The 121,896-nt window shown below is 41.3% G+C and overlaps 4 protein-coding genes across 7 annotated transcripts; 2 read left to right on the forward strand and 2 right to left on the reverse strand.

Moving 5' to 3' along the window:
• Positions 1 to 8,201: 8,201 nt before the first annotated feature.
• LOC115576084 (transcription factor jun-D-like) lies at positions 8,202 to 9,589 on the reverse strand. Its single transcript, XM_030408588.1, has 3 exons — positions 9,437 to 9,589; positions 8,609 to 8,731; positions 8,202 to 8,485 (listed from the first exon to the last, which is right to left on the reverse strand). The coding sequence occupies exons 1-3, from the start codon at positions 9,564 to 9,566 to the stop codon at positions 8,202 to 8,204; spliced, it is 537 nt and encodes a 178-aa protein (XP_030264448.1). The 5' UTR covers positions 9,567 to 9,589.
• Positions 9,590 to 37,435: 27,846 nt separating this feature from the next.
• LOC115575127 (synaptic vesicular amine transporter-like) lies at positions 37,436 to 47,203 on the forward strand. Its single transcript, XM_030406992.1, has 8 exons — positions 37,436 to 37,439; positions 41,035 to 41,136; positions 42,838 to 43,159; positions 43,256 to 43,314; positions 43,766 to 43,849; positions 43,992 to 44,084; positions 46,944 to 47,033; positions 47,136 to 47,203. The coding sequence occupies exons 1-8, from the start codon at positions 37,436 to 37,438 to the stop codon at positions 47,201 to 47,203; spliced, it is 822 nt and encodes a 273-aa protein (XP_030262852.1).
• Positions 47,204 to 55,917: 8,714 nt separating this feature from the next.
• tanc2a (tetratricopeptide repeat, ankyrin repeat and coiled-coil containing 2a) lies at positions 55,918 to 106,240 on the forward strand. Of its 4 annotated transcripts, XM_030407707.1 has the most exons (29): positions 55,918 to 56,268; positions 70,826 to 70,951; positions 71,081 to 71,188; positions 81,138 to 81,271; positions 83,661 to 83,829; positions 83,914 to 84,234; positions 86,615 to 86,740; positions 86,832 to 87,098; positions 90,304 to 90,443; positions 91,234 to 91,465; positions 91,555 to 91,727; positions 92,231 to 92,311; positions 92,406 to 92,606; positions 93,142 to 93,276; positions 93,582 to 93,778; positions 93,874 to 93,982; positions 95,071 to 95,193; positions 95,274 to 95,411; positions 95,525 to 95,623; positions 95,888 to 96,079; positions 96,211 to 96,304; positions 96,742 to 96,875; positions 96,999 to 97,122; positions 98,666 to 98,841; positions 99,123 to 99,255; positions 99,868 to 99,959; positions 100,127 to 100,261; positions 100,500 to 100,600; positions 101,219 to 106,240. In XM_030407707.1, exons 2-29 carry the CDS (start codon positions 70,894 to 70,896, stop codon positions 103,104 to 103,106), a joined length of 5,880 nt encoding a protein of 1,959 aa, XP_030263567.1. In that variant the 5' UTR covers positions 55,918 to 56,268; positions 70,826 to 70,893; the 3' UTR covers positions 103,107 to 106,240. The 4 variants fall into 4 exon arrangements, with proteins under 4 accessions (XP_030263567.1, XP_030263569.1, XP_030263568.1 ...); XM_030407708.1 differs by lacking the exon at positions 55,918 to 56,268 and having other exon boundaries at positions 70,845 to 70,951; positions 71,085 to 71,188; XM_030407709.1 differs by lacking the exons at positions 70,826 to 70,951; positions 71,081 to 71,188.
• A 1,896-nt stretch (positions 106,241 to 108,136) lies between these two features.
• On the reverse strand, positions 108,137 to 121,437 carry cyb561 (cytochrome b561). The gene is given in 7 exon segments (XM_030408837.1): positions 108,137 to 111,183; positions 112,580 to 112,737; positions 112,865 to 112,968; positions 113,144 to 113,242; positions 119,737 to 119,827; positions 119,829 to 119,945; positions 121,128 to 121,437. Coding segments are annotated over 6 exon segments (759 nt in total). The 5' UTR covers positions 119,943 to 119,945; positions 121,128 to 121,437; the 3' UTR covers positions 108,137 to 110,990.
• Between the last annotated feature and the right edge of the window lie 459 nt (positions 121,438 to 121,896).

The raw sequence follows: 121,896 nt of genomic DNA on the forward strand, positions 1-121,896 counted from the left end.
GACCTCCTGCTTCCTCCTTTCCTCCCTCATCACTGCCTCCTGGTGCCACCTCTCCTGCCTCTCACACAGCTCTCTGTGCCTCCTCTCTTCTTTCTCCTCCCTCTCAGCTGCCTGCCTGGCCTGCTCTGCCTCTCTCCTCTCCTCTCTCTCCCTCTCCTCATCCTGCATTCTTCTCCACTCCAGTTCATCCTGACCCCTCAGCTCCTGAAGCATCTCGACAACGTCCACCCGCCGCCTTTTTGGGGTGGACGCTGTGGAGGTTCTGGTGACTGTGGGCGTCAGACTGCCCTCAGCAGTCTCCTCAGCTGCCTCAACCTGAGCCGGTGTAGTCACAGAGGGGGATGTCAACACCACCGCGCCCTGGGCACACGTGGCAATGAGGACAGGTGGCGTCACAGACGGCCTGTCCCCAATTGCCTCGTGCATTAGTTCAAACCACTTCCAGGACGCGGCAGTGGTCTCACCCCCCTCTGTGCTTACCCCAGTCGGTGGGTTCTTAAGATCCTATGTAGTAGGAAGAACAACAACAAAACACACAAGTTTATTATTTAAAGTTTATTAATACTTTTCTATTTTTCAGTTCAACTGCTACATAGAAGTAACTGCTCAGAGAATCTATAAAGCTGACAAGGACGTAAGGCATGATGTGAGCACAGACAAAACTAACCAACCTTGTATTTTTGCTTTAGGTTCTCCCATTTTTTTTTTAGGAACGCACTTGACACTCTCCCCACCAGTCCTCTCTCCTCAAGAAACACTCTGGTTAACGTGTAGGGGCACATAAACGTATATATTATACATATAAGTTGTCTAACACATCGGTCTACAGATTGAGCAGACAACAAGCGATTTAGCAGCAACATTTGATATGTTTATTGTTTTACTATCAATGGCTATAAATAAACGCCGTACGTGTGCACTTACTTGTATCCAGCCGCGTTCGTGGCTCTGCCTCCACTAAACACCTTCGTGTTAGCCACACGCCACCGCACAAAACGGGCCGTGTCCTCATCAGTCCCTAACCCCGAAAAACAAGATGCCAATAAGAATAGACTATGGTTTGTGACCTAAGGAACCCCAAACTTAGGTTTCACGTTTCCATACCGCAGGGTAGCTAGTGCTGACGTGTGATCACAAAAAAGACATCTGGCGCGGTGGCACGTCTTCAAGACTACTAACGTTACTACTCCGGTGCAAAGATAAGATAAATACCCAGGCAAATACTATTTTGTTCGCTGTATATCGAGTTAGCTGCTAACTCAGCTTGTGCCATTAGCCATAGCTGCTAATGGCTAACAAGCTGCAGTATGCTAAACCGGACGATAACAACAACTGTAACCACAAGCGAAGTGTTAATACAGTTAAAAGAACTATTGTAGAGGCGATTGATTGCAAAATGTAAATATGAACAACAACTTACATTTGTAAGGTTCGGGAGCTGCAGGCGCCGTCATCGTCCCAGTAACGTTAGCCATTTTAAAAAAAAGTTTTCAGAGCTGAGCCTCTTTGCCTGGCTCCACCTCTTCCTCTACGTAGACAAAATGGCGGCCGTTGAGTGCGTAAAGTGTACATCGTTGCACACTCAATGATTTTGCCGTTATGAGTACAACATCCGGGTCCTTTAAGTACACTTCTTTTCGCCGCGATCCATATCGGAAAACCCTACGTACTCAAACTAAGTATAGTAAGTACGGAAAGTATGGATATTGGAACACAGCACATGACACTGCCATGCATACTCATTAGTTAACTTTACAGATATTTACAGCATGTGGTCACAAAACTAATTTAACATTTAGAAATAACATTACTTGAGATATTGCCGATCAAGTGTACTTATCTTTTATACTTTTATACTATCAAATGTTATTTCATATAACTGTAAATTAATAAAAACTCATAGTACAATAAACAAAGGTTTATTGGGGAAAGTCAGATATTCAACAGTGTGGGTAGGTAATGACAATACCTTGACAGGAGAAGTTGTGAATTATATTATGTAATATATATCTATTATAACTACAAAGAAAAATAAGTGTGGTAAATACAGGGGAAACTGTCACTACAACATGTCATGTCATTGAATCCTCCACCTCTTTGAATCCTATGTAACTTCAAGTTATTGAGGGGTATCTCCGGTGAATGGCACCGACCACACATGATGGCAGGGGTCTTCTGTTACCTTGTCCCAACTGTTCTCCCCTCAGGGCCCACTCCAGCACTACGCGGTATGACACCAATCTGTACTGACTGAGAAAAACAACACTTGAATGAATCAACTAACAAATAACAAAACCATCATGAGAGTATTGTCCAGTGATACATAATTTGTTTATACAATACAATCGTTATATAATACTGTTTGTGATATGCATCAAGACAAATTACTTACTCCACGGACAACTGCCCATTTGCTCCGGCCGGCCTGGGTCGTTTCTTCCAGTTGATTTTTGGTAGATGGAAAAATGTTTCAACCACTGCAGGATTGGACAAGGCAGCGAAATCCTCCATGGTTGTGACACATGTTGTGCTTGCGCTATCTTCACCACCAGAGGCAGATAGGTCAAGCCTTTCCAATGATGGTAGCACGAGATGCCAATCACAACAGCACAGACACTCGATTTCTGTAGGCATAGGTTTGCATGCCTCACAACTACACCACCAGTTCATGCCGGCTCTGAGTCTCTCCTCAGCTCCTGGCTGTTCAGCAGCCTCAGCCTCTCTTCTCGCTCTCTCTTCTTCCAAAACCTGCAGCTCTTCTTCTGTGTGTTCTGGCTCAAATAAATACGGGTGTGGGTCTTGGTTGGTTAAAAAGTCGTCAGCATGGGGTGCCGTTTAGCTCAGTTGGTAGAGCGCGCGCGTCCCATGTGCCGAGGCTCTGCAGCGGACCTGGGGTCGACTCCCGACCCGGGTCCCTTTGCTGCGTGTGTCACTCCCCCTCTCTCTCACCCTGTTTCCTGTCATATCTTCAGCTGCACTATCAATAAAGCCATAAAAGGCCAAAAAAATACTTTAAAAAAAAAGTCGTCCTCATTGTCCATCACAAAGTCTGCTATGATCACACTTCGCTTCTTCACAAGTTTTGTTGGCGGAAGTATCTGCAGTAAACGTGCGCTTTTGAAATCACTCCGCAGAGCAGCCGTGTCTGGAGTGTAAAGTCTGACTTTACCTCTAAACCAACTCCGTCTCGTAACGTTCCGTTATTATCTCATAGCCTGGTGAATGTGCAGGTCACAACTTGTCCACCACAGCGTTTTGGAGTTTTTTTGGTTGTGTATTTGCTGAGTTTGATGAGGGAAACCAAGAAATTCCATTAGCCTCCGTAGCGTAGCTGCGACACTCGGTACTCAGCTCCGCTGTTCTAAAAGCAGCTTGGACCGACAATTAAAGGTAACAAACCTACTGCTATGACTAGAGGGATCATGGCAATGGGCCAATTTTCAAAAATTTTGAACTATTCTTCAAAAACCAATTCTACGCGGTGTGCCATACAGTGGACTCCTAGAATGTAGGACTTCTCCCCACGAAGCCGACTGACCACACCTGTTTTGGATCCTGTCATTACTGCAGCTCCATCTGTTGCACAAGCAACTAGTTTCTTCTTCCATTCATCCTCACTGCCACTGACTGCAGACATCATGGAGCATATTGCGTCTGTTACATGTTCAGCATCTGCCTTTTGTAGAGCCTGGATCCCCACAAACTGCACCTTGACTTTTCCTGCTCTGTTCGATCTAACATAGAGTAACTCCTCTTCTATTACACTGCTGTCTGTGGATCCATCAGCCATTCCCAGCAAACATTTTCTCGACCTGCGTTTAGATGAAGACGTCCAATCGACGTCGCGTAACGTTGTGACTTTAATTCGACTGTTTTTCGACATGATAACATTAGGGGGAATACGATCTCAAAGAATACACATTTAACTGAAAAAACACTGTCAAGAATTATTTCCTCTACCTACTGCTGTGTCGAGATGAAGATATCCAGTGATGTCGCGACGTTTATTTCACGTCTGATTAACATCGGGCAGGCAGGCTGATTTGACGTCTATCTGAGGGGCAGAAATGACCAACATCATTTCCACAGCATATGAAAAACCGCCCCTGTTAGACGGCATCAATTATTTTGTTGCAAAGTTGTTTAGACGACATATCAACGCACACGAATGTTAAAGACTATTTGAAATGATGGAAATATGTTTGTGAATTAAAGAAAACATTGTAGTATCATGTATATTGGCAATGTGGGCTGAAATGTTTGTGATTCTAGCATCCATCTAGGAACTATTTTTCCTCGCGTAGTTAGCGCACTTAGCGGTTTCCGACGCACGCGCAAGTAGGAGAACTTGGTAGTGGCAGTTGACGAGGAGGAGAGACTCAGACCGACATGTGTGAAAGGTGAGTTACGAAAAGTACTCTAATTTAAAATGAAACTGTAAGACATTATACGTTTATCAATTAAGTTTATCAATTAAACGTTTGATTTTGTTGCTGGATCGTGTATTGTTACAGATAGCCGTTTTTTTGCTTTTATGCGTAACCGAGCGGCGGCTAGCAGCCGAAATGGCTGCCGTGTGAAACAGCCGTGTGTCCAGAAGCCTTTTCCTGTGTATTGTGCAGTGACCTTTTTGAATATATGTTGTACCCGGTCTCCTTTTTAGTATTTCAGGCTTTGAGAGCGACACGGATGATAGCTTCGAGCTAAATGGACTAGCCGAGAGTTGGCTCACAGGCTACGTGAGGTGAGGACAAACAATGTCCGACTAGGCCCCGTACCGTTTTCAATCCCTTAACATTAACCCTCTAAAACGTGTTTTACAAAACATTAAATTACTTCTGAACCGTTTACGGTAGGTATAGGGTCTGTGTAATCATGTAACTTGTACAGGAACAGACGCCAAACTGAGCCTAGCATCGAGCAGTGCAGCTCTATCACACAGCCACCTGTCAGATTGACAGAGAAGTACGTGTCCACCCAGAAATAACACCTTTTAAGGCTCCAAGTGTGGGAATATTCTTACTCCAACTAATTAAATATATCAAAATGTAAAGAAAAAGTCCTATAGTGTCTCAAAACATCATATTCATTTAGTGTCTCAAAATGACTGGATCTTCATGGACTAAAGACTGTAGAACGGTCATACTTTGTGCCATCTTCTTCAAATTTTGGAGGGGGGGGGGGGGGGGGCTTGAATGAATATGAATATATGAATACAGCCTCAGAGCCATCTGCCCCTGTTTTATGCTGTTCTGATGATGCTTGGACAGAGGAGCTAATGCATAACAGCAGCGACGGTGAGGAATATCTTCAAATTCATTCCATTAGAGTAAATGTATTACGAAACTGTGGCACATGTTTGAAATGAAATGGAATTGTCCTTTAAAAAAAAAACTCTGTGCTATTGTGCTCCCTATGTGAACAGCCAGGCACCTGCGCGAAAGATGTACACTAGTATTGTCTCAGGTAAAGCATTTGTGTTCTGTCAATGCAGATAACCTTGTTGTCGGTGACAAAAACCTCAGGGATGGCACTACAAAGTGCATGAACAGGTATGTCTCTGCTGGTTTAGCACTGCATCAGTCACAGGCATCAGGAACTTCTGGCAGGTGTAAAACATTACCACAGAGCACGCATAGCCCTACCCACTGAAGACAAATATAATTCCAGGTCAAATGACCAAGCCCTGCGAAAACCCAAAGACTTTACACCCAAAACAGCACCACCATCAGGATTAGCTATCACACACACGGAACAAAAGTGGAACAAAAACACATTTTAATGTAAAAGTTATAGTACACAACTTCCTATATTACTGATCCAATGATGTAAAGGACAAACTCTTGGTGCTGTTTTTATTTCGTTATATGTACAAAATGCTAACAGGAATTTTGTCTTAAGGGGCGTTCAGACCAAATGCGATAGACGCGAATACAATCGCTTCAGACGCTTCATTTGCGCCGCGCCAGACGCTTCATTCGCGCCGCGTGATCATTTTGGACTATTCGCTTCATTCGCGTCATTCGCGCCATTGCGTCATTCGCGCTTGCCCGCTCATTTTTGAACCGGTCTTTCTCAACCCGCTGTCTTTTCACGTCTATCATGGCTGATATCACCACCGTTGCTGCACTGTACTTGCTGTACAAGTCCCAGAAACGCCGGAAAACCTCCTGCCGTCGTGTCTGGGTTCACGAAGTCCTCCAGAGACGCACGGAGCTGGGGGAATTTCACTGTCTCCTCCAGGAGCTCCGTCTGGATGACGACCGGTTCCAGCGGTACCTCAGGCTGACCGGAGCCCAGTTTGAGGACCTGTTAGCTCGGGTCGGTGCCAGGATCTCCCGCCTGGACACCAACTACAGGCGCTCCATCTCAGCCGCGGAGCGCCTGTCCATCTGTCTGAGGTGAGTAATTCGTACTAATTACAGTAGACTACTGCAAAATGAACATGTAAAAATATTATAGGCTACATTATATAAAGTATGCTACTAATTTTACCCACTGTACAGGAGCCTACGTGGTGTTATAATGCATATCAACCTATAAACCTGCATAAGCAAACCTTTTTTACGTTCTCTTCCTTTTTCAGTCAAATACAGTATTTATTAACTCTTTATTTGTTTATGTTATCAGTTTTCCTTATTAAAATTTGAAAATGGTTCTTATTTCAGAATGAGATTACGCAGATATCTTTTACATATGGATATACATTATACATAATATACATACTTTTTTCTTAATATCAAAGCTTGCAGTTTCCAATAAATGAATAATAAAGTGTAAATGTTAAATCTTTGGAGAATTTTTAAGTGATATCCATGGGCTGTTTTTAAGGTTTTCAAGAAAATTAAAGCCTGACCCATTATCTATTCTATGTTGCAGGTTCCTGGCCACAGGAGACTCCTACAGGAGCATTGCCAACAGTTTCCGTGTGGGAATTTCAATGGTTTCTGGCATTGTTCCTGCCGTGGTCAGTGCCATCTGGGACTGCCTGGTCGAAGACTTCATGGCTGTGCCCACCACAGAAACCTGGAGGTCGATTGCAGAGCAGTTTGAAGAGAGGTGGAACTTTCCTCTCTGCTGTGGAGCTCTGGATGGCAAGCATGTGGTGTTGAAGGCCCCTCCCAACTCTGGATCCCAGTTTTTTAATTACAAGGGGACATTCTCGATTGTCCTCTTGGCCGTGGTCGATGCCAATTACCGGTTCAGGGTGATTGATGTCGGGGGCTTCGGGAGAACCAGTGACGGAGGTATCCTGGCTAACTCTGCCTTTGGCCGGGCACTACGTGCTGGAACCGTCCACTTGCCAGCGGACCAGCCTCTACCAGCCGCAGAACACAGAGGACCCCAGCCTCATTGTTTTGTGGCTGATGAAGCGTTCCCACTCCTGAGGAACCTCATGAGGCCATTCCCTGGGCGCATCCTCCCCAGAGACAAGAGGATCTTCAATTACCGTCTGTCCCGGGCCCGGTTGGTGGTGGAGAATGCCTTCGGCATCCTGGCGGCTCAGTGGAGGATGTACCACCGTGTCCTCGACGTCCAGCCGGAAGTGGCAGAGAAGTGCGTGAAGGCGACTTGTGTTCTTCACAACTTCCTGCGCATGACAGCCCAGACACCGGGAGCTGGAGGAAGCATCACAGGGAGTGAGGTGGAGCCACTGCCAGGTCTGGGAAGAGTTGGGGCGAACAACTCGGCGAGAGAGGCCATCAGGGTTCGGGAGACCTTCTCAGCCTTCTTCTCCACGGAGGGAGTGGTCCCGTGGCAGCATAATGTTTAGTGCGCAAGCACCCCAAAAACGGCTCTTTTAAGAGCCATCCAAATAAGAGTATTGAGCAATAATCCTGCACTATAACTACCACAATTCATGTCTACCAGTCACTGTGCATGTAACATCAATTCATACAATACTGACCCCCTCTGATATTACACCATTACACTTTTTCTATATTTTAATTATCATTTTGAAACTGGCCAGTCTACAATCTCATTGTACTTGAAAGAAGGTGTGAAAGAATGACATAAGAAATAGTAGTCATTAAGAAATATATACAAAATATTTTTAATTTGAAAACAAAATATTTACAAAGATTAAATTCAATAAAAAAATAAAAAGTGATTAATAGACATACAACAGAACAACTATAACAAAACATTTACAAAAATTTATCAGCTTGGCTTGTTCCCAGCACAGGCTGCCACCCCAGCTACTCCAATAGGTCCAAATTTAGAGAAACAAAAGAGTTCTCATAGATCAATTTATGTATTTGGAATTTTACAAATTCCTTTTGCTGGGGTGGCAGCCTGTGGAGGGAAGGAGCCAGGCTGGATAAAAATCTCTCCTCCTCTATCCACGCAGGTGGAGGTGGTGGAGGTGGCAGGGGGGCAGGTGGCCTCTGGAGGCTCTGTATGAGGAGGTCCTCTATCATTTCCTCCCTCCTTCCAGCCTCATCACTGCCCCTCCCTCGCTTTCTCTTCCCTGTCTGTGCACCTGTATGAAATCAAAAGCACACATTCTGTTGATAACATAGTCTGTAAACATTCATTTTCAATTTAGACTGAAGCCCTACAAATAAACACAATAATCACAATCCCGCTTCTGTAAAGTACATACCACTGGTCGAAGCAGCAGCAGCAGGACCGGCAGCAGGACCGGCAGCAGGACCGGCAGCAGCAGCAGCAGGACCGGCAGCAGGACCAGCAGCAGGGGCAGCAGGAGCTGTGACCTCAGATTGCTCTATAGAGAAATTATTATTATTATTATATGATCCAAACTTTTTCTACAATAGGGGAACACATCATTTGAGATTTAATGGAAACAAATGTGAGAGAAACAATACACATATAAACTGCTCTTTCGCCAACTGAATTTGAAAGTGTTTTTACATGTACTTTACTATGTGTATGTCTTCACTTAACCAACCATCACAAACTAATGGTCCTGCTGACGGCCCTGCCTCTCCTGACCACAGTTCTGACGGTCCTGCTGCTGCCTCATCTCCCAAACTCTCTTCATATGAGGTCTCTGCGGTCCAGTCTTCCTCGACCCCCTGACCCATGTTGCCACTGGTTTCCCTGGGCGTGGGGGAAGGGGTCGAGGAAAGACAGGACCGCAGAGAACCGCCACTTTTTGAATGAACCCCCCGCTGACCCGCTCTTTCTCTCTCCTTCTGTTTTTCTTTTGAGGTAGGTGTCCCTCAGCCCCTTCCACCTCTTACGACACACCTCAACTGCAAACACACACGTACACACACAAAGACATTCACATTGCATAAATTAGCTTCTTACCAAATAAAATACTACAATAAACATTCACACAAACTGGAAGTGGTATCCTGCAAAGGGGGATAATGCTATACAAGTGCTAACTGATGCTAATATTTCATAGAGAAACACGGTCAGTAACGTAATAAAACAAGCCACAGATAGCTTCAAAACTTACCGGAGAGTCCCACCTCCTCGGCGACTTTCACCCACGCCTCCTCTTTTTTGTACCTATTGCGGTAAAACACCGCAGTGGTGTCATACAGCACCGGGTGCCCACAGACAGCTATGATTAGCTTCTCCTCCATTGTTGCTCTGAGTGACCGTAAACAACCGTACGAGGGAAGTGACGTCGTCGGCTTGAACTCGTCGCTGATTGGATGTCGCGGCGCGATGCCGCCGAAAAGTTGAATATTTTCAACTTTATTCGCGCCGCTTCAGACGCGCCGCTTCAGACGCTTCATTCGCGCCGCGCCAGACGCGCCGCCGTCGCCTGATTCGCGTCTCATCGCGCCATTTACATTGATTTTCAATGTAGAGTTGCCGCTCCATTCGCGTCTATCGCGTTTAGTCTGAACGCCCTTTTACAGGTTCATGACGAATGGAGTCATGGCAAAGTACAACATGTACGGAGGGGGACAACGTGAAAAACTGCCCTTTGAGGCTACAAAGTTGTGTCATGTGATAAGGTGTACAAAACTAAGATTGATAACTGAAATTACTGAATGGGCTTCATTTGCATGTGGCTATCCTGGGCTCAGCTGGGCTAAGAGAAGTGGTTCTTTCATTACTCTTTCAACTCCCAAAACAAAGTGTTCCTGCCATCTATAAAGTGCATTTAACATCTGAGTAGGCGCTCTGTAAAAATATTTTATTTTTCTTATGCCCTCTCTCCAGCTGCTGTTAAGAGATGGAATGTGAAGGCCACAGACGCAGAAACTGAAACCATCATCCAGACCCACTTGAAGCATGCCCCATCAAGGAGCGGGGGCAAGGAGCAGACCCCCACTTGACTCTTAACTAAATAAAACATTTGTTACATTAAACATGTTCATTTTTTATTTAAGTATTCAATATATAGATAACTCAATACAAGATTAGTCCATGTACTACTTGTATTTTACAGTATGGGTGAACATCACTCGGGTATTTTTAACTTTATCACAGGTGAGTTTATTTACTATCAAAGTTTCAACCAGGTTCACCATTCCCGTGTTATTTAAGTTGGCAAAAGTGAAATTTGCTGGTGTTGTCTATTGGCTTTTTTGACCTCGATGCAGTTTGAGGAGCATTGAAAATTGCACATGGATACAGCACAAGAGCTGTGCTCGTCATAGAATTTATGGATGTGGTAATGCCAGTTATGTAGGCACAAGGTGAAACACTCATTTTAGGTAAACATCTTTTTAAATGCAATACAGTACATGTGTATTTTGACAAAGGTTGAAATGTCGTCTATTCAACTATGAAACAACGTAAAATTATGCCGTCTATTAGCCGTCGAAATGACGTCGATCATGAGAACGATGTCAGAAAAACTTTCATTCTCATCACCTCTAGTAGACGTCGAATCAACCTGCTTGATCGACTTCAATTAGACGTGAAATAGACGTCACGTAGAGACGTTGAAAAGTTGTCTATACGACGTAATAATGACATAGATTGAAGTAACCTGCTCTGTGAGCCGTCGATATGTCGTCTAAATGATGTAAAATGATGCCATCTATTACGCGTCGAAATGACGACGTCAGAAAAACTTTCATTTCAGCACCTCTGGTAGACGTAGAATCAACCTGCCTGCCCGACGTTGATTAGACGTCAAATAGACGTTGAAATGTTTGCTGGGTTATGGAGATAAACTTGAAGGCAGGTATCTCCTCTTCCACCTTCTTCCTTTCAACTTCTGCTATGGAGTGCATGAAGACTGGGGCGTGGTTTGCATTTCTGTCTTCCCTACAGCTAACCCTTTCTGTTCATCCACCCTAAAAATACGAATGACAAGTTAGCTTGATCACACACACGTACCACTAATACACTATACCGTATGTACACACACACACACACACAAACGGGCTGTGAAGTTGTAACAATAACAGAACAGAGCAGCCATTGCACTGCGTCACTGTGATGTACTTTAGTTATCTACTAACGTTAAAGCAGGTTGGTACTTACTCGCACATCCACACGTAGTCAGAGAAGGGTCTCATCTTCTTTCCGATTGCGTGGACGTTCCGAAACAGGAGCTTCATCCTCTCCAACTGCGCTGTTTTCATTGACGTCAGTGCCTTGACCACAGCTGTCAGCTCTGGGGGAGCCGTCTTCCCCACTTTACAGTTGATCGTGTGCAAGTGTTTTTTTGAGGACTCGTGGTCCTTAATTGCCTCTAACTTTAAGTTTTTTGTCCCGATTACAAATGGGTTTGATTTCGCTTTCTCCGAGCCATACATACGGCAGTCCTGACAGTACATTTCTTCTGTTGTGACGTCGTAAACCAGCCAGTCGCGAACCTTGCCTTCCCGCTTCCTTCCCACTTCGTATTAAAACGTCTTTTTTTTTTTATGCCGCCACATTTTGGTTTTGAAATCCAAGAAAATGGCGCGGGGGCTTAACAACACACAACAACACACATAGGCTACCTGATTGGTCAAGTGTTGTGTTGTCTTACTGGCTACCCGCCACTGTGGCAGGTAGATTGACAGTTTCACCCGACAATCTCAAAAGTTACCCGCATTTGGCGTGTGGGCGGGTGCCAATTTCATGCCCTGGCTGGCACAGCCGCCTCTTACTCTGTGAGTGGCCAACAAAACCCCCATTAATTCTCATGGTTAGTCATTGTTTATATCCGGATGAAAAATGTAGTCAGCCATACTAACAAACAATTATGTCATCTTGTTTGTTTTCAGAACGCAAAGGCAAAACTCGAAGGCCATGGACCAAAGCAGAGGAAAATGCTGTGCTGAGACATTTCAAGTCGCACATAATTAAAGGCCATTTGGCATCAAAAAAGGAGTGTGATGTTTGCAAACAATGTGAAGATCTGGCAGGGGGTCAGCCAATGTAAACCAGCCTCTGGCTTCAATTGGGTGCAATAATGTTTTTTGTTTTATGTGTTAAATGTTGCACATTGTCCCGCTGAAATAAATGAATTGAAATTGAAATCTCTCAATTGTGATAGTTAATGTTCTTAAGAATATTTACATCAATATGTAATACTACACAAAAACCTGACCACAGACCCTGTGATCGGTATTGGTTATCGGCCCAAAAAACCTTAATAGGAGAACCTCTACCGTCTACCATATTTTTATGGGTGAGTAAGGCTCCAACACTAACAACTGCTGCATTTGCACTCCATTTTTTGTGTTGTCTTTTTAGAATATATCTATGGTGTCATACAACAGCTTGTGTTTGTCAAGTTTCTTTCCCTTCCTCAACATGCCAAACTTGAAAGGCCTAGAAAACAGATGACGCGCAGACAACTCAGTTCTTTTTCCTTTTCTTTTCTGAATTTATTTTGTTAATTCAGGAGGTTCAGTTTCAGGTTGAAAACCTTAACAAATCATAAAGGGAAAATACAATTACTGCGTTATCAGCTTCCATAAATGATAAGAAACAATAATAAACAATCCATTCAAGAAGCACATTTACTATTACTTTATGTGCTGTTAGAGATTTTAATCATGCAGCTCCATATGTCAGTGGAGAGAGTAGACAGGAGTCCAGGATGTCTTGCGTTGAAAAGGTTTATTTACTTGATCAAGGAGAAGTGAATGAATGATCAGTACACGTTGTGTTCTGATGCTCCTTTCAATTCTGAAGTGTCTGTCCTCTGGGGAAACCACACAGATAATGCCATAGGTCCAACATATCTACAATATACAGAATTTAGTCTACTGGTCTATAGACAAAACATTGCTTGGATGCCACTCAGGACCTTTGTCCTCCATCCAAGATAATATCAAACCTCTGACTCCAGTTACCTTTACCCCGTTTAGGTAAAACAGTCAAACACATATCTGACCTTGGCTGCTATAGCAATGCTATCAGAATACCTCCTGTTTTCCCCAAAAGGAGCAGACACACTGCTTACCACTATCTCAAGGGGACACAGTGTCTAAACCCAAGGTTTGGTGTGGCCTTGCCATGACTGTAAAGCCTAGTTTGACCTAGTGCATATTAATGATGGAAAATTCCTAACACTTGCTGCTTGAAGTACACAAAAGATCAAACAATAGATTCGCATCTAACGCCGCAATTCTCTCTCATAATCTTGAAATGAGTAAACAAAAAATCCAAACAATCAGCGCATGATGAACTGCACACATAGCGACAGCATCTCTGTGGTTTCTCCTCACGTTGCAGAAGTAATGGTTGTCATTCATTCATTAATTTGTGATCAGATTATTAATCTAACTCGGATTCATTTGTATATTCTCTTAACCTGAAGAGTAAGTTTTTTAGGTGATACTAAAAACTTACAGTTTTGAATGTAATCTTTGTACTGACTCTGACTCTCTGCACACTCTCAAAATTCAGGGATCCTGATGGTTCCAAGGGTTATGAAGAAGTCATCTGGCTGCAGGGCTTTTTCCTATTGGGCTCCCTTCCTCTGGAATAACCTCCCAGCGGATCAGACATTGTGGCACTATTGATGCCTTCAAATCTGAACTCAAAACTCACTTCTTTGGCTTAGCCTTTACACAGTCCTGATTTTAATTGCTAGCTTCTTCAGTGGGTTGGTCTCAGTCTCATTTAGTTACCTATCGTATTAGAATTCACATTGTCCTGCTGACAAGAAACAATCTGTTTATTCTGATTAACATTACATTTCTAACCCTTTTTTTTGTTTTCTGTTCCCACAAGCTGCCAACTGTGCCACTCTCTACACTCTGTATAGCTTCCTCCTTCCTTTCATTCAGGCTCCCTCCTGATGACCACAGCCCCCTGGGACCATGTATCTCTCCTAGCTCCTGCTGCTTCGAAATACTTAAGGATCTGGATCGTCACACCCTGGGCTCTCCTATTTCACGATCTCCTTATATCTATATTTCAACATGCAGCTCAGCTCAGCCCGGAGCTGGGATTTGAACCAGCGACCTTCCGATCACTAGCCAACCTGCTCTCCCCGCTGAGCTACAGCATGAACACCAAGGAGGGAGGATGGGGGGAAACAAAAAACGAGCTTTATTTAATAAAACTGAATACAAAGAACAGCAGAACCAGAAAACCAAGGACTCACCTGGACATAATCACAGTGGCAACTAAAGGCTAAAGCAAAGTACAAAAAAAAAGCAAAGTACAAATCAGATAAAACCAGAAACCAAAATAAGAAACATACCGCACGGGAGACAGAGGAAACACTGGGGAAGCAACGTTACAAAATGAATATAAACGGGAAACCACACAAACAGACAGTGTAGCATTAGCGGAGTAAAATTACCTTATTCCGTACTGTGCCATCCTCCAACGAATTGTTCTCTCGCTCACTCCGAACACCTGTGCTATTTCCTCAGCAGTGTGCCCCCAGAGTAGGTGTGCTTCGATTAAAGTGGGGGGTATATTGTATGACGGACGTCCAAGGGTCCCTTCTTCTGTCTCTGACAGGATGTAAAGTTGGTGTGCGACTTCTTCAAGACCGTCTTACACTGCTGGCTCAATATCCACATCCATATCGGCGGTGCGCTGAGCCAAGTCATCCATCAATCTATCCAGACGAAGCTGAACATAGTCGTTGGTTGTTGCTTGGTTCGCAATCGCTCGTACAAAAAATGCCATCACTAAACCAGAGATACACAAACAACAATGTCAACAACTGCAGCTAACAGTTAGCTAAGCGGGCGGGCTGGTAGCTAACAACATTCCTGAACACGAATCAGCGCCACTAGTAAGGCAGAAGTAACAGACCCAAATCAAGCTGAAACGAGTATCCGGTACGGATAAAGCACTTTTGCCAAGTACGAGTATTATACGAGTAATACGAGTCACTAGCTGTGCTCAGATTGAATGAAAATCCTCATTGGGTAGCTGACTGTGTCTGTAGGTTAGTAGTCACAGCACCCCTCCCTTACACACATACAGATGTGTTTCTGTGTCCCGCTCTGCTCACTCACACACAGAACAGCTGTCTGTCTCTCCCTCAGTCATTCAGGTTTGCGGTCTTTTCCGTTAACGTTTAGGGTTTATTCAGCTTCAGGTTTGTTTTTACTTCGGTTTGTACTCACTTATTAACCAGTAGAGTTCTGATAAACGTGGGTTCGTTCAGATGTGGTGCTTGGTAGAATGTGACCCGCGTTGCGTCTCTGCCTGTCGGAGATTTTTTTTCTTTTTTTTTTTTTAACCGTCAGCTGGCTCTCTCTCTCTCTCTCTCTCTCTCTCTCTGCCGGTTGTCAGAGTTTTTTGTTTTTTTTAAACTGTCAGCTGGCTCTAACCAGTTTTTTTGACGTCTCGCACTGAGCGTCTGACACTTTCTTGCTGTATTTCATAAAAAAATAAAGGTAGTAGTGGTATAAATAATATTACAAACTAAGTTACACTCACACACACACACACACACACACACACACTTGGTGTGGAAATAAAAAAAATAAAAAAGAACCAAAAAATAAATAAATAAATCACACTGATCATAATAAAAAAAATTAAAAGTAAAAAAAATAAAGTTATGTTGAGTATGAAAACTCTTGTTCATTACATTTTACTTCATAATTGCAACCGCATGTGTTGTATTCATTGTTGCAAAACTTGTTCTGTAAATAGTTTGTTTACTATCGTGATCAAAACCATTGCTCTGAAGCTCAATGCTGATGCTGTCCTGTAAATAGTTTTCTAATCAGCAATAAATATAACAATTTCTGATCAACCCTTATCAATTGAATGCTTAAAATAACAAACCGGTTGAAGCCACGCCCATTTAAAGACATCCCGACCCACGTCCGGGTGAGGTCCCGCCCACTCTGAGTACAGATACAGATAATTCATATGGTTAACAGATACAGATACAGATAATGCTGTACTCGATCATCCCTAGTAGAAATAAATAAATGTAGGTGAACAGAAATAAATGTAAAGCATTTCTTTATTTCTTTTATTTATACTTTTATTCATTTATGCATTTATTTATGCATTTATTTATTTATTTATTCATTCATTCATTCATTTATGCATTTATTTATTTATTTTATGTCAGGTTTAGTTCTCCATAGGGAAGAAGCTGGTGAACACTGAGGTAGACAAACCAAGATGCACACAAGCTAATACGCTAACAAAAGCTAATACAGAGAGGCACGGGAATGGAACGTAACAGAATGAAACAACACGGAGAAAACACGTAAGTATAGCACGACGGAACATAACAAAACAAACTGACAAAGACAAGAGGGAGGACAAAGACTATATACAGAAACACTGATGACAGAACAAGGAACAGGCGGAGTGAAGAGGGACACAAAACAGGTGAGCAAACAAACGGAAAACTACTGGAGAGAGGAAACGAAAAGCTAGACAAGACACAAGAGGGCAACATTTTCAAAATAAAACAGGAAACTGGAGAACATGAACTGGGATCATAACAGTTTTGCAAACACAGCAACATCTACTTGCACATACCAATTTCTTGCCTCACATAGCTTTTCACAAGCCTCTTCAAGTTCTGCTGCAGTCTTAAGTGGCCTAGTGAGCTCTTAAATTTTAGGGTCATTGGACTTTGTATATTTTGTTAAAATGAACTTAATGGTACAGAGAGAATATTCAATCTTTTCCAGGTGAGCAGGAATCATCTAAAATATAAGAATACACGATTCAGTCATAACAAGTCATCCTTTTTATAGTTGTCATCCTTTATAGTTTAGGCTGAATGGCGGTACACGATATACATCTTTATTATGGATTATAAAGTAGCTACCTTCAATGCCTCATGTGCACTGTTACGGCCAATTTCCACTGGATAAGTGTCCACTGCGTTCCGTCTCCGCCACACCAGCAGAGCAGATACGTTTCACTTTAGTCTATGTGTTAATCTCCACCAGGTCTGGTGCACTGCGTATCTGTTTCAGCTCCGGCAGTCCGGAGCCCTCCGGAGCAGATATGCAGGACTTATATTTCTGGCGAATGCCGGAGAACGGCGCAGCAATTCAGCCGAATTTAGTCCTGAGCAGACAGTAAGTCAAGCATGGAAACAACAACATAACATCCTGTTACTTTTCAAAATGAAACACTCCGTGTTGACACCAGCACACAAATCTTAAAAAAGAGACAAACACAAGCTCTTTTGCTAATCCTTCGGTCGGGAAAACTTCCTGGTGTTGTTTTTATAACACAGACCTATTACTTGCGGATGCGAGTGATCATGTGATTATCTCGGGAATTCCTCGGCCTTGCGATGCCAGCTGTCTACCGTACTGCACCGTGGCGGACTCAAAACGCACCCGGTGGGGACTGGCAGACGGCAGAGCAAAACCATATCGGAGCCGTAACGCAGCGGACATGTATCCTGTGGAAATTCAGGGTTAAACACATTCAACCACAGTGCTGCCCCTTTCACATGGAAGCAACAAACCAACAGCGTACCCATCACTTGACTTTACCAGTTTGACTGTGACCAACTGTGGTCAAATTTGCTAGATATTTTGTGGATAGAATGATGCGTAAAAATATTTTTCCTGCATTGAACTTCTGCCTTCTTGCCTGCCTTCCTGTTTTTCTCCAGAGGGGAGCCGACCTGTTGTAGCAGCCTCAGAGCCGCGCCACAAACCCTAACCTGCTGCAGCAGTCCCAGGGCCATGCCGCTGAGGCTGCATTCAAATTCTGTGTGTGTGACATATTCGGAACTCCGCTGATCAGTTTACTGAAAGGCGAAGCTGCTATGTTGTTACGAAAGTGAGACTAAACGATCCACAGTAGCTCTGTAGTATTTATCCAAGCTGAATAACATGGCCTGCTACTGACCCGTTCTTCTCCGCAAATGATCCCTGGTCATGCCTCTGCCACAGTAGGTTGAACATACCAGTCCTACAGTAATCACCAGCACCCATGGATGTGTTTTAAAGTGGTGCACAAAGCCAAACTGAGTGAATACACACAACCACATTACGTGACACTACGTAAGCTTCTGTGATTGGCCACCGGATCGTGAAGTCGGTTAAAAAAACGGAGTTTGGCCTGTCTGTACCACCGAGATTCTATCAGATACATGTCCGCTGCATATCAACTCCATCCCAGCGCCAGCAGTCCGGAGCCCTCCGAAACAGATACACAGGACTTCAATTTATGGCAGATGCTGGAGAGTGATGCAGCAATTCAGCATGCCCCGAAACAACCATATAACATTCAGTTACTTTTCAAAATAAAACACTCCATGTTGACGCCAGCACAAAAATCTCAAAACAGAGACACACACAAGCTCTTCTACTAATCCTTCGGTCGGGAAGACTTTGTGTTGCTGTTTTTATAACATACCCATAACTGCAGTGGCGAGTGATTATGTGATTATTGCGGGGAACTCCTTGGTCTCGTGACACCAGTTGTCCAGCAGCACTGCGCTGTGGTGGACTCAAACACAACCGGTGGGGGTTGGCGGACAACAGAGAAAAACCGGATAGGAGCCGTAACACAGCAGACACATATCTGGAGTAATCTCGGGGTAAACCTAACCTGCTGCAGCAGCCTCAGAGTCATGCCACTGCAGCACATTTATATATCAGTTAAGGATGGGCATCGATACCTGGGTATATTTTCGATCCAGATGGATATAGTTTAGGGCTGTAACGGCAAACGTATCAAAACCGAAATTGCCACACTCAGATCCACGAACCTGTCTCACGGGCAAAATCACGACACAACTTCCAGTCCAGATCCAGCCCTATGAGCTATAAGTAGCCCCTTTCACACAGCAACGTGCATTGCATCGCCAATCCTCCGCCATTAGTCATTGACATAGAGCGAAGCACCGCTGGAGTAAAGACTAACTGTTTGGTCATTCACACAGAAAGCCGGCGCTGCGGCTCCTAAAGACACGTGACGGTACACATCATGATGATGTGTGTGTGTTTCCCCGGTGTCCCCTTGTCAATCTAAACACGCGGATAAGTTATAATCATATGGATGCTGTTTTAATGTGTCGTGATTGAGATCCTGTCCCACCAAACATCCTGGAAAGTTACGAAGTTACATTTGTCGCTCTAAATTACATAATTACATAATCACCATCAGTAAACAGGACCTGTCTGACTCTGTCACTTTTGAGGACAGAAGCTGTTTTCCGGGGGAAAGTTAACTGAAGTCTCGGTCAGGAGGGCTGGCCATCGCAGTGATTTTTTTTCATCATAAACACTACGTGAATTAAAGTTTTTTGCCAGTGACAGATGCAGTTTTTCAGGCAGAAATGGGACGAGGAGTCGGTAGGACGGGCGGGAGGAGGAACAGGAGGACAGACGCTTCTCAACATACAGCTGCAGCATTTTTTTCCTCGTTGCCAAAGACCGTTACAGTTACTACGTTACCTTTGTTTGCTTCTGTAACGTTGCTCTTTATTTAGTTGAGTGAGGGACCTGTGCAGTTAACAGACCATCCAATAGACACGCCCTCCATACGCGCAGCCGGCTCATCCATACACACTGGTTTAGTTTGCCAATACTGTGCCTCTGATACTATCAGCCGAGTATCATATACAAAAGTTATTGAAATGTTACAAAACTAAAATAAAATTTAAAAAATGTTTTAAATTGGGGTTTGTATTGAATCAGGAGTTTGGTGTATATAGTTAAAAGACCACAATGTTATGTGTTGAACTGGAAACGTACTTGGGCTGTATATGGCTGAAAATAACCCCATTGATGGGGTCACAGAAATTGAAAAACTTCAATGCAGTTCACTGAAAGAGCTTGTACAGTTTCACCGGAGATGCTTTCAAGCACAGACAGTCATTGTCCTCAGCTATCATTTTCAATTTTGTAATTCAAGTTTTTATTGTTTTTGTCTTTGGTGTATGACAGTACAACAATACACTTTATGAGACAACCTTGTTACTTCCGTAGGACTAGTGTCTGCCAGACATACTATTTAAGCCACTGGACCAGTTCTAGGTTCTGATAGAGTCGGGTGACAGGTTGAAATTAGACCAGGTTCTTTAACACTAGGACGGCCAAGACGTTTTCAAATTTATATGTGAAAAAACTTTTTTGAATGAAAAAATGCAATACTGCCGTTACCTGACTTTAACTAAAAATGTCTGAATTTTAATTTAGAACAGTTTTTATATAAATTACAGAAAAGACAGAAAATATATGTTTTACCTATTTCGGCCATAAGCGGTCATATTGACCACACATCATTTCGCAGGGTTTTATTGTTTCATCTTTCATTGCCTCTCTTGTCTCTACCTTTGTTAGCCGTCTCCAGCTGCACTTCTTTGCGAATTTACTTGTAAGTTAATTATTATATAGTTGTATTATATAGCCTGGTTGGCACCATGGGCAAACAAGAACGGGAGTTCCCTTCCGTGAAACAGCAAGCGGAGCTGTTCAACACGGAGGGGCTGACATGACGTGACTCTGACTGTGTACCAGGGAAAGCCGAGGAAGAATGTCTGCCACCTGAGCACCGTGCACCGTGCATACAGGTGTGGGCACCTTTAGTGGGTCGAAGGCAATATACTTGATATACTATAACAACACCAAGTATGGCGTCGATGTCCTGGACCAGATGGCGAGGACGTACTCTGTCAAAGGCGGTACGCGAAGATGGCTAGTGGTGGTCTTCTATAACATCCTCGACCTGGCTGGGATCAATGCCCGCATCTGATTCAAGGAGTGCCCCAGCAGCAGGAGAGCCCAGAGGAAAGTCCTGCAGCAACTGGAGGAGCAGAGGGCAGAATACATGGAGGGGAAAGGGGCCGCGGCAGGTGGCACAAGGTCGGCAGAAGCAGAAGCAACCAGCAGCAGCAGCAGACACACGGACACTCTTATTCTGATTCTTGAGGGTTCCGCATGTTTAGCAGGGTCCTATTGAAACATTCAACGTGGTTTTCTCTTGGGTCATAAGGAGTGGTCCTTATTTTCCGAGTGCCATAAGTTCACACAACTCTTTGATGGTGCGAGACTCAAAGTCGGGACCTTGATCACTATGAAGCCTCTCAGGGATGCCATAATGGAAGAGAAAAGGGTCCCATAAGAATTTGGTACGGTTTGAGCTCTCTGGTTCTCGGTCGGTGTGGCCACTGCATATTTTGTAAAGTGATCTGTAATGACCAGAATGTCTTTAGTTTTATGAAAGTCTGGTTCTACTGTGTGGATTTCCATACATACAAGCTCAATTGGTCTTGTAGCTGTGATGTTAACAAGTGGCAGGGGTGTTGCTAGGAGTGCAAAAGATCCAGGGTTTTAGCCCACCGGATAGTGTTTTTTTAACAGGGGTTCGGGGATTTCACGAGTTTACCCCATGGTTCATAGTGGTAGTCGGTTATGCTCTTCCGGTTGAACTGATGAACTTTGTGTTTGCGCTAGCAGCTAGCGTAGCTGTCATGTTTGCTCTAAAAACAGGCTTTTAACACAAAGAAAGCGACAAAATGAACAAAAATTGGAGGTGGATACACAGTACGGTCCTGTGCCCCTTGTACAAATGGTTATTCAATTTGAGACATGTATTGATTATTAGACTACCTACATCCATGATGACATTCTGTCTCAGACAACGTAGCATACCCTTTTTACAATGACAGTATACAATTTTATATGTAAGATAACATAACAACAGATTTGCAATTTCAGATATAATATTCAACTTGCTCATAGGCTACTAATCAATGCAACAGTAACAAATGTAAAAACAATAATGAACAAATACGAGGCAAAATAACATAATGTAAATATTAATACTGTAGCCAAATAGCTAACATTAATGCTAATCAGCCCATATGCTTCGAGCTGGAAAAAACAATGTGTAAAACAGGAAATACCTGCAATTATAGTTAAACTTACGAGGTCTATCTTCAACGTCTTGGTTAATGTTAAAGGGATAGTTCGGGTTTTTTGAAGCGGGGTCAAATAAAGTACATATCTATAGTCGATCTGTTTCCTACCGTAATCACAGGTCAGCGCAGCCTCAGTTTGGAGAAGTAGAGAGCCGCTCCAGCCCAGACACTCAGCTTTGTACTGCAGTTAACGGGGTTTTTCAATTAACCACCTAAAACAAGGCTCACCTTAGGGAAAATTCACACCACTTTACATTGCCGCCAGACCGGCCTTTCTTTTGGCACTACATTTTCTCAACCGTAGAACCTCCGTATTCCTACGCGTTAGCGCAACTGTGCAACAGGTGATCTGCGAGCGGTGAAATACAGTGCGAGGCCCAGTTGCTGGACGAGAGGTTTACTTTCGATAAAAACTAAACTTAACTCTCCGTATCCCTACGCATTAGCGCAACTGCGTAGCGATACGGAGGTTCTACGGTTGAAAAAATGTAGTGCCAAAAGAAAGGCCGGTCTTACAGCGATGTTAAGCGGTGTGAATTTTCTCTATACAACGTACACTTGAACTGATATAGATTTTTACGGTGAGCCTTGTTTTAGGTGGTTAAATTTCGCTTTGCATCTGGACTCCGTTCACTGCAGTTCAAAGCTGAGCGTCTGGGCTGGAGTGGCTCTCTAGTCCTCCAAACTGAGGCTGCGCTGATCGGTGATTACGGTAGGGAACAGACTGACTATAGATATGTACTTTATATGACCCCACTTCAAAAAACCCGAACTATCCCTTTAATGCTGCTGCTGGAAGTAGCCGTCTGAGTCACAGTCGAACGGGCTGGCTTTCGCCTCTTCTTTGGAGGAGGTTGGTCGTAGACCAGACAGAGCTCCGGATCAGGGTGCCGTTCCGTGGGCTTTTTATTGACAAAGTGGAAGGAGCAAACATGCACTCTCTTTGGGGGATATTTTAGTTTATTTTAGAGCTACACACTGCACAGGTTTGGTACATCTACACAAAAAATTGATGGGAGATTTGGGAATCCTATGTCAGACAGTGCAGGCCAGTACAGTTCTGCTGGTCTAGTAATCCCCAAAAAGAAAGAACAGGCACCATAGGATTGTTTAGGCATTTATTGAAAATTTGGACAGACTTCAACCTAGAGGGCCTGAGAGATAACACAGCCCTCCCCTCAGTGCTAGAACTAGTCCTAAACAATGTGTTATTGTTATGTCTTACTATGTTTGTTTCTAGTTGGAACCAATGGATTGTTAAAAAGAACAAGCTAATGGAGCGTAAGGAAATGTTAACTGAATGAATCTTCGTCATTGACGACTACCGGCTGCTTACACTATTAACAAAAATAACACTGTGTGTGTGTGTGAGATTAGAAAGGGGAGAATCCCATTTTAGAGTGGCATTGTATTACTCAATAACAAAAAAGTGTTATGTGTTTACAAATCACTTAGTGTTACATCTTGAACTATACACAAGAATTATACTCTATGTGTGTGTTTTAGAGAGGGGCATTGTATATACTAGTGGACAGAGGAGTGGGAGAGGACCACTATCTTACCCAAAAGCCTTTTCAAGACAAAGAGTAGGTACACCGTGGACATTTTTGATCATTTTGAGAGTAGACCCACTTGTTAATCATTTGCAGACTTTTTATGACTGCAGGGAAATTGTTCACCGCCAGGTGGACGATATTTGCAATAGTTCACTCACACAAGCTCTCCAGCGTGTCAAAGGAACTGCTTGCCTCAGGAATGGCCTTGCAGGTATAGTAGAGCACTAAGTTGAGCTCATGTGCATAGCAGTGCACGTAGATGGCCTCTGGGTGTATCTCCTGAAAACGAGCTTGCACGCCTCAAACTGACCCGCTCATAACTGCGGCACCATCATATGACTGGGCCACAACTTTAAGATCAGCAATGCCGTGTGACTGAAGGTCCTGCTCCAGGGAATTTTTGATGGCTTCAGCATCAAATCAGTTCAGTCTGCTCAAACAAAGGAATTGTTCCATTATTTGATCCTAACACACATAATGGACACATACTGCAAGCTGCTCACTGTTCCCATCCTTTGCCTCATCATCCATGACCAAGAACATCTTTGATTCCCTCACCTCATCCATTGTCTTGGCTGTGATCTGAGCTGAGGAATGTAGAATGAATTCATTTTGCGAGGATGGAGAAAGGTATGTGGCATTGGTAGGTGCTTTGTCCTGCTGTAGGAAGGGATCAAATTTGGACAAGAGCTTTATGCACTCAAGAAAGTTCCCTTGGTTGGAGCTGTCTTCACCCTCACTGTGGCCTCTGGAGGCAATTCCCTGCTTGGCCAAAAAGGTGATGACCGAAACAATGCGGTGGAGATACTTCCTTCCTTCACTGATCTGCGCAGCTGCATAAGTGGCCCATGCTGTTAGTCCTCCAGTGTAACTTTTTGCTGCAAAATATGACAGAAGACATGATTTGACGTCTGCACGTGTCAACACACCCTCATGAGTTGACGACATAACGAGCTTATAAAAAAATATTACCAAAAGTATTAATCGGTCGAAGTTATTGTTATCTGTTAACAGTTATACAGTTAATCATGTGCATCCCTAGCAGAGAAAAATCATGGATGGGAAAAATTGAGCCACTTCCGTGTTTGTTGGTTTGTTTACAACACAGGCGGAAGTACAACTTCTTCTGAAGTTGTTTTAGAGAAATTAGACAGCTCTGGCATGTCAAAATGCTGTAATTCTGAATAAAGCTTTGTGCATGTATACGCACATCATGATCGGATTATTTGATTTTGGGCCCATGTAAACAGTGGATTCAGATTTATACTTCTCTGCCATTGCAGTATCCATCTATTCCAGAAAAAACCCTGCTTAGGCTCCATTTAAATATTAAAAATAGGAATACTTACAATTGATTATAATGTCTTTCAGTCGCGCATTTTCATTTTTCAGACACTGAACTTAATTTCTCAACTCCTGCATATTTCTTTGCATCTGGTCCACTTTCCTTTTCTCCCACATCTGTTCGTCCAGGTGTTTTCTAACTTCAGTAGCTCTCTACAAGAAAGAAAGAGAGAGGGAGAGAGAGTGAAGAACAACAGCTAATTGTTATATAACTTATTTTGTAAATGATTGATTCTGATTGGCTGGGAGGTCTCGAGAGGTGTAAGAAGATGGTGGCAAGAAGGAAGTTGAATAAACAGAGTTACTGCCCTCGTCTTCATCTCAGGCAGAAATCCCTCCACTTGGGCATATGTAACCGGTTGCCTGGCCTCTTGGTAATTATTCCTTACTTTAAACATGAAACTTCCTCATCTTGTATTTACTGTAATGTATATATATATATAATACACCACACACTGGATGCCGTCAGTTAGGCTACCTTTTTCTTAGAGGGTGGTGCTCTGTCCTCTTCATCCCCAATACACTCCTCCTCTTCGCTGGACTGCTGGGAGGCAGAGAGGAAGAGAGAGAGTATGAGAGAGAGAGGACAAAGTTGCCTACTGTGCTAATTTCTCACCTTATAACAGCTACTTGATTAGACTTAGACTTCTCTTTATTGATCCTTTTGGGATGACTCCTGCAAGTAAAATTGGATTTCCAGCAGCTTACAATAGAAAAAGAGGTATAAAGCTAAATATAGAAAGTAAACAATAAACAGTAAACAATAAACTCTTAGATATATATATATATATATATATATATATATATATATATATAAAGTAGAGATAAGAGTAAGATAAAATACAATTCACAGAAAATAAAATCAAATAAGATAAATGTAAAGAACTGTATAGAGGATGAATATAGATAAATAAAGATAAATATATAGGACTGTATATGGCATTGTATTTTTATACAGTGGATAAATGACATTAGCAGAAATTAGCAGCTAAATTAAATACAATTATTGCACTTAAGTGGTGGATCAAGTTACTGCACAGTTATGTGTGAGTAGATTATTAATTGCACAGTGCCACCACTCCTTTCCTTCCATCCTCTTTACCCTATTTCCTATAGTTCCTCCTCCCCCTGAGTGAGGAGTTGTAGAGTATGATGGCATGAGGGTCAAAGGAGTTCTTGAGTCTGTTGGTCCTACACTTGGGAAGGAGCAGCCTTCCACTGAACAGGCTCCTCTGGTTGCTGATGACGGTGTGCAGGGGCTTGCTGGCATTGTCAGTAATGTCCAGCAGTTTGTACCTGGTTCTTTGAGGGTCTGTCGTGACCCTCCTCCTCCTCCTAACAATTGTTGTATTTGGAAGCCCCTCCTTTTTTAATATCAACCTTGAAAGAGAGAGAGCAAGACTTTGACTTTTAACCCAACTTTTATTAACTACAGTGTTGGGGCTCGTTACTCAAAAAAGTAATTTATTACACATTACACATTACTATCAAAAATAGTAATGCCTTACATACATTACATGATTACTCCCTGAAGAAAGTAATAAGTTACATTACTAGTTACATTACTAGTAACATTACTCGTTACATTCTTTCTACTTTATAAAATTGCCTGAGATGCATAAGATGGAAGGAGAGCATACAAAGAAGGAGTGTTCTTTAGGCTCTTTATTACCATTAAGCCAACAGGCCATTTCTTATACAACCAACAATCAGATGATTTCACTGTGTCCAATGTTGTTCCTTAGCAACAAACTTTGTGTGTGAGTGCTGTCTCTGTAGGTGCTTCATTAAGTTTGAGGTAGTGTTAGCAGCGGTGGAGAGAAGTTTCCAACACGGACAAAGTGTGCACCTTACAGTCAAGTTATTGTCCTTACGTTCAACAAATTCAAAGTAATGTTTGTATCTCCAACCGTCAAAAGTGGCTCTACGCAGCGGTGGGACTTCAGGCAAGTCGCATGCAGCAGCATGTTCTGCTCGGGTTGTTGACGCTGCCATTGTTATCCCATCTCCCCTTGCGGGTGGCAGCTAACCAATCGGTGATGGTGAAAGATGCCTTGTGCCAAACCCACTGTGTGTGATATGTGCGACTATGCTGTTAAAATTGATTAACCTAGCAATGTTACGTAAGCAACGAGCTTGGCGAACTGTAATGTGATTACTACATTCAGAACAGTAATGCCTTACATTACTCGTCACTGAAAAAATTAATGTGATTACAGTAACATGTTATTTTGTAACGCGTTACACCCAACACTGATTAACTACACCTCCTTATTGCACATACTTCCTGTCAACAACGCACATTAACTCATCATAAATAACACAATTACTTTACAAACCTACACACAGACGCACCAACATATGCCTACAAGTTAAGAACCAAAAAAAGAGAGGGAGTAGAGAGAGTGTGTGAGAGAGGAAGAGAGAGAGGGAGAATTTTAAAAGTATATTTAAGCTATTGTATAAGAACACCAACAACTGGTGCAGTCAGTTACCTTTTTCTTTGAAGCTTTCTCAGTCTGCCCCTGCTCACTGTAGCTACTCTGAGTTTGGAATGTGAGGACGTTTTGTTTCAAGTGTGTTCTCGGCCATCTCCATCATGTATAGCTTCATTTGGAGAGTCTTTTGAAATTCTGGTGCAACTTCTTGCCCTGGTTGGCTCTTTGTGTAAATGATCTCATCTATTGCATAGGCTTCTTTGGCATGTACTTCAGAAACTTGCACCTCCCCCTGAATGACACAAGCTGCTCATCCACAGTAGCCCTTTTTAGATAGAAATGGCGGCACATTTGCTCCAAGGTAAGGACAGCAATGTGCCGGCCTGTCTTTCTAAAACAGAGGCGTAATATTCCTCCTTTTCCAAAAGCCGCCTCTGAAGTAGGCGTAAACATGCGTAAACGTGAAGCTCGAAGTTGGGCTGTGAACAGAGACAACACATTTGTCTTCAAAATAAGAGCTAACACAACCAAACAGCTACAGAGACCGAGGAGATGCTAGCATCTCCTGGATCTCAGCGGCTGTCCAGTTGCTCATCTTAATGTCCGCGGATTAAATGATGGACTGACTGCTGTGATCAGCTGTTTCTTGGTTTTAAAACTCTCCGGCTGTGGGTCGCACAACAGCGCAGGTCATCGACACCTCCGCCCACCTCAAGCAGAGCCCGGCTCATTGCCGCCTCATTTTTAGATAGCAGGCGAGACGGAAATAAGTGTACCCTCCGAGGCGGAAATTCGGCGGACAAAAACAGACTCCCAATTTGCTGGCCTCTGGCTAAAACCGCAGACCAAGCCGCCAAAAGGACTGGCAAATTGACGGCTTGGTGCCCTGTCTAAAAACGGCTAGTGACACAATCACTTGGGATGAATCGCTGTCTGCAGTTGACCAAGAACAGGTCCCATATGTAGCGGAAACCTGCCAAATAGTCTGTTTCCAGGCAGACAGGTCTAGTCCTCTTGTCATCTAAGCACAAGATACGGCAAATATCCTTAAATCTTCCAACAGCCATAGTGGCCCTGACTCATTCTGTTGGTAATTTGTACATCTCTTTCTTCCTCAGAGGACTCACAGGACAAATCTTCTGTTTCTGATTGGCTATCACCTCCTGGACAATAGTCTGGGTCCTCATCATCTGATATCTCAGATTTTGAGTCCTACTCTGTAATTGGCCCTCCATCGTCCAGCATCTGTAGGACCATTTCCCTGGTGTATTTAGCTGCCATGACACCTTGGATGAATTAACATAAAATTGAATGGTGTGAATGACAAGCAAACTTATCAATCAATATGTAGCGATATAAATAAATGCAAACACACGCAAGTATGTGCACACACACAAGCTTTGGGTAGTAATACAAAAACTAAATTAAAAAAAATAAAAAATTCAAAGGTAAATTTAAAATTTCAATGCCATTATATCAAAAACATGTTTTTGAGGAATACCTGGAACATGAAATGAAAAAACAAAGGGACACATTTTCATTACGAAGATATTGCAAGAAAAAAATGTCACCTTGTAATTTTTGACCCACTTATGCATCTTAGGGTTAAGTTTGTGCTTGCGACGCAGAGTCTTCATGCTTCACTACATGCTTGACGTCGACTTTCTGCATTTCTAAAAGATAGATATCCATAAAGTTCAGAGGGGATTGCGTCTTTTTTGGGGGGGTTGTTGAGAGGGTGCTGGATGAGGACCAGGGATGTGAACATGTTGTGGCGAAAAGGGCAATGGGCTGAGGGCTCACCTGTGCTGCTGTATCAAGGATGTGATCTTGATCTTCAACCAAGTTTGTTTCTGCACCTTCCTCTTGGTTTCCTGAATTTTCATGGTCAACTGTTTGACTGATGCGAGTCTTTGCTACAGTTTTTTGCTATGACCTTTAAATCTGTCAGATATGTCTGTGTAGCTGATTGGCTGACTGAAGGTGTGTAAACACTTGCTAAGGACTCGATATGGTAAGTAACATTTGTCTGTGCCTTGCTAATGAGCTTATATGGCAATAAAGTTGAAAGTGACTGTAAAGCTTTACCAAATGTGTACTCTACGATACATTGTGTAGCATGTAAGAAAAATAATGCTTGGGCACACGCTTTGAAGGTTTACGCTTAAGGCCTTGACAGAATTGACAATTGACATCTAATTGGTCTCCTGTCTTGTGGATATGTAAACTCTTATATCACCAATTCAATACAGATAACAGAACAATAACAAATCAATTAGTCAGTGTGTGTGCATGTGTGTGTGTGTGTGTGTGTGTGTGTGCGTGCGTGCAAGCATGGGATGCATACATGACAACCAGTATACAGAAAACACTGTATACACATGTGAGAACAAAATTGCTTGGGCACATTCACAAGGTGTGATAAAAACTGAAGACAGTGAACACAACAATAACAAATCAATTAGATTGTGTGTGTGTGGATGTGTGTGAGTGTGCGCATTCCCGTGTGAAGAGTCCAGTGCATGGTCATGAGAGGGAGCAGCTGACAGCACTGCGAGGGTTAGACATACCGCTCACAATGTTGTCAACTGCACACCCTGTTTCTTTTAGAAAGCTCAGGACAGTGGCATAACGCCATGGCGAGAGGATTTAAAATGTGTACACAAAATGCAATAGTGTTTATGTGTATATGTTTTTGTGTGTGATAACAAGGGGCACCTGACAGCACTGCGAGGTGTCATCACAGTGGTGTCAGGTGCACCTCGTTGCCCTGAACACAAGGTCCCTCCCTCAGCTGGGCCTCATACCCCTTGACGGTAAAAATCAAATTTCAAGTGCTCCCTTGTCTGAAATGAAAGTGTACGGAAGTCCTATAGAACGCTTTTTAAAAAAAAGACTATCACTGTCCTCCTCTGGAGGCGGAGGAGGGGGCAGAAAAGGGACAGGGGGTGGCGGTGGCCTTTTGCTTACTGCTTCTAAGGCTAGGAGCATTCCTCAAACTCCCCATTCCCGGTCGACCTCCTTCTCTTACTGCGTGACTGCTCTGCACTGTTCTTTTCTTCTGCTGATGTCGAGGCTGGAGGCTGATCATCCAGCTGTTGCTGTTCTGAGCCCTCATCTTGGTTGACTGAACTGTCCTGATCATCATCATCGTCCTCCTCCTCACTCTCAGAATCCTCCCCCTACATGTTTCTGGAGGTGGAGCGGTCCTCCAAGAAGGGATTTAGAAAGCTCATGACAGAGGTGTAACGACATGGCTTCACCCTGCTTGCAGCTGTACCACTCTTTCTCCTCTCTTTCTCCTTCTTCCTGTCTTTCCTCAACTGTCTTTCAAGGATATTTCCATTTTTTCTTGCATTAGCTATCTATTGAATAGACAACACACAACAAACAAAAATGGAATGTGAATATCAATACATGAAATTGCAGGTTGCACATGGTATATTATTTTCTGAAACCAGAGAGATCAAATGGTAGACCTACTACAATTTCATTATAATTGTTAAGTTTCAAGCAGTCGCAACACATTAAATATTATACTGTACATTACAGTATGCATGCCATACACCAGGACAGATAAACGAAACTGGAGGCAACTTTTATGGCAACTTTTATGGCGGGCAAAGCTGTAAGCTAGGCACCGTAAACCTGCCATTTGGCACAATTAATCCAAAATAACGGAACTGTAACGAATAGCAAACTATATTTTAATCTCATCAGTCATCCTGCATTCACATTAAGCAAGGACTGATAGCATGCTAGCATGCTACATTGCAACGCTCTTATGCAATAATTTCTCTCCTTTCTTACAAACATATTACACAATTAAAAGCTCACCACGCAAACCAACAACTAGAGCGATTTTCTTCCACGCATCAGCCTTCTTTAATTGATCCATATGGGAACAGGGTCAAATCATAGAGGACTGGGTGTTCTGCTACGGCAGCAATCAACATTTCCAGCGCCATCTCGGAACGAATGTTTGGTAGGAACCAAGATTACGCAGGTTGTTCTCTGGGACTGAGCTAATTACATATAGGGTTAGGGTTTTTTCCTCCTAATCCGCCTATTCCACCCGCCTCTGCCTTTTCCACTTTTCCCTCCTTCTCCGCCTGGCTCCCAATAGAAAGTGAATTACTTCCGGGATCATTTTCCTCTTTTATACGCCTTTGGTCTGAATGCATAGTAAGTCAATAAGAGGGAATATAGCTAGGCACGCGGGGTTATTACCTACAAGTCTTCAACAGATCGCACATAAGATTAACAACATAAGCCTTTGAAGTTTCCCATTCCATTGTTCTTGTAGCTGTACTACCAGCAATAATTTCAAAGAAATTTTTAAGATCCTCCTCCAACAATTAATTAAAATTCTTGTATCTTAGTATTGATGTGTTCATTCTCCATCTACCTTTTTTTCTGTATCGCATTTTGCCACAGTCAGCCATTATGGGGTTCAGACACTGACAAACCAGCCCTTAACAGCTGGAGAGGTCTTCTGAGCCTCTGAGAGCAGCGCTCATAATTTCTAAATGACAAGAGAATACCTGGGGTGCCACTGGCACCACTGCTGTGAATTCACAACACTGATCAGTGCGTTAGTTGCATGTAAATTGTATGTTAAATACTTAAAAGACAATATGGCCACATTGGTGCTCAGGTGTGCTGACTATACAGCAGTTACAGATAGGGTGTCTCTATAAGAGACTACGAAAAAGAGTAGCTTCTCTCTATTGGAACAATGCCTGCTAGACTTAGCACTGGCTCAATCCATCTGCAGCTGCTGTGGTGTTTGTCCCTGTTCACCCGTAGCACGGGAGCAGTTGTTAGTCCTGCGAGCTCGTGTGCCTCCCCAGACCCCGCTGACAGGGCGAAACGCCTCCATACCCCTGCAACATTAAGTTAGCTCTGCAAGCCACTGTTTGATGTTTACTTGGGGCCAGAGCCTCCGACATAGAAGCTTATCTTAGAGTACTGACATCACCCAGGGAGAAACAGAAGCAGACTTGATGCAGACTGAATTATGGACACTTAATGACATCTATAGATATAGACTTTATAAATTGTATTAATACTTAAAGTCTCTAAGTAAATTCTAACAGAGAATCCCAGCCATCAAATATTTGTCCAATGAGTGACAGTGTTCAGATAGCTGGTAGTCTCATTGGCAAACAATTCCCATGTTTGCGCATGAGACAGGTGTCAGGTCATGGCTTATAATTCAGTTGACATAGTTAAACAATGCAAACAGGACCTTTGTCCTGTATCCTAACTGCATGAAAAGTACAATTTGTTGTTAAGTGCTTGGGCCATATTCATAAAGCATCCTAGAATTAGCAGTTGCTCCTAGTAATGAAATGCTGAGTAACTTATTAGAATTATGACTACTGAGATAGATGTGTGCTAGAAGTTGAGCAGAGTCGGTCTGCCAACGTATAACTTGTTATCAATATTTGTTTAACACTTCAAGTTACAAATGTAATGTGTCATTTAGCTTGTGTACTCAACTGTGTTTTGAGCCCCAAATTGTGACAGAAAGAATCCAAGCCAGTGGATTGAGTGTCTTCACTTGGTTGACCGCCATTTGAAACAATATCACCCTCCAAACTTTATAGGACACATCAAATGGCAGCAAAAACAAACTCTTGCTTAGACTGATGAATATAGATATACAGGAGACCAAACACATTTTTCAGTTACTCAATGAACAAATTGCTGAAGTTGAAGTGCCACTGAAGATAATGAAGTGGACACTGATAAGAAGATCACAGGACTGCTTAAAACAGTATAGGTCCTGGAAAATAAGGTTGACCATGTTGAAAAGAAACTCTGCTGATCTTCAGTGTTTTGGAGGGTGCGGTACAGAACATTTCTGAGTGACAGTTCCTTCCTTTCTAACCTATATTTAATCAGTGCAGGTAAGTGTTTAGATAGATGGAGAACGTTATAAATCCCTTACAATATTAAAAGATACAATAACATACTGTTTACAATAACATGCTTAGGTAGCTTTAAAATCAAAATGCTGAGGTAGAAGAGAAAAAATAAGAGGAACTTAAGGTACGCGAGGATAAGGGCAGTATTAGCAGTAATAATAATTTAAAGCACATTATATGTGCGTTACGGAGTGTGTATTATAAAGTCTGGTGGCACCACGAAGGAACAATCTCCTGTGCCATTCCTTTAGGCAGTGGGGTTAAATGAGTCTGTAGCTAAAGCTCTCTAGCAAGCTAATTATGCTAAATCAGTTGTCCCTGCCCCTCCTACCAAACTCAAAAAAAAGATTCATCAACAGCCCTGACTCCCCATACCCCTGCCCAACCCCACCGAACCGTCTCAAGAAGTTTAACAACATTGTGTTGAGTGACATGTCAGCATCATTGCGGAGGGCCTGTGGGAATTAATCTCTTCTTTGCTCAAAAAAAATTGAGCAAAAAGTTTAAAAAAAGAATAGTGTCATGGTTCGGTGTGTTTTGGTTGTTATTGTCATGGTTCAGTGTCTTGTTTTGTCTTATGTTTTGATTTCCATGCCCTCTTGTGTCCTTTCAGTGTCTCCCGTGTTCCCTCGGTTTTCCCCCTGTTGCAGGTTTGTCTCCCTCTGTCTGCCAGTGTTATTTTCCTCTGTGCTTCCTCCTCGTTATCTCACCTGTCCTCTTCCCTCAACTCTCTCTTCACCTGCTCCTCATCCCCTCATCAGTCTGTTCTGGGTCCAAAAATACAGCACCAGACAGCACAAAGCCATGCTCTCACTGTGCCACAGATCGTCTGTGTTACATTGAGATTTTTTGCAAGTGGGAGCTTCCTTTATTCCGTTGGGGATGCAGAGAACCTCAATAAAGGAACCATTTGCCGCACAATAAGGCATGTTTGTCTGGCGCTGAAGTCATTCATCAGCATATTCATCACCTTCTCTGGCCACAGAAGACCCCTTACATCAAGGGGGAGTTTTACAAGATAGCAGGTAACCTCAATTTCATCGTGCAACCATTAGTTTATAATTTCATCAGTCACAGTTGGATACTCACTATTTTTTGTTACAGCTTTCCCGAACATCATTGGTGCAGTGGATTGCACACACATCAGGATCAAACGCCCCTCAGAAGAACATGAGGGAGATTACATTAACAGGAAATCCTTCCACAGCATCAATGTTCAGGTAAGAGGGATGTGTGGTTACTATGACCTACATGAATAAATTCTGTGCATTAAATAACCTTTATAGGTTACAACTTCACATTTCAGATGATCTGTGATGCCGACTGCCTTGTCAACAATTTAGAGGCAAAGTGTCCTGGCTCAGTGCATGACTCCAGAGTCTTTCGGGCTAGTCCAATTTATGAGAGACTTTCACAAGGTAAGCCAAACCTTTTATTTGTACTGTAAGCACCTTGGACATCATGAGTGTTTAACTCTGCTGTGTAGTTTTCTAAATGATATCTTGCATTATCAGGCAAATTCTCTGGTGTGCTGCTGGGAGACAAAGGCTATGCCTGCGAGTCATTCCTCTCGACTCCCCTTGCGGACCCCCAAACCCCACCACAGCAGGCCTACAACCATCCACACAGCAAGACAAGGGCTCAAATCGAGATGACCTTTGGCCTTCTGAAATCTCGGTTTCAGTGCCTGCACCACCTGAGGGTTTCCCCGGACAAGGCCTGTAATGTCATTGCTGCATGCACAGTACTGTATAACATTGAAGGCCTAAGAAGAGGGAGAGGAGAGCCCCCCCGGCAGTCCTCATTTGTCTTGGTTGCTTGGATCCTGGACTAGAGAGAGCAAAAGCAACAAAGATTAAAACACTTTATTGCAGTTATGGTTACTGTGTGCACTGAAATACTCACTTCTCTTCCTAGTTTCTGGATTTTCAGGTCCAGTTTCCTCAGTGTCCAGGGTTTAATCGCAAGATCCAGCTCCATTTCTTGGAGCTTTCTCTTCTTGAGTTTGTTTTTAACATCTGCCAGCTCTATCTGTCTCTCCAGGTGCTTTGTGTATAGTCTTCTGACAGTTTGTGAAGTCTGTAAAAGAAATGTCAATTAGCACAGCAGGATTTGTGCATAATGTAGATTTACTTAAGCCAATACTCACAAGGTTACCAGGCTGCTTAGGAGACTGTGCAGCATGTGGGTCCTGTTACACATATTTTCTGTTAGCACCACATCACTGACTTAATATCCAGTCCCTTTGCAGAAGTGCATTCTGCAGCTGCAGATGTGCCTTCCCCCTGCCATATACATACATGTATTGAGAGAACTTGAATTAAGATTTCACAGGACATACCAAGCCTGTGATTTCAATACAGTGTACTAACCAGATCATCTTCTGGTGGCTCCAAAAGTGTAAGGGTTTTTCCAGACACTGCAAGGAAATCCAAAGTCAGACAGTATAATATAGTTATTTGATTGTGTTCCATGTGCAGTAGTACTGCAATATGTACCTTGTATGAAGTGGACAGTTTCTGTGGCTGGGACAGAGTCTGTTACTGTCCCTCCCTGGATCCCCTCCATCACTGGCCTCCCTTTATTTAAATGGAGTGCCAGCTCCTCCGCTGGGGTCATATCCTGGCTTGGTGGGCCGCCCCCTGTGCCACTTCTATAGGCTTTTTTTTAATATATATATACTGCTACAATCATACAGACATTCAACATGTTTGCAGACACCTAATCTATTCACCTCATTTGTTCACTGTTATCTACTTTAAAGTCACTTACCAGCCTGCAAAATGTTCTTGTATTTAATTTGAACTTGCTGCCAGGTCCTTTTATGGCCAGACAAGTTTGTTCTTTATGAAGGAGAGAAAGATAAAATAGATAAAAACGTAACATGAGAAAAATGGATTAAATGACACACATTGTGGATAATTGTTTGCACTTACTCATACTCTACATTTCCTGAGTAACATGCACCTCTACTTGCCACATTTATAGCAAAGTGTACAACAGTTGATAAGTGGACTTGAAAAGTAACTCCTTTAGTCCTTTAATCGTGGCCTAATTATGACAGTTCCAGTGAAGCACTGTTTATTAAATGTACAGTTGTGGACTCCTTGCGTATTAAGCCGGTCTGCTATTGTCTGCCAGGCTTTCTCTCTTTCTTTAATTATGGCATTGGTATTTCCTTTTTTTCCTTATATCTTTCACCTCCTCATAGAACTCCATCAGGAGCTGTTGTTCAGCAGCCGCGAAATATGAAGCGCATGTACTTATCCCAACTATCTACACCTGGCTTGACATAGCCATGCCTTTTCATCCTGGCTGGGCAAACGTGTATCCAATAAGCCTCTTAAAGAGCCTCTAGCTGAAACTATACAAGCAAGTGACCATTCAAACAAATACCGTAACCAAAAAAATGTGATTTATACACAGATGACATGCTTTTATTTATGAATGATCCATCCAAATCTCTACCAGTTTTAATTGAGATCATTGATAAATGTGGTACATTTTCTGGATTAAAGACAAATTACAATAGGTTCCTTACCACTCAGACAGTGTCTATATATTTGCCTTTCAAGGTGGCAAATAATCGATATTACCATCTTGAAACTCAGTTCACATTGACAGGAAATGCAGATTTGCTCAAAGAGGATCGTTTCTGCCGCCATCCACAACGTTACTGCTGCATCGCTTCAGGATGTTCCAAACTACAGAGCAGGTCGAGGGTGTGTATCCTAGTTTAAAGATACATATTTAAACACTGTGGTACAAGAGATATCAACTGAGATATGAAAGCAACAAACAGTACCACTTGTGACCCTGTACCAGGATAAGGTGTTGCCCTTTGTAAACCTTCCTGCCTCTCTATATTTGCTGAGAGACCTCACACTGGTCATACCTTGTCAGCTTCTCTACTGTTCGCCACTGTTGGTAAAACCTGAAAATATGGGTAAGTTTGAACTTAAGCATTCTCTCAAATCTGTTATGGAAATTGTTGTCTGTAAAAAGGGAAAACATGGAGATTACCTGTATTACGTAAAATATGAAAATGTCTTGATGGAACTGCTGTGAAATACTTTGTGCTGTATTTTTGGTCCTCAAATTTACAAGCAAGTGTGGGGCTGTATTCCTGAGAGTTGCTCCTTGTGACGAAATTCTAAGAAAATTTGGGAGAAAAGAGAAAGAATTGAATTATGACATTTCCATGCATTATTCTTTAAATTAAGACTAGATCCTTGAAAAGGAGAAAAGTAATCCTCAAAGTATCTTTGCCCCTAAAGTCGCTCTCAATGATAAAATGTAAAATATTGTGAAAATGTTTAAAGGAGTCATCACCCGGAAATCACAATTTCTCTCGTTAAATCATGCATATTGGTGTTGGACCTCTGTTGAAACTTTCCTGAAAAGCTGGAGTTTGAAAGTGGCTTATTTTTTTCGCTTTGGCTCTTTTTCCGAACAGGAATAGCGCACAGTAGTGCGCGTTCCTAAAGCACGAGATTTTGACTCTGCTCCGGTGGTGACGTTACCACAGGAGGCTACTTGCATATTAAGCATCGGCTCACAGCCGTCCTCAGCCAGACTTTCTGAGTGAGCACGCCGAATCTGCTTATTTCTCTGTCATTTTCACGCCATACATCGTGACCGCCAGCATTAAAACTCAGGTCTTACATGTAAAACACGAGTGTGAAAAGTAAGAAGGAAAAAAATAATTTACCATTCAGAGACGTCCTGCTGTAAAAGTGTCTCTTCCACCGTCTCTGCCTCTTCACTCTCCCGTTCGGTTTCCGACTCCGGCTCTTACTTAAATGCCTGAATTCCGTAAGGTTCGTCATTTAGTGTGTGCGCCATGACAGCGGGCTGTTTATGTTTTGGAGTCTGTGTGCATGCAGGCTCGCCCCCCATTCCGGCTCTGTCCTTCCTGCGGCCAATCAACACGCGCCTCATTACATATTAATACAATGCACATCCGTACTGGTCAAAACCTCGCGCATAATCTCGCGTGAGAAAGTCGCGGTATGAAAAAGGGTCAGAACAAGCTCTATGTTTGATTTTTTTTTTTTTTTTTTTTTTTTCTAATAAGTTTTAAGAATTGATCCAAAGCGATCCAAGAGGGACTGGATATGTAAAAAACCAGGTGATGACTCCTTTAATATTCTCCAAATGCTGAATGAGAGTGAGTTAATTAACACTGCAGTGTGGATCAAGCAGGGATAATGTTTTTGATCAATCTCATGAGAGATGCGCTCACGTCTCAACACACAATAACAGTAGAAATTAAAGTGATCATAACGCTACAATATTAGGCAACTATAAAAATGTTTTTTTAAAAACCCTGAAAAATATGCAACAGTACTGTCACTTTTTCCTTCAGCACAGTGATCTTACTAACAAAAGTAGCTCTTTATTGTCCCCTTCTTATATGAAACTTCTTTTAAAATTGCTTTAATGTATTCAACACATATATTCATTTAATCAAATAATATTAATTGTTAGATGATGTCTTATAGAATAAATTATTTAATGAGGCTAATCAATTACACCATCCACGTCCTGCCGATTACAACTAATTTTATTTCTTTCTTTTTTTTTTTAAACAACCAATCACAACTTTTAAAAAGGATGTGTCACACTTCGCAACAGGGTCAACCCCGCCTCCCCACAGGGATATAAGTTTTGATCCCTGCCTTGTTCAGAAATGCTCAAAAACATTTCCTAATTTACACTTAAGCTAGGACTCCATGCTGGAGGTTTTGTGGCAAAATTGGGAGCACTCAGAGAATTCTCAGAATATTTGTGAGTACAGGCCTTGGTAGTTTAAATAATCATATCTAGAAATGTCTAGCAGACAAATGGAAGCAATAGGGGAAATATTTGAAAAAAAAAAGAACAAAACAAAGGGTAAAACAAAGGATTTTGAATGTTTGACAACTTGCTGGATTCTTTTGACAGTTCAGTATATTTAATGTGCTGGTATCCGAAGGTATAAGGTGTGTACTTGCAGCTGTTCATCTTCCATTTGGAAGTCAAAAAAAGTAAACGACTCGTTTCTCATATTTCACCCCAAAATCAGAAAGTGAAAAAACGGAAAGGGTCTCGTATCCCGTTTTTCATTTTAAAAATTGAAAACCGAAAAATGGGAAACTCTTAAATGATTGTAGGTGCTGTGCTCATGACTGGAAACTGGGAATTATGATAACAGTGCTATTTTTCATTTCAGATTTTGCTGTAGGTCTTTTTGTAATGACCCAGAAGGCAATGTGATCTCTAGGCTTTACATGAGGTGATCTCAAAGTTCTGAGGTCCTTGTCGTGTCTTAAGATGAATATTCTGAGTTTATTACAGCCAGGAGGTTCAGTGGGATGTCCTGTTGCATTATAGCCCGACCACCTTGGTGTCCTTTTCTGAGAGGAAAGTGTTAGCGGTAGTGCTCCGAGCAGGGACTGGGTGCAAAAGATTTCTGACCTGATCGCTCTGAAATGCAAAGTTGTGAAAGCAGTTGAAGAGGTAGGCATGGTGATGTGGACCCGAGACATAGAAGACCCACCCCACCTCAATCGTTGTCACAGAAAGATTGAGTTGTCATGCAACAAAGGATGATAGAATCTTCACAGTGTTATGTTTATTTACTTTGGAACATAAACACTGATTATGCATGGGCTATGAACTCCTATGCAATTAAATAAAAGTCATCATCATAGTCATGAGGACACAAATGCAATATCCATGTTGTTTGATTCTAGTAAGGCAAATGCAGGCTTATACATACAGGGGCAAGGGTCTGGTTCTCTTATAGACCTATACCCTATAGATCGAGAGTAGATCGAACTAGTAGTAAGCAAAAGCGCACTGTGACGTCACCAACAGTGTTAGCCAACATATAGGGGTTCCGTTGTACATAAAGGGGTGTCTTACATCTGAACATGATTTTTTCTCATAATAAGCAGTAAGAGCAGATAATCACACTTATTTGCCCAATGTTGTATTTTTGTGTATGAGACAGCTAATTACATTTGACTGACATTTGTGCAGCCAGGGCATAACCTAGTGTCTTTATTGTCACATAGCCTACATAGAAATACCCTGAGATGCACTGAAAAGATAGATGGATAAATAAACTCAGAATATTAATCTAAAGAAATAACGAAGACTTCAGAACTTAGCCTCATGAATGGACATACCTTAGAGATCACCAGTTGGCTCTATGGATGTGATTAGGCCTACTGCGTTGGTCTAAGGATCAGATCAAGTGTTTTGTGGCATACATTGCCTTCTAGGTCATCAATAGAAGACCTGTGGCAAAATCTGAAATGAAAATTGCACTGCTATGGTAATTTCAGACGACAACAGCGAAAAACGGATAGGAAATGTGGAACTTTGGTGGTTACTTCATTATGTTGGTAACTTAAGTCTGAAACTCCTGAGAGTCCATCCCTGACCTCCTCCCTATATACACTTTTTAGCTCTTTATACTATTTCTCACTTTCTCTTTTGTGACAAGTTGGAATAAAAGGCCAAACACTGAGCATGTCTTTTGTGTAACCTAGACCTACTAACCTGGCTGAGACAGGAGGCCCAGCTGAAGAAGATGGTCCTGGTTATTGTGTTTATCGCCTTGTTCCTGGATCACATGCTAGTCTCAGTGGTTGGTAGGTTCAGACAAACAACCTGTTATTACACTTTATCCATCTTGACAATTAACCAACCAGTGGTGAAATCCAGTTACACAAGTACAGTACAATTTTGAGGTACTTGCAGTAAGCTGTAGGTCTCCATTTTATCCTACTCCAAAGCAATTCATAAGAAATGGGTCATTCCATGCCAACTCACCCAAAATCAAGATCATTTTACAGTTCATGTCATGTATTTTATGTTGAAACATCAATTTCATGGGGCCTTGCAAAATCCTATAGGTGTACTTGAAATACTTTTTAAGTTGTGAATTTTTTAAGTTTGGCCCCCGGACTTAAATTTCAGCATTTTTGTGATTCCTTGTATGTGTCTTCGAAACTTCACTGATTGCTTATTTTTCAGTGGATGGAGTTGAAATTTGTCCTGAACATCACAGAGACCCTGAGGAAAGTTGGCAACATCAGTTCATTTAAATAGTTGGCGTTGAATGGTAACAGTAATCAAATTAATGACAGGATGTCATTTTAACCAGAAAGATGACTTTTAACGAAATTTTGGTTCATGTGCATGAATGCGGTTCTATAACATCTAGATGGTCCTGCATAAAAAAAAAACTTTGTGTCAAAAATAAATATAGCTTCAGAGCTGAAAAACACCTTTTTGAGCCACATTATTTTGACTGTAGATTTTCCAAGGAAGTATTATTCTAATATGCTTGAAACTTTGGTGTGTGAAAATGTTGATATCCATTGTATGTATGTTTGTCTGTCTGTCTGTCTGTCTGTCTGTCTGTCTGTCTGTCTGTATGTATGTATGTATATACAGTACATTCAGAAAAACACACAGTTTTCTATTTCTCTGATAAAAATCAAACATCACATTTAACTGCTTAATGATGGAATAAATTATGATCGCCCTTTTAAATAAGTCTGGATATACTGCAGTCCATTTTGCAGTAACCCACCGAAAACCTGTTTCAGGTGTTATCATCCGGCTTTATTGGTTTCAATAGCTGTATTGGTTAAATTGAAATGAAACTGAATTGATACCACAGGCAGTGCAAAGTGTGAAAAAACAGCTAATTTTAAAAAAAATCATAAACGATGAAGGAGTTATATAACATCTTTGAATTATATATATATATATATATATATATATATATATATGCAAATAATGAAAAATGTCAACCCAATACAATGAAAAATAAATGATTGGTGAGGTTCAGAAAACACATACAAGGAATCGCAAAAATGCAGAAATGTAGCTCAAACTTTAAAAATCATAACTAAAAGGGTATTTGGAGTACAGCTGATTTGCACGGTGTAATAAATTTAATGGAAGCATCAACATAAAATCCTTTACATGAACTGGTTAAGATATGTTATAGGCAAGCCATATGATGAGTTTATGAGATATTATATACTGATGTTTATAGAATGAATGACCAACTAATCTGTCATATCTCATCTATCTTAAGGCCATGCTTTTGTTTTTTTCATATTGTTTAGTTCTGCTTTCTGTTTTATTTTGGTATCTTACACTTCTCTCATTTCTGATCCCTTCCTGCCTCTGTGTGAATTTTTTTGTTTTTCTTATCTTCATCAACGTCACCTAAAAAATATCATTGATAACAGTGAATGTCATTTTTGGGCTTTCTACTGAGGAGATCAAATCCAATTTAAAAATTAAGATTTTGTTATGCTTTATTTTGTTGACAGTGCCAATCATTCCAAGTTACCTGTACAGGATGGACCAAGCTACCACAACCCCTTCTGTGAACAGCACTGACTCAACAGTCACTTATGTTTTCATCCAGTCAGTCAGTAACCTATCAGGGACGTGGGGCTCCATATTTGCACCTTCACACTCAAACCGAGAGTTCTTCAATAATGCCTCCAGGACCAACAAGAACCCTGATTCAAACTGCTCTGGAGCAGGTACTCAGCTTGATGAACTAAACACCAAAGTAGGACTTTTGTTGGCCTCCAAGTCCACCATACAGCTTATCTTCAACCCCTTCACTGGAACACTTACTGACAGGTGGGCAAATTTGATCTTTTGTGAATAGGCAGACATTTATCAAGCTCAAAAACACATGACTCAGTTTTCCCAATCTATATATTGTATATTGCACAGGATTGGATACCATGTACCAATGTGTGCTGGTTTCTGCATTAACATCTTGGCAACTACCTGTAAGTATTACATTAGACAAGGGCTCCTGATTTTGCTTTTTTCCCCCCTTTTTTCAAAAAATCATTATCATCATGTAGAACAGATGTCTCTACTTGTGTATGATGCCTTGACCGCAGCGTTAAAGGTCCACGACGTGGCAGAAAAGGGGGGCGGATTTTTTTTTTTAACCAGATATTTGCATTAGCTGCAGTGTGCACAAACAACCACCAGGTGGCACATGTTAGCAGTCCAGACTACAGTGAACCCATTAGGGCCCTTACCCTCTCTCCTCTTCGTGGAGGAGTCCTACACAGTCAAAATAAAGTATATCTAAATTCTGTTTTGTGTGTTTTTTTTTAACCAGGACAAGCATTCATTATTATTATTATTATTATTATTATTATTATCATTGTTACAAGCAGTTATTTCTTGATTTATTATCTAAATCTCTATGTCCTTGTTTCTTGAAAGTGTTCGCCTTTTCATCTAGTTACATCTTATTGCTGTTTGCCAGATCAGTGCAAGGTGTAGGTGGATCCTTCTTGTCTGTGGCAGGTGAGACATATGTTGTTGTCTGTTTTTTTTTTTTTTTTCATATTTTACAATATTGAATTCGGTCTACTAGCAAAACATGTGCACAAAAGTTATCATTATTATCGTCATCATCATCATCATTATTAGCTCCTCTGTTTTGCAGGAATGAGTATGCTGGCTGATGTGTACAAAGATGACAAGGAGAGAGGGCGTGCGATGGCTGTATCCTTCACTGGTTTGGCCTTAGGATTGATAGGTGTGTATACAGACACAGCTTGTACTGATAAATATATAAAAATAATAAAAGAACTGCAATATTAAAACTGTTTGATTAGTCAAGTGATGGCTAGGCAACAGCAATGCATAAAGATGCACCGGCCATTAGCTTCTCCAATTATGCTAAAAAAACAACTATTTTCTAACTCTCACTTTTCGGCTTTATTGCCCGGAACACAAACTGCCTATTGCTGAAATACCGTCAGTATCATTGGAGAAGAAAGCAGGTGCTTTTGATTATGAGCAGTGGATGTTGAGACAAACACGGCTCCTGGCTAATGTCCAGTGCCAGGAAAAGGAAATGGGCTGTGAAATCAGAGACTGTTGTGCCCACAGAATCCTTTCTCCACCACAAGCTGTTGCACTTGAAGGCTGGACCATGTTCTGAGCCTATGGAGCACAGGACTAAAGCGCATAGAAAACAGTTGGACTCTGTGTTTATAGCATCGATGCTTGGTGTTCAAACACAGTTAAAGTTGGTGGACAGTGTTTCCAAGATGTTGTGCTTTTGATATGAAGATGTCAAGCATATTGAAATTATTAGGCGCGTTCAAGTTGACCTCCTGCTGCCTGACTGCATCAGCGAGATCTGCTGGCGACGGCAGGGGCGGGGATACAAACGCTGCTATTAAGTCGGACACTCTCTCTTCCCGTAGATGTGACGTGACCTGGGGTTGCGGTGTTTGCCTTCTTCGTCGGCGAAGAAGTGGAGGAAATTGAAATTCCATTAATGTTTGATTACAAACAACAACGACTGCGATCAGTTTTCTTACCTGATGCTATGGGAACTTTGCTGGCCTTTTTCTCATATTAATCTCCTTCAGAAATTATTCAATCTGAGATGTTCAAAATAGTAGTCAATCAAAACATGTAGGCTGAGGGAATAGAGCAGTGGAACTGCTGCCGTGCTGCATGTAGACGACCGGGGATCAAGACCCGTGTCAAGTGTGACTTTTTGCAGAGGATGTATTTATCTAGTACTTATATATATAGACAGACAGTTCATATTTAGAGACAACATAATGTGACAGCTTTGTCACAATAACAACTTCAAATTTGGATACTTTGTAATTGCTTCACTTCAAAACGGTCACACAGTGGCTCATCAAGAGTAGATGAATAGCCTAAATGTTGTCTTACTGTAAATGATCATGTTCCGTTTTCCTTGAACTTTGTCTATCTGGTACATTATAGTAAGTCTTGACTAATAACAATACAATACAATTACAACAGTTATTAATTATTATGATGATAACTGTGCTTAGGTGCATGATCATATCACAGCTGAGGGGAATTTTCTGACTACATTTAACAAATAAGCATAACTATAGACACATAAGATGAAGCATTTTCTCATAGCAACATTTTTCACAATGAATGAAATACATTTCACTGAATGAATGAAATACAATAATCAGAACAAATGACTGAATCAGATGCCTTGTCCCGCTGCGCCATCTCATCACACACAGAATAGCTCAGGATAATTCTTTGTATTATTAATGTGACGGGAACAGAAAGGGTTAATTAATAAGAGTGGATAGTACAGATAACACTGGACACAGCAGTTAACCACTTCTCCATCATCACCACAAGATGACAGAACTGAGCAGTTTATTGATGACATCTTTCAGGGTTGTTGCCTTACATGAAGGATTTTATAGGTTTATTCATGGTGACTATCCACAGGTGCGGCCCCACGGCTACTACTGATCTGAAAGTATTTGATGTTTGAGTAGAAAAGAGGCACAGGCGCTTATGGATATGGAAATTCATCGAAACACACGTCATATACGTCAGCGTAGATGAGAGCCAATTAGGGCAAAGTCCTGACGTCATGAAGGTGGGTCTAGGATCGCACAGTACCTGGAGAGCAACTGCGCGAATGCTCTGCAGCAGCCTTGCTCCCGCGATAACTTAAGGTCATGTGACATCAGATGCAGAGCAGAAACCACTCCCATCCAGGTCATCGTGGACACATTTTAACCAGCATGCATCACGATTTAGGCAGCACTGCTTGATCTTGAACTCGCCTATTATCTTGTTGCTAGGTTGGGGATAGGGTAAGGGGGGTTAAGGTTAGGGTTAGTTAGGAGTGGAGAGAGGCACTGAGAGGAGGGGCTAGAGAACATGTATAGTCACATCCTTTGGACTGAAATAAAATGATGGAAAGATGTTCTGAAAATGGACATCAAAATGAAAATGTATTTTTTGTTTACCATCCTTGCATATCACTGAAAGTTACCCTACCAGCATGGAGGTTTGAATCCTAAGAATCTAATTTACGTGTTCCAAGTCCAGAGGTGCCTTGGGATTTTGTTGTAACCATACATTACTTTTGCAATATACAAATATACCAGGTAATGAATATTCTTTTTAAATTACTTTAACGGTACTGCATTTGATTTTATTTCACAGTACAGAGGTAATTTCTAAAACCTGAAAAAATCGTTTAAAAATCTACTGCGAACCTGCGTATTTGGTGGGAATTATTAGTGTGACACTTCAAAGGTTCTGAGTGACAGCCAGTGTGAAGGAAGACAACAATGGAGAAAATTGTTTCGCATGAATTCTTAAAACATTTTGTCAATAATTGTTACATGAGTCATATAGTTATTTGTCAAATTTTATTTTGTGTTAGAAGATAAAAATGAACATTTACAGATAATGATTAGATAACATGTGTTATAGAAGCTATTTTGTACAGACTGGGGTGCTTTGGGCACAAAAAGTTTGAAAACCACTTATGTAATTCACCACCGATGTTTTTTCCACTAACAACATGTTGAACTTTTTCACTGTAGCTTACTATATCACATATCTCTTTCATATCATGAAGCCGGCGCTCCATTTGGCAGTGTGATGTATCAGTATGTGGGGAAGATGGCTCCATTCCTGGTTCTGGCTGTCATCGCTGTGTTGGGTGGAGGTACTGTGGAATGTTGCATACAAGACCAAACATTTGAGTCTTGCCAATCTGTGTGAAAAAATGTTTTGTGTTTGAGACTGTCCTGTTTCACTGTCTACGCAGGGCTACATTTCCTCATCTTTCAACCGTCGTCGGTGCAAACAGTGGTAAAGCAAACTTTTGGCTTGTGAAGAGACTTTCAATTTAAAAAAAGAGGTATTCTCCAGTGAAACATTTAACCCTTGTAGCACTTATCTGTTTTTTATTTTCCTATAAAAAAAGCTTACTAACAGAAAAGGGGAAATTGTTTAAATTATTATAATTCGTATTCTATTGAATGCGTTTGAAGACACAGTTATTCTGAAAAAAAAGCTTTGAGTGCACAGAAGAAATTCAATGAAAGTTCAAAATATTGATGCCATTGACTGAAAACTGATTTAAAAAGAAACAGATGATTATTGACAATGTGATTGACTATAGTGTTATAGAACAAGCAGTCTGGCAGCAAAGAGAGGCAAAGACCAGTGTTATGTAGAGGCAGACGACGAGCTGATGAAAGACAGGTGCATGTCTCTGCTGCAGCGCACACACACATTAGGAAGGATCAGGTGAGGGAAAAAGGAGGGGGGAAATAGAAGATAGATAGATGGATAGACGGATAGACAGATAGATAGATAGACACAACAGGGAAAGAAAACAAGAAAAAACAAAACTCTCTAAAACTCTATCATACGTTTCTTGCTTCTTTACAGATGGAGAAAGGGACTCCACTGCTGACTCTTCTGAAGGATCCATACATTCTCATTGCTGCTGGTATTTTGACTAATAGAAATAGCCTACAGTATACATGTACACCATGTTGGTCTCAGCGTGCTTGGGAAATTGTCCAATTCCAACAGGAGTCTATGGCCCCCCGAGACTTGCTCTGTGCATCTGCCTGCCTGAGATCTACAGCTCTGCCTATCCACCTGTTTCCTCGGGAGCCTATGGCGGCTGCCATGACAGATAACTACTTCCGCCGGCGGTTGTCTGTTTCCGGTTGCCTTGCAACTGCATGATGGCCGCTGCTGCTAAGTTAGCCCTAAACAACTAGCGTTAGGTCATAAGTGCTAAATTGTTTTTAAAATGAGCTCAGGTACAACATGTGCCGTTGTTGGTTGCCACAACAATTCATGAAAATTGAAGTTTTTTTCAGAAACGTCTCGTGTAGTACATCAACCACTGAGACAAACTTGTCCGTGCCCTGCGCCCTACACGCCATGCTGAGGAAGGAGGAACGGAGACTAGCGCGGCTCGCGGCTTTGACACTAAAATAAATATTTGGGTTTATGAATATCTTCCACAGAATAGCTGCTGCATGACTTTCCTAACCCAGCAACGTCCAAGCAGCCGCCTATCTCCACAACTTAACTTTCCTTCAGCATTATCCACGCTGTATGTTTAGCTTGATTGACACTCTGGCTGGGCGCTACTGCGTCCTTCAGAAATAACACGCTGTGTTTCTTCAACAGTACTTTCTCTATGTTGTTACTGTGCAGGTAGTTGTATGCTTCTGTGCATTTGTAACTGCGTAATTCTCCGCCATCAACATCTTCAGAAAATATAAGATAAGCATTAGCCCGACGTTAGCTACATCGCTAACGTCGGGCTGATGCCGTGCTAATGCTTCATGTCATCTGCCCACTTCGTGAGAACTGACGGGTGAGGCACTGTGAGAACTGTCCTCACGACTTATTAAAACATCTGTACTGTGTATCCACCGCCGATTTTTAACCATTCTGTCGCTTTCTTTGTGTTAAAAGCCGGTTTTTAGAGTGAGCATGACAGCTACGTTAGCGTAAACACCGAGGTCAGCCAGTTCAACCGGAAGAGCATAACCGAATACTGCTATGAACCATGGGTAAACTCACGAAGTCAGGAATAAGGTGGATATTCTGCCCTCAGGCTGTCTGTACTCTCCGGCTCCGCCTCAGTCCAGTCCTCTGCCCAGCAAATGGCTCCCTTGCTCAGTCTTCTGGGGTTAGGGTTAGGTTGTGGTGCAGCCCTGATTGTCTGCTCTCCAGCACCCAGGCCATCTGCTTTACATAAACCGCAACTTTTGGGGCAGAGGTTTCAGACAAGAAAAATATTTTTGAACACAATTTATGTGTGTTAATTCATAAATGGAGATAGATAGATAGATAGATAGATAGATAGATAGATATTTAAAGGATATTTTTGCTAAATTTACCAAAAAAATTTCATGATGATTTCACCTATCTGCCCAGAGACTTGTTCCACCGACTATCCCTAGGACTCCGGGTGGAAAACCACAATTTCCTGAAACTCTGAAAATGACATTTCTGTGTGTTTTATATAAGTTTAATAAAACTATTATCTATTACTATTATCATTAGGGCTGTCAGACGATTAATTTTTTTAATCGCGATTAATCGAATTTTGTCCATAGTTAACTAGCGATTATACACAAATTAATCGCAATTTTTTGGCACATTTTTTTCTGTTCTAAATGTACGTTAATGTATTTTTTCATGTTCTTAATACTTTTAACAACATAAGAAAGAGCAAATATGCTTGCTTTATGAAAATGTTTATTCAACACTTCAAATCATGCAGGAAAATCAAAGGCTCAAATATCCCATCACCCTAAATAGGATCAAAACATGGTGATGTCTGCTTTTGGCGAGGGGGGAGGGGGGGGGGGGGGGGGGGGCGGTGTGCTCTCTGCATCTGCCGTGTGTTTGGCTTGCAAATGATATTTGAGACTCGACGTACTTCAATGGTAACTCATTTCATGTCGACAGTACGTGCAGATAACTTTTGTCCTATCGAAACCGAACCATCTGGCAGTGTTTTGAAAGTGAATTTGTCGTTCATAAGTCCTTTCTCCATTTCCTTTCGCTTTTCAGTCCACCGTGTTTTTCCCGAACCGCCAACCCCGCTTCTTCTTCTTCTAATTCCCTTTCTTATTCTTCTGCCATCCCCTGGATCAAGACTACAGGTGCCATCGACGGCCGTAAATCAAACAATTTGCATTTCTTTTTTTTTTAATACCGAGCATTAATCGTGCGTTAAAAAAAATAACGCCGTTAAGAGGATGTTGCATTAACACGTTAACTTTGACAGCCCTAATTATAACCATTATTATTATTATTATTATTATTATTATTATTATTATTATTATTATTATTAATCTCTTCAATCTGCTTTTCAGGATCCATATGTTTTTCAACTCTGATTATTGCCACGGTAGAGACAGCCCTTCCTATCTGGATGATGACGACCATGTGTGCTAGCGAATGGCAGCTAGGTATTCAAGACAAGCCTAACTGTGCAAATCCTAGAGCTCACAGTCCATATAGGCATTCATTGTTTTTGTTTATATACATGTCATGTACACACTACAGTTGCAATTGAAGTTAATTTCCTGTAGAAGTGTTTGCTACAAATTATCTTGGTTGTTAAAGTGAAACTATAGCTGTATATTTCTCTGTTGCTGTCTTATTCCATCTCATCATGTCTTGGTGACAGGCATTGTCTTCCTGCCAGACAGCATATCCTACCTCATTGCATCTAACGCCTGTGGTCACCTGATACAACAAAACAGTGGAAGGTGTGTTGATAGAGCAAAAAAACTGAGAGGCCTTTCAGAGTTTGTGCAGAGAAAAGAAGCAGAGATATTGTATTGAGACCCTCTGGAATGATGTTTTGAAAGAAGCAAATGGCTTTTTTTTTTTTTTTTCAAAATAAGTGTATTTATTTATTTGAGTTCTAAAAGTGTTTGAGTAATTTCTTTGTGGTTTTTGTACCAAATATACCAAGAGGACAATGCAGTCCCTGTTTATACAACTTTAATCTCATCTCACAGGTGGCTATTTGCTTGTATTGGAATGACCGTAGCTGGAATAACCACGATTTCTGTGAGTCCAAAGGTTTACATAAAAAGCAAAACTTTAGATTAAAGCCCCAAATGCAGTGTAAATATGTCGGAATTATTTTAAAATAGTAGCAGTTCAAATCAAAAATGATATAATGGGACTGATTGAGAATGGTCAGTTTGTAAACATTTTTCTTCTTGACACACCTCAAGTTTTAACAATGATACTGCATTTGTCTGTCTATATATTCCAGTTTGGATTTTCCAAAACCATCTATCATGTGATTGTTCTGAATGCATTTGTTGGCTTATCAGTTGGTAAGTTGATCCCTTTATTTATTGTTTGATTAAAAAAAAAAAATACACGTTGGCTGACATAATCAATATTTTTTTCTAACAGGCACAGTTGACTCCTCATTAATGCCTCTCATGGGATACTTGGTAGACCGGAGATATGTGCCAGTATACGGTACAGTTTTTGCTATTGCTGATATAGCAGTTTGCATTGGATTCTGTGTAGGTGAGCATTTTTCATCTTTATTGAAGAGTGGCTCTACTGTGAATGGCCAAAACAAATATTGCAGTGACTCCAATAATCAGTATTTTGATGTTAGTAATCAATGAAAAACTACTTCACATGTAAGAGTAGTTAATTATAGTGTCAAATCAACTCAGAATCTTAATTTATTCTACTCTGCTGACCCCATCAGCTCTACAGAGATTCAGAGGTTATTGTGTCTAGAAACAGATTTTCAAACAAATGCTGAACCATTTTTTGCACCAGATTGTTAACATGTTTATTTCTGTTGTGAAGCATTTTAACATGGGGCCTTGTGGTTATTGACCCATCCAGAGGTTAACACTTGGGTTAAACCTGTCGTAAACATTAAACTAAAGCGATGCTAATGACAGTGGCAGCTTCAGAGTGTGATGCTGTTTATTTGCTTCTTTTAAGTGTTGAATATGGTCTTTTCTGTCCAAAGGTCCTGCTATTACAGGTCCTATGGTGGCATCGGTTGGATTCCCCTGGCTCATGGCCATAATTGGAACAGTAACGATCATTTTCGCTCCACTCTGTATCTTCCTTTATTGTCCAACTAGGAAAGAGGAACATTTGGTGAGAGCTGGTAGAAATAAATAACATATAGAACTCATGTAATACATTCAACAGTAACATCTGGTAATTTTGCCAAGCTAAGTTTTAGATTTTGATTCTACAGCTGCTTTCTTTTTACAAGTCTTGATTGAATGGCTCTACAAACTTTCAGAGTGGCTGATTTACACAATGCTTTACTTGCTATATCTGAGGTGTTATTGGTCCAAACATATTTAGTATGAGGCTTGGAACTGGCTTGTAGTTACTAAGACCTCACACACAAACTAGTAAGGGATTATGAATAGCTGGTACACATAAGAGGCAGCATGGTGGCGCAGTTGCTAGAGCTGTTGCCCCACAGCAAGAAGGACCTGGGTTCGAGAGGGCATTTCTGTACTTAGTTTGCATTCTTTCCCCAAGCAGGGCTTTCTTTGGGTAGTCCGGCTTCCTGCCACAATCCCAAGACATGCAGAAGTTAGGTTCATCAACACTAAATTGTCCGTAGGTGTGAATGTGAGCATGAACGGTTCTTTGTCCCTATATATCAGCCCTTCGATGAATTGGTGACTTGTCCAGGGTGTACCCCACCGTCGCCCAATGACAGCTGGGATCAACTCCAGCCCCCCGTGACCTTGAAAAGGATTAGTGGTTTCAGACAACAAATGGACGGATAGTACAAATAAGAAACTACGAGCTCAACTCATGTATATAACTTCAGTATGCGGTGCCATATAGGACAACACTCCCATCAAACTCTTACTCTTTCCACACTGAGGTTTGGGGCAAGACTCTGCCTAGATATTTTTATAAACAGTCTTCGAAGACGCCTACTCATCATCATTTGTCTCAGATCCCTAGTGGTAAATTCCCTTGTCATAATTGTATACACTGTTATTCTTTGATAAAGGGGAATCATTTCAACCATCTGAAGTCAGGTTATGACATTAAGGTCAAGGGGAGAATTACAAGTAACACTAAATATGTGGTTTACCACATAAAATGCCCATGTAATATGTATTATGTAGGCAAAACATAACAGGAGCTAAAAACCAGAATCCTTGAGCGTAAGTGTTTTATTTGTAATTTTAGTACATTATATGGGCATTGAGACATTAAGATTGCCACGGAGAGGTGATAACAGGGACAGAATCTTCCTCCAGAGAGAAGCCTATTGGATACACTTCCTCGACACTCCAAAGGGACAGAATGAGGAGATTTTATTTCCTTCCTACAAACATGTGCAATGTTGTTTCTGTCATATGGTTAGGTACCATTCTGTTGTGAGAGTTATATTTGTATGAGACAAGGCATGGTTCTTTGCTCTCCTTCAAATGGATACAGCCCTCCCACCAGTGGGGCATATCTGTTGTGCAGTTTTGGAATCTTTAATAAGGACACCTGTGTAGTTTTACTGTGATTTTGCCAGAACAGACGTTTCTTGACCAAAACATCCATGTGGCAAGGATAAACAGTTTGATGGGAGTACTATCCATTATTTTGCTCTTGTATATAAACAACTGGTGCCACCCAGTCCATGGCTCTATTTAACATGAGTGTCATCATTCATTACCTGCTTCTTCTTGTGTTTCAGACATTATTAAAAGGAAATTAAGAAAGCTCAGCTTGAGACCTTAGAATCACAGTGTAAGTAGACTTCACTTCAAATATTTTTTTCATATTTATGGTGTTGCGCTCTAAGGAAAACCACAACTAACTGTATATGGTAACAGTTCCTTTCCGGTTATAAAAGGGAAAATAAGACAAAAAGATTTGTGATCTTCTGGTCTGTGAATTATTAATTGAAGATGTTTCTGTTGGTCCAACTTTTTGGTCCAGAGTGAATTTCTTGGCAAATATCAGAAGGACTGCGATGAAATGAAGCCACTGTTGAAGCACATCAACTCTACAGGATACACCACTATCCTTAACAACAGTATCTATCAATGTGCGCTGAGATAGCTGTATGTTAACTGTTATTAGATAAGGGACAATTTTCTGAATATCTGGAGTGAGGAAATGTAAGGGAAACATATCTAGTCTTTGTAATTATGGCAAATAAGTGTGCCATGAAAAAAACTTTGTTGTGTGATGCTGTTGCAGCAAGACATGATGACACAGAATGTGTGAGGCAAGTTTCAGAAGATTTGTATGCTATGGATTAAGTGGTCCGTCATAAATACGCAGCTGTGAAATGCTACTACCCTCGTCGATGTTGTAAATTGTGTTTTGCTTTGAATGATATTGAATTCCACAAGGGTCATGTGTTTTTTGTGTGTTTAAAGCCAATCTTTGTTTCAAGGTTAAACAGAAAATAAAATGTGAAAATTTGTGTGGAAAACTAATTATATTTACTCAAGAACTTTACTTAAAGCAAAACTCTCGGCAAAAAGCAACCTAGGCTTTTTTTGTGAATGTACATGAGTCAAACCTTCATGTAAAAGCATAATTATGACAAAAGAGAACAAAACAATGTTCTCAATGCTCGTGTTCATGTGTAGAGACCCTGGTGATACTACAAGCAAAGTTTCATGTTATGTCGAGCCTTCTTAGTGTTTTAAAAATAGCGATTTTGATGCTATCGCTAAAGTGCCCCAAGCACTCCCATTTAAAATGAGTTTGACCCGAAAACAAAAATACGGTAAATCTTAAAAGTGCCTCTTTCAGCGTAATTATGCTTTTACACGAAGGTTTGACTCATTTACATTCACAAAAAAGCCTAAGTTGCATTTTGGCAAGAGTTTCACTTTAACTACAAATTTGAGGTTTTTGAAGTTTACTGGAGTATTTCCAATTCATAAAACATCTCAGGGATTAACAGTTTACTTTTGACTCCACTACATTTGTATGACAGCTTTTAATGAGTAGCCCCTTTTCCAATTACAGTATTTCACCCTGTCCAGTGAAAACTGTGTATCATCAGATGTGTTGATTTAAAATGTTTTGATTGACCTGACTGTAAAATTTTGTGTCTCAGTACTGTATGTGCTTCTTCAGCCAAATAAAAAAATTAAAAAATGTTTTGGATTAGCTAGAAAATATCTGTTACAAAGCTGAAAACAGGCTGTTTTTCTGAGACTATGAAAGGTTGACTTTTTTTTTTAGAGATATTCGGTTCTCAAAGGACAGCCATGCTTCAAATGTGTTATGATCTTATAGAATATAATGCATTGCTGTTGACCGAAATAACTAACCCTTTTTTGACGTTATTGAAATTAGTTCAACCTTTAAAATCTATAGAATTGAAATGGCACATACACATTAATGCAGCAGTAATATTAATCCTCAACAACCAATATGTCATTAAAACACTGAGAGAACATTTGACTGAGACTCAGAGATGGTTAACTTCAGTTATAAGATCAATAAATCAGAAATCAGAATCCTTTTATATTCATTGCACAAGTATACAAATACATTTTTATCAGCAACTGAGTATTCACACAACATAAAATAGAGTAAAACATAAAATAGAGTAAAAGAATATAAAAAAATAAATGCATGTAAATACGATACATTTCGTACCAAAAAATACAGGGTAATGTAAAGGGTAAACAAAAAACTTTAACATGCTCTGATAGTACAGCTTTGCAGACTCTGAGATACAGATTGGCAATTCCTAATGTCCAAGTGTATACTGAATATCTTACTGTAACAGAATGTGTGCCATTGAAACATACTGTTTAAGCAAAACAGGGTGTGCTTTACTGTCAAAGCGGAAAGACACTGACGTGGTCAGGACAGGTGCTGTGCTGTGTTTTTGTATTTCGTGTTCGTGTTTATTTTTTTCCTACACAATTTATACTCAGATCCTGGGGTGTGTTGTAGGTGTAATTTGCCTGTCGACCGCCAGATGTCCACCTCCATATCTTGACCGCTCCATTGCGCCAGCTGCTGGTTCAACCGTAGCCAGGAATTCTGTTGTTGTCTGTAGAGTATTGGCCACGCCCCTTCTTGAATAATTCATCACCTCCCGTTGACCGGGAGGAGGCTCGTGCCACTGGAGCTCTTCAGACGTCAGCTCGTGCTCACCGGCAGGAAGGAGAATAATGGTCAGAATGTCACCGTCTGGCTATTGATACAGAGCCGCTGATATCCGGTAATGAATGGGGAATTGGGAATAGCGGCAATACGTCTCACACCCGACCCCGCTGGTTTGTACCGGGGATCTACGGAGGAGCACACAACCAAGGGCTTGATCATATTCCGACCGTGACCAACCTTTTATCTGCCGGTTTGACGTTGTTCCTGTCACCTCCGGTTTGAGGGGAACCACAAACGGCAAGGTGGGTTTATTGTATTTCTTGTGCGTCCGTGCGCGCGTACGTGTGTGTGTGAGGGACTGCCATTGTATTCAGATAGCGTGGGTGTGTGTATGTGTGTGTTTGTGTTTGTGTGGAGTCTCACATCACCTACGAGCGCAGCCATAATAGCCTATCACAGACATCAGTGTCGTACCACAGGCTGCATTGTTATGAATGATGATATTTATTTCAAAAGCATTAATATAAGTCTCTCATTTCTGTGGTTGTTATTGACAATAATGTGTAATATGTACCCCAGTTAATGGCCTCCATCTTCCAAGAACTGAGTACAGCAGCTCTATCCAGTCCAGAATTATTGTGGTGTAGTAAAACAACCTTTAAAAGAGACCACAAAAACACATGTAGCCCCAGCATTAACATACACCTTGCAGGGTTGTGATCATTTCATTTTGATCGTGATGCGGACACCAGCACAACACTGTGGTTGTACACTTGGGAGGATGGAAAAAGTAGAACAGGTAACCCTCAGGAGGAACTGTGTTTATGTACGTGAGTGTCCAAGATATTTACTTTTCCCGCCAACCTGAGCTGCTGTTCTTGTTTCTGCCCCGTTCTTCTCACCTACGTTTGATCACATTTTTATATTGGCATTGCTTGTACTCGGCTGGGCATCTGTTAGAGCCAGCTGGTGGTTAACAGTTGTTTTGGCAGGCAATCCTTTGTGTGGAAATGACAGGATTATCTCTCACAATACCACAACCAGTATTAATCTATATCATTCTCATGGCTCTTAGTGTGTGTGTGTGTGGCCTTTAAGCAGAATCAATCTATCTATCTATCTATTTATCTATCTACTAAATCAGGGGTTCTACAATTGGATTTTGAAAAGTGAGGGGATCAGTGAGAATTTAACTCTATCTATATTTATATGTCTTTCTATCTCTGTATCCTGCTAGCCACAACAGGTAGGAAGCAAGACTTGATACAATCTTTCAGAGGCCTGAAGTATAGGACTGCAGTTACGTGATCTTTCTGTGCTGACAACTTTTGACACGTTTGTGTAGAAGGTGGCCACTCCGACCAATTTGTTCTTTGCCATATTTTGTCTCCTCACAGTCTCCCTCTGTCTTCTTTTCCTAGACATTGGCAGTGCAGATGGGTGTAATCCCATGTTAATCTGCCTAACCCTGTAGTTCATAGACTGGGTTTAACACTGCTCTGATTAAAAGCCCCCCCACTATGTCGGTCATTAGTTTAATTAGATCACTCACACAGCAACACTACTGCTAGCCCAATTAAAGTAATACAGAACAGAAGGTAAGTGCCATGGCAATGCAATGTTTTACGTCACCTTCAGCAAATATTACATAGTCCAAAAATTAGTTGGAAGATGTTATCTTAATGTTAGTAAATAGAGAATACTAGAGATTAAGAACAGATCACGGACCCATTTATTTCAGCATCTCAAAAAGACGCATGTATCACAGTGGGACACTTGTTCACTACGAGATGCACAAGACCACAGCAGTCCACAAAAACACCCGCTAAAAAGCAGCCACCATTAGCTAATCATTCCTGTATGACAAGAGAGGGTCCCGGTGGACAGCTGTTATGGATGCAGTCACGTTGCATATCTCTAAAGATATGGTGCCCGTATACAGTGGAAAAGCCGGAGATTCATCCACATGCTGGAAACTTTCGACCCCAGGTTTTTGCTAAGAAGTCGTAATGGGGTCTCTAGCCAGAGGCAGGAGACAGGCTCGTCGTCCTTGCCCAAAAGGTGAAAAATAGACAGCAAGCACACATCCTGTTCATCTACCAACATGTGATGTTTACTATGCAGTGCATGCAGATGTTTAATTTAGTTTACGTATCTTCAGGGATACAAAAGACACCTTTTGCAAAAAAAGAATTTAATGAAATCTATGTAAACACTTTATCAGTACCAATGGGGAAACTGATCTGTTTTTATTATAGCAAGCTATCAGACATCTATGTTTACCAAAGCATTTTATCAAAAAGGGACACTTGTTCTTTTTAAAAGGAGGCACTTTTATTTCTTTTTTCAAGTGACTGTGAAGGTGCACTGTTTAAAATAACAGGGCAATTTTGTTTACATAAAAGCATTAAAATAAAAGCAATGCTTTTAATAATTTCTTTGTCATTTGTAGTTTGTTTTTGAGGAGGAAAAACAAAATCGATTCAAATCGTAAATCGAGTTCGGTGTGAAAAAAATCGGAGATTACATTTTTAGGCCATATCGCCAAGCCCTACCTGTTGCTCTTCCTTCTTTTTTACATATCTCCATATAAGTGATTAGTCAGACAGTTCTTTACCCTGTGCAAGGATGACCAGGAATACAAACTGTCCTGGGACTTCTGACTCAAAACGGAGGGTTAACCCTAACCCCCTAACTGACTCAGCACTCAGCCCTGTGGAGCTCCAGTGCTGAGTGTCACGAGCGGGGAGTGATGGGTGCCCAGCCTGACAGTCTGTAACCAATGTTGTTGCAGCCTCAAGTTAACTTCAGCAACACTGTAAATGCAATTAAACCTTCATGTGTACAATGCCAATACTTCATCAATATAACTGTTCAAGTATAAACATATAAACATGTAGAAAGCAATTTTTAAAGCTGCTCTGTCTGCCGTCTCTCAAGCACATAGCTACCAGCAAAATGTTGGAAAATGACATAGTGACACACTTAAACAAAAGCTGTATGCATATACAAAGTGTGTAGCTTAGTTTGTCAAGTTCCAGTATCTTAAAATGTGTCAACCTCTTGTAAACTTCTGCTTCTGGCTGAGATAAACCAGTCTCTCCTCCATTATCCAGCAGCACCTCTTCACTGTGAATCACCTAAGCTGAGGCAGGAGGACTCATACTGACTGACATCCATCTTGTTTCTAAACTTCACTCAGTTTTTTGATGTCAGGAATATCATTTCATTGACAGGTCTGTGTCCACCGATATATCATGGATTTTATAAGGATTTTGCTGTTGTAGATTTAGTTGCTGTTCTCGAAACAATTTAGTTTTATTTAACCCTCATGCAACTGATAAGATACATATAAAATGTATAACTTTCACTGGGTAACATCAGTCCTGATAATAACTACCAAATATTCTTGGGGATTTTAACCCTTTAAATACCAGTTTGTTTACATGAATGCCACTGTAATTTTCCATATACCTACTTACTAACTTAATACATAGTATTTTTTGGCAGTTTTTTGACATGGAACATTGTTTTGTACTAAATCTGGTATCATATCTTTGCATGAGGGTTTACTTTTGTTATGAGGCAAAAGGCCCTCAATAGGACACAATAGGAAACAGCATGCATTTGACCTCTGGGCCAATATACAGGTAAATTGCCCTGTCTGGTAAAAACTACAAAATCTCATCCAGAACCACAGAATGAAAGCCAGATAACATGGGATGCAAAAAAACACCCTCAACAAAATGTATGCAGTGCGGAATAATACACTTAAAATGATCTAAAAACGAAGGTAAAAAACCTAAAGATGTGTCATCAGTTGCATGATGGTTAAAACATTGCAGTGACAGATATTGTGATATAGAAATAAAAAAGAAAAACAATTAGTTGTTCATTTAGGAGATTTGTCTTGCTTACTTATTTGTATATTACTGTTGTTCCTTAAATAAAGCAAAAGTAATGGGATGTTAAAAAAAATGCCTAACTTGATTTATCACCATTATAATCAAAAGAATACTCAATTACCAATATAATCATAGCTGCAGACCTAATCGCAACCAAATGGAAGGCCTGACTACGGTTGAAGGCACAGTTTCTGAATACAGGGTGTGTGCATTTCTCTGTGGATTAAGTGTGGTGATATTTTCACAGTATTTATTCAGCCCCTATACGCGCTTTAAAAAAATGACTAGGGTTATTGCAGTTCACTTTGTACAGGTATTTGTACTTTTCATTTTCTATGCAGCACCAAACAAGAACCTACTCACTGCTCTGCACTCTGTCTGTTGTCTGTAGGCCGCTAGATGCATATCAAGCTAGCCATTTCAGCATTGGATTTATTCTCTGTTTCAGGGTCTTCTTTTTTTCCCAGAGCTATTTGGCAGCCCTGTAAAGCAGCTCAGCAAGAGTCCACTGCAAAATTGATAATAAATAATGTTCCGACCAAAATGGAAAAGGAGCAGGCAGAGCCACAGGACCCCATGCCCACGACAATGCCAGACACACAGCTAAAACACAAGATAGGAGCAACATACAGATAAACAGTACACAACAGCTGACTGTTGGCATGAAGTGTCAGGATGGTGGACAAAAATGTTTTTTTCTGTTAGCACGCCCTGCCCATTATGCATACTGAAAAAACTTCGAAGGTCAATATATTTTCAGGTCCAGAGCATTCTATCAGCTCAATCAATATTTATTCCAGTTAGTTAAACTGAAATAAAGTTTGAACTGTTGGCTCATACCAAGTTACTGTGCACTGCAAACCAGTGTTGACATGCTTGGCCAAAGGTGGCTTGTTAGAAAGTGGAACCAAGAGACCAAGCCCTTTTCAAGCCTATGAATGCTACTCAGCGGCACACAAAGCCAAAAAATTTTTACTTCCTGGCTGTAAAATTGCTGCAAGATTCTGCATTGAATGGAAATTAAATTATTTAATGGTGCAGCTCTCTTTCCAGATGTTGGACCTAATGACCCGAATTCTGACAGTGAAATTTGTCATTTTGTTCCCAGTGGGTTGCTACGCTACAACGAGGGTTGGTACCCAGCTTCATTTTGACACCCATCATCACTGTTTTTCAGTGTGAAATAGCCATCGGAATAAAGCCAGACCAGAGAGGGGCCTTAGATCTTTTTTGAAATTCTGTTTTTCTTAACAAACAGTCACTTCGTCACATTTAGTTTGAACTTCCGAGCACTACAAACTTTTTTTTTATTAAGTTATTTGAAGTTGACGTCAAGTTAAATTCATATTGAAATATGCATTTTTATTTATTTATTTTTTATTTTACTCTTAAAACCATGTAAGTGGAACAACATGGTGGCTGTGATCACCTTAGTTTTAATCCATGTGATATTATAATTTCCCCAAATTTCTCACATCGTTTAAGTTTTATTTCTGTAGCAGACACTGGGTGTGCCGTTTTTATAGTTTTGTTGATTGCTCTCCTCAGTTGAAGCAGCGACCTCTGGAAAAAGTACTAATTAGCCAGCTGACACCCTTCTAAACAATAATGACTCAAACATTGTGGTATATACAATGGAAGCACGAGGCAAGGAAAATATATTTGCATAACACCTTTCAACTACAACACAGTTCATTAAGGCATTAAGAAGAGATATAAGGCAACACATGGCAATATACAGTAGGACAGTTTCATGTCCTGTTTCCACACAGATGTTACTTAATGGTGATTTTTCTCACTGCCACAGGGGCCCAGGATTGTGAATCTGTCCCGTGAAGCTTCAAATTACTTCACAGCATCTAAAAGTGAAAAAAGTTTAAAGCATGACACAAAGGTGAAAGGCTGGCATGTGAGTTGATCCTTTGTTGACTTATCTATGGGAACGTTTTTTGACGCACACACCCCCTTCCTGTCAGTGGGCAAGCTGAGGGGAGTCCTGAGCCATTACAGGAAGTCAGGACTGGCTTCTCTGGGGAAGAGCGATAACAGTGTGTGTGTGTGTGTGTGTGTGTGTGTGTTGCTGGCTATCTCCTCCACTAATAGCAAACTGCAACTCTTTGTGTGTGTGTGGACCCCTCTGAGGTGTTGGGGAGATGGGGGCAATCATTCGGTGCAAACCCCACTGACTTACAAGAGAAGCAAGGTGAAAGCATCTCCCAGCATGCCCTGCATCATCTGAGAATCCCCATGAGGAACTAGTGAAGCCACTGGAGAAAAGACTGAAAAAACATGCACAGATGATCGATGTTATCTCGTAACGGGTAGAAGAATTTGAATTGAATTTGCATGTAGTTCAGCATTTTGAACTCATGCAGGCAGCTCTACAAGGGTGTTCTCACTAGCCCCATTCACACTGCTGTTTGCATGCGGGGATCCTGCACCAATTCTCCACACCCTCCTCTGTGTGAAAGTTTCAGATGCGGAGAGGGGGGAAATTTCGCTCCGGCGCTGATCCGCCTCTGGAGGTAGTATCAGGGCCGCATTATTGGTGAGCCATCCCAGTGTGAACGGGTAAAATGGAGGCGCGGAGAGGGGGCGTGTCGGTTTGACTAGTCTGATAACTACACAGGTCTGTCACTCAACTAAATACAGAGAAATGTCCCACAAAGCAACATTACATGACCAAACAAAAGTAACGTAGTAACTGTAACTGTCTCTGGCAACTTAAATGAGGAAAAAAAAATACCAAAGCTGTACGTGGAGAAGCGTCTGTCCTCCCGCCTGTCCTACCGACTCTTTCACACATTTCTGCCCGAAAAACAACGTTTGTCACCGGCAAAAACTTTAACTGAGTGTTTGTGATGAAAATAAATCACCGCAACCGTCAGCCCTCCTGACCGAGGCATCAGGGAACTTTCCGCCAGAAAACAGCCTCCGCCCCTGCCAGTGAGGGAGTCAGACAGCGTCCTGTTTACTGAGGGCTACTGTAGAAAGAGTGGCGATTAGGCCTGCACGATATGAGGAAAATCTGGGATGTGCGATAACACTGTTCAATATTGTAATGACTATATAACTTGCGACACATAAACAAATATTGAAATTTGCATATTGTTAACTATACAGTTTATGATGGCTAACGTTAGTTTTGAATTGTTCTTGTAGGTCTTCATGGTTATTGCAGGTGGTGATGGAGGTTGGTTGTGTTTCCTCAAGAAGTTGCAACAACTGCTCAGCATGCTTTACACAGTACCTGTGTTTGTAACATGTTGTCTCTCCTGAATCAAAAATAAGTCCATATAGCAGAGGTGCTTTTTCTTTTTTACCACAACGTCTTCGTCGACCACATTTTCATCGCTATATCTCTCCTCCCTCAGCCATCATAACCTGGCAATCACCGCCAAACTAATGCCAATTCATTCTGTCAGGGTAGCTAACAGCTAGATGGGGCTTCATCTGATAGGTTTGTATCCAGGGCTCCGTCTGATAGGCTAAATGTTGGCATGCTCAAGGTGCATGCATGGCGCATGTGAACAAAATGAATTTTCTTATACATCACGTGTCAGTCAGTCTTTTGCGATGTGTTTATTGCACATGTCCATATCGCGATGGCGATGAAAATTTGATTTATCGGGCAGCCCTAGTGGCGATTTGAGCTAAATGCTGATATCAGTTAGTCCCTTCAAGATTTGATGGGCTGTCAGTTGGGCTTTTTCTTGGGGATTGTTGTGGCCCTAACGCCTGCCACTGGACTGAATGGCGACTGCAAAAGTTCACATTGCTGACAAAAGCCAGATGTTAGTGGGTGTTTGTCTATTGTGAAATGGGAGTAAGTTATTCCGTCACCCTTATGTACCAAAACTTGACCTTGAATTGGTACTTGGTATTGCTGTCAAACCTGCTGTTTAAAAAATCTTGGTATAAAAGATAATTCCACTTTACTACAATACAGTGTTTCACTCATAAAAGTTAGAATTCGGACTGTATGGGTTCTATTTTGTACTCGTCACCTCCATTGAAGAGATTAAGAGAAAAGAACAAAGAACTATGTGCAAAACAGTGTATGTCAGCATAAGCCCTTTTTTACATGAACCTTTTCATGGAAAACCTCCTGGAATGTCTGTTAGTAAATATGTGACAGATTTCAATTTTTTGGCCCGATTAAGGAGCGAAGGCAGCCTTTCTTAAAGTGTATTGTAAAGTGTATTCGTAAAATATTGTTTTAAATTAGCATGTTTCTCAAAAGTGTGTGATTTTGAGCAATTCCAGAACCTCATAGTGAGCGAATTAGATGTGTTGTTTATAGTATTAAATCAACTTGTATGTAAATTCAAACATTATCATTTGAATTAGCTGTTTAGCTGTGTTGTCAGTAGTGTAGCCGAGAGTTTTGCAACACTGCCTGTGTAACATATACAGGTATTAAGAACTATGTAAAAAAATGATTAGCGGTGGACCGCAATGTGATATTAAAACTCCATTTTGGAGTCGGCATTCCCTGCTGTCTCAGAGCGGCGGCACCATTCTTCCCATTAAAATGGCAACAAAGACAATCATGAGAGAGTCGGCTATGCTTTCGTAAGACTGTCATCTAATTAGGCTGTCATTTGTAATACACTGCTGAGGTTGGCCAATTGTTGGGAAGTTATGTGGTCTGTGAGTCTCCTTTTTTTTATTGCTTAAGTGGTTCTTGGTCTGAAAAAGTTTGAGAATCACTGCGCTCAGGGAAATGTTACCAGCTAACAGCATTAGTACAATTTATCCTGAGTGGAACATGAATGTTCTGTGTTCCACATTTCATGGGAATCTAGGCAACATTTGTCCAGGTATTTCAAAAATAGTGCGGTGGTGTAGTGGTACTAAAGGAAAGTCAGTGAATACCTAAGACAACAGAATACATCATCTGGGAAACATGAACATCTGTAAAAATACCAAAACATCTTGTAGATGTTGAGATGAATTTGAACCCACTGGCAGCACTAGACATGTTCATTCTTCTCCATTTTTCTCACCTTTGGAAGACTCTTAATTGCAATACTTGTTGCAGAGGACTTTGTTTGGTCAGTTTATGTCAGGTCAGGAAAGTTATTTAAATGAGAATGGATTATTAATATTAGTATAGTGTGATAGATAATATAGTTTGGGCCGCAGCTTCCATTGTTGATTAATCTGACGATTATTTTCTCAATGCAACAATTTGTTGCTTGACCCACAATATGTCAGAAAATGGTGAAAAATGTTGATTAGTGTTTTCCAAATCTCAAGATATCCTCATACGTCTTGTTTTGTCCACAACCCAAAGATATTCAGTTTATTGTCATGGAAGAACAAAGGACTTTTTTTATTTATCATTACAGCTCTGAATTTAGTAAACTGTATTTTGTCTCTTCAAGGCGTATTTTTTGTTTTGTTTTACAGTCAAGCATCTATTTATGTGTAACCTATTTAGCACACTTTATAAAGAAAGTCTTATTTAAGTTATTGGAATGATTAAAACACATATTTCATTATAACTTTGGCTGAGAGGTATTATTTTAAATCCAAAATGTATTGTGCTTCAAGTAGCAAAAATAAAAACCTTTGACCAGATAATTTAGATAATTCTGTATATGATTATATTCTTTCTCCAATGGTAGTATTAAAAACAGTTTTAGGCAGCAATTGGGTCGTCCATCTGTGCTGTCTATGTGCATGCTGGTGTGTGTGCGTGTGTGTGTGTGTGTGTGTGTGTGTGTGTGTGTGTGTGTGTGTGTGTGTGCGTGTGTGTGTGTGTGTGTGTGACAAAAGACAAAAGTTGGAGGAGGTCAGATGGAGCAGTAACTGACGACAGATGGTGTGTTTGTGTGGGTAGGTGTGTGTGTGTGTGTGTGTGTTTGAGAGAGAGAGACGCACACATACACACACATACACATGAATAAACTTCTCACCACGTCAGTGCTGAGTCACATTTACTGGCTGCAGACTGCCATAAGTGACTCAGTACAGTTTCCTCATTTCCCACATCTCTTTTTAATTTAGTGTTTTTCACCGTTTTTCATGTTGAGTGCACAAGTTAAATTTCCCGACACTCGCAGCGCACACTCCTGACATACTTTTATAAATAAGCAGATTAAGTAAGCAACCTAATTGATGAAAGAGCCAACTTGGTAATTTGATCTACTATTCATATTTGTGAAAGGTTTAGTCTTTCATTTAGACTTCAGAGACTCAAAGAGAATGAAACACGCTAATATTAGATAATGAATGATACACACACATACAGACATCCGTGTTTGTAGTACAATGAAATTGTGGTAGATACTTAGTACAAGTTGGCATCATCTGCCTTGACAGATTTGAAGCTCTTTTCGATAACTATTTTTTCCATTTAAAAGTAGCAGTGATTTATATTTTTACAATTAGAAATGAATTGATTATGTACATTTTGAAATAAGTTACTTGTAGTGTTAAACCCAAAGAGAACTGGCTCACACCTTTGTAATGTCCCCCAGGTCAAAGGAGCTTTTTAAAGTCTTTCAGTGCCTTTTCTGTGTTGGTTCTTCAACCATCAACTTTACTGTTTTTATTTAGTCTCGCTACTCTCATAAATAGCGTTTTTCAAATGCAGGCAGCTGTTTTTCAGTGACAAATCGCTTATAAACTCACCGTGGGCTACATGTCCAACACCAAACAACTGACATAGTTAGCTAGACATTGAAAAGGTGGAGGTGCAGCTATATATTCACATGTCTTTTCAGATGTTGTTAGAGACCAGAGTTAATGTAGGCTTTACTTTTGGACAGAAAAACTGCTTTATATTAAGAAAAATGGTGCTTCATGTCAGCTTATGTGTAAATAGTAGGGGTGAGACGATACACTCAGCTCACAAGACGAGATGACACACGATACTGGGTTCACAAGAATGGGACGAGACGATATTTTAACACTATTTTTAAGAAAACTTTAATGACAAAATATGCTTCTAACTTTTAATTGAATGCTGTGTGTGACCTTCTAACTGAAACCCTTTCTACAAATTGAAAGTAAAAAGATAAAAACAGTATTAATAACAAAAATAAAGAAGAAAAGTTCTTCTTAGTCATCCATGAGTATAGTTATATATTCTATATCATTGAGTTTTATTTCATTGTTCTCTCGCAGCCAGACACGAAGGAGTATTGCTCTATTTTCCTAGTCACTGGCTTATTTGTCTTCGGGGAATTCATTTTTTTACAGCCTTGGTTTTTAGACTCAGTCACATCATTCCTGCGTGCTTGTCATCAAGGATTAACACACTGACACACATGCAAGGCTCAGCTAGCCTCTGCTGTGTGTGTGTGTGTGTGTGTGTGTGTGTGTGTGTGTTTGTGTGTGTTTACATTCAAAGAACACACCATCTGACTGCTGCAACTAGAAGCTTTTGTGGGAAGCTCTGTTTAGCTTATTCCTAGACTATCCATGCAGATATTGAGCACAGAAGAAGTGTTGCATACTGACAGTAGCGTCTTGTCTTACTGGTAAGTCAGCAACAAACCGTTTATGATCCAATCCCCTTGTTCTTGTACACAAAGGAAATAGTAGTGACCAACCAAATGAGAGAGAGAAAAGAGGAAAAGAGCAGGAGAACACACTGCTGTCTGCCACATGCCACACATTGTTACAGGAGCACAATTTGATAATCGCCATGGTGGTGTTGCTCTCGAAAAATCAAAATTATGGCTCAATGGCCATCATTGCAACTGACAGATAACGTTTTTTTTATGACAGAGCTTGGGGACTTGGGGAAACAGACCAGAAAAATACACACATGGGAGAAGTCATAATTTGTAACTTGTTGTTAACATTGTGACAGGATCTGCTGCAGCCCAAACCATCTTTTCCTAAACCTAACCAACTTATTTTGTTGATTAAACCCAACCAAACAGCGACAGGAAGCTGATGATAAACTGAAAATGATAAGTGAACTTAGTGTGAAAATAATAAGTCAACAGCAGAATAGTAATTTCCAAACAGGATGCAATCCTTGGTCTCCTTGGTGAGTGTCTGTTTGCTACTGAATTTTACTGAATTTAAAAAAGAAAAAAATAAATAATTTACCTTTTGAGCCATCTTTTCCCATTGTTACTGATCTTTTCATTTTGTCCTGAATTGTGAAGCCATTTGTAAAGTCAGTTTATGTGCTTAGAATTAATCATCAATAGTGTTAGTGATGATTTAGATTCACACAGTTATGGTTTACAGCCACATGTGATAATTTACAGGCGCTATAAAAACCAACAGAAGCTCCTCTCTCCAACAGAAAACACTTCTCCTGAAACACCCCGCCTTTGACCATGACATCACACTGCATAACATATTTGCATAATTGAATGTCTAGCGGTATGAAACGATTGATTTAGCACAGCTGCTCTGTTGTTGTTGTTGTTGTTGTTGTTGTTGTTGTTGTTGTTGTTGTTGTTGTTGTTGTTGTTGTTGTTGGCGGGGCTGGCTCAGGCATATGAGTTCACCAATCAGAAAGGACTGGGTATTTTGGAGGGGATGCCGTAAAGGGAATATATAGGGACGTTTTGGGATGGCGGCCACCTGTCCAACAATTCCAAAGCATCAGGTACGACATTATTTGGGGGGCTGACCCGGGAATTAGCAGCACCCTGGTTCCCTCGACAAAAAGCCAATGGGATTTTTCCATTGAATGTTGGGTTATTGCAGAAAATAAGTTCATGATGTATACATGTTTGAGCAAGATAATCCTCATAGAAGATACATCACGGTTACATGACTTCAAAGTCCCCACTGCAAAACCTGATAGCAGCCACCTTTTTTTATTCCAGCATGGGGTATTTTGTGACTAATTTATGTTTTAGAACATAACATGAAAATATCTTAAGCCCTGTCTTAACCACATACTTTTTTTTCAGTTGACTTAAAAACAAATGCAAAATTATTTCTGGGTTTTAGGAATCATTCCTGCAACACTCTTATTTCTTTAGACCTAACACACTATAAGAAACATTATTCAGCAAGCCTTCAGGATCAGCCTCTTTACTTCACTGAAACAAACAATATTGTGTTAGCAGCACATTATATAGCATGTGGAAAACTCACTCTGTTAGAGTTTTTAAGTCTCCAGGTGCAGAAAGCTAAATATGGGGGGTGTTCTGTGTCAGCATTTATCTGAAGGGTGTGCCGTTAATTGTAAATGTATCCAGAAGCACATAGTGGTACATCAGAAAAGAAAATACTCAGTTCTGTCATTTGGTATTCATGTTCTGTTTAAAATTGAAAAAAGGAGTGTGTGTGTGTGTGTGTGTGTGTGTGTGTGTGTGTGTGTGTGTGTGTGTGTGCGTGTGTGTGTGTGTGTGTGTGTGTGTGTTTCTTGACATCTCTGTGTGAATTCAAAACAAAAGTGACTATAGTATTTTAACCTGCCATCTGTATACCGCCTAACTTTGATTGCTTCATTTTCAGTATGCACACACACACGCACAAACGGAAAAACACATACACTTTTGCTCAGATGTTGTCCCACATTTGAATTTGTGTCATTCTTACACGGCACACACGCAACAGAAGCGACACAGTGGGTGAACAGGGTTATATTCTAATACGTATTCTCATTAATGGATTGCTTAGCAACGGTAGACGGTTACCTAGCAACAACAGCACCAGCCGGGTGTGTTCAAAAGTTGCACTAGTAAAAGAAGAGGGGGGGAGTGTGAGTGTGAGTGAGTAATAATTTTACTGCCAGCTGGACAAATGAGAGATTCTGCAGAGTCAGCTACTCATAAAGTATATTTAAAACACACATGGTCATACACACACGCAAACAGTGACAGATGCTTACAGCAGAATCGTTTATGAAGGCACTTTCACATCAGAGATTTGCACTGTTGATTGATTATGATGATTATCCATCATTCATTATCATCCAAAACACAATTTATTAATGATTTGATATTTATTTAATTCATTATTTCACGCTGCAAGTTATATATGCTTTTATGAAAGATAAGTGTTAAATAGCTCTTATTCCAACAGTTATCCCTGTTATTGAGTGGTCAGTAACCCATGTCTCTCCTTCCCCTGTGCATGCAGTACAAGAGAAAAGACTTAGTTGGAATAATTAACACTTGTCTCAAATGTTTCCAAACAGTGCTTCTTTAGTGGAGGCAGTCTCAGTCCAATAGAGGAGGTTAAATGAAAGCACTGATAAAATAAAAAGCTAATAATCTGTGATAACTTCCTCTGCTCTGGGCTCTCAGTTCTCTGTACAGATGGTTTGCTGCTCCACTCCAACATGCATTTGCAAGTTAGAGTTCACTGAAGTTAGATGTACACAGATGAACCTCAGCCAGCAAGTGAAACTTGCTGATCACAGTGATTCCACTGGAATGAAGAATTTCTTTTTCTGGTGGTTTAATAAGTCGCAATGTCACATTTGTGAGTTTGAATCATTTAGGTCCTTGCCATAGCCAAGTTATGTCTGACATGGTGCCAATTCATATTGCAAGCAATCCACAGACTTCACCACTTTTCACCAGAAGTGTCATGTTTGTAGATTAATCCAACATTAAGTAACTTTTCTACATAACAACTTCAAAATGATTTTGATGGTACAGTGTCTTGTAATAGGATGAATGGTGTCTCTGTAACAACCGATATTTGCCTACCAACTCCTTTAAAGCCTATTGATTAACTAATATATCTCTTTTTGTCTAATCAAGTCTGAAAAACAAAAAAAACCTGGGCTGTGAACTCGTCCCTGCTGACAAGCACATACAAGGATTTCAGTTCAAGCAAAAAGTAACAATACGTCACATGATGAGGCTAAGCTAGCAGAGGGAGCTGCAGCAGCAAAAAAGCAGTCAGAAACATGTCGTTCTTATATAATTCTTAAGCACAGTCAGAAGAGTATATAGATTAATATACATTTTAAATTCAGTTAGTTCACTGTCTCTCTGTCTCTCTCTCTCCCTAGGGGTTGTTGGTGTGTGTGTGTGCGTGTGTGCGTGTGTGTGTGTGAGAGACCTGTCGTCGTAAGCAATCATGTTCCGAAACAGCCTGAAGATGTTGCTGGGAGGTAAAAGCCGCAAGAACAACAGTGGTTAGTACCTTCATGTGTTACCACATGTGTCATTGTGAATGATATTTTTTGAGTTGTGTTTATCAGGATTGCCTCTCGTCCGATCGTACAAATATGGTAAGCTGTCTGTCCCAATGTCTTTCTCAACAGGCAGCAGTAGCATCGAGTCGGAGGGGTCAGAGGTCAGGATGATGGAGGGATTCACTCGTTCGCTTCCCTCCTCTCCCCTGCTCAATCTTCGCCTGGCAAAAAGAACATGTAGGTCTCTCTGGCGATCTGATGATCAGTTTGGCACGCTCACATACTGTATATATACAACAATCTGTCACAAGTCAAATAAAGAAACACAACAGTCATACAACACAAACAAGACAACAGATCACACAGAAGGAGAAACAGATTGCAATCTCCAGCTGAACTGCCAGAAGCTACAAGGCTAACATTAGCAAACGCCATATTTTGCGACTGTAGAGAAGTCAGACCGCAGATGGAACCAGGATCCGCTCTAAAGCATTAGCATCGCAGCGTGTAGACAAGGACTTACTTTTTGGAGTTGTAAAAGGCTCATTAGTCTTGCATAGCCAGTGACTGCACCCATTCTGTTTTATGAGTTTTAGGGGGCCTGAAAACCTACTTTCCCAATCAGATTCTTCCTATCGGTGATGTGATCGTAGGTGAACATCAGTCAACAATGTCAAATCAGTTTTTCTCTATTTTACATGAAAGGTTGCTGTATGTGTGACGGGGGTGAAACTCCGGTTTGAAATCTTCAAGTTCTACTGAGGAGCACCGTCAATCAGCACGACGGTCAACGTAAAGTAAAAACATAAAAATATGTTAAAAAGTGTCCTCAAAAACAATACAGTCCAAAGATCAGTGGAGGCGACCTCTCTTCTGGTCCATGTAGCAGGCGGCAGCACGGCCGGGGGAGGATGGACGAACACCTAGATATAAGTCGGCCTATGTTAGCAGGTACAGGAATCCATAAGTTAACAAGCTGACTCCTGCCTCTTGTGCCTAGTCAGCCCCAAGGCACAGCCTGAATATGACCCCCAGACGCACACGATCAATTCCAAAGTACTATAATACAAAAAGAAATAAACCACACGTCTAGTAAGTCAAAATAACGAAACACACAAACAGAATTTGACCGAGGCGTAGGGTGAGTTTCAAATATCTGACTATATTCCTGTAAGAAAAGGAACTGCTTCCCTCGCTCGTCTCTCTCTGCTCCAGCGTCCGCCTGACGCTGCTCCGTGTTGCCGTGGTTGGTTACTGTCCCACTCGGCTTCGCCTCGGCGTCCGACAGTCTTCTTCACCGCCGTACTCCGTCCTGGCTCTGCCACGCCGTCCACTCTGCCCACCCTCCTGTGGGCTCAGTTGGAAAACAGGGATGTCAAACATTTCTGTGCACCAATTAGGATTGTGCAACGCTTGAATCCAAATCTGTTGTTCTTTTTCGTCGTCTCTCCAACTCTCTGACTCCCATTCTATCACACACACACACACACACACACACACACACACACACAGCTGTGACCTGTTACACTGTGTCTGGCAGCGGAGGGGGGATTGACCTTTGACCCAGTTGATTGTCCCTCTGCACCGTAGTGAGAGAGAAAGCACAGAAATGTAATTGAACCTCATGCTCTACTCTACTCTACTCTCCTGCTGCCCCTCCTCTTCCTCCTCCTCAGGGTTGAATGACAGGCTTCTACTAAACATTACCATGTGGAGTCTCTCTTTGACTCTTTTTCAGTGTCTCCCTGCTTGATCTCCGTCAAAACAGGAACATAATGAGCTAAGGCAACATCTTACAGTCACACTATGCCCACATAATCAAATGCTCAGATTTCTGTTTATCCATCTGATTTCTAATAGAAATGTGTAAAGAAAAAAAAGCTTTTTAAACGCGCAGCAACTGCTAAAAACCAAACCATACTAACTGTATTGTGGCTGTGAAGGTAATGCATTCTTCATATTGCCACGTTAAGTGACTGTGCTCTGGTTTGGTGATCTCTTGGTGATTTATGGAGTTTCCTGATGAACAGAAATCTCCACTGAACCTTTTAGCAAAGAGTTGCTTATTTATACATCCAGCAGTTACAGAGCAACATCAGATCCCTCATTTATTTGAAATCCTTGTTTTCAGCCACTTGGTGAGTCCAGTAGTCCAATATCCGCTCTATTTTAGCTTGCTTTGGTCTCCACAGACTCTCGAAACTTATTTTTGCTCATTATCTTCCTAATGTTCCTCTATGTTCACCAGCTATTTGGTAACTGTATCTGTCTGCTGCTGACTTCTTAGCAGATGGTGTACTGTGGATTTTCAGAGCTTCGCGATCAGTAGTGATGTGAGAAAAGACGTGAGAGTGAACCAAAACAATGAAGTAGCGGGCAGGAAATCTAGAAAAATGACCTGAAACTCACTATAAAGTCGTGTAAAGCCAAAGGGAGCTGCAGATTTAGGGGATCATTCTGTGTTCAGGTTCAGGAGCAACCGTTGTCACAGTGTCTTCACATTGTTATGTGTTCCATTATTTTTCACTAAAATATGGATTATAGCTATTTAAACATTTATTATTTATTTTATTGAAAATGATAGTGTTAGGAGGGCAGGAGGACATCAGCAAAACAGAGATGTATTTAATTCCTGTGAGTTTGTAACTATAAAAAAGCAAACATTTTTTATTTTTTTTATTTTTCTGAAACTGGTTTATATAGACAAGCAAGTGTAAGCGCATTTGATATTGCATTTTTATCCAATATCCAAAGACATCCAAGACATTTTTTTTTTTTTTTTGTATATTTTTTTTGGCCTTTTGGCTTTATTGACAGAACAGCTGAAGAAATGACAGGAAACCAGTTGAGAGAGAGGGGGAATGACACGCAGCAAAGGGCCCCAGGCCGAGACCTGAACCCGGGGCCGCTGCAGTGAGGACAAAGCCTCTGTACATGGGACGCCCGCTCTACCCACTGAGCTAAATGGCACACCCCACCACAGACACTTTTAACCCAGCCGACAGAACTGCAAGTATATGCCAAAGGTCTGGTACGCCTGTCACTAGTACCCAAAGCAGCATTCATGTTGTTTTGGGAACCGTATTCAAAGTCACCAGCAATTGACCTATTCAGTCGTTTTGGTCTGACGATGTGGTGGAAAACTTATATGTTCTAAGGCCAATGGTCTTGGCCCATTCTGTTATCCCTGGTAGACATTGCAACCATATCCTTCTATTGTTGGGTCCCTTGAAAGTGCTGCAAAAATCCGAGTTGTTGTTGTTGTTGTTGTTGTTGTTATTATTGTTATTGTTATTATTAGGGTTAGGGTTAAGGTTCCATGGCATTGATTACTGAAAAAAAAACCCTACTTTTTTACAGTTTGTCACCAGCCTAAAAACGTTCTGTACTTGACTACTTATTTGTCAGGTAGATTTTCTTTTACTTTTCTCACTTTCCACCTTTTTTCCAGACTTTCTTTTGGATATTCTTCTTGGAAATCCGTTTCCTCTCCTTTTGCCATTGAAAAGTTGTTGTTTTTTTGTTTGTTGTTTTATTGAAAATAAGTCGGATTTTGATTTTTTTTTGGAACATTTAGCTGATGTTTAATGGAATCCAACTCTTTATTTAGTTTCTTTCTTCTTTCCTCTTTCTCTCCACATTTTCTGGACTTAAGTGGATTACAGTCTTCCCTCTTCACTGTGATTTGTGGTCAGATGCTCCTGTTCTTGGAAAAGGAGTCTTACTTTAATTGCAGCATTTCCTTGCTCCGCTGACTGTTTTTTCTTCTGGAAGAAGAAAGAAGACCAGACTGTCTTTTTTAACTTTGCTTGTGCTTCTCAACACGTAGCAGATTACTCTCTCTGTGGAGCTCCTCCTGCAGTCCTTCCCTTTCTCTCCTGTGTGCATGTGTTTTGGGTTGGAGGAGGGGAGGTTTTGATTCGCGGTGCAGTCAGGCGAGGGAGGTTGTCTTACAGACCAGATATGGAGGCTCCGCTGCTGAAAGAAAAACTTTTCTAACACTTGGGAACTTTGCTTACTGCACTTCTGACCAAAAAGGAGATCATCTTGGAGGAGATTTACTTCTTCCATCTTGTGCTTTAGTTGATGTTTTCTGCTTGGTTTTGGAGGCTCTACCTGTGAATGAAAAGGAATGCATTTTTGGGATGAAAAGGACAATAACCAGTGGATTACACCATCACCAGCTGTGAGTTGCGGTCATGTTTAAAAGCGTGTGGATTGTGGTCTCAGGTCAGACGGTAACAACATACCTTTACTGAACTTGTGAGTAGTTTGGCTGTTAGCACAGTATTCACATCTTTGACTATCCTGCTTATGAACTGCAGTCAGTCTGCTTCAGAAGCTGAAGTACCTCGTTTTTATTCTCCTGGAGAATCTCTTCTCCTCCTTTTATCTTTTCATTCCTTCCTCCCTCCACCTCTTGCCCTCTTTCCTTTGTGTACCCTGGAGAAAGAAGAGCTCAGGACCAAAAAAAAGAGGACAGAATGATGATGTCATCATGTTTGTTTTAATTTTCATCGAGAAAGCTTACTGGAGAGGACAAACGGCACAACAGCATTTCAACATACAAAACTAACTGCGAAGTTAAAGAGCGTTGCTATCATTCATCATGGTAACTCTTGTTGTTCTGAATAGCAGCCCTGTGATTTGTTGACTCCGCCCTCGACTGGGACCATTCTGAACCAATCAGAATTCCACTGCCAACTAGCTATGGACTGCACGGCGGCAATTTTGAAAACATGCGCCCGCTCCAGATCCAAGTGGCGTCGGCATGGGCGGTCCTCCGTTCATCGGCAGTGGAGACCGGTGCGTTGCTGTTGTGGTGAAGATGTCACAGCAGAAGAGGTGGTCAGTCATGCGTCCTCCATCCTACGGTGCTTGTTGTTCTATGTCTGCTGTTGTCTGTCCCACGAAGAGAGCCCCGAGCTTGGTCAGGTGTGGGTAGATCGTCCGGTAGGAAGAAGAGGAGGAAGTGAGGACGAAGGTGAAGGTGAGCATGAAGGACTCTCTCTCTTTTCCAATGTTCTTGTCTTAGCAAACCGGTTTCTGCTGAGGTCTAATGGATTTGTTCCATTAGTCCAAATAACCCTGATGACATCATCAGGGTTTCTGTTTTTGTTTTTTTACTTGGGGTGACCTGGGATGTTCCCTCTAGAACCACAAAACACATTATGCAACTTTGACAGGCTGTATTCCTTGTGAGGAGCAAATTTGACTTCACTGCCCTTTTAAACGCAAAGCACAAACAATTTCTACCACCAGGAGTCTCTTGATCAAAACAAAACAAAAGACGTAAGTAGCGTGGGATCATGGGAGTTGTCTTCATTGTTAAGGAATCATCATTACCAATGGAAATTGTGTTAGGCAAAAAACTTCACAGAAGAGCTAATGTTTTAAAGTTTCATTCGCGTTAAGTCTTCTTCGCTGACTTTCTTTCTCACTCTCTGACAATCTGGGAAGCTTTAGCACAAGGCGAGGCAGAGTTACCTTGAAAAATATGACAGAATTCTTTAGGTTTGAACATTGGAAACATTTAGGATACTGTCAGTGCACAGCTCAACAAAATGAAATGGTGGAAATGAAAAGGGATGAAGCTCTTTGAGCTAGTGAGCTTTCTCAGTGTCAGTTAGCAATGTAGTTATCTACTCACATAAGGGGAAAAAACATAGTAGATGGACAGATTAACTGTATTTCCATTCAACCTTTGTGGCACAGTTTCTACTCCAGCAGAAGAGGTTGAATGGAAGTGGATGGTTCAACACAGCTACGGTGTTTTACATAGGTTCAAGTGAATGTAAAAGATCTTGAAAGTTGAAATGCCCAAGGTTCACACAGAGCAGGAGCACCTCTGTCCCGCAGAAAAAAACTGCTCCTGAAACGCCCTCCTCGTCGACAATTTGCATAATTGATGCCAATATTTGTGGTAGAAGTGAAGCTAACTGATAGCTGGAAACACGTGTGAGCTGTACTGGGTCAGACAAATGCTAAGCTGACCAGTCAGGGCAGACTGGTTATTTGAAATAGGGGACCTTAGAGAGACAGGAGCTCAAATGGAGCGTCTCACCATTAAGAGAAGCCGTCCATGTCAACCAGCTTTATAGATGGTGAGTTGTGACTTGCGTAGCCCTCATGGCCACAAAGTGTCAGGTTATTTGATTTTGGTTGAGGGTAACCCAAGCAGACCCAAATTTTCAGAGCCAAGGATGAAAATAAAGTGGCTTGTCTGATTGTTCTTGGCAACCTTGACAACAATAATTTGTATTTTTTAAAGTATTGATGCATTGGATTCCTGCCATAACAAAAACCCTCACTAAAGACTGAGGACCTGGATCAGCAAGCAACAGGGGGCATCGTCTTTGTTTGAAATATCACATAGATCTCTAGCAGCTGTTGTGAAAACACAAAGAACACAGAAAACCAGAGATGCTTGATTTATATCAGAACTGGACGAAAGGACGGAGTAAATAAAGAATATAGGAAAGCAAGGGTGAAAGATAAAGATGAGGATCAAGTATGGAGACGACAGAGGAGGGATGGAAGAAAGCAAGAGAGGACAGACAGCAGGAAAGCTTCAGTAGTTAACTAGACAGAAATGGAAAAGTCTGTGCTGTCTGTATCTGATCTTTCCATTTTATTTTTCTTGTTCTAAAAACGATCCACACACCCTGTCATTGACTGACCACAAACACACATGCATGCATGTCCGCGCATACTCACGCATTTTATTTTGAGTGTGTGTGTGTGTGTGTGTGCGTGTGTCCGCGATACTTTCCTTGTATTTAGTCCAACAGTCAGCAATTTATAGCTGTAATTATAGACTGTCAGAGAGTATGAGCTTTCATGCTGTGGCATACAGTCTGTGTGTGTGTGTGTGTGTGCGTGTGCGTGTGCGCGTACATATACATATACATACATACACATACTCACATATATATATCTCGTCAATAGAGTAAATAAGAAAAAATTTAAACAATTGTCAAGCCCTCATCTGAGGATCATAGCTGCTTTTTATCAAAGATACTTGAAGTGCACAAGTGCTATGATTAAATTGCTAACAATAACAACATTCAAGCGCATATCATTTCTTTTGCGGGGGGTGGAAGGGAGTCCTGCCTCGGGGGTCGAGGTGGAGTCTGAACAAGTCTTGAGTATTTTGAGGAAAATCGAGAGGGATTTTGCTGTCCTGACATTGGTCGGAGTTCGTTCCATCACTGAGGTGCTAAAACAGAGAAGAGTCGTGACTTCGCTGAGCGGGCTTTGTTTGCTCTCAGCGATGGAGGTACCAGCCAGCCCGCTAATCTAGTAGAATTGGGTCAAGGGAATAGGTGGTGGCACGGTTAGACATCACTAGTGTGAGAACATCTTCAGAGGAGAGAGGGCTGAAGCAGGTAAGGCCATCGGAGGTGAGGGTTGGAGGAGGTGTTTTGTGGATTGGCATAGATGCAAATGTCTTCATGATCTCTTTTACGTTCTTGGTAAAGTAAGTTGCAAAGTCCTCAGCAGTGAGGGAGGAAGGAGGGGGAGGGGTGAGGAGAGAAGAGAATAAGGGGAATAGTTTCCTGGGGTTGGAGGCAGACGAGTTGGTCTTTGACAGGTGGAAGGCAGATTTGGCTGCTGATACAGTCGAGATGAAGTCAGAGAGGAGGTGGTTGTAGTGAGCAAGGTCATCTGGATGACATGAATTTCTCGATTTTCTCTCTGCTGCTCGTAGCACCAATCTATTGGTTTGCAGAGATTCAGATGGGGGGGGGGGGTGTCACTCAGGACAACGAGCGGTGTGCCATCGTCAGGGGAGCAGCTTATGAGAGCGTCCATCTCATCAAAGAAGTTATGGAGAGGACCGGAAGGGTGATTGATCACCACAATGTTGAGTTTGAAAGGAAAAGTGACAGAGACAGCAAGGAATTCAAAAGCAGTAGGATCTGGTAGGACCACATGGGGGAGATGAGGAGGCCAGTTCCTCCTCCTTGACCTTGTTTGTCTCGGGGAGTGTGAGAATGAATAGGCAGTTGAGAGGGCAGATAAAGTGGCAGTGTTTTCTGGGGTGATCCAGGTCTCGGTAAAGGCCAGGAGAATGGAGAGTCTACGGGGAGGCATAGTTTGAAATGGTACCTTGGTAACAGCTAACTAGAGATGTATATGTATATCTGCAGTAGGTGATTTGTTAATTTTTAACAGGGGGGATGGCCCAATGGGAGCACCACCCTGCCCCAACGTACACCTCCCAAAGGACATTGTTGCAGAACGCCTTAACCATAACTGTGACATTTCTAATTCTTCAACTCCATTTTATCCAGTTATATTCCTTCTCTCCCTACTACACTTTTCATAACTGTATTAAAGTAATGAGTAAATACAACTTTAAATTGTATGCAGTGGACTGAGTTTATTCAGGCAGGGTTTTCTCATGTTTCTCATAATACACTTCAAGCAGAGTTCTTTTAAGTCGCATGACCCACATGACCCCTTGGAATTTAGTACCATCTAAATTCCTTGAAGGACACACAGTGAACATTGCACAAAATAGTAGAACCTGACCGATTTATCAGTGATTTTATCACAGATACTTTATATCGCTATTGGCATATATATTGTCCAATAGGAAAACCTTATATTTGAAAAGTATAATGCAGAAAAGCATGCTTAGGGTAATTTAAAATTGGTGTAATGACATAGTTTGTCCAGCAGAGTGTGCTTCAACGGGGAATAAAAAAAGTTGGTGTCAGGAAATGTAACAGCTACCTCACTAATGGTTAAACTATAAACCAGCACAAAAATGACAATTGGCAACATAACATAAGCCACCATGTTCTGAACAGACACACCTAAAAATACTAACAAAAAGTAACATTTTAGTTTTAAAACGTAAATAGCAAACTTTTGTTGATCTGGTAATTTTTTTGTTTTTATACAATCGGGACGCTGCACAGGGTGTTTTATTTTGAAAATTGACCAGATGTTCTATGCCATTCCTGTGTCTCTGACTTCCTGCCGGCGACCTGCTCTGTACAGCTTGTTGCAGCTTCCATCAAAAATGGAACAGGCAGCCTGAACACAAGGCAGCCGTGCATGGCTTGACTCCACTCTGCGCCGGAGCTAACTGCTTGTGATTTGTAACACACTTTGTTACAGGTTAACAAGACGGCATCCCCCCTCATCTAACCTCAAATCGCCTACTGTATACCTGTGTGTGTGTGTGTGTGTGTGTGTATAGATAGATAGATAGATAGATAGATAGATAGATAGATAGATAGATAGATAGATAGATAGATAGATAGATAGATAGATAGATAGATAGATATATAGAGATATATACACCAGGGATATTAAATATTAAGATAGGTTACATACAGTGGAAAAAGCCCACAGTAAACACACACACACACACACACACACACACACACACACACGCACACACACACATGAACTAAAATGATAGTGTCTTAAATGTTCACCATCACAGTTTAGTGTGTTAGCATGCTAACATTTGCTAAATATTACGGCTGAGGCTGTTGGAAATGTCATTAGTTTTGTAGGAGTTTGGTTGTAAACCAAAGTTATGAACAGTCTTTACAATTAAATGATGATGCCGCTACAATGAAAATGGATCGTCAAGTGCTACCTGCCTGGCATCATAGCAAAACAGCAGACTGACAAATTTAGCTGCTAGCTGGTGGCAGTGTAACACCTAGAAGTTTATGAGTCAGATATTATTCTCTGGAGTTGATGGAGACTAAAACAGACCTAAAAGGAGAGTGAGTGACTCTTAGAAGTGAACAAAACCGCAAAGTGAATGATCATGTTGCTTCATATTTGCTAGATGTATGAAGAAAAAACTTTTTGCAAACAAGTTTCTCCTCACCAGTTTAATGATAATATATACTGCTACTACTACTACTACTACTACTAATAATAATAATAATAATAATAATAATAATGATAATAATAATGATGATAATATGTCCGTTTTGTTTTCACGACTTGTTCCATATCCTTTAGTAGTAAAAATGCCATGACACAAAAAAGGTTTTGAGCCCAAAAATGTGCTTTGGCTTATGCTCTGTGTTAAAGCTGCCCCCTGAATTTCCTCAAGCTGTTGTTGTTATTTACAGTTCAGTTTGTTCTGACAAACTGAAACCTTACAAAAACCTTTCCCTGTTTTTTTTTTCACGTGCTCCTTCTCCAGCTGAGGATGAAGAGTTAGGACCCCCTCCCTCGGTAGACGAGGCAGCTGATGCGCTGATGACCAGGCTGGGTTTCCTGCTCGGGGACAAGGTGACCGCTGGAGATCCACCGTATCACGCCCAGGATGATGGACAGGTAACCAAGTCAAGTCTAAATATTTCATTACAGAGACGATTGAGTGTCCTGCAGTCGAAACAGATTTCATGTTCATAAAAAACAACACCACATACAAACCACAATACATATATCCTTTCAGAAGTGGATGGTAACAATGTACATCATACATAAAGACTGCAATAACAGGTCATTTTGATATAACATTTTAATGTAGACAAAAGGGAATTCTCCAAATGCTTGATTTGTATATATATATATACACACACGACCGGTCAGAAGTTTAAGAACACCCCAATTTTTTATTGAAATGTATGCAGTTTTATGTCTCATTGTACTCTGACATTAAAGCATAGAACAAATAAACAATTGAAGTTAAGAAAGAAATCATGGAATCAATTTATTAACCAAAATGTATTCTAAACTGTTGACTCATCAAAGTAGCCACCTTTGGCAGATATAACAGCTGAACACATGTGTGGCATTTTTGGAATGGAAATAAACATTTGGAAATGGAAATCAAATACTCTTCAGCAAATTCTTCCCAGCTCTGTTGCAGAGGATCCCAAAAATGTGTGGCACTTGTAGGTTGCTTTGCTTTCACTCTTCCGTCCAGGTCATACCAAACCACCTCGATGGGTTTAGGTCTGGAAACTGTGCTGGCGACTCCACATTTTCAAGCTTACCATCTTGTTCTTTTTGCCTTAGGCAGATCCGGCAGAACTTGGACTTAGGTTTTGGGTCATTATCTTGCTGTATGATGAACCCCTGACAAACTAGGTGCATACCAGAGGGTACTGCATGGCCCTGCAGAATGCTACGGTAGCCGTTTTGGTTCAGGGTGCCTCTCAATCTGTCCAAGTCACCGACCCTAGATCCAGCAAAACGGCCCCAAACCATGACACTTCCTCCTCCATGTTTGACTGTTGATGTCACACACTGAGGAACATTCCTTTCGCCTACTCTACTGCGTACAAAAATCCTTGGTGATGAATTGAAGATCTCAAATTTCAATTAATCAGTCCATAAAACCTTATTCCAGTCTTCAGTCATCCATTGGCGATGGCCTCTTTATGTTATTCAGACGTCTTGCTTTCTTGCTGCAACTCAACCTGTCAAACCTGCAACTCAAAGTCTTCTCTTCACAGTTGAAACTGAGACTTGCTTACTACAAACACTATTAAGATGTCCTTGGAGCTGTTTACCTGTGAGCCGCCTATCGAGCAAGCTGTTGACTCTCAGAAACCTGTCTTCTGAGACTGTTGTCAGAGTGTCTCCCAGTTTCTGAGTGCTTTTTGATGGTGAAGGAAAGTGTACACGCTGACATCTTGACTTTCTTTGCAGTTTCTCTATAGGAAAGTCCTACAATTTTTTTTCACAAGTGTTACGATGGTCCGTCTCTCTTCCATTGTTAATTGCCTTTTTCTCACCTATTTTATAGCAACACAATACTTTTTGCAGTATAATACTGTTCAAATAATGCTCACAAGGGTGTGGTACCACAGTGTGCTCCAACACTACTTTTATGCAGACAGAGGGGGTTGTAAGTAATCAAGACAAGTTGGGACACCTGTAGGAATTGGTAGCACCGCACAGAACAGCATTAGGTTGATAACCCATTTTATGTTCCCTGAAGAAGGCCATTGTTGCATAATTCTGAAATGTACATTATTTTTCAGTTTTTGGTAACCTTACCTTTGTTTAACCTCTGGCAATTCAGCAATTACCTTTGTACCATTTCAAGTTATTCATTGGACTTAAACTGCTTGAATTTCAATTTAAAAAAATGGAAAAATTGGGGTGTTTGTAAAACTTTTGACCAGTAGTATTTGAACCACTCTGACAGACTTCAGTGTTTAGGCTTTTTTAAATTTATTAATTTCAAACTTTAGGCACAGCAGTGTAGTGTATAGGTTCCAGGAGGGTTTATTTATCTCAGAAAGGAGGGCATCCTTCAGGTAATCACAAACATTCAAAATCAACACATCTGGAGATCCATGGCTTTCACTGGACCAAAAGAGGAGGAAAAATTGTAATCTGAAAAGTATCCAAACTAGTAACTAAAGCTGTGAAGTAAAAAGTAAAATATTTGCCTACGATGTAGTTCAGTAGAAGCAGAAATTAGCATAGCATGGAAATGCATAACTAAAGATCAGTTTAAAGTAGTTGTATTAAATGATTTATTTATTTATTTATTTAATTGCACTTTATCAGGGCCAGTGCCACTGTTTTTATTCTGCTCTAGTAAGACCAAAGATTGTTTCATATATGGCAGAAAAAAAAAAAAATAAGAGGAATAATTGAAATTTAACATATATACTTAAATGTATGCACAGTATATGGTATTTACAGTATATGGTATATACTGTAAATGGAAGTGATGATAAAATCTCTCCTTTTTTCCCGACAGAGGATCTCTCCATCCTCCAGTTTGGCCAGTAGCAGCAGCTCCCCCTGCTCCACACTGCCACCTCCTGCTGGGGGGGAGGGCAACAACAACAACAAGCACACCTCCTCAAACTATGCCTCCGTCACATCCCCCACTTCAACACTGGAGAGCAGAGACAGCGGCATCATAGGTGACATGCTATAGATGCAGCTTCTTCAGAAACGACCCCTTACATGGTGAAATGATTAACCCTGTTTGCCACACTGTCTTTCAGCCACGTTGACCAGCTATTCTGCTGAGTCAGCAGCAGAGCGGGACGATAGCGCTAAGTATCCCAACGATGGTTACCATGGAAGCAACCAGAACCTCTGGCCGCAGGTGGGCCGGCCAGTGGTGGCCCCCACCTCCTCTTCATATGTGATCGCTGAGGGAACAGTGAATGACGGCTTCCTGTACAGGGTGGAGGACAACATGGCCGCCTCTACTTACAGCCTCAACAAACTCCACCCAGATAGAGCGACTGGGTCCGTCTACTCATTGGGCTCCACCCACTCCATCCCTCTCTACCTCATGCCACGCCCCAATTCAGTCGCTGGTAAGATGGCAAGTTGTGTGTGTGTGTGTGTGTGTGTGGGTGGGTGTGTGAATCAAGTGGTTTCCAGTCCTGCAGTGTACTCGCACACACTCTTTCCTGTTAGGAAGGAAATACATGACTCTTTCCAACTAAAGTTGGTTCACCAGTGATAGTGAACAAACCAAGCCCTGCTTCAATTGTTATTATATATCCACTCTGGGTTTGAATCAAGGCTTGTAACAAACAAGAGGTATACATAGTTTTCTACACTTACAGTCTCATTTCACCTTAATTATTACCAGCAAGGTTCCAAACAATTACTGTCTCAGTGTAGTTTTCAACCGATACTGTTCAGGATAATATAAAAAAACTTAATTCAATCTTTATTTGACTCAATGACATGATGATTATGAATAGAAAAAGTGCATCCACTGTGGCATTTTTATTAGAAAGCCTACACTGCTAAAACCTTTGAAAGCCAAATTAATCAATATTTTGCATCATTATCATCATCAAGACTTTTATCCACAATTTTACATCATGCAGGCATCGAGGCAATGGTAAAAAAAAATGTAAGCAAGACAACCCCCTGCAAAATGACTAATTTCAGTATCAAAATTTGATCCATTAAGGTCAACAACATTTTGAAAGTCTAGAAGACATCACATTTAATTAAACATAACTAAACATAACTGTTTGTTCTTGATGAAACTAACAACCACAGGTATTATTAATATCTTTCTATATTGTAATATGATAGTAGGAATAGTTACTCTGCATCTAAGCAGACATGGATAGGCTGGCTTGGCATTATTAATGAAACAGTCAGACTGGCACTTTAGATTAAAAAAAGAGTGTACTAACCCCTCCAAGGCCTACAGAGTATCTCATTTGTACAGGAATGTAAATTACACAGTGATAATGTGTAGATTCAAAACAACAGAAACGACACCTGGGTGACATCTCATCCTCCATTTCCTCTTTTTCCTCTCGCTGTTAGTTATTAAAAAAACACGAGCACTTTTGAAAAGGAAGGAAGGAAGAAGGAAGTGACATGTATGAAGCTTTTCACAACACACACATACACATACACAGGATACGAGACACAGCCAGCGCTGACATTCTTTGTTGTGTTGGAGGATTCTAACTGGATTGATTGGACCAAACGTTCGGTAGGTTTCCCCTCTGTTTTATTGGGAATAGAGACAACCTGAAGTTTCCAACATTTATCAGAACTTTGTTAGCCTTCAGATAATCTGCCTTATAGTAACTGTACTGGAAGTTAAGACACGGTTCTCCTTGGATGAGATCCTACACATTCTGTACTCAACTAGTGATAAACAAGAAAAGGAGGACAAAACTAGATTTTCTTTAAAATTGTTTTACTTTTAACCACATATGTTAATGACCACCGTAGATCTTTACCCAGTTTGGAAACAGACCTTTCAGTCTTTTATTCCCAGGATTTTGTTTGTGGTTGACTTTAGGCTTTAGCTTTAGCTTTAGCTTGCTTTATATTTCCATGATTTGGTCCCCAGGTGAGGGACCTTTTGTGATGTGGTTGTGACTGGCATCAAAAACAGCAACAAAACTGCATTGCATTCACATATTGTTAAGTTTTGCGCCATTTAGGAAAATGTTTCGACACCGTGATGTTGCCAGGCAACTAGCTGAGAATCCAAGAAGTCACTGCTCAAGGCCAGGAAATGTTCCCATAATCCTGTAAAAACATGTAGTTTTCATGTTAGGGTTCTGTTTGAATTAAGCTAACCAAATGTAACATGTTAATAGGGGAACTTCAGAAGGGCTGCGAGATGGATTTTGTTCCCCTTTAACAAAGCCAGGCCAGCTGGTACCACCTGTTTCCAGTCTTTGTGTTGAGCTAAGCTAACCATCTACTGACTGTACAGTAGCTTCATATTCACCATACAGACACCCCAATCCGGTAAGTGTCTCATCTCACTCTTACCAAGAAAGAAAGAAAGCTGAAAGGATCTTTCCCAATCTGAAGTCAGGACATGTTTGGTCTAGCGTAGCATAAAGACTGGAAGCAATGAGAAACAGCTAGCCTAGCTCTCTTTAATGAAGAGAATACGCCTAATGCTTAATACTTAACAATGTCTGTTTTTTTCTGCATACAACACTTACTTAAAAAAAAAAGTATATTATATTATAATTATTAAGTATGTGTTCTGTGACTTGGATTATTTCTTCAAAATAGCACAAATGGGTTTTTTGGGGGTTTTTTTTAAACTGTGTTGTTTGTTTGACATTTTATGAAAGAACAGTACATTTCTCTTGCACAGTTTGTACTAATGATTCCACCAGAAGAGTTTCATGCCCATCCAAAAGCACCTACTATTGCAGAAAATTAACTCTCACCATCATTTTGTCTCTATAGCTACTAGTTCTGCCCACCTCGAAGACCTAGCCTATCTGGATGAGCAGCAGAGACACATCCCATCCAGGACGTCCCTCAGAATGCCCAGGCAGAATTCTGGGGGTCGTAGTCAACTGGACCACAGAGGTAAACACAAACATACTTTCAAACAAACATAAAAACAACTCTCTTACAAGCAGAAATGACAACCCTCCTCTCGTCCCCTCCTTTCCTGCAGTACGTTTCACTCCCTCTCTCAACCTGAAGCCCCTCCACTTTGAGGTTCCTGGTCTCTCGTCTGATCGGCTGTTCACCGGCAGGGAGTGGCTCTTCCAGGAGGTGGACGCTTGTCTTCGCAGAGGCGACGCATCAACTTGTAGGGGCGTGGTGATCGTGGGCAACATGGGCTTCGGCAAAACGGCCATCATCGCCCGTCTGGCTGCGCTCAGTTGTCACGGAAACCAGATGTGGCCATCCGCTGCCAGCACTCAGACCATACCTCAACGTAAGCAGAGAGAGACTGCAGTATCAATATCACAATATTAGAATCATCTTTCATTATTCAATTCAATTTAATGTCATTAAACTTTATTTGTTTTATTTGGCAATTGACGGCATGAGATACTGCCGCTGCTGTCATCTCCTGAGGATCTCCTCGGGCAAATTTAAACACATTGTCAAAAATTATGTCCAGGTATTTGTATTCCTCAACAAGCTCTACATTCCTCCCGTGGATTGTGTTGATGGCAGCTGCAGCCAGCTCCCTCTGCTTGCTGGAATAGGTCACCACCATCTCTTTGGTCTTCTCCTTGTTTAACTCCAGGACCCGTTTATCACACCACTCCACAAACTCATGCAGCACTGAGCTGTGGTGATGTGAGAGGCCTGAGAGCAGGGGCAGGAGAACTGTGTCACCTGAATACTTTACCAGATGACAGTCTGGATGGGTGGACCTGCAGTCATCCGTGTAAAGGATGAAGAGCAGAGGCCAGAGGACGCAGCCCTGAGGCCTGTAGAGGTGACGGAGACGTTGGAGAAGGTGTTATTGACCAGCACCGTCCGTGATTTGTTGGTTAGGAAGCCTGTAATCCACAGGATCAGCTGGTTGTCCAGGTGAAAGCAGGTGGAGAGCTTCTCTGCAAGGATGTGGGGCTGTAGGGTGTTGAATGCAGAAGAGAAGTCTGCAAACCGCAGTCTGCCGGTGGTGTTGGGGTGCTCCAGCTGGTTGTGTACAGTGACCATGATGAGTGTTTTGGCATCATCGACCACTCTGCCTGCACCAGAGGAGGCTCGTCCATAGAGGCAGAGGAGGTTGGTCCTCCTCTATTTTTGAGAGGCAAGAGGAAGACCAATTATTTTTTTAAGAAAGAGTAACTGCTTGAAATAAATCATTACCAAATCTCAGTATCATTTATAAAATATTATATATATATATATTATATCATTAAAAAAAGTTTCTTCTTTGGAAGAAAATCCACTTAAAACGGTTGAACAGCGACAGCTGCAGACGGAGGAGACAGAGCAGTCTGTGAGAGGAGCAGGGAGCAGGAAGGTGGGGGCTAGAGGAGGACGGAGGGCTTCTGTCCTCCGTAGGAGGGATCTCCTTCCATTCACTCAATGCATTTAAGATTTTTTCATGCTGATCTATGATTGGCTAAGACACGTAATTTGACGCGCTAAGGGAGGACGTCCTCCCTTACCAATCAGCAACCAGAATACAAGATTGACAGCAGGTTGGTCCAATAACAGTTCCCAAATTTCATTCTCACATTTATACAACCGTAAACAAAAAATACTACTATGTATTTTACAGCTTTCACTGCCAGCCATGCTCGGACAAGAAATATGGAGTTTTCAGCGATATTGGAATCGGTTTCAAGGAAATATAAACATATTTCTGAAAGAAAAAAAACTGTTAGGAGAAATCAGAGAGAAGTTTCGTTTCTTTCGTTCGTCCTGCTGGAGGACATAAAGTTAGCGGCACGACCGGGACAGCAACACAGTTACAGCGCACACAATACAGAGCAGCAACAAAGCCACTCTCGTGAAGGTCATGTGTTGAGTGCTAAGATAGCACGGGCGGTAGAGCAGTTGCCTGCTATTCAGGTGACTGGGGTTCGAATCCTGAAAGAGATAGAAGTTTGTTTATTTTTAATTTTTTTGTCTTGTATATTAGCTTTTTAATGAAATGTTTTTTTAAAGAAGTCTTGTAAGTCATTGTTTTTATTGTTTAATTTTCATTTAATATAAGACAGTAGGGTTAATTAGTTGACTTGTATAAAATAACATGACACCGTGGACTGGTTTTCCTCCTGTCCTCCCCAATTTTTTCAGTCACCAGCCGCCACTGGCCTGCACGGTACGTGAACTGGAGAGGGTCCATCATTGGGTCTGATCGCGTGATGATGTGTCTTTTTATGACCCTCTCCATAGCCTTCATCGCAACAGAGGCGACAGCCACAGGCCTCAGGTTGGCATGGCATGGGGACCACTGTGGAGTGCTTCCATGGCTAGGGAACTGTGCCGCTGTCCATGGATTGCTCAAACACGCCCATCAGCTGCTATTCACAGCACCGCAGGACACGACCACTGATGTTTTCTGGGCCAGGTGCTGTGTTCTCCTTGGTCCTCCTGAGGGCTCTCACCACCTCGTCCGTGTTAAAGGAGAGTTCAGCTGCTGCAGGCTTGAGGGATGAGATGATTGCTTCTAGTCAGATAGTGTTGTCTGTCTCAAATCTTGAAAGTTGAGGTCAAAGGGGAAGGGATGCTGGGCTGCTGCCGGCCCCCTGGATTGTCCTGTGGGTGGAGGGAGCAGTTTTCACAGCGGCCATGTTCTTCATCCCCTGCCAAGCTGAGCGGAGGCTCCCTTGTGTGAAATTGTCCTCCACCTCGCTCTTATACTACATCTTTGCATTTTTTATGGCATGCTTGACCTCTTTGTTTACCTCCTTTTTTTCAGATTTGGTGCCAGTGAATGTTACAAAATACAATACTTACAAAACGACAAATTTACTCCTGAAATGGAGCAATACGTGAAAATAAATATTAAACATATAACCTGTCAATGGGTAGATAAGTTGAATCTTAATTTACCAATATAAAGCAATAACGCATGTACACGTCAACTGTAGTTTTCAAACAAATGTTTTTTACATCACAGTATCTGGATGACCCTACTTTCAAAGTCAATCTGCGGAGAACCTCAACATATCACACCTATCCTTTAATTACATTTTGCATTGTTTCCTGTTCTTTGACAACATTTCTAATCTCTAAAATATGTAATCTAAATTAGTTCCAGAAAGATACGAGGCCCTATTTCAGTTTAGAATGTATTTTTGCTTGATCTATGCATTATAGTCTGTACTTGGAAGACAAGAAGGGGACATAGTAGATAGTTGGTAGGAGCTCATATAACATGCTTTGCAAAGGACCCCCCAGAGAGTTATTCTAACCATCACGCAGAAACCACTAAAATCAGCCAGACTCACAAACAGCAACCACATTCACAACTTTGTCTGCCACCAGAGAAAACCCATTAAATTACACAGTGGAAAAAATACTCAAAAGCAGAATGAATGTAAATAGTAGTTAGTAGTAAAGAAGGCTGAACCCACAATGAAGAGAGATGAGAGATGGTTTGTGTCTCTACATCATTGCTGACATATGAAATGTTGAAGTACTCCATAAATCTCCCCCCCTCAATCCAGATGTAGAGGCTGTTTCTTTCTCCCACGATTCCCTGGGAAGAGGAGGAGGGGGCGATGAAGGAGGAGGGAGGGGAAGCTGTCCAGGGACTCCAGAGATGAGGAGGAGACAGGAGGAGGCGTTGAAGAGGCTTGCAGGACAGGTAGGATCCCCGTGTGACTTGATGTATATCTACCATATCACACAATAGATGACCATAAAGCAATTTTTGAAAGTAACTAAAAGTTTAGGTACATTAAGTTAGTAAGTACTGTACTTACAGGTCTTGTTTGGTTACATTGTTATGTTGAGAAGTCATTAAAAAATTGTTATGAGCTTGAATTGATCATTTTCAGTTTCATTTCAGTGGAAGATTCTTTCTACTCTACAACATTTCTCTGAAAGCTATAGTTACTGTTTAAGTTGCCAGTGAAGATTTTAGACACACGAAATGTCTAACTTTAAAGAGGTCATGTTTGCTGCATGCAAAAGGTCTGCAAAGTGAAAAAGCCACACTAAAGGAAGTTACTGTCTCCCACAGAACACACTGCTCCCACATGGTCTGAAATGCCTGGTTTGGAGTCAAGCCTTTACTTCTGTAACTTGTGACATGTGTCACTATGCAACGGGAGTTATATAGATATATACAGTTGCCACTGCTGTAGCAGGGTTATTTTAGATGACACTACCTTGCTCGGCATGACTGCACAGCTACTCTGCCTCTGATTGGCTACATCCTGCCCTTTAGGTAATGTACATATGAAACTCTCACCAAAGATTGAATCTGTAAGTAATACAGAGTGTTCAAGACACAGTGTGAGGGATGCTGCAGTAGTGGAAGCTGGACATTAGCATAATATGACCTCTTTAAAGGCTGGTAGAGAAATCTACAATTATAAACTGAAGGCGTGCTAAAATCCACAAATCACATTTCTTCCCGTCTGTCCTTATAGGTAGTCTCTTATCACTTTTGTCAAGCTGATAACTGTCACACGTGTCTGGTTCCGGAGTTTATCCACAACATGGCAGCAATGCTATGTAATGCCCCCAAGCTGCTGGCCTATCGAGAGCTGCTGCACCGCTCACCACAGCTACAGAGCACGCTTAGTATGCGCTCCTGCATCCAGGATCCAAGCTCTGCCCTTGAGAGAGGAATACTTGAACCACTAGATGCTCTCTACAGAGGTACATACATACTCTACTGTATTATGCTAGCCTGTATTCTGTAAAGCCAGGGTCAATACTTAACCTGTTCTGTTCTATTGTTTTATCAGAGAGGAAGTTGCAAGTGGAGGGGGCGGGGCTTATTGTATTGATTGATGGGCTGAACGAAGCTGAGTTCCACCGGCCAGACTACGGTGATACACTGACTTCCTTCCTGTCCCGAAACATCCAGAAATTCCCTTCCTGGTTGAAGGTCATCACCACTGTCAGGACCAGTCAGCAGGTATACACAAACCCAGTAGCTACTGCTAACAATGACAGAGCACACTTACCAAATGCATGCCAAACTAGCCATTTGGCATAAATGATACATATTTTTGACATAGTGACATAGTGTGACGTCATGGAGTCACGGAATTGAGGTGTTTCAAGCACTTCAGGAACAGTGATTTTTACATGCATAAGAACATACACAGATGTATAATATATGCAATATACAATAAACAAAAAGGGAAGCCAGGGTTGGGCCCATGCAAAAAGTTGAACTAAAGGGTCAGCAGGGAAACTCCCACACTCAACCAAACAATGGTTCCGTGTCACTCATTCAGTAAGTGAGGAAGATATTTTCATGTTTATAGGGCATGCCCTCTTTGCTGCAGGCCATGCAAAAGCCACGGGGAAGTTGGAGCAGTAAATCCTTCCTTTTTATTGTGCTGTGCAAATATGAGAGCTCGTTTTAGCAGAGGTGACTAACAAAATCTGTTTCTCTATCTTTTTCCCAATCAGGACATCACAGATTCTTTACCTTTCAACCGCATCTCTCTAGATAGGATGGAAGAGAACAGTGCCATAGACCAGGACCTGCAGGTAACGTGCACATAATCTTTCTGGTCGTGTTTCTATCAATCTACGTATCTGTTATCTAGCAACACCTCTGTGTCTTTTTTTACATTTTTGTCAGGGTTACCTGATGCAGCGTATACACAGCAGTGCTGAGATCCAGAGCAATGTGTCACTGGGCAACGGACGTCTTGACAACACAGCACTGGCCAAGCTGATCAGCCACCTAAAGAGCCTGAGTAAGGGCTCGTACCTCTACCTAAAACTGACCCTGGACCTGATAGAGGGAGGATCCCTGGTCCTAAAGAGCTCCAGCTTCAAGGTGAGGAAGGGCTGGGGAAGGACAGAAGAACTGTGTGAAATGGTGCTAAAGTGAAAGAAGTATTGTAAGCAAATTAAGTTAGTCAGTCATTACTTACCTACTTTCGTTTATTTACGTTTTTTATTATTTCATTACTGATAAACTAGAAAAGGACATATTTTCACTTCTTCTTCAGTACTTTTCCTTGTATATAACGGGTAAAGTGGGTAAAAGCAAGTATTAAAACAAGTAGAACAGTCTGCTAAGTTCTACTTTACTGTAATGGAACATTTAAAACCAGGAAAAGACAACACCTATGTCATATCACAAGATAATGATATGAAGTTGAACTTGGACTGCATTTAATTGTAAATGATAAAAGCACATCAAATTTCAGCTAAAGGGGAAGTCAGTTGAGCTGTGTAATTAAGCAAGTAATATATTCATTGCAACACAAATGCATGCCTAACTGATTTAGTTGACAGAAAGACTTACAATATGTCTGTATGTGTGTGTGTGTGTGTGTGTGTGTGTGTGCGTGTGTGTGTGTGTCTAGGTTGTTCCTGTGAATCTGGCAGAGGTCTACCTGCTGCAGCTCAACATGCGGTTTCCCACACAGTCTTCTTTTCAGAGAGTTCTGCCATTGCTCAACGTAACCGTGGCGTCACTGCACCCACTGACCGACCAGGAGGTACACACCATCACTGCGTGTGTGTTTGTGTGTGTGCACGTGCATATACAGTGGGCTCAGAGTTGAATGCAAAAACCTTCACTTATCAACCAACGCTATAATTTGGTTAAAATAGTAAATTGTCCAGTCTTCAGCCGCAGCTGTGCTCTGTGTTTAGTGCTAATTAGCTACAATGCTAAACTAAGATGGAGAACATGGTAACATGTACTTCTAGTACAGCCTCAAAAAACTGCTAGCGTGGCTGTAGACTCTTATATATTTTTCATATGTTGAAGTGTGACTGTTCCTCTCCTCTCCTGCTCCAGCTGTTTGAGACCGTGAATGCTGGCGCCCTGACCGGAGGAACGCTGCAGTGGGCGGAGTTTGTGCACCGTTTGGAGCAGCTCTCCTCGTTCCTGCTGCAACGGAATGACGGCAGCAGGATGTTAAACCACGCCTCCTTCAGGGAGTGGCTGATGTGGAGAGAGGAGGGTCAGGACGACAGGTTCCTCTGCGACCCCAGGTAACTGATTGGCAGTGACAGGGTGAGAGTGGAAAGAGGGAGAAAGAAAGAGGTTTTCACTGATCCGTTTCTCCGTCCATCTGTTTGTCTATCAGGAGCGGTCACACTCTCCTGGCCTTCTGGCTCTGCAGACAGGAAGGGAAGTTGAACCGACAACAGACACTGGAGCTGGGCCATCACATTCTGAAGGCTCACATCTACAAGGTAGGAGGCAATATCGGCCAACTGATATATTGGTCCGGCTCTACTTATCACTCTTATATCGTTTTTATTTTTAACCTACCATTTAGCAGTTATGAGCAGTACATTCAGTTATTTGAGAGCACATTATAGGATAAGCAGATATGAGGACACTGAATTCATGTATTTATCAACAATGATATTTCTTTTATTAGTTGTCTGTGACAGTTGTGAACACATTCAATGATACATGAACAAACACATGAACAAATCCTTCTAATACAAATTTGTGTGATATGGTCAATCATTCATTGAAGTAGTCACACACGTTGGAGATGCTTTACAGGAGAATTTAGTGCTAACACCATATCCTAGTCATTTACTCAGTGTTCTTTTTGTGTTTATACATTTTACAAATGAGGTTTAAAATATAAAAGAATCTTGCATCAAAGTAGCTTCTTATGAGTGTTGCATAGGCTATACACTGCAGTCAGCTGAGATGTTCGTCTAAGAGGTTTTGCACTAATGTCATTTTTCATGCACACTGACACTACTGATAAAATATCTGAAGGAGTGGGCTTCTGTGTTCTTCAGAAAGAATATTATTAATGCCAAAGTTGTTAGCATTGTCTTTGTTAGCATTACTTATTTTTATGCTAATGTTGCTTATATAAAGATGACTTTGCTTATATTTATGCTAGCATTACTTATTTTATGCCAGTGTTGCTTTTGTTTATTATTATTAATAATAATAATAATAATAATAATAATAATAATAATAATAATAATAGATTTAATTTATATAGCGCCTTTCATGGCACCCAAGGACACTTAACAAAGCGGAACAAACAAAACAAAGAATAAATGGAGCTCAGCTTAGTTTAGGGTAGTTGGAGTTTAGGGTAACTATACTTATTCTTATGCTTACATTACTTATTTTTATGCTATTGTTGCTTTTGTTTAAGATAACTATACTTATTCTTATGCTAACATTACTTATTTTTATGCTAATGTTGCTTATGTTTAAGACAACTTCTATTTACAACATTTATATATATTTATAACGTCTAATATGAGCCTGTCTAATTATTTGTTTCCATTCTGGTCTTCAGGGTCTGAGTAGGAAGCTCGGGGTTTCCTCTTCAGTCCTGCAGGGCCTGTGGCTGTCCTACAGCACAGAGAGCCTGAGCCCTGCTGTGTCCTCGCTGCGCAACCTGTACACCCCCAACATCAAGGTAACATACTGCACACACACATCCACACACACTTGGTAATACAGATGGACTGTAACTTTAATGTCCCCCTACTCGCGCAGGTGAGCAGGCTGTTGATTATGGGTGGAGCTGATGTGAATTACCGTAGTGATGTCCTCAACAACGCCCCCCTGCTGTGCGTCCACGCTCACCTTGGCCACAGTGATGCTGTGGCACTGCTGCTTGACCACGGAGCTCAGGTAATTCCTGAGTTTTGACATTACACTATTTTCACTACTCAACTCTATGGGAACAGTGTACTTGGCTGGAATCAGATGATTGTTCCAAACACCCTTCTGTGTTGTATTTCCAGGTGGATGCTCAGTCACAAGATGGTTTGACTGCACTGGGATTCGCTGCTGCAGCTGGACATCTGGACATCGTCACAATGCTGTGTCAGCACAAAGCTAAGGTAGTCTTCCACCTGTCTGCCCGCTACATCTCAAAACTGTAAGCCATTGTGTGAAGGATTGTGAGTCAACAAACAAAAATGTATGCCATCAGAATAATTCGAAAAACAATAAGTTAAAAGTTCAACGAATCTGTGCAATTAATTTAGCCCAGTCTGTAAAGGGACAGCATCAGTATCTCCTGTCCCAAACATGGTCATACTGTTTCCACTGCCTCTGTGCTATGCAAAGTTCTGCAATCTAATTCTGTCTCCCTGTGTGCTCAGGCAGGTCATGTGGATAGCTCAGGTCGGTGTGTGTTGGTGCATGCAGCTCAGCAGGGCCACCTCGAGGTGCTGCGCTTCCTGCTGAAGCATGCGACATGGAGCTGTACTTCCTGCTGCGGCCAAAGGGGGGCGAGCAGGTGCCAGGCGGTGCAGCAGGCTGTGATTGCAGCCGCCAGAATGGGCCACACAGAAGTGAGCCACAGACACACACATGTCTTCATAATATTGTGTGTCATTGAACTATAACATGGATATTTAGGATATGTTTGTAATATTTGTTACTGTGCGTGCGTGTGTGTGTGTGTGTGTGTGTGTGTGTGAAGATGGTGTCATACCTCCTGGATCTTCCAGAGGAAGACGAGAAAGATGAAGAGAGACCGGAGATCAACACACCAGACAGTCTGTGGGGAGAGACAGGTACTATAAAAAATGTCCACGACTATATACAGATTTGCATTACTATGATCGACTACTAAACTGCACTAATACTAATTAATTGATGTTAATATGAACATAATATAACATATGAATGAAGAAATTATCCAAGATTTGTCGTGCAAACACAGCAGTTTACTGTTTATGTTTACCAGTTAATTGGCCCTATTAGCTTCTGTTTTTCTGTAATCTCGTCCTAATTGCTTGTTTTCTTTTAAAAACTCATTCATAGATTCACTCCTACTCAACCAGTCAGTTAGATAATCTTTATTCTCCCAAACCACTTCTCATTTGGTTAAAATTCTATATCTATATTTTTGAAAGATCTTTTGTTGCGATCTTGACAAGCTATTTCTATTACCTAAATTGTTTAAAGTGTGAATTGTTAAAGAACCTCCCTCCTTCTGTCTTCCTGTCAGCTCTGACAGCAGCAGCAGGAAGTGGCAAGCTGGCTGTCTGCAGGCTGTTGTTGGACCAGGGGGCTGCTGTGGACCAAGGCAACAAGCAGGGCGTGGCTCCACTCTTCAGTGCTGTGAGACATGACCATTGGAAGGTAGGGCAGAACCCAGAGAACACAAAAACACACACACGCAAACTCAGATTACACATAATGTTTTAGTTTGATTCCTGTTTCGGACATGTTGAGTCTCATTTCCCATCTGTGTCTTTCTGTCAGGTGGTAGAGTTATTACTGAATCACGGTGTGGAGGTAAACATGGTCGACCAGCAGGGTCGAACGGCAGTGATGACAGCAGCCTCAGAGGGACATTTGACCACTGGCCAGCTGCTACTGGATCATGGTAACCACCCAAGTATTGATGATGATAAAGGATTAACAATAACAGCATAAACACAATGCAAAAAACAAAATCTGTTTCTTCATATTTAAGTCATAAGTCCTGGACAACAACAACAGAGTCATGCCATACTTACCACCCTGCACTACAGGCATATGTAAGCACAACACAAAGTCCGAAACATGGACATTTTGAACATAAGGTCTTAGACACACCAAACCAACATCAAATGCATCAGCTGCTACAAAGGCCAACTGCCGTGTCACCTCATTTAAAAGGAAAACTTCAACATTTTGGACTGCGGATATACAAACTATTGTGATGATAAAGCAGCATTTGTCTACCATTTCACACTACTTTCAGTCCGATAAAAAGTTGGACATTTTAAATGAGCTTGCGTTTCTGTTGCGCTTTTCCAGTCAACTGGCAACTCAAAATGCCTTACAACACTTGCCACATTGACTGTTTACATACAGGCAAAGGCGACCATGCAAGGTTCGACCTGCTCATCATGAGCAATTTGACATGCTTCGACATGCAGTCAGGGAATCAAACCAGCGACCCTCTGATTTCTGGAATATCAACTCTGCCTCCTGAGCTGCGGTTGCAACAAATTACACTGCGGGGAGTCAGAGGAAGAAAAGGAGAGACCGCACTAAAATGGGTGAAATCATAGATATTCCAGCAACAAGCTCAAGGAGCTTTCCCTTTCCCTTTATTTTTCTGTTTCTCTTCCTGTGCACTGATTAGCCTAGGTGAGCAGACAATTAGACTGATTTTTATTATCAACAGGTGTCTCTGCAGATTGAACATTTCACTCAGCCAAAAAGCGGACTTTGTGGGACACACCACAAAAACCATGGACACTTGGGTTAATGAGTTGACGACCCTAAAGGCAACACAAAGTAAAGATGATACTATGAAAAGCTAAATTAGCGGGTTGGGTTTAGCTCAGTTGGTAGAGTGGGTGTCCCACGTGCGGAGGCTTTGTCCTCGCTGCAGCAGACCCGGGTTGGACTCCTGGCCTGGGGCCCTTTGCTGCGTGTCACTCCCCCTCTCTCTCATCCTGTTTCCTGTCCCAGTCTTCAGCTGCTGTATCAATAAGTCCAAAAAAGTACTTTAAAAAGAAAAAAGAAAAGCTAAATTATCAAAACGTATTATTTACACATGAACAGAGTTCCACATAAGCACGCACAAGACTCAAAATCAACTATAGAAACAAACCAAAAAACTATATCTAAATCACATAATAAATTCATTTACAAGCTGCGAAGCTTATTAATTGCCTCTCTTCTTAACCCTTCTTTGCCATTTTTTGGATCTGTTTTGAGATACCATCAGTGAAATAATGAATGCAAATGATCCTCATTGTGAGCTTTTCAAAGGGAGTAACCCTTTGTTTCTCTTGCAGACTTTTAATGCAGCACATTTTATTGAAATAAATCATCTTATAAAAGAAAACAAACCTATGTGAAATGAGAATGTATGTTATCTTTGACCCTAATGTAGCCTGAGATGAATCTCAAGCCTTTCTATCTGTTTTCAGGAGCCTCACTTGACCAGACCGACAGGGAAGGGTTAACAGCGCTGAGCTGGGCATGTCTGAAAGGCAAGCTCCAATTGGTCAGAGAGCTGGTGGAGAGAGGTGCAGCCACGAGTCATGCTGACCGCAGTGGACGGACACCTCTGGATTTGGCGGCCTTCTGCGGTGACCCAGAAGTGGTGTGTGAAACAGATACAGTTGTAGCTGCCAAATTTTAGAAGTATTGTGTCTGTCCCTGCCTTACCTGTCCTGCATAGTATGTGGAGGACAACAGAAAATGCTTGCACATATTTAGAAATGAATAGGTATGTTCTACTGTATTTATTGTTAGCAACAGAGAAGAAAGCTGTTAAAAAAAAACGTTTTAATTTTAGATAAGAAACCTAAAAATCAAATCATCTTTTATATCAATAAGTGAGACTAAATACAGCCCTTGCTTTTTGTGCTTTTCCTGTGTTAGGTGCAGTTCCTGGTGGATCATGGTGCATCAGTAGAGCATGTGGACTGCAGTGGGATGCGTCCACTGGACAGAGCTGTGGGCTGTAGAAACACTTCAGCAGTCATCGCTCTACTCAAAAAAGGAGCCAAAATAGGTAGAAACCTGTGCAGTGATTCATATTTACATCAGAGATACAGACAGGAAGTCAGAGCAAAAGAGAAGAATGACATGAAGGAAAGGTCTTCAGCTGGAGTCTAACTAGGTGTTGCTTATATAGGCCATCGGAGCCTAATTGTTCATATAGTTACCACATTAGCATATGGTGTTAGTTTCATATATTACCATACAAACATGAGAGTGGTATCAATCTTCTCACCAAATTCCCAGAAATAAAAGTATTTTACAAAATTTGAACTATTCCTTTAACAAAAAAGATAAAATTGGAGGAGTGGCAAAAGACCTGACAACTGTCATTGTTACTGTAAGATCAAACAACATGGCACATGTTGAAATGTGTGGAACCAAGGAATCTTTTGTTCTTTTGCTTTCCGCCAACTGTCAATGATATGTGTATGTTTTAATTTACACTGTGGGGGCATCTTTCTTCATAAGGTTCGATTTAGCTTAAGGCAATGGTCAGAGGTTAGGCAAATTAGTGTAGTTATGTAGTAGTTATGGTTATGATAAGGGCAAATAATGTAACTCTTCGTTGTGTCCCCAAAAGTGATGGAAACGTGTGTGTGTGTGTGTGTGTGTGTGTGTGTAGGACCAGCAACCTGGGCCATGGCAACCTCTAAACCAGACATCTTAATGGTTCTGCTTAGTAAATTGATGCAAGAGGGAGACCGACTTTACAAGGTAACACACACAAGTACAGGGAAACTCAATCTCTCTTTCACACACACACACACACACACACACACACACACACTCAAAGAATACTTATACAACATCATGTGTGTCTGCTTAATGTCTGTGCGTGCGTGTGTGTGTGTGTGTGTGTGTGTGTGTGTGTGCATTTGTAGCAAGGTAAAGCGAGGGAAGCTGCGCATTCCTATCAGTCAGCTCTTCAGAAGTTTCCAGGGGACGAGCTGAAGACGTTCAAACAGCTGAGAGTGTGTGTGCTGCTCAACCTGTCACGCTGCCACCGTAAGATGCACGTAAGTCTCTCGCTCTCCCCCTCCCTACACACACACACACACACACACAGAGATAGAGGTTGGACATAAATGTGTAATGACAACATAATCTTTGATCCAAGGTCTTAAAAAAGCTCCTTATTTAATTGTAGTTCCCTGCCAAGAAAAATGTTTTTCATTTTATTTCAATTTCAATTTCATCTACCAATTTTCTGTCCTTGGTTTTAAGGTAGTATCATAATGGAATTTTTCCTTGCAGGATTTTGGCCTTGCTGAGGAGTTTGCTACCAAGGCACTAGGGCTGAAAGCAAAATCCTATGAAGCTTTTTATGCCCGGGCCCGTGCCAAACGCAGCCGCAGGTAAGCATAGCGACATAAGGGCAAACCATGGAATGGAGCGTAATCATACTTACTAAATCAAGAACTGCTCCCTTTTAATGTATCATGCATTCATCAAATAAACAATTCATTTTTTAAATTAATTTCCTGCTGAATGTTGATAAGGTAGAGGACCTCATGTTTCCAACATTCTGGTAACACTACAAAAAGTTAGAATATTGAGCTTAGAATACTGAACCTGTGGTTAATTTGGTTTTATTGTTGCCAACAGACATTCTTTCACCGTAGTGTGACTGACTGAGTCAGACGTATTCTTCAACTCTATGCACTGAACCATGGTGTGTGTACTGTGACATTTTTGGATAAATACATGTATTCTTATACCTTAGTATAGTACCCTAGTAGTTATTCTTTTTATTCGCCACCTTTTGAAAATACAGTAAAACAGCTGGTCTGAGTCTGTGACTAAAGACTGAGTTAGGAACACTGACAGGATAAGGAATCATGCAGAGATATGACAAATGCCCTTAAAACCACCACTAGTTTGGATCCCCAGTCTTCTCTGCAGCTCTCTTTGTCTCTATGACATCTTCTGAGATTTTATTTTTGTCTTTGCTTCTACTTTCTTTCATCATTCAGACAGTTTCATGCAGCCCTGGAGGACCTGATTGAGGCCAGCCGCCTGTGCCCATCCAACCGGGAGATCCAGCGCCTGCTGTCCCGTGTCAAGGAAGAATGTCGGCAGGTTGCGCAACAACAATCTCCTCCTCCTTCATCACACCATATTTATCAACAGAATGTTGCCATGACCATCAACGAGATCAGGAGTAGAGATTCAGGTTGTCTGCAATTGCTGGACAGGGAGGGGCTTACAGAGGAAGAGGAGGAGGAGGAGAGTTACAGAGAAGGAGATTCTCTTCCTCACGCTTCCACCTTCCACCCTCCACCTGTGGTTCAAAGCCTTGACACCAACTGCAGCCCTGGGGTGCCATCGCCCTCTTCCCTGTCCCCCACTCACCTGTATTGTCACCTCCCCAGCCCCACCCACTCCCCCTCCTTAACTTCTCCCTCTCACTCTGCACCTCCTCCATCCTCTTCCAATCGCCATTTCAGCCCTCCACCCTCTCCAATGCAGCGTCAGCAGCAAGCTAGCCCCTTGTCAGAAAGTGCACCTGCATTGTCGGGAAATGGAGGTCTGCATTACCATTCACAGTCCAGCCCAGCCCTCCATCACTCAAACCAGAACCAAGGAGTGCAGCAACAACGCTTTTTGCCCAGTCAGAGATCCTTCCAGAGGCAGAACCCTGTTCAGGGCCAGTGGCTCCAACCAGCCAAAGTCGAGGTTGTCAGAACCAGTCAGCCAAGTTCCTCGGCCCACTCCGGCATGATTTTGGGAAGTTCTGCCTACTCCCAGTTTCATCAGCTACCCCAAGAGCTGGCCGAGCTGGGGGAAGGCATTTACCCAAGCCCTATAGATATCAGACCTAGTCTGGAGAGCCAGGCTGGTCTGTGTTCTGGAGCTTCATATCCTCTAGATGATGTGGATGTTGATCATAAGCAGATGCAGCCACGAACTGCATCTGGTTATGGGAGAGAGGAAGGAGGGGAGATGGCAGGGATGAATCGATTTGGCCAGGCCCGTCAGTTAAGCCGCAACCAATCCAAAGCAGCCTACTACCCCATGGAAGTGACTGAGACGACAATGGGGCCTCCTGATAGCCTTCTATCATCTCACCAATACCACCATCAGGGAGGACTACGGCGCCCCCTCAGTGCCCATCCGACCGCCTCTTCAGCTCCCCCTAGGCCACTTACCCACTCCCAAAGTATCAGCGTCCGTTTCTCGACAAGCAGTGGCAGCCTCGCTGGCGGGCAGTCCGTGAATCAAGGCCCAGGCTTCAGGACCTCTGCCTCCGCCCAGCAGATGGATTTTCAATCGGATCTGGTCTCTGTGGGAGAGGTTATCGGCTACCATGACGATTTTTTTCTGATCTCCTCTCCGCAGTCCGAAATATCCATCGTCGGAGGTGGGACTTATCCCGGAGAAGTGGGACGTTCATCTAGGAACACTCCTTTTATGGGCATTAACGACAGGACTGCGAGGGTGCAACAGCCGTATCAACAGCAAGCTCCATCCAGTTCAGCATCCTGTCTCAGCCCTTCTCGCTCCTGGGCCGTGTCTTCTGTGGACACAGTCGTCACCTCACCAAGCAAAACTCCTACCAATCAAGGCTTAGGTCAGCTCCAGCCATCGTCTATCGCCTACCACAACCGCAGCAACAACAATGCCCACAATGGTCACCTCCTCCACGACAACCAGCTTGACTACTATGAGGGGCTGCAGGGTAGTGGTCCTCAGAAAGAAAGCTCAGTGAAGGTTGCCAGTCAGAATCCCTCCTTCCTGGATGTGAGGCTGGCTCGAACAATGCCAGTGATCCATAACTGCTCAGACAGATCCACTGACAGAAAGACAGGTCCTATCTCTCCTGTTAAGCCAAAAAGACCCTTTGTAGAGTCCAATGTATAGAGAGAAGCAGAAGTGATAAGTCCTAGACAACAGAGGAGGATTAATAATGAGAGGCTGTAAATAAATGAGTGCACTTATATCCCAAGACTTATTTGGGCCATGAAACTACGTAGGACTTGCAATGTTTGAAACAAACTAGTTTGTACAACCTATAGTTCGGACAGTGTCCAAAGGGCAAGACGCAATAATCATTCAAATAGGGACGACAGCACACACTCCCAGTTTCTCTTTGAAGATAAACATGATATGAAACTCATGGTTATGAATACAAGACCATGTGTACAAGAGAGTGCTAGGTCAATTCCTGCCCAATGTTTTCACATTGGGACACCTGGCCAGTCGCTGTCTATTGGCATGCTTGCCAGAGTGTTGGTTTGGGAAGGATAAACACTTTGTTTAAAGCATACAGACAGATTTGATGTTCAGAGATCTAAACAAAAATTTAACATATCAGTTCAATTATGACCAAATTGCCTGTTACAAGCCAAGTTTGTCAATTACCCAGCTAGAGACAGAAAAAGGAGAGAGAAGGGATAAAGGCAATGAGGGAAGGACAAGAGTGCTAAACCTCGAGAAAGCTCTTTGCCATTACAAAGCACCACGAAAAAAATTCCTTCCCTTCCTGACTCCTTGCCATCTCAAACTGAAGTCTCACTGAATGCCCAAAATGTACTGTTCTAGGCTTTTTCTGCAATGTAAGTGACTCTAGGCGGTGACATTCAGTCAGACAAGAGAGACCACTATCAACTTTGTCAGTCACATATTTTCAATTCAATTTTAAGATGCTTAAATGATACAATGACTGGAAACTTCGAAACAGTCACTGCAGGAAGCAGGCTCTAAAACTTGTGCCAGTCAGATGCCGGTCAGTGAGCCAGTCTCAAGCCATAGTTAAAGAAACTAGGATATTGCTGTCATTGATTAAGCACTGACTCGCTGTATAAAAAACAAAAATAATTCATATTTATCTTTTCTTTAAGTTATATCTGTATTAAACTGTATACTGTAAATATTGTTTCTCTTAAAAACTGTATATTCCTTTTGGATTTGCATTTTTATGTTTCGTTTTTCACACGATACATAGAAATGGTAACATTCTTTTCAAAGAGACAAAAAGGAAGAGCGAAGTTGGAGTTTAGCTTTGCTCAATTGTTGGTGAACATCTTTTCCTACTTGTGTATAAATAGCAGTGATCAGCAGTGAACATTCTGTAAAGTGTTTTAGGTTTTTCTGTTTTGCTTCATATAGTGACTTTGTTTTTTCTATGAAGGTCTTTTGTATTATGAAGTCGTAAAGGTCCTAATTTATACAAATCACAGGGATCCCAACTGATAAACCAGGGCCCTTTACATTGCCATGAAAAATGAGTGCATTACATACCCCATGACCTGCTCAGTTACTCCACAAAATCCAACTGACTATTTGCTAAACCTTTCTCCTTAAAGCAGTGATGGTTCAAGTTTGGTGTCTTTTTTTCCCTTGCCTTTTCATAACCAGAAACACATAGGACAAGTGTAAAGGATGGATTTAACTGTATCTGTTCTAACCTGCAATCACTAGCTGCCTGGCGAACTAGCTTACAACCTACAGCAGTAACAAGAGCGTTATTCGCTTGGCCAAGAGACACTTTATTAAAGGTAAACTATGCACAATTTGTCAGTTGTGGCCCCTTAACAGATGGTTCAAGGTTATCTCCCTCTCATCAACGGTCAAGACAGTCGGAGAGAGCACAGTGGTGGTAGCTTTGGACATCCATGACTTATACAGAGCAATGTTACCTGGTTGCTGCGTTTTCATAGAGTCAGGACACCACACACTCCATGATGTTGATGGATGGGGACTACACTCCACCGTCTGAAGTTTGACACCCAGAAGCATCCCAGACACAGCAAGATCATACGAAAATACAGGCAGAGCGTAGGGCCTCTTTAGACACAGTCACCGCCAGACACTTTTCATGGGTCATAAGAGAGAGGGATGACTTTTGTATGAATCTACACATTGTTGTTTCAGGAAAACCATGCATGGTATACCTTTAAATGACTGCACAAGTTTGAAGAGTTATAAGTTAGGGAAAAAAAAAGCCTGGTTCACCACTAGCTTATCCTTTGTGTTAGGTCTGCTGGAAACAGCCAGCAAGTTCTCATTTCATATGACAAGGCAATGGTTGATGTTTTTCTGACATCAAGCACCCATTTTTCAAAATCTTCTAAAACCTTTGAATATACAGCTATCAATCTCATTAATTTAAGTTGAATAATACCTGTGTGAGAAACAAACGTTTTACAGGCATTACAGCAGTAACAAGGGGAGGGTGTTGGCTAACAACAAATCCAGGGGGACTAGTTTTTCATAGGAGGTGTGACTAACAGATGGTATTTAAGAAAGTGGGACTAAAATGTCAATTTTCAAATGTATTTTATGCACATTAAAGCCTGATTTTTGTATATTTCTTTTTATATCTCTAATGAATCAGAACCCTGGTTTCGGAGTTGCTGATGCTGATGGAAAGTATGACCTCTGAAGTCTCTGTAACAGTACAGTTTCTGTGACCACTGCCCTTGTTTCTTACTGCTCAGAAGTTTCCAGCTGTTAGAGAATGTGGTAATACTTAACCTCTCTGGTTCACAAGCCTGCTGGGTATGATATGTAACTTCTGGACAGCTAGAACAAAGTATAATATTATCTCGGAAGATTGGATGTTCAAGAGTAGTTTCAAATGTTCATATTTGGAAACAGCTTGTCATAGTGCATCTTTGTTGCTTTAAATCCATGATGAGCTGGATGACAGATGTGTTGTCTAAAAAAACAATTTCTTGTGCTGTACATGTAGGCTATAACTCCCAGCCTACTTGGGGGACCTTAGCCCAGCGTTCGAAATACCACTGGTAATCAAGCATTACTTCTGATGTTCTGTGTGTGTGTGTGTGTGTGTGTGTGTGTGTGTGTGTGTGTGTGTTTACTGTGGGCTTTTTCCACTGTATGTAACCTATCTTAATATTTAATATCCCAGGATGGTTATAGCAGTTAGAAGAACATCATTATGAAACACTTAAAAACAACATGAATGTGTCATCTCATGTGAAATTACTGACTGCTGCATTACAAAGAGGAATAAAGATGAATGAGATACAGATGTGTAAGTCTATCTCTCCCTCTCACTGCCTGGATATGTTAGGGTCTTACCCTACAGGGGATGTCAATGTGGATACTGACTATAATCTCAGCATCTTTTGTGACCACAAATTTATTGACCATACAGTTTAAAGCTGTATAAGATGACGGTATATGTTTATTAATCTGTTACCTTGGTTTGGGGAAAAAAAAAAATCTGCAGCGGATTTTTTTAGAATGATACATGGCAAACATTGACTTTAATTTCTTTTTGAACATTTGGAGTGTTATGATATTACTAAATCGGTTGCCATGCAATGTAACTGTGACATCAAGACTACGAGAAAACACTTCCACTGGTCAAGAACTAGCCCGGCTTGTAATATTCTGTCAAACACAAACTTGTTTCTACTTGCTGATGCTCCCATTTTCCAGTCTTCAAGCTGCAGTCAGGAGTTCTGAGGAAAAAGTGTACTGAGCCAGATAATTTGAATGAGCACCTCTCCCAGGTCCCTCCTTCATCCACTCTGCTGCTGCAGTCCTGCATTTAAAGCCCCTCCCCACAGAGGAGCCTGCTGTGCATGAGCAGGCTTGTAACCATGGTAACAGAGGACGCCAGATAACCAAGATGGCACATTCAAAAAACAATAACAACATGAGCCCCGATTGTTCTCTTTCTGATCAATACAACAAAATTACAATGACGAGTGTCTTATCCTCACTGTAGATATCCCGAGTAACGAACAATATAGAGACAGTAGACAGAGTTACCAGCTAATCATTACCCGGTGCAACATTTTTGCCATGCTGCCTTTCTAAAGCATGAGTAACGTTATTTCTCTAAACCAATTCAACCACTTCAGAGCATACTGAACCCTAACTAACGTTTTAACTGCCTGGTCACTTGAGAGACGCTTTTGCTAACTAGTAGCCATAAAGACAAAGCTAAACACGAGGGTTAGCACACAAGCCAACAAGCCAGATTTATCAACAAGCTACATAGCTCGCAACATTGGCGACATGCGCTATTGCGAATATTACTGTAACCGCTACCACCATAGCCTTGTGGTTATAACATAGAATGAAACATATATCAGGCAGGGGTCCTTACTTGTCCAGCAGAAAAGCCGTAAACTCTGCGTCGCTCTTGAGTCCTTACTAATCCTGCAGCTCCACCTCTGAAAATTCTCTGTTGTGTTGTTGTTGTTGTTGTCTGTTCTCCGCCATTGTTTACAGTTTGGACTTGACTTTGAAAATATCTGACCAGGTAAGAGTAAGCACTGCGCCTGCCTGGGGAAAGGGCACTGCCCAGTACGTGCTGCCTGTGGGAGGGGGGCTGCCAGCAACTTATGCATGAGAACGACTGACACTTCTCAGACACTCCCCTCGGCTCTGATTGGTTGTGTTGAGCCGGGAGCAGTGAATTCTTGCAAATCAAATAGCAGCCACTAGGTAGAGCCACAGACGGCGGATTTCTACACAGCTGACCTGTATCTTATTCTACTGTCAGATCATAATGACAATTTTAGCAAATGTAACAAAAAAATTATAACAGACTACAGATTTAATGCTCTTTATAGGAGGCACCTTCCTATTACAACACTGTGCCATCAAAATGACCAGTCATTATAGCTTTCAGATAAATGCAGTGTCGTAAAAAGAACAATATTTCCCACTTGAAATTTGTGGCTTTCTGTAGTGGTGTTACCTGCTCTTTAGCTCTGGTGGTCTGGTCCATAGCAATTGCATCACCTTTCTGAAGGCACCCATGAGCCATTCAATTGTAGCAATTTACTATGTTAAAATTGCTTTTAAATAAATATTAGCCCATGCCTGATGCTGCTTTAACATCTAGAATTTATCAAAAGTTAAAGTAAGGTGAAAAACACAAGTGAACAAACTGCTGCTCCACACACTTTTGCTTGTTACAGGTTTTACTAATGAGATTGAGACAATGACAACAACATTGTAAAGAGCTTTGTATTAGGCACTATAGTCGAAACCTGAACCTGAAAATCTCAAAACTGTAGATGTTTTTTAATTCTGTTAACCAGGTTCAAATATGTGATATGACAGCTTTAGGTGAAAATGCATAAAGTAACTAAACTCTAATAACATACAGACACTGAACAGATATATATTTTTTTTCATGACAATCCATTTAAATACAGACAGCATACTGATGGACAAATGGAGTACATTTTGTCTGTTTATGAACAAAGTTCACTGACGGGGCTTTAAGCCAGTTGGATATGGGACAGGTAGGGATACAGATACTGTGATAAAGGACAGACTTAATTTGAATGCAATTAGTAGAAGTACTATTAGTGTGATATACATTCTTTCCACAGAGGCTAAACCCTCTATGAGACCTTTTCTTGTGACTTTTAATAACATTAAAAAGTTTACCAATTCTTTTACTGATATCATTATGGAGTATTGGAAGCATTATCATAATCGGACATTTAAGCTTTCCCTTCCTTTTTTTATAGTTCTTTAAATATTATGCTCAGTGATTAATCCAGAGTAGTGTAGATCAAAATGGCAGACATGTGTGACACAATTAAATTGGACTATCTGAATCCTTTAAAGGTGAAATACGTAAGAACTGGCCACCTGTTGAATTCATATTCCAATACCGTGTAGCCTGTTTAACCAGAGTAACTGCTGCTAACTATGGCTGCTGTCGGCCTGTTAGCTCAGTTGACCATTCAGTGAGTTAGCCTAAATAGCTGAGTCTGCCTGAGCTTTACCAGGTACTTAGTGGTATTATTAGAGAGGACTGGCCAGGGATAGCTTGTCCGCATGCTAACGTCAGAAAGTATCTCTGCAATACAATACATAGATGTTCATACAGCATTTAACAACTATGGTTTGTTAACCATTTGTTAAATATTTCAGTTTCAACCCCAAATTGTTACATATTGCACCTTTAATATTCTATCTGCCAACACTGAGTCCAATCAGATTTACCTAAGCAACACAACTATCACGTGCACAATCATATAACAATTTGAAATGTCTGCGCCGAGAATAACAAAAACATACGGTCAAAAAAAAAAAAGTATATACATAGCAGCAGAAAACATGCAATTTTGATTTATTCAGCACATTAGAATAACAGGCAAAGAATACTTAATTTGGCGCGTTGTTTTGCACAAGCTTCCCAATCTAGATACTGAAGGTCATGGTTTAAAGCCATCATTTGTTGTTAATTGTTTAACTTAAAATTATTGGTGTTCAGCAGTGATACAGCTCTACTTAAGAAGACATATTACTCTGTTGATTATGTTGGGACTGCAAAAAAATTCCATTTGATAACAGATTTGTTGGTGTCAGAATTTAGCAAATGCCTGTATTTTGCCAGTCAGAGCTAAAAATCACTTGTATCGGTACAGCCCCTCCAAAAGAGTCTAATTCACATTCCTTTGCAACATTAGTAGGCTGAGTACATTAAAAGCTGATTCGGTCTTTTGATAAAAATGTATCCATTACTGTTCCTAACACTGACACTTATTGACCCGATGACTACAACAAAGGCTTGACTTGCAGCTTTTTTTTATTCTTCCTTTCTCTAACAGTTCCCAGTTGGGAGACAAAATGAGACTGAGAATGAAGCCGCAAGTAGTATTAGTGAGTAAGTGAGGCAAACAATCTGTAATGAGTGAAACTGAGCAACAGTAAAGCTTCGGGTCAGTCTGGGCAGTTGGGTTTGGTCATATAGTGTCAGGTACAGGTATGGGCTGGGCTTTGGTGTAATATTAGGATTATGCAGTCATCATCTAGTGGGAGGACATTGATCTGCAAATGTGGTTTCTTCAGTTCGTACAAGTCCTGAGCTGCAGACACTCTTAAGCTATATGTATATCTCTACATTAAAAGGTATCACAGTAGGCACATGGCAGCTGTAAGTTTGGCCTGGGTGACATTTGTCTCTGCAAATAATCAAGCTACACACCAGGGCTACAGATATATAATAGAATTAAAGTTGTATAAACAATGGAATCTCACAAATCATTAGTATTTGACTGATTCCTGATTGACAGCAACTTAAAAGACGATGGATAGTGAAAATCCTGAATGACACTGGCCATATTTCAAGGTAAAACAACAAGATAAACCATGAGGCAGCCGCTAATGTTAGCATTCAACCATTTTCCCAGCTAACTTACCGTGCCATTCCAAATTGTCTGATAATAATTTGGAATTATTTGAAATATGCCGCGATTGTCCCTCTGGGATTTCACTATCCATTGTCTTTTCAGTCTCTGGTTGAGCAGTGAAACGATAATGATTTATTAGAGCCCCATCATTTATATGACTTGAAACCTGGAACACAGCAGTATGACATAAGCTTCTCACCCTCAGTGTGACATCAGCGGAACATTACATAGGTCAGGTTGTGCTGCTTGTCTTCCTGCTTGAACGTATGTGAAATCAAGAGGGTTTTCAATAGGCTAATCATTTGACTAAAATGAGCATTCATATACTTATAATTCTTCCATCAATGACCCAAAATGAAAAATATTTGAAGTGTTTAATTGCTGTAAGATGTAATGGGTCAGGTTGATATGGGACAGGATCAAACCTTCTTGTCTGTGATTTTTAATTTTTGAACTTTAACCTACATGTATAGAACTTGTCACTTCTGGCCCCATTCATGCCCACTTGTGTTTAATCTAATGATTTTGTATTAACAGGGTCTGCAGCACAGCTGTTGGCAGGACGCTGTGTCCAGATTAGAGGGACACGTCAGACATCTCACTGAGGTCAGGGCCCGGTGGGTGACGCTCCCTCAGTCAGAGTCTTAAAGTGGACGGACAGAGACTCTTCCTCTGGATTTGGAGGACGTCTGTACTCCTCCCTGGTGATCAAGTAGCCCAGCACGATCCCAAAACACACCAGCAGGATCCCCAGGACATTGGCCAGCACCCCCTCAGGTGTGAACAGAGAGTAGGGTTGCCTGCTCCCAGAGAGAGAGATAGAGACAGACATACATCTGATACAAATAGATGCAAAATAAAAACACAGGTGGATATATTTAAAATGAAAGCAATTGGAAGGGATGAACATGTGTGTACATAGTATGTGCTGAAGTGAATTGATTGGAGCAGCAGCTTCTTTTGATTTTTGGCTGTGCTTGCTAGATAGACTTCAAGTTATAACCCTTAAGAATTTAGTTTTTTAAGTATTTATGGTTGGAAACATTCTGTGTTTACCTCTCTATATAACAGGTTTCTTTGTTAGTGGCAAGATCCGCCATTTCCATCATGGCATCAAATTGCACTAAATGACGCAGTGTGTTCTCAAGCATTACTTGACCTCATCAATATCAGCTCCCCTGTTAACGTTTCATCCTTCTTCGGCCTTATCAGAGCTGGATTCCGTTAATGCTAATGCTAACCCAACATTTATTACTGCTGTAAGTTAATGCGTTCAACTGGCAAAACACAAGGCTGCTTTCATATTAAAAGTCAGGTGTGTAGGATATAGACGGCCCTATTGGCAGAAATTAAATATAATATTCATAACTATGTTTTCATTAGTTAATTACCTGAGACCGTCGTGCTGTCAGTACCTTAGAATGAGCCTTTTTTGTCTACAGAGGGAGGGGGTCCTTTGTAACAGAGTCCCCGTTTCTAAACCGCCATGTTTCTACAGTATCCCAGACCGAACAAACCAAACACAGCTCCAAAGAGGGCCTTTTATATTTTTCACATTTTTAGCAGCCACCATTAAAGAGCACCAGGCCTCTTCAGGTCGTGATGAGCAGGTTTACATCTTGCACGGCAGTGTCTGCCATCAGTGTATGATTGTGTGCTTGAATGGGTGAATGTGACAAGTGTTGTAGAGTGCTTTAAGTGGGCAGCGGACTGGAGAAGCACAAGTCCATAAAGTTGCTGCAAAAAAAACAGTATGTCTGTCACAGTGACCTGCTGTGACTGCAATAGTCTATCAAAAATGCATTGAAGAGCCATTTTGGGGCATTTTTTCATCAGCGTGTCACCGCATAATAGGTAGATACATCTGCTGTTATGTTTCTAACAGAGGAGCTGCTCAATGAATGTTTGCCGTATAATTAAAACACAGAACTGGTACCTTAAGGACTATAACCTCAAACAGAGGCTTACATGTTTACTGCTAGCTCAAAGGGTCACTCTTCTCAATTCAAATTTTAGTTTTAAACCTTTAGTTTAGGTCTTGCTAGATGGAAGTACTTCCATTGTATTGCAGTGGTAGAACGCACAACAGATATCCCCAAAAAAAAACACAGTCAAAGTAAGTGAGTAACAATGTTCCCTTCTGATGATAAGAGAGTAGAGAGACACACGCAGATACAGACAAACAGACAGACGTACATGATGCTGAAGAGGAGTTTCTCTGTCATGCCAAGCAGGCTGCTCCCTATGGCCATAACCAGCAGAACCAGGCCGCAGAACACATGGACGGGGAGATACGAAGCTCGTAACCATGATGATGCAACAGGAAACAGGAAGAACAGCAGCCCCATCACCCACTAGGAGAAGTGGAGTGTGATCAGAAGAATTACTCTCGATCTACATGGAAATATTTGGGTTCTGTGTGTGTGTGTGTGTGTGTGTGTGTGTGTGTGTGTGTGTGTGTTTGTGCGAGAGTGTGTGTACCTGTATGCAGAATAGGATTAAGGTAGCCATGCCGCACCAGCTGTGTAGAGAGTACATGTCTGGAATCTTCGCTTCTCTGTGAAAGTCAAACACAGCTACAATACCTACACACACACACACAAACGCACACACACACACACACACACACAGACAAACACACACAAACAATGTTTTAGTCTCCATTTTTCTCAGTGCCTCACACAGACACAGGCAGATGGGCATACATTGGCATTACCTTCTTCACACTTTCTCACATGCACAGCTCTCTGTCTCCCTTACCTATGATGCCGATGATGAGGGCGAGCAGGTGAATAATGCCGTGAAGCACCTTTACATTCCTCTTTGGCTCATTTCGAAATACTCTGTAGACCAGGATGGCTGAGAGAGGGAGAGAGTGAAGGAGGCATCAAATTCACAACATGTACCAACACATTTTTGTTCGATCAGGGAAGCCAAATCGCAAAGCATCCAGGACAACTGACATATCAAACTGATTCAACTATCCTTAAAATGATACAAGAAATTATATGTCAGAAACTGTTGTGTACAAATGAAAATTACAAAAAAACTGTTTAAATGTACCAAAGTAACTGTAAAATAATATCGCTGCAAAAGAAAGTGATTTTTATTAACAACAAAAAGTGTAAAAAAAAAAAGAAAAACAAGAGAGAGAGAGATAGTAGAGTCTGGTCAGAAAATGATCAGCCCAAGTTTCCGAACCACACTGGGATACCTTCATGGGAAAAGAACAGGATGATCAATTACTGCAAGTCAATATTCTAAAACTATGCAAAATAGGAAGTCAATATTTCTAATGAAAATCTGAAAGCAACATCATGTCAAAGTTTCTGAGTGTGTCACAACTGTGGTAAAAACAAATCCAGGTAAATCCACAGTCTGTACCAATTTGCCAGACATAATGTAGGTGCTAACTATGAACAAAGACTCATTACTTCATAACAATATACTGTCTTGAAAACTTGTATCTTGAAGTAAACATGAATCTAACGCTGAATCTAACCCTCTCACTGAAGTTACAGTGGCACTCAAACTGGCACGCTTTCTATGAAGCCCATGTCCATAATGCATCCTAATGCATCATGGCGAATTTTGCAGGTTTGTTGCTGAGGATTCAAGCAAGTACGGTGTCGAATTTAGTGTAATCTAGACACACCACACATTCAATATCAAGAAAATGTAGATAAACAGTGGCAGACAACTGTGAATAACCTCAAAAAAATGACACCGTGTAGATACCATGAGTGCTCTCAGTACAGGGCAGTGGACCAAAAAATGTGTATATTCCAGTACGCACCAGGATAACATTGTCAACAATTAAATGAAAAACATTATCCTCCACTCGTTGTTGTTTTCAATGTAATAGTGTCAATCCTATCCTGGTGTGCAGGGGAATATTGATTTTGTTTATAGGCTCTGTTTGCAGTAGCATAGTAACTGAAACATGGTGGGTTGTTAGCTACTACATAAAAGAAATTAAAAGTCCTATTATACACAGCTCCTATACATTCTTCACAATAACAGTCCCCAGTATATAGTTTATATAGTTATTTAAAGGCTTCTATTATTATTCATAAAAACAAGGGAACACTAGATTTTCCCCAGCAGTAACGATTTCTGAAACAACTGAAAGTGAACATGAACAGTTAGCTGCTATAGCAGCTATGGATACCCATGGTTTTACACAATAGCCGTTTTTATACTGGGCAGCAAGCCGCCAATTTGGCCATCTTTTTTGCGGCTAGGTCCACGGATTTAGACAGAAGGCAGTAAATTGGGGGTCTGTTTTGGCTGCCGATTTACCGCCTTGGAGGGTTCACTTATTTCCACCTCGACTGCTATCTAAATGTTAATACCTTTTAATAATAATAGTAATAATAGTAATAATAATAATATAATAATAATGATAATAATATATTTAATTTGTAATGCACTTTACATTTAAACAAATCTCAAAGTGCTATACATTTGTGTGCAGTTCTGGCTTCTTATTTTATTATTACTATTTTTTACTTTACTTAAAAAAGACAATGACAATGACTTATAGTGACTTATAACCAGCTCGTAATGTATTATGAAATCCACCTACAGTAACTTATGGTCACATTATGATGCATTATAATAGTGATTATGATGTAATAAATACTAATAATTTCAATACATATGATCCATTCGCATATAATTAGTCACCTGTACTTGTAAAATGTTAACACTTGACCTTATAAATAATAATAAAATGCTTTATGATGAGTTAACAATCATAACAATGACCATAAAGCACTATGGGCATATTATAACACATTATAAGTGTGACCATAATGGGTTTTATGTTTAGTCCTAATGTACACTTTATGTGTGAGACATGAACACATAAAAATAATAACATAAATGTGATGATTCCAACACAGGTTACAACCAGCTATATTTCCTTTTATTGGAGCAAAAGGTTGAACTAAACAACAATCGCTAATTGGTTAAATCCTTTTAACCTCCTGTGCCAGCAGCTTAATACTGTTCTGACTAGGCAGCCTCATGCATTTTTTAGTTTTTGAAGTGCCATTTGCTGATTACAGAACAATCACGACGACCACAGTGCGTCTGACTCCAAACACCAAAGATGAAAGTGAGAAAGTACAGATACAGATTGCAGAGAGAAAAGGTTAGTTGTCATATGTATCCACATTAGCGTGGACGCGGCCTGGGGGAACAGAAGCTTAAGGCTTAACAATGAATCAGCTTTGAGTTGTATGGGTGTGTTTGTCTTTGTGCCTGTGTTCGAGGCCCCTCGAGGGTAAACAGTTTATATCTAATGTCCAGCTGACCTTTGCTTTTATTGCTCTAATACAATCTAGCTCTGCAGCAGACAGCTGTGAACCAGTTAAACTAATCTGGTTATTCTCATTAGCCAAAGTACTCAGGGTTGCAGACGCACCAGAGGGGAGAAAAAAAAGCAACATCCCGTTTTGTCTTAATTTCTGGAACCAGACATCATCAGGGTTTGCTGCAGTCAAATCATTTGCAGATTTAATCGCTAACGAGGCAAAGTGGGGCCCGTTTTCTCTGTAGTTGACAATGAGGCTGCTCAGTTTTCTGACTGGCTCTGCCTGTGCTGTTGGTTGCATTCCCTGCTGGGCAGCGCTGTCAAAGCCTTTCTCTGGATGTCCCAAAACACACACGAACTGACATGTTCAATGATTCAAACCATTTCTCCTTCTTTCTGTATAAATCAGACTTGCTTGGTGTGGGTGGGGGGATTGATGGGTGTCTGGGTAGTGTTAGCGTAATGCAATAGGTCAGTAACACAGTGCTTGAGGCTAGAACACACATGTGCACACTCCTCCCCACTCAAAAACAGCATTTAGTCCTGCTGACCTCCGCTTCCAGTTTCACTCAATTTAGAGAATGTCATCCGAAAATGACTTCCCGTAACCATGACTACAAACTGATGTATGACCGGCTAGGTCAATCTGGGAATTTCAGTGATGTCAGCCCTGTGGTAGGCAGAGACGATGGCTCACTTCCTGCAAGGGCTCTAAATATAACACTTTTATTTTGATTAATTGATTATAGAAAAAAGAATGCTTTAAAATATTAACACAGATTAATCATGCTCTTTGGCGACACTTGGCCGGCAGCTTTGGAAACATAATGGATGCAGATGACCAAATCAACCCCCAAGCCAGAGTTTCTAACTATTTTGTCTAACATTGTTTCTCAAACTACAGAATGATTCATTGTTTATTCAACAATAAACCACAGTACAGGATGTGGTTTATTGTTGGATCGACAGCGTAGCCTGATGCACTCCTCCCCAGAAATGTAACTGTACGTTGCAGCAATGTGGGCTGAGGAATACGATTGGTTTCCTTGGAAACATTGCATTTTCCATAAGGGCAGGCTGCCCCTCAACAAGTAGTCCTGTGACACACACTGGCTTGCCAAAACCAAGTCGTTCATGGATGGAGACATGGCCCACCCTGCAGACACTGCCCATCCACTCTTCCTAATCCAGAGACACAGCTATGGGTAGGTGTGTTCAAAGGGAAAAGTACAGCTGGCAATCCACTCCCACTGGCAAACTAGGGCTGTCAAGCTATTAAAACAATTAATCTCATTAATTACAAGCCTTGTTAATAATTAATCACGATCAATCCAGCAACATGGACTTACCAGCACACATGTTTAAATGCTCACTACAGTATAGGTTATGGAGTAGGCTACGCGTAGAGCCTACGTGCAACCATATCTCAGCCTTCATTACAACACTAGAAGCCATGCTTGATGGATGATGTAAATTTAAGCACAAAATTAAGTTATTGTCCAAAATTATAAAACATTATCATGAACGAAAAACACACACACACACACACACACTGGGGTGAGGCTTCAAAAAGCCACCCAGATGGAACTGTTGATTATGGTAAATATTGGCATATGTGATTGATCGTGATTAATTCATCACAAAGCTTGTAATTAATCTGATTAGTGGTTTTAATAGCTTGACAGCCCTAGTTTCTAACAATGCTAGTGGTGTGACTCTTGGGGTGGCAATGTCTGTCTGATGGTTGATGTAAAGGTCTATGACTTTTGTCAGAGTCATGATTTAACACTACCTAGAGGTTCATATTTGTGGTTTGGAGCAAAAAATATATATTGAATTGACTGCATAACATTTGTTACAGATTTCCATGGCCTTTCCAAGGCCGATACACAATAAATGCTATTGACTTTGGCAACCATCATAGGTTATAAAGAGTCTATGGGCAAACTCAGTTGCCAGATGTTTGTTCTCAGCAAACAAATTCTGTAAACAGAAAGATCGGAACAAGGAGAGGAGTGGTGGACTACCGGAGGAAAAGGAGACCTTCTACCAGACTGTGGTAGCCAATGTGGTATGTTGGTGGGATGGCAATCAAGCATGGGCCAGTCACCAGGCTAAAAAGTTGGTGAGGAGGGTCCACTCCATGGTTGGACCTGAAGTGAACAGTCTGGAGACAGTGGCTGAGAGGAGGATGAAGGACAAAATTAAAGCCATCTTGGATAACCCCTCTCACCCTTTTCAACATGAGCTGTGGCAGATGGGCAGCTAATTCAGCCGTCACATCATCCCACCCACTTGCAAAACTAAACACTTCAGGCTTTGTACTCATAGCCATCAGATTATACAACAGCAGCGTAAGCTACAGTCTGTCATCTTACCGATCTATCATGTCTCTACATGCTACTTTGCGCTGTTACAACATTTGAATTTCCCCTCTGGAGATCAATAAAGGATTATCTTATCTTATCTTAACTAGCTAGTGGAACACAGACTAATCAGGACAATATGTCAGGAATTCGACTGCTAATACCTACATAACATCAGCATGTTAGCTTTGTCAATATGAGCATATTAGCATAATGATGTAAACATTTAGCTTAATACTGCTTATGTGGCTGGAGAAGGACGAAGTGAGGGAAAGTAGTACAAAAGGTTCACTCGTCTCTTTGGGAAGAGGTCGGGATGGACAGTTGGGTCAAACAAACACTTTAGTTCAGGTGATGGCTGTTGGGGTCCACTGTGAAACCAGAAGTCATCAGTGAGATCTTACTAACTTACAAAAATAGACAATTAACGTTACATACAGGATCTAACATAAGTTTTTAGGGTTACATAGATACGTTTTAACTGAAGTTACAGATTTCACCCAGACTACAGTGTTTTCCTAAACCTAACCAAGTAGGTTAAGTGCCTGAACCTAACCAAGTAGTTTTCTGTCCTCAGCCTAATCAAATTGAAATCATGCAATGAGGGTCTGGTACGTGTGTTGTTTGGTATGGTGTAACATTCATGTTTTTTGGAAACACTGATATGTATTTTTGGGATGTGGTGTGGCAAAATGCCACAGGTTGGTGCAGCAGTGCGGGAGGGTCACTCCATGGTCCGTGTGTGTGACGTGCTATGAACCCCTGCTGATCAGCTGGCTGAAAGTGGAAACTTCTATGTTGTTATGCTACTAGCATGCTGGTCCTGCTAGCGATTGTTTTTCCTCATCAACAGGTTAAAAATAATAGCAAACAACCAGGATGCAAGGTAAATAACATGCCCTGCTGACCTGTTCTGCTCTCCGGTCATGCCTCTGACACAGTAGGTTAAGCATGCCGGGCCTCGGTGATCGTCCGTATCCACGAATGTGTTTTAAAGACAAACTAAGTCATAATCTGTTCGCCATCTTATGTGATTGGTCACCTCATGTGACTTTTTGCTGTGTTTCTTCAAATGTTGAGTCGGATTCAACTTTTTCCCCTCCGCAGATGTTTCTTTGCGGAGCCCCTGTGGCCCGCACCACCACAGCCAAAATTGACCACCCTCATTAAAATGAATGTGAAAACCCAGCCCTTTTTTGGCACCAAAGAAGACAATTTTGGTCAGTTAGTTGGTTGTTTGACCAGATATCATGTTATAATATTTGGTACAGACAGTCATGGTAAGATCATTACGAATCTTAACTTTTTATGGAGTGCCATCAACAGGTCAACACTTCTACTTGTCTACTGTTAAAGGTAAAGACCTACTGGAAGCTAGCAAATTGTGTGACACTTGTTATTTTGGACATGTCAGCGCTCGCAAACTAATGACTGGCTTGCTCATTAACAAAAAACCTAAAAAAATACATTGCATATAAAGGCAATCTACATCTTTCTCCAACAATTTGCACGGCTTTTATGACGAACAACACTTTGTCTTTAAATATATATGTCATCTTGGTGGCAAGCAGTATCCAGCCACTGCAATAAAGAGTTATCACTGACCTAACCATTTGCAGACCTTTTTAACTTGTGACAGCATTGGTCAGTGATCTGTATGGACTTACCATCGCCCTGTAAGAAGACAAGCCCCAGCACCATGCACAGAGGATGCAGGTTAAACTCTTGCGATGAGCCGTCCCAAGCAAAGCCTCCGCGGGTAGTGTCCCATCCACACACCGGTCAGCACCACCGACGTCACACCCAGCACCTGTGACGCTCCCACCAGCCACGCAAACACAGAGCAACTGGAAAGTGGAGCAGAATCATCCATGATCTGGGAATGACAAACAGAAAAATTACTTAGTGGAGCTGATGCCTTGCACTGCACTGGTTGTAAAACTAAACTCAAATGAATGAATTAGGAAGCTGAGGCAAATACAAACACTAAGCAATTCAAAACGTAATGAGCATGACCTGGATGACTGAGAACCCTCATCAACATTGCTGAGTATGTGTGGTAACTTTTTTCCCTCCTTTAATTTTGTAGTTGAGATTTAGTCACTTGAGCTGTTTAGTGATCCAAGAAAACATATTAAGAACTTGTGGAGAGAAAGAAAAAAAAGAGAGTTGAAAACAAATGATGATGAAAATAATATTCCTATAGCATTTCATACTAAGGGTTAGAGATAAAAAGTCACAATGAAATTAGATAAAAGCTGAGGATCGTGAGCTCTTTAAAAACAAATGCACATGATTTAAAAAAATCCTAATTATGTGATAAAAAGCGAATATATCTCACATATATTATTTTTTCAATTATTTTGACATATTACTTCATATTTCTGACTTTTTATTTCATAATTTCAACTTTAATCTCATATTTTACCATGGGATTAAGTAAATATGGTATGGTATCAATTTCTTTCTTCTTTTTTTTTTTTTACTTGCGGAAATGGGCTTCTATTCTTCTAAGTACAGTTTATCGTGAAATCGCAAAGCACAGAGCCACTTCCCAATCAAAAACACGCGGAACCCACATCTGCCGATTTTTATCGTGTTTTCCATCAGCCGAAGAGTCACATAACACAAACATGACGTAGAGATTACATGTAGGAAGTGTTGCACCCAACTGAAGGGAGTTAAACGAGGACACGGGCAGAAATGAACCAAAACCAAATGGCTTTCCGGTGTGCGCTCCTCGTTATCGCAGTTTATTCTAACCTCACCTAAGTGAATCATCACTGCCTCTAAAGCCACACCACGGTGCTATCATCACACACACTGCCACAACTGCAGGGATAAAACAGGAACAATGACTGGCTGCTGTGTTGACTGAGCTCCCACAGTCAGCTGTCACCTGTTACCTGCGTCTGCTGGGGATCTGCGTCACGCAGTGTATTTTATTTGAACGCTATCATTTAACTTGTGCTCTGAACATTATTACGAGAATCAACAAAAAAGAAAAAAATTCCTTGTGGGAATATGAATTGAAATGATAAATGGCTGATATACTTACTGCGCTGCAGGCTCCGCTCCTTTCTGCTGAGGAAGTCCTGGAGTCTACTTACAGATCCGCCTCCCTCTGACCGTGCGTGTGTTTGAGATACCCTCCTAAACAAGCCCAACCCATGTGACAAAGCCAGGACTTTGAGGAAGGAACAAAAAATGCACAGTAATACTACTACTATTACTGTTATTGTTATTATTAGTGTTGTTGTTGCTGTTGTTGTTGTTGCTGTTGTTGTTATTACTGTTGTTTTTGTTGTCATCATCACTGTTAATATTATCATAGTTTTGTGTTAAACTTCTTGTAGTCAAACTCAGATATATGATAAATACATAGATAGATACTTATAAACCATAGATGCATCTAACGTTACTGAATCTGACGCGTCACAGTAACGTCACAGTAACATCAGAGGAGATGGGTGGACAGCGTGGATTGATGACTAACTCCTCCAGTGTAAAGACCGGTTGCCTTGACAACACTGGAGTGGGGTGATGGAGGACAGAGGAGAGGAAGAGGAGGAGGAGGATGTCAGTGAATCACAGTTGCTCATTAGAGGCAGAAAAGACCAATCAGAACGATCAGCAGCTGGATTAATATACCCAACACTTCGACAATTCTAACAGTACATTGCTACCACCTGCACTTATACCGATGCTGATTAGGAAATCCGTATGATTTCAGTGATTTTACATTGAATTGAAAAGTGTAAACAATGGTAATCATTTCTTCGTATTGTAAGAAAATATAAAATATAAAAAATATATTAAAAAAACAT

Source organism: Sparus aurata, chromosome 23 (assembly GCF_900880675.1).
Source record: "Sparus aurata chromosome 23, fSpaAur1.1, whole genome shotgun sequence".
NCBI lineage: Eukaryota > Metazoa > Chordata > Actinopteri > Spariformes > Sparidae > Sparus > Sparus aurata.

Bases quoted from the DNA above. Each gene is read 5' to 3' on its own strand.
- tanc2a (XM_030407706.1), top strand. From the start codon at position 75,662: ATGGACTGCACGGCGGCAATTTTGAAAACATGCGCCCGCTCCAGATCC. The intron at 83,830-83,913 runs GTGACATGCTAT...ACTGTCTTTCAG, and splicing joins CAGAGACAGCGGCATCATAG to CCACGTTGACCAGCTATTCT. The intron at 100,262-100,499 runs GTAAGTCTCTCG...TTTTCCTTGCAG, and splicing joins GCTGCCACCGTAAGATGCAC to GATTTTGGCCTTGCTGAGGA.
- LOC115575127 (XM_030406992.1), top strand. The intron at 43,315-43,765 runs GTAAGTATTACA...GTTTCTTGAAAG, and splicing joins TAACATCTTGGCAACTACCT to TGTTCGCCTTTTCATCTAGT. The intron at 43,850-43,991 runs GTGAGACATATG...TCTGTTTTGCAG, and splicing joins ATCCTTCTTGTCTGTGGCAG to GAATGAGTATGCTGGCTGAT.
- LOC115576084 (XM_030408588.1), bottom strand. From the start codon at position 9,566: ATGGAGGAGAAGCTAATCATAGCTGTCTGTGGGCACCCGGTGCTGTAT. The intron at 8,732-9,436 runs GTAAGTTTTGAA...ATTTCTCTATAG, and splicing joins CGAGGAGGTGGGACTCTCCG to AGCAATCTGAGGTCACAGCT. The intron at 8,486-8,608 runs GTATGTACTTTA...GATTTCATACAG, and splicing joins TGCTGCTGCTTCGACCAGTG to GTGCACAGACAGGGAAGAGA.